The sequence below is a fragment of the Eretmochelys imbricata genome, chromosome 23, assembly GCF_965152235.1.
Source record: "Eretmochelys imbricata isolate rEreImb1 chromosome 23, rEreImb1.hap1, whole genome shotgun sequence".
NCBI classification, from domain to species: Eukaryota; Metazoa; Chordata; order Testudines; family Cheloniidae; genus Eretmochelys; species Eretmochelys imbricata.
The window spans coordinates 3,614,155-3,752,055 of record NC_135594.1 but is presented as its reverse complement, the minus strand read 5'-3'; the positions used below and the strand labels follow the sequence as shown (position 1 = coordinate 3,752,055).

The 137,901-nt window shown below is 58.2% G+C and overlaps 7 protein-coding genes across 10 annotated transcripts; 3 read left to right on the top strand and 4 right to left on the bottom strand.

The window, feature by feature from the left end:
- Window positions 1-155: 155 nt before the first annotated feature.
- ZFP36 (ZFP36 zinc finger CCCH-type) lies at window positions 156-5,552 on the bottom strand. The gene is made up of 2 exons (XM_077840570.1): window positions 5,410-5,552; window positions 156-3,655 (listed from the first exon to the last, which is right to left on the bottom strand). The coding sequence occupies exons 1-2, from the start codon at window positions 5,443-5,445 to the stop codon at window positions 2,669-2,671; spliced, it is 1,023 nt and encodes a 340-aa protein (XP_077696696.1). The 5' UTR covers window positions 5,446-5,552; the 3' UTR covers window positions 156-2,668.
- Window positions 5,553-47,207: 41,655 nt separating this feature from the next.
- Window positions 47,208-53,440, bottom strand: LOC144279269 (calpain small subunit 1-like). The gene is made up of 5 exons (XM_077840759.1): window positions 53,401-53,440; window positions 53,202-53,278; window positions 52,430-52,508; window positions 52,223-52,339; window positions 47,208-47,383 (listed from the first exon to the last, which is right to left on the bottom strand). Exons 1-5 carry the CDS (start codon window positions 53,438-53,440, stop codon window positions 47,208-47,210), a joined length of 489 nt encoding a protein of 162 aa, XP_077696885.1.
- Window positions 53,441-56,675: 3,235 nt separating this feature from the next.
- On the bottom strand, window positions 56,676-65,842 carry MED29 (mediator complex subunit 29). The gene is made up of 4 exons (XM_077840289.1): window positions 65,579-65,842; window positions 61,141-61,199; window positions 59,041-59,125; window positions 56,676-57,854 (listed from the first exon to the last, which is right to left on the bottom strand). Exons 1-4 carry the CDS (start codon window positions 65,813-65,815, stop codon window positions 57,627-57,629), a joined length of 609 nt encoding a protein of 202 aa, XP_077696415.1. The 5' UTR covers window positions 65,816-65,842; the 3' UTR covers window positions 56,676-57,626.
- A 462-nt stretch (window positions 65,843-66,304) lies between these two features.
- Window positions 66,305-74,824, top strand: PAF1 (PAF1 component of Paf1/RNA polymerase II complex). Its single transcript, XM_077840577.1, has 14 exons — window positions 66,305-66,446; window positions 67,909-67,938; window positions 68,974-69,066; window positions 69,213-69,334; window positions 69,684-69,750; window positions 69,993-70,094; window positions 70,531-70,636; window positions 70,808-70,876; window positions 71,322-71,425; window positions 71,916-72,032; window positions 72,410-72,538; window positions 72,961-73,066; window positions 73,508-73,595; window positions 74,146-74,824. The coding sequence occupies exons 1-14, from the start codon at window positions 66,397-66,399 to the stop codon at window positions 74,544-74,546; spliced, it is 1,584 nt and encodes a 527-aa protein (XP_077696703.1). The 5' UTR covers window positions 66,305-66,396; the 3' UTR covers window positions 74,547-74,824.
- Window positions 74,825-77,726: 2,902 nt separating this feature from the next.
- On the top strand, window positions 77,727-80,792 carry LOC144279205 (suppressor of cytokine signaling 5-like). Of its 2 annotated transcripts, none has more exons than XM_077840690.1 (2): window positions 77,727-77,950; window positions 79,150-80,792. In XM_077840690.1, the coding sequence occupies exon 2, from the start codon at window positions 79,281-79,283 to the stop codon at window positions 80,445-80,447; it is 1,167 nt and encodes a 388-aa protein (XP_077696816.1). In that variant the 5' UTR covers window positions 77,727-77,950; window positions 79,150-79,280; the 3' UTR covers window positions 80,448-80,792. The 2 variants fall into 2 exon arrangements, with proteins under 2 accessions (XP_077696816.1, XP_077696815.1); XM_077840689.1 differs by having other exon boundaries at window positions 79,145-80,792.
- A 3,437-nt stretch (window positions 80,793-84,229) lies between these two features.
- SAMD4B (sterile alpha motif domain containing 4B) lies at window positions 84,230-118,623 on the bottom strand. Of its 2 annotated transcripts, XM_077840339.1 has the most exons (14): window positions 118,495-118,552; window positions 106,674-106,816; window positions 105,456-105,944; window positions 97,625-98,107; window positions 94,885-95,124; window positions 93,684-93,793; window positions 93,096-93,182; window positions 92,075-92,381; window positions 91,184-91,269; window positions 90,729-90,847; window positions 89,212-89,407; window positions 88,001-88,124; window positions 87,397-87,480; window positions 84,230-86,945 (listed from the first exon to the last, which is right to left on the bottom strand). In XM_077840339.1, exons 3-14 carry the CDS (start codon window positions 105,649-105,651, stop codon window positions 86,917-86,919), a joined length of 2,061 nt encoding a protein of 686 aa, XP_077696465.1. In that variant the 5' UTR covers window positions 105,652-105,944; window positions 106,674-106,816; window positions 118,495-118,552; the 3' UTR covers window positions 84,230-86,916. The 2 variants fall into 2 exon arrangements, with proteins under 2 accessions (XP_077696465.1, XP_077696464.1); XM_077840338.1 differs by lacking the exon at window positions 106,674-106,816 and having other exon boundaries at window positions 118,495-118,623.
- Window positions 118,624-122,827: 4,204 nt separating this feature from the next.
- On the top strand, window positions 122,828-130,264 carry GMFG (glia maturation factor gamma). Of its 2 annotated transcripts, none has more exons than XM_077840242.1 (7): window positions 122,828-123,058; window positions 124,825-124,921; window positions 125,288-125,337; window positions 128,417-128,466; window positions 129,065-129,147; window positions 129,535-129,608; window positions 130,090-130,264. In XM_077840242.1, the coding sequence occupies exons 1-7, from the start codon at window positions 122,828-122,830 to the stop codon at window positions 130,159-130,161; spliced, it is 657 nt and encodes a 218-aa protein (XP_077696368.1). In that variant the 3' UTR covers window positions 130,162-130,264. The 2 variants fall into 2 exon arrangements, with proteins under 2 accessions (XP_077696368.1, XP_077696366.1); XM_077840240.1 differs by having other exon boundaries at window positions 122,896-123,027.
- The last annotated feature ends 7,637 nt before the right edge of the window (window positions 130,265-137,901 follow it).

Below are 137,901 nucleotides of genomic sequence, written 5' to 3'. Positions count from 1 at the left end.
CTCAGAGAGCAGGTGGGGGGTAGATGCCCTTCGACACATGGTGTCCCATAATGGAATTTCAGGCCCTCCGTGCATGTTCTTTGCTCTATACTCTTCAGATAAGTGGAGACTTGCGGTGGGGGTGCACTGACCCATCACACACATACACAGTCCAATCTCATGGCTGGCTTTGTTTTATTATTTCCACATCTTTTTTTAAATCCTCAAGATTCAGCAATAAAACACCACAATGATGATTTTAAAAAACACATTTGTCACTCCTATTACTCCATGGTTACATCTCACTGGGTTCTCTTGAATTAACTTTTTAATAACAGGGAAAAATATATATTATTTCAGAATATTACAAAAAGATAAATATAATATAAAATTCTGTCTTGAATAAATAAGGTTCTATAAATAATTTTGGTTTCTCTTCTATCATTACAAAGGTAAACATGAGCTTGTTTGGTTTTTTGTTTCCAAGAGCAACACTTCAAAAGCAAGGAATCGTTAGCACAGAAAACGGAACGTGAAAGATCTCATTAGGCCTCCGAGCTGCAAAGGGGACGTCCCAAGCGACCACAGTGGGATTCAGAGCTCGATACCAGTGTTGCCAAAGCTGTGTGAGGTTTAGAGCAGTTCTGAAACCCCAAGGTTCAGGAGTCATGTGACCAGAGCTGTACCTTTGTCTGCCTTTACAAGGAAAAAAAGCAAGTTTTTAGCCTGCGGGGTTTGGGGCGGGGGGGAGAAACGGGAACGCTGAACACGGCAAATCCAAATAGATTTGTCGGTTTTTAAAAACCTGCAGCCTTTTAAAACCACGCTCAAGATTTTTTTTTTATTTTTGGGGGGTGGGAGGTTATGAGTTTGCCCCTGTGGGGTTGGCAACACTGGTCCAAGTCCATTTCCTCCTGATTTACACCAGCTGCAAGCAAGAGAGGAGAGGCTGGGCTGGATTAGGGAGCACTTCACCACCTTGCCTTGCAAGGCAAACTCAGTGCGTCTCCTCTCCCACCCCTTCACAAAGTGCTCACTACATGGCAAGGCCGGACCGGTTTAACACTATGGCTTTGGAGACCAACTCCCCGGAAATCAAGGTCAACCTTGCTGTCACGTTGATCGTTTGGATGGGGTGGCTAACAGGGGTGGAACAAAGACCCCTCCCTCCCCATGAGCTTTGGATTCTGGAAGGGCGGGGGACACCACTTCTTCATTGCAAACTGCCCGATATTTCAGTGCTGCCTTCCTGCTCCACCCAGAGATACTGATGGCTCAGATTGTCTCATCTTCCCCTTTAAGGCATTAGAGCATAAATACTGTAGTAACACTACTGTCTTTGTAGATTAATCCTGCCCCCCCACACACACACACATTAAAGCCAGAGCTGTTTCATACCAATTAAGTCTAGTTGTTTTCAACCTGTGGTCCGCCGACCCCTGGGGGTCTGCAGAAGACAATGTCAAAGAATTCCAAAGGGATCTACACCTCCATTGGTAATTTTTTAGGGGTCCACAAATAAAAAAAGTTGAAAGCCACTGAATGAAGTGAACAGAATTACTCCAGCCTCAAATACTAACCCTAGGGGAAGTACTCCAGTAATGAGCCAAAATAGGCCACTGCTTGTTAAAGTGTTACTCCAAGGTTAGGGGCTGCTACTGGAGTTTGTATATTTTTAAAGTCAGAGAGGGTGATTTTATATTTTTAAAAATCGGTATTCCAGAAGGGTAGTGGAGGAAGTTTTCGTTGTTCTTGGACACTCCTTGCCCCCCCAGCTCCTTATGAAAGGGGGTGAAGCAGGATGGATCTGAGCTCCCCCAATCCCACCCCCCAAAAAACCAATTCAGGGAACCCTTCCGGAAATATTCACAGCATGAAATTAGGGTAAGGGCAGGGGAGGAAAGCAGCACCATTAGACCCAAATTTGTCCCACATACGGATGTGGTCCACCCCAACAATCTGCTACATATTGGGCATAAAACTGCACCCCTCCCCACCAAGTCAGTCTGTTTTCAGGGATGCAGGCTGGCCCCCCGGGGCTTTCCCCCTCACCCTCCGTAACACAGGCGAGTCCGCTGGAAAGCCTGACACGGGGGAGGCGTGGAGTCCTTGATTTGAAGCAGGTGAGCACTCCCAGACGGACCGCAGGGGTGGGGCAAGGCACATTGGCGGTGTCATCTGGCACTTCTAGGTTGGAGGAAGGCGGGGTGATGGTGCAGATACCGCACACATGTGGCAACATTCAATGTTAGGTAGCAGAAGCAGGTTACTTAAAATGTGTGGCCACACCTGGCCAGGCAGGGAGCCTGCCTTGCCCAGCAGGTATCTGGTATTGTGCACATCTGGATGCCTGTTCCCCCACTCCCTCCCTCCCCCACTGTGGGGAGCTCATGTCCCACACCAGGGGAGGCCACCCCAATCCCCTTCCATCCACTCTCTACCCCCCAGACAGGAACAGCTCCTGCCAACATCTGGCTGGGGAGCTGCTGTCCTTCCCCAAACATCTGGACCAGCAGCTGGAGGGGCCAGGGGGCAGCGCCTGGAGGGGCCTTGGAAGCAGGACCAGGGGGTCACCTTTTGCTCCCAGGAGTTGATTGCAACCCCACCCTGTAGATGCATCTAACCCCTCCCACACCCCATTAGATTCCTCCCATGGCCTGGATCCTATTGCAAGCCCTCCCCCCGCCGCTCACTCCGACACGGAGATGCGGTTGAAGATGGGCAGCCGGCGGGTCCCATTCCAGGTCCCACTGGCGGGCAGCATCTCGAAGACGGGCGATTCGGAGCCGCTGAGGCTGCCCGAGCTGCTGTAGCAATCCTGGTCGGAGAGCGAGTTGGACGACGGGGTCCTGGGGAGGCCGGAGGCGACGGGAGTCCCCGGGGCAGCGGCGAAGTAGTCCCGGGGGCTCTCGAAGGTGCCCAGCCTGGCGGTGCCCCCGCAGCGGCAGGTGCAGCGCCCGCCGGGGGCAGAGGAGGAGGCAGCCAGGGCTTCTCCCAGGGTGGCCACGCGAGGCACAGGCTCCGAGTTGAGGCGGGTAAAGGACGGCGAGAGGAGGTCACCGGCAGGAGGCGGGGAGATGGAGGGCGCCCGGGCGAAAGAGGCCAGGTCGGAGATGCCGGGCGGCGGGGAGGCCTGGCGGCCAGCAGGCACCCCGGTGTAGCTGAGACTCTGGCGCAGAAGCTGCGGGGAAGCAGCCAGCCCCCGCTCTTCCGGGTAGTGAACGAAGTGGCAGCGGGAGCCGTAGGGGCATTCGCCATGGAGGTAGAATTTGTGGCACAGCTCCGTCTTGTACTTGGGGTGGCGGCTGAGGGTCCGCAGCTCCCCGGCCCCGTGGGCGAACTGGCATTTGGCCCCGTACCGGCAGCGGCCCGTCTCGCTGTAGGTGCGGCAGAGCTCCGTCTTGTAGCGGGCCGAGAGGGCGGGGGCCGGCGGGGGCTGCAGCGGGGGGAAGCCGGGCGGGGGGGGCGGCAGGGTTCGGCCCTCGATCAGGCTGAGGGACCGGTCGGTGCGGAAGGAGGGGCGGGGGGCCGCCGGCTCGGGCGGGGAGAGCACCTGCTCCACGCTGGGGCTCCAGACCGTGCGCAGGGGCCAGACGTGGGAGTCGCCGCTGCCCCCCCGGGGCTCGGAGCCGGCCGGAGCATCCCCCTCCTCGCTCAGATTCAGGTTCAAGAGGTTCTGGGGGGCGGGGAGAGAGGGAAGGGCGGGGGGTTAATGCCTGGCTCTCATACAAAACAAGGTGGAAGCACATAGGAGATACCCCTGGAGCTGGGCACTGCCCCAACGAGGTAGGACCCCCCCCCGCCCGGCCACTTTGCCCCCAGCAAACTCAGCACCTGGCTCTCCCCAGCACCAGGCGCTCCGGGGAGGGGGGTGGGTGGGGCGAGGCTGAGCTCGGTGGTGACTCACAGGGCCCAGGGTTATTTATAGAGTACTGAGCTGTGGGCCCAGGAGGGAGGATTTTATACTGGCATGGACCCCCGCCCAACACGCACACCCCCTTCCAAAGCAAGGGGCCTTCCACCAGCCTGCTGCATGGAGGGGGGGGGGCGATTGCAGGGCACCCGGAGTGGAAAAAACGAGGTGCCCCTGAGAAATCCACGGGTGGGGTGGGGAAGAAGTGACAGAACCGAAGAGGGGGCAGATTCCCATGGTGTGTACCCTAGCCTGGTGTAAACCTAAATGGGGAACTGCCCTTTCTCCTCCACTCTTTCCACTTCACCCCCATTGCCCCCCCCCCAGGGGGTCCTCCACCGATCCAGAGAGGAGCCCTGCTCAACACCCCCCCCCACACACAGTCCCCTAGCTGCACCCCCCAAGTTCCTGCTGCACTCAAAGTTTCTGCATTTCCCCCCTCCCGGGGCGGAAAGTCACCCCCCCCCCGCCCCCCACAGCTCGCTATGGCGGCAGGGAGGAACGTCATTCTAGGCCACTTTAACCCTTCCCTGGCCGCTGGGAATTTCTCTTCCCCGCCCCCCACCCCCAGTCGGGGTAAGGGACCCCCCCCCAGGGACCGGGCCGTCTCTCGAAATGCTTTTTGTAAATTAACCCGAGCGGCCAGACACTCAATCAGCACCGGAGCGGAGTCTCCCCCCACAACCCCCAAATCAAGCCATCGCCGGGCAGAGGGGAGACGGGTCGCCCCCCAGGCCAGCAGAGGCGGCCCCTGGTTGCTGAGTTTGGGGGGGCGGGATTTAGGGGGGTCCTGCCTTTGGAAGCAGTTCCTGAAGCCTCCCCCCCCAACTACTCTTCATTTACCGAATGGGGAAGTGATTGGGGGCCACGCAAACACAAAATCAGCCCCCGGTTTGGTCGCTCCGCTCTTAACAGATCCGAGCAAAACGAATTCACTCCAGCGAGGATTTCGCATTAAACACCCCCCCCCCCCGCCCAGCTGGGGGCCAGGCCTCGAGAATCGGGGGTCTGGGGAGTCGCTCACACAAGCCCGCCCAGCTCCGCGGCCTCAAAAACTTTCCTTCCTGGGGCCCGAGACAAAATACCCCTCCCCCAAATAATCAAAACGAAGCGACGCCAAGTTCCCCCGCGGTGAGAACACGGCCAGACCGGCGCCCGTGGAGAAGCAAATCGAACCGAGTTCTCAACTCCAGATCCGACCCGCTTTAGCAACTTTCTGTCTTTTTCCAAAAGGGGGGGGGAAGGCCAGATAAAGCCAAGATCTTTTCGGGGAGGGGGGCTGCTTTTTAAACCCCCCCTCCCGATTTTTGCTGCGATTCTGTGCAATCGAGTGACCCATCTGGGTCAGCCGACAAACCAACAATTTATAAGGGCGGGGTGAGTCCACAGCTGTGAGCTTTGGCAGGAGAAATCACCCCCCCCTCCCGCCCATAAATCAGTCTTAGCCTAGCTTAGGGGGAGCCGGGCCAGCCCAGGAAACTCAGCCCACGCCCCCAAGACAGGAGATCGCCTCTTACCTCGTACAGGGTTTTTACATCCACCATGGAGCTCATGGCGAAGCAGGAGAGGAGTGAGGAGCAGCTGGCGAGAGGAGTGACTGAGTCTGTCTGTCTGTCTGTCTGTCTTCCCCCAGGAGGGAGCTGCTTTAAAGCCTCCACGGCTTGAGCAGTAGCCGAGCTGAGCTGGGGCCGCTTCCCCGGCTCCTTATATAGGCGAGCCGGGGGAGGCGGGGCTTATTGTAGCTCCGCCTCCCATGAGCTCATCTTATTAAACAAAATTAATAAATAAATAAATCGAAAAGCCAAGAGCCGGAGGCGGGCGTGGATGGATGGGCGTGGGAAAAGACCAGACCAAAGGTGGAGGGGCGGGGGAAGCCAGGGAGGAAAGAGAGAGAGAGAGGGAATGAGTGAATGAACAGATGGTGGGAGGGGGGGGAAACAGGCCCCAGAAGGGGTCAAAGTAGGGTGACCAGACATCCGGACACGAGGGGCTTTGTCTTATATATGCAACTAACACCTCCCCCCAACCCCCAAAAAACCCAACGACAACTTGGTCACCCCAGGTAAATGTGGTCACTCTAGGTAAACGTTAGCTGTCAGGGGGGCTGTTTGGCTCTGCTGGGAGCAAGATCAGGCTCCTCTGGGTGATAGGATTTGTTCCCGTCATCCCCGGGGGAGCCTGGCAAGCTTAGAGGCCTGGTTGAGCTGAAGAATAAATTCCAGAGAGTTTCCCGGTCAGGGGAATAAAATCTCCTGTCTCCCCATCAGCACTGGTAGTTTTCATTTCTTCCAACAGAGGTCACACCGCGTCGTCCTTTCAAGCTGCCTCTCGGCCCCCAGCCAAAGGCCGCAACCCGCTCTGGCTGGCTGTGGGGCAGCTGGCAGGCCCCAGGGCGGCTGGCCTGGAGAGCGGGCCCGCTCACGCTCCAGGCGACACAGGCCAGAAGGCACCATAGTACGAGCCGGGCCCCTGGCCACTCACACGCGCACCAGGGTGGCCTTTGGGCTGCTCTAACTTGTGCCCTGCGCCCTACAGGTCAGGCTCTGTGTAACTCGTGATGTCACGATTCCTGGGCAGTCTGGGACATGAGCCCAATGCCGTGATTTTGCCAACAGTGGGAAGGGCATCCCCTGCTTCCACCTCGCCGTTAGGGGAAAAGTCACGGCCTCTGACTAATGGGACCCCTCACGTACACACACATGCTCACAAACACACCTGCTGGGGAGCGGGGCCAGGCCGGGGCGCCTAATCGCCCAGTTGTCGGTACCCCTCAAGAAGCTAAACTGGTACCCCAGAGATGGCCGGGCCAGACTGCGCTGGCCAGCCAGAGCCATCTCGTGGCATTCCCCATCCCGGCCCACCACTGCTCTGTTTATGGACTCTGGGGGGCAGAGAACAGCCACAACTCAGTGCACTCCAGTCACGCCCCTGATCTGCCACCTATGGACCCTAGGGAGCAGAGAATAGCCTCAGCACAGTGTGCCCTGGCCACACCCCCAACCTACCCCCCTACCCTGCGGGCTAGGAGCGCCGGCCCGAGTTGCCTCAGACTTTCAGTTCTCAGTTTGCTACTCAGGGACTGTTCACGGTGCCCCTCGCCCTGTAAGTCGGGGCTGCGTCAGCGCCCGGGAAGCGGGCAGTTTCCGGAAGCAGCCCGGCACGCTCAGCGCAGTGAGTGCTCCATGTTCCCCTTTCTTGCAGCGAGGCGCATTGTCAACGTAACACTTTTGGGAAACAAACAAACGAGCAAGCGGGAAGTTTCCCACGCACACGCTCGCGTGCCGGCTCACCCCTCTGCAGAGAGACAGCAAAACTGACTGGGCCCCGAGCCTCAGGAAATGACAAACCTCAGCCAACCGGCAGGGCAAACCTAGACCGTCCTGTGCAGTCCTTGCAGTGTTATGTCTCTCCCCAGGGCTTTCACCTGTCTGCTTTCAAACAGAGGCCTAAGCCAAGAGCAGCCTGGTACAGTTCCTGCTGTGGGTGGGGGAGTGGGGTCTAGTGGTTAGAGCACAGGCTTGTGAGGCGGAACTCCTGGGTTCTATTCTTGACTCTGAAAGGGGAGCGTATGGCCTACTGGTGACTGCAATCATCCCAGGACGCCTGGGTTCTATCCCCAGCTCTGGGGGAGGAATGGGGTCTGGTGCTTTGAGCTAGGATGACCAGGTAGCACGTGGGAAAAATCGGGACGGGAGTGCGTGTGGGGAGGGTAATATCTAAGACGAAGCCCCAGATATTGAGACTGTCCCTATAAACTTGGGATATCTGGTCACCCTAGTTCGAACACAGGGACTCCCAGGTTTTGCACCTGGCACTGGGAGAGGAGTCGAGTCTAGTGGTTAGAGTGGGAGGTGGGCAGGTAGACAGGACGCCTGGGTTATTTGGCTTCCTCGCTCATTTGTGGCATAATCAAGGCAGAATCTAGCCTTCTGTATATACAAGAAGCCATCCTGGCAGTGTTACAGTGGAGCTGTCTCTGGGGAGGAATGTAGCAGAGGTGAATAACAGCAAGGAGTGAGGACAGGACATGGCCAGGAAAGCTGGTTTCACTGGCTACCCGGGAATCCCCAACGGCACATTCCACAGCTTGTGTTTATGCTGGCTGCACCCCAGCTATTCCTCGATTCTGGGAAAGCCCCTTGGGGCCACGGGCAACTGGGCGTATCTCAGAGCAGCCACTGGGCTGCTCTATGTTAGGTAGCGGATGTGCGGGAGATCCCCATAGCTGAGCCATTCTTCTCAGGCTGAAGTGTCGACAGAGGCGGGTTTGGAACAAAGAGATACATTAAACAGTAATAAATCTCCAGGAGCAGATGGCATTCACCCAAGAGGTCTAAAGGAATTCAGAGATGAAATTGCACAAATATTAGCTGTGGTATGTAACCTGTCACTGAAATCAGCCTTTGTACCAGATGACTGGACACTAGCTAACATGACACTGATATTTCAAAAGGGCTTCAGAGGCGATCTTGGCAATTACAGGCCCATAAGCCTAACTTCAGTACCGGTCAAATTGGTTGAAACTATAGTAAAGAGCGGAATTATTAGACACATGGATGAATACGATCGTTGGGGAAGAGTCAACACAGCTTTTGTAAAGGGAAATCATGCCTCACCAATCTGCTAGAATTTTTTGAGGGGGTCAACAAGCATGTGGACAAGGGGGATCCAGGGGACATAGTGTACTTAGATTTTCAGAAAGCCGTTGACAAGGTCCCTCACCAAAGGCTGTTGAGCAAAGTAAGCTGAGATGGGAGAAGCGGGAAGGTCCTCTCCTGGCTCGGTAACTGGTTAAAAGACAGGAGTCAAAGGGTAGGAATAAACGGTGGGTTTTCAGAGTGGAAAGAGGTAAATAGAGGGGTCCCCCAGGGATCTGCCCTGGGATCTAGCACTTTGCACGGGCATAGATGACACCGGGGGTGATCTTGCAGGGGGACCAGTGAGGGGGCAACATGTCAAAGTAGGCTGGGAAGGGAGCCCGCACGCCCTCTCACACCCCTGGAAAGACGAAGAGCCCTGACAGGCCTAGGGCTTGCGGTTTGGCTCTGCATCAGGACCCCAGGTTTCCGGGCCGTGACTCACTGGCAACGCATCCCGATGAGCCGGGAAATCCCTGCTGAATCAGCCGCGAAAGTCCAAGGATCAATAACAACAACAAGGTGCTGCAACCAGACAGCCCCGGGGAGGGGATACCCCGGCTCTGCCGGGGAGGGCGGACAGGGATAGCAGGGCTTCATGGCTGCTGCCTTCTCACAGTCTTGTGAATGTCCCAAAACCTGGAGCCAGCAGGCACCTTGTCCCCCGGCATGGATCCAGCCCATCCGGGAGTCTGATCCCACTCAGGCAACTCCCCCAGCGCTAGACAGGTAGCAGGGCCCAGAGGCTCAGGCCCCTGCTGCAGCGCCAGGATGCCTGGGTTCTATTCGCAGCTGCTCTGTTGATGACCTTACACAAGGCTGGTCCCCTGCCTCAGTTTCCCCTCCCACCCAGCTGTGAGCTCTCTGTGCCGTGTATTTGAATGTTCTATTTTAAACCACAGTGTTCAGAAATCATTTGAAATTTTGCGTTTAACTTCCCCTGACTTTTGGGAGCTCCCAGCTACAGTTCTGATCCGTTTTTCTGGGGGTCCAGATCCTCTGTTCTGTGGGTTCTGATTTGTTTTTCTGGGGTGGGGTGGGGGGTCCAGATCCTCTGTACTGAACTGTCATTCAGGGGAATCGGCTCTGTTGATCAGCATGACTGCGTTCAGTGGGGAATGGTTTCTAAGGGCTGGCACTCGCTTGCTCCCTGCGGCCGGGTGGGCCGGGAGGAGGGTCTGGCTCCTGTTCAGGGGAAGCGTGGGGGAAGCCAGCGGCCCTCACACACTTCCTCTGCTGCACCTTCTGCAGCCAGGCTCTTGCACAATCCACCCACATTCCCAAGAATCTCCCAGTGCCAGGAGGCGATGGGGGTGGCCCCCGCTCAGCCAGGCCCCAGGGTGAAATGTCCCACTTTGGAGATGGGCTGCACACGGCTTCACTAGCCTGAAGTGGGTCTCCAGGCCCAGGGAGAGAACCCGGGAGTCCTGACTCCCAGACTGCCCCCCTCCCTCAATCGAAAAACTAGACTCCATTCCCCTCCCTGAGCCGGAGAGAGAACCCACGAGTCCTGGCTCCCAGCCCTCCCTGCTCTAACCACTAGACTCCGCTCCCCTCCCAGAGCCAGGGATAGAACCCAGGAATCCTGACTCCCAGCCCTCCCTGCTCTAACCACTAGACTCCGCTCCCCTCCCCTCCCAGAGCCGGGAACAGAACCCAGGTGTCCTGGCACCCAGCCACCCCTATTCTAACCACGGGACTTCCCTCTAAAGCTAGGAACTAAACCCAGGAGTCCTGACTCCCGATCACACCCCACTCACCTGAGCCCCAACCTCTAGATCCCACTCCCCTCCCAGAGCTCGAATAGATACCCCGAGCCCTGATCCCCAGCCCTGGCCTTGCTCTAACTAGGAGGTCATGCTGATTCCCTGAACTGGGAACAGAACCCAGGAGTCCGGACACCTGGTGTCATCTGCTAACTGCTAGTCCCGACTCCATCTCGCCAGCCAATGTTCCACCAAGTCCGACATCGAGCACCAGGGCACGGCCGATTCCTGGTGCTTTGGAGAAAAGCCACCCCCCCCCGGCCCCGCACACAAGGCACTGGGCCACTTAGCCAGTGCCGGCTGGCGTCTGTCCTGCTGGACACGCTCAGTTGCCTGAAGACATGATCTGGAGATGGTGGGGCTGATGGGGGCATCCAAGCCACGTCATTTGCCGGAGGGTAAAACCACGCAGGGAGGGGACTTCCCAGCTAGCGGGGGTGAGGGGGGAGTGCTGTCACACTCAGGATGGGGTGCGGCTCTGGGTTGATGTTACGAGGCAGATTTGTCTTCCTGATTTTCAGCTGCTCAACTCTGCATCGGCCTCCCAGCCCGCCTCAAATCAAGTCTGATCTTCTTTCTTTGACCCCTCTCCAATATACACACACGGCAACGGGTCTAGTGGGTGGCAAACCAAAGCAAGGATCCTACCAAAACAAGACCCTCCATCGTGCCACGCGCACCCCCCTCTGGGGAGTGGACGAGAGAACAAATGACCCACGGCACACGTGCGGTCCCCTGGCGTAACGCCCTGTTGGGGGTCGCTCGGATACTGCGGTGATTGGTGGGGTGTAAAAACTCACACGGAGCAGACAAGGACGCTCTGAGGTGTTCGCTTGGCTGCCCTGAAACATGGGGATAGAATCTGATTGGCGCAGATTCAGAGGGCCTGTCTACACAGCAATAAAAGACCAGCTGCGTGCGCCGAACCTCACAGCCCGGGTCAGCTGTGTGATGCGGGGGCTAAAAATTGCCATGTAGACGCTCGGGCTCAGGCTCTCGGACCGTCCCAGCACGCGAACCCGAATGTCTATACTGCAATTTTACAGCCCCAAATCCTGAGAGCTCCGACCTCCTGCATAACACAGGCCATTAAGTACCCCGGATGGATCCCACTAACTTGTGTCTACACACAAATCGCACTAAGCCAGGGTCCCAGGATCCCAGGAGGGTAAAGCCAGGACCCAGGGTTCAAGCCCTATTGCTTGGCAGGGTAGACACAGCCCCACGGGGACTCATGCTCTGGGAGTCCCCCAGAAGTATCCTACAGGCCGAATTTCTTTGTCCTCCAGACAGTCAAGTTTGGTGGACACTCAAGTTTCCTCACGCTGCACCATGAGCCAAGGGCTAGAGCGCCCACATTTGGGGAGGGCGCTAGGAAGCCCGGGACCCGGCTGGTTGGACCCAGGCCCCCATAACACAGTGTAGATGGTGGGGCCCCAGGTTGGGCCCCAGGGTTCGACAGTTCCGATCCTGAGGTTACAATAAGTGTAGACGCTCAAGCGTGAGCTTAACAAGCCCAGGGTCTGCTCGCCCCGGTTTTACTAACCCTGGGCTTATGTTTCAGTGTAGACGGAGCCCGTGACTGACCCGTCCTCCTTGGTATTTACTCTTCTGCCAGTCTTTGATTTTCAAATTCCATCGCCCACGATTTTCTATTTACTTCCAGATCGTTGATGAAAATGCTGACTAGAGTCAGGCCTGGTGCCGAGCCCTGGGGACCCCCGCTAGAAACCCCCCCACGGACGGCTGCTTTTTGAGATCTGCGGTTGTGTGGTCTTCACCCATTTAACGTGGATCCTGTATCCTATGCCTAGGCGGAGCTATTGTCGGCAGCGGCTGCACTCCTAGTCTCCGCAAGGTCGGATTGGAGGGTGGAGCACCCATTCAGGAGGCAGAAGAGCTGCCTCGGCCCCGATTCACGTCTGCAAATGGAACCACTTTTATTCCGAATGAGAGCGTTCACACAGGGGCTAATCCGGTTTAACTAATCCGGTTTAATGATAGTCGTGCCGGTAGATTGCCCCATATATATCGGACCACAGCCCAACACCCTTTTGTGCCTCTGTCGCGTTTCGGGGGGCCATCCAGACCGGTGAGAGAGAGCGTCACCACCCGCCCCGTAACCCTGGGCACCGTGAAACCCTCTCCTCCCACAGCGGCATTGTCTGGACGCCCTCCAGCATGCCTCGAATGTCTGTGTGTCCAGTAGCCGTGGTAATTCTGGCTCCAAAAGCCGGCTTGATACACCACAGACATGCTCTGGAATCCACTAGCCTCGGTTACTATTATCCAAGTGCCCTCAACACAGTCCCCGGACCCAGATTTCCCCCAAATTCGTCCAGGCCTTGGTGACTCGGAGACATAATCAGGTTCGTTTGCTCCTTTCAAGAGACAACTTGCCCTGTTCCCGGGCCTTAAAAATGACTTTCACTCCGACGCAGTGCTGGGTGTGCTTTATTAACAACAGAGCGGAGGGGAAGTGATGCCAAGTACATGAATCAAAGCAGAGACGATTACAAGCGAATAAAAGTGAGACGCACGCGGCTAAAATGTCGTTTCCGATGGTTTCGCTCTCCAGTTACTCCTGGTCCAGCACAGATGACTGTCTCTCAGTCAGGACCTGCCATAGGAGTTCCAGGGGCCGGTTCCCCTTGTCTCCTTAGATGAAAGATAACTTTAGGGGTTCACTGCCCCCTCTCTTTATAATCTGGCCTCTCTCTCTCTCAAAGTGTTCAGATTCCACTCCCCCTTGATACTCCAGTCCAGCTTGGTTTAGCTGTTACGTAAATATCCCTTCATTGTCTCTGGCCAGAGGACCAAGCTGGTTAGAGAAGCAAAGGCACCATTCTTCATGATCAAGTCATAGGATCGTCCGGCTGGAAGGGATGAGGGGTTTGGGGTGTCGGAGGGTGCTCCGGGCTGGGACCGAGGGGTTCAGAGGGTGGGAGGGAGATCAGGGCTGGGGCAAGGGTGCAGAAAGGGGTGCAGATTCCGGCTGGGGGTGCAGGCTCTGGGGTGGGGCTAGGGATGAGGGGTTTGGGGTGTCAGAGGGTGTTCCAGGCTGGGACCGAGGGGTTCGGAGGGTGGGAGGGGGGATCAGGGCTGGGGCAGGGGGTTGGGGCGTGGGGAGAGGCTCAGGGGTGCAGGATCCGGGTGGCGCTTACCTCAAGTGGCTCCCAGAAGCAGCGGCATGTCCCTTCTCCGGCTCCTACATGGAGACACAGCCAGGCGGCTCTGCGCGCTGCCCCATCTGCAGGCACCACCCCTGCAGCTCCCATTGGAGCGGCCCCCAACCCTGCACCCCAGGTGGAGCGCCGGCCTGTGGGCCGTAGTTTGCCCACTCCCGATCTAGACCATCCCAGACTGGGATGCTCTTAAAACCTCCAGTGATGGAGATTCCACCACCTCCCGAGGTAATTTTGTTCTAGTGACAGTCAGGAAGTTTTTCCTAATGTCCAACCTAAATCTCCCTTGCTGCGATTTGAGCCCCTTGTTTTGTGTCCTGTCCTGGGTAGTTAATGAGAACAATTTATCACCCCTCCTCATTATAATACTCGTTTATGTACTTGGTGACTTATCTCACACACACACACACACACATCTGCTCCCATCGTCTCTTCTCCAGACTAAACAAACCCACTTTTTTTAATCTTTCCCTCCTGGGTCATGTCTTCCAGGGCTTTCATCACATTTGTTGCTCTCCTCTGGACATTCTCCAGTTTGTCCACATCCTTCCCGAAGCCTGGCGCCCCGCGCCAGACCCAGAATGCCCACTGAGGCCAGATCAGTGCTGAGCAGAGCGGAAGAATCACTTCTCAGAGTCAGGGCTTGCTTACCACACGCTTGCTAATGCAGGCCGGAATCATGCTTGCTTTTGTGTGTGTGTGTTTTGCATGGGACTACGCTGTTGACTCACACTTGGTTTGCAACCCCATCACGAGTTTCGATGGAGCTGTTTATCACATAGGTACGAGGCAGTCTCCTTGTCACTGGCCACCCTACTGCATTTGGGTTTAAGGCTGGGACAGTCCCCGTCCCTACGGGGCACAAATGCAGCCGTTAAAACAGACTGGCGGAGGACAGGCCAGCCCCTCTCCTGCCGTGTTGCCACATTTTATCCCACCGCGAGACAACTGAGCTGTGCGGCAATAGTTTTCAAATGCTCCCTCACAAGGCCTGGGTGGGATAAGGAGCACGGCAGTCGGGCGTTGGGTACGAACACAGGCGTGTCTAGGGTCAGGGCCGATCCTTGTCCCTTTGCCAGCTTTCACCCCTGATTGTCCTAGAGGTGACAGAACGCAGAGAGGAGAGATTAGCACCGTGGGGTCAGCACTGACTGCGAGGGCAAAGCGCCCCCTGCCGAGCCCCCCTACCCCGCTCCCTGCAGTCCGGCGCCCCCCGCCGAGTCCCCCCGCCCCGCTCCCTGCAGCCCAGCACCCCCTGCCGAGCCCCCCCCCGCCCCACCCCCCCGCCGAGCCCCCCCGCCCCGCTTCCCGCTGCCCAGCACCCCCCGCCAAGCCCTCCGCCCTGCTCCCCACAGCCCAGCACCTCCTAGTGCCACACTGGGGCATTGGGGCCAGGGCTGCCTGGGGAGAGCAGCCCCTACAGAGCCCCTCAATGGCTGGCCAGGTACGGGCTATACCAGTGTGAGGACTGGCCATGGCTTACGCTGTGTCAGTCCTTCGGTGGCATGACGGCACGGGTTCATTCCTGGCTCGCGGTGGATGGAAGCCGTGGGGGGCAGGGTGACCAGACGTCCCAGTAAAATCGGGACTGTCTCGATATTTAGGTGTTTATCCCACGTCCTGACCAATGTACGGTGGGGACCCCATGTGTCCCGATATTTTGTTCTTGTCATCTGGTCACCCTATGTGGGTGGGGGGGGAGGGTGGAAAATACAGCCCTGGTTGCAGTGGGTGAGAAGCAGGGTGACAGGTCATGTAGCTGCAGCCTGGGGCGATCCAGGGTGGCGGGAAAGGGTGCTCGGGGGGGGGGGCGGTGGGTGAGGTTGCGTAAACAGGGCAGCCAGAAAACCAAGCGTCAGCTACTCAGCTAAAAGTAGCAGGGCCGACCGTGGCTTGAACAGCGCTTGGAGAGCAGAGGGCTCTGATCAGCCACATCCGGGCTAGGGGTGAGGAGGCGGGGGTGGCAGGATGGGGGGGGGCTGGCCTGAATGCAGGGGTGGCGGGGGCGGGGGGCGTAGGCACAAGTGTATGGGTTTGGGTGCAGGAGGCCCTGCGTGTGCAGGGTTGTTTGCCTGCAGCCCCGAGGCCCCGATTCCCCCCACCCCCAGTCCATAGTCCCTTAGCAGTCTTTATGCCCTGATCCCCACCCTACCCTGTATGGGCCCAGCTCCAGGCCCTGATCCCCACCCTACCCTGTATGGGCCCAGCTCCAGGCCCTGATCCCCACCCTACCCTGTATGGGCCCAGCTCCAGGCCCTGATCCCCACCCTACCCTGTATGGACCCAGCTCCAGGCCCTGATCCCCACCCTACCCTGTATGGACCCGGCTCCAGGCCCTGATCCCCATCTCATCCCCAAGAAGCCAGGCTCCTGGCCCCCATCCCCCCACAGGCTGGGCTCCAGGCCCTCAGCCCCTCCTCCCCAACGTGGAAGGCTAATTTTAGCCAGGAATGGCAGGAATGTGCTGATAACCAGAGGCAGCTGTGGGGAGGGTGTGTGTGTGAGTGCAGGAGACAGAGTGTATTGATTCCCACCCCTCCCCAAGCCCCCCAGCTGGCTTCTAGGAGCTTCCAATCGCCTAGGGCTGAGTCAGCATCCGGCTGATTCCACAGCTGGCCTCCAGATGTGCATCCCTACCAGGAGGAGAGCTGGGGAAATGGCCCGCCCCTTGCCAAGCCCCGGGCCCTCTGCCTCAGGGGTCTCACATTGCAACATGGACCCGGCCCAGCTGGCACCATTGTGCCTCTCTCTCTCAGGTAGGGAAACTGAGGCACAGTGAAAGCTGGGGACTCGCCACCCCCCCCCAAGTTACATTAGACCCCACTAGACTAACTCACTAACCACAAATACTCCTTTTCTTTTTGCGAATACAGACTAACACGGCTGTTACTCTGAAACCTGTCACTAACCATTAGAACTCCCCCCACTAACCATTAGACTCCGCTGCCCTCCCCGAGGTGGGCTAGGACCCAGGAGTCCTGACTCCCAGCCCCCGTCTGCTCTAACCACTAGGACCCACTCTTGCCTCTGAGCCAGAATCGAGCAAGCAGGACTGTCGATCAGGACTCCTGGATTCTATTCCCCAGCTCTGGGAAGCTGGTGCAGTCTAGTGGCAAGAGTGAGGGTCGGGGCTGGGAGCCCAGGACTCCTGGGTTCCATTCCTGGCTCTTCCACTGACTCACGGGGTGACCACAGTGGAGTCCCTTCCCCCCACACCCGTGCCTCATTTCACCCCTCCATTCAGTTAGGGGTAATTGTAATGAGGGTTTCCATCTGTGACAGGTGGAGGGCAGGGGGGGGGCACTCATCTGCAGGGACGGAGACTGCTTCCAGGTGAGCCAGTTCTCAACCCCCTCATCATCCACACACAGCCCTCCCCCCACAGCCTGCCCCACGGGCACGGACGCTGGCCTCCGCCCCAGCAGCCCCCCACCTCTGGCAAGAGAGGGGGAGAAAGCACCCGAGCCGGTCTGTTTCCTTGTCAATTTCAGGGCTCTCAGTGACATTACTAGAAAGTGAGTGTGTGACACCAATAGTGGGGTGTTGTCGGTGTGTGTGAGACATTGACGGCGTGATGTTGTGTACATGTGTGACATCAATAGTGGGGTGTTGTCGGTGTGTGTGAGACATTGACGGGGTGATGTTGTGTACGTGTGTGACATCAATAGTGGGGTGTTGTCGGTGTGTGTGAGACATTGACGGTGTGATGTTGTGTACATGTGTGACATCAATAGTGGGGTGTTGTCGGTGTGTGTGAGACATTGACAGGGTGATGTTGTGTACGTGTGTGACATCAATAGTGGGGTGTTGTCGGTGTGTGTGAGACATTGACGGCGTGATGTTGTGTACGTGTGTGACATCAATAGTGGGGTGTTGTCGGTGTGTGTGAGACATTGACAGCGTGATGTTGTGTACGTGTGTGACACCAATAGTGGGGTGTTGTCGGTGTGTGTGAGACATTGACGGGGTGATGTTGTGTACGTGTGTGACATCAATAGTGGGGTGTTGTCGGTGTGTGTGAGACATTGACGGTGTGATGTTGTGTACATGTGTGACACTAATAGTGGGGTGTTGTCGGTGTGTGTGAGACATTGACGGCGTGATGTTGTGTACGTGTGTGACATTAATAGTGGGGTGTTGTCGGTGTGTGTGAGACATTGACAGCGTGATGTTGTGTACGTGTGTGACACCAATAGTGGGGTGTTGTCGGTGTGTGTGAGACATTGACGGCGTGATGTTGTGTACATGTGTGACACTAATAGTGGGGTGTTGTCGGTGTGTGTGAGACATTGATGGCGTGATGTTGTGTACGTGTGTGACACCAATAGTGGGGTGTTGTCGGTGTGTGTGAGACATTGACGGCGTGATGTTGTGTACGTGTGTGACACCAATAGTGGGGTGTTGTCGGTGTGTGTGAGACATTGACGGCGTGATGTTGTGTACATGTGTGACATCAATAGTGGGGTGTTGTCGGTGTGTGTGAGACATTGACGGCGTGATGTTGTGTACGTGTGTGACATTAATAGTGGGGTGTTGTCGGTGTGTGTGAGACATTGACGGCGTGATGTTGTGTACATGTGTGACACTAATAGTGGGGTGTTGTCGGTGTGTGTGAGACATTGACGGCGTGATGTTGTGTACGTGTGTGACACCAATAGTGGGGTGTTGTCGGTGTGTGTGAGACATTGACGGCGTGATGTTGTGTACATGTGTGACATCAATAGTGGGGTGTTGTCGGTGTGTGTGAGACATTGACGGCGTGATGTTGTGTACGTGTGTGACATTAATAGTGGGGTGTTGTCGGTGTGTGTGAGACATTGACGGCGTGATGTTGTGTACATGTGTGACACTAATAGTGGGGTGTTGTCGGTGTGTGTGAGACATTGACGGCGTGATGTTGTGTACATGTGTGACACCAATAGTGGGGTGTTGTCGGTGTGTGTGAGACATTGACGGCGTGATGTTGTGTACATGTGTGACATCAATAGTGGGGTGTTGTCGGTGTGTGTGAGACATTGACGGCGTGATGTTGTGTACGTGTGTGACATTAATAGTGGGGTGTTGTCGGTGTGTGTGAGACATTGACAGCGTGATGTTGTGTACGTGTGTGACACCAATAGTGGGGTGTTGTCGGTGTGTGTGAGACATTGACGGCGTGATGTTGTGTACATGTGTGACACTAATAGTGGGGTGTTGTCGGTGTGTGTGAGACATTGACGGGGTGATGTTGTGTACGTGTGTGACATCAATAGTGGGGTGTTGTCGGTGTGTGTGAGACATTGACGGCGTGATGTTGTGTACGTGTGTGACACCAATAGTGGGGTGTTGTCGGTGTGTGTGAGACATTGACGGCGTGATGTTGTGTACATGTGTGACACTAATAGTGGGGTGTTGTCGGTGTGTGTGAGACATTGACGGCGTGATGTTGTGTACGTGTGTGACATCAATAGTGGGGTGTTGTCGGTGTGTGTGAGACATTGACGGCGTGATGTTGTGTACGTGTGTGACATTAATAGTGGGGTGTTGTCGGTGTGTGTGAGACATTGACGGTGTGATGTTGTGTACGTGTGTGACACCAATAGTGGGGTGTTGTCGGTGTGTGTGAGACATTGACGGCGTGATGTTGTGTACGTGTGTGACATCAATAGTGGGGTGTTGTCGGTGTGTGTGAGACATTGACGGCGTGATGTTGTGTACGTGTGTGACACTAATAGTGGGGTGTTGTCGGTGTGTGTGAGACATTGACGGCGTGATGTTGTGTATGTGTGTGACATTAATAGTGGGGTGTTGTCGGTGTGTGTGAGACATTGACGGCGTGATGTTGTGTACGTGTGTGACATTAATAGTGGGGTGTTGTCGGTGTGTGTGAGACATTGACGGCGTGATGTTGTGTACGTGTGTGACACCAATAGTGGGGTGTTGTCGGTGTGTGTGAGACATTGACGGCGTGATGTTGTGTACGTGTGTGACACTAATAGTGGGGTGTTGTCGGTGTGTGAGACATTGACGGTGTGATGTTGTGTACGTGTGTGACATCAATAGTGGGGTGTTGTCGGTGTGTGTGAGACATTGACGGCGTGATGTTGTGTACGTGTGTGACATCAATAGTGGGGTGTTGTCGGCGTGTGTGAGACATTGACGGTGTGATGTTGTGTACACGTGTGACATTAATAGTGAGGTGTGTGTGTGTTACATTAATAAGTGGGTGGGTGTATGTGGGTGCGACATTAGCCACGGGGTGTTGTGTGGTGTGACATTAGCAGTGTGTATGTGTGTGACATTAATAGTGGGGCATGGGGGTGACATTTACAGCGGGGGTGGGGGCAGTTGTGCACACATCCGTCTCTGGGTCTGCCTGCGCCGAGGTGTGTCTCTTTGCACGGCCAGGCGTGTGTCTCTGCACACGGGAGTTTGTGCCACCTTGCACCTGATTGTGTCTCGATGCGTGTGCGCGTCCTGCCGCCTCCTCCTGGATGGACTCAGAGCCGCTCCGCTGTTTCCTAGCCCCCTCTCTGGCTGGCCCCCGAGGGAGATTCCCGGAAGGAGCTCTGCGGTGGGGGCGGGCGGTGAGGAGCGTGTGGGCCCTGGGTTGCGGGAAGGTCTCTCTGAGTCACTCTGAGCGGAGCGTGATGCCAGCTGGGTTCCCTCGGCCAGAGACGCTGAGCACTGCGAATGCGCTGGGCCTCCCGCCCATCCCGCCGCCCGGGAGCTTCTGCTGGTGCTGCATGGCCCCCGCGGCTGCCTGCAATCTCATCCCCCACGTCTGGGGAAGGAGGCAGAAGGGATGAGTTCAGGCCTCCGGGATGTCAGACGGCACCGTCAGTAACCTCAGCCCCGACCTGCGTCACCCACTCGCACCCAGCCCTGCCCTTGCCCCACAGTCCCGACCCGCAGCCCCCTGCTATCCCGGCCCTGGGCTCCCCCCGTTTCCCACCGTCCCGACCCGCAGCCCCCTGCTATCCCGGCCCTGGGCTCCCCCCGTTCCCCACCGTCCCGACCCGCAGCCCCCTGCTATCCCGGCCCTGGGCTCCCCCCGTTCCCCACCGTCCCGACCCGCAGCCCCCTGCTATCCCGGCCCTGGGCTCCCCCCGTTCCCCACCGTCCCGACCCGCAGCCCCCTGCTATCCCGGCCCTGGGCTCCCCCCGTTCCCCACCGTCCCGACCCGCAGCCCCCTGCTATCCCGGCCCTGGGCTCCCCCCGTTCCCCACAGTCCCGACCCGCAGGCCCCTGCTATCCCGGCCCTGGGCTCCCCCCGGTTCCCCACAGTCCCGACCCGCAGCCCCCTGCTATCCCGGCCCTGGGCTCCCCCCGGTTCCCCACAGTCCCGACCCGCAGGCCCCTGCTATCCCGGCCCTGGGCTCCCCCCGGTTCCCCACAGTCCCGACCCGCAGGCCCCTGCTATCCCGGCCCTGGGCTCCCCCCGTTCCCCACAGTCCCGACCCGCAGCCCCCTGCTATCCCGGCCCTGGGCTCCCCCCGTTCCCCACCGTCCCGACCCGCAGCCCCCTGCTATCCCGGCCCTGGGCTCCCCCCGTTTCCCACCGTCCCGACCCGCAGCCCCCTGCTATCCCGGCCCTGGGCTCCCCCCGTTCCCCACCGTCCCGACCCGCAGCCCCCTGCTATCCCGGCCCTGGGCTCCCCCCGTTCCCCACAGTCCCGACCCGCAGCCCCCTGCTATCCCGGCCCTGGGCTCCCCCCGTTCCCCACAGTCCCGACCCGCAGGCCCCTGCTATCCCGGCCCTGGGCTCCCCCCGGTTCCCCACAGTCCCGACCCGCAGGCCCCTGCTATCCCGGCCCTGGGCTCCCCCCGTTCCCCACCGTCCCGACCCGCAGCCCCCTGCTATCCCGGCCCTGGGCTCCCCCCGTTCCCCACCGTCCCGACCCGCAGCCCCCTGCTATCCCGGCCCTGGGCTCCCCCCGTTCCCCACCGTCCCGACCCGCAGCCCCCTGCTATCCCGGCCCTGGGCTCCCCCCGTTCCCCACCGTCCCGACCCGCAGCCCCCTGCTATCCCGGCCCTGGGCTCCCCCCGTTCCCCACCGTCCCGACCCGCAGCCCCCTGCTATCCCGGCCCTGGGCTCCCCCCGTTCCCCACAGTCCCGACCCGCAGCCCCCTGCTATCCCGGCCCTGGGCTCCCCCCGTTCCCCACAGTCCCGACCCGCAGCCCCCTGCTATCCCGGCCCTGGGCTCCCCCCGTTCCCCACAGTCCCGACCCGCAGCCCCCTGTTATCCCGGCCCTGCGCTCCCCCCGTTCCCCACCGTCCCGACCCGCAGCCCCCTGCTATCCCGGCCCTGGGCTCCCCCCGTTCCCCACCGTCCCGACCCGCAGCCCCCTGCTATCCCGGCCCTGGGCTCCCCCCGTTCCCCACCGTCCTGACCCGCAGCCCCCTGCTATCCCGGCCCTGGGCTCCCCCAGTTCCCCACAGTCCCGACCCGCAGCCCCCTGCTATCCCGGCCCTGGGCTCCCCCCGTTCCCCACAGTCCCGACCCGCAGCCCCCTGCTATCCCGGCCCTGGGCTCCCCCCGTTCCCCACAGTCCCGACCCGCAGCCCCCTGTTATCCCGGCCCTGGGCTCCCCCCGTTCCCCACAGTCCCGACTCGCAGCCCCCTGCTATCCCGGCCCTGGGCTCCCCCCGTTCCCCACCGTCCCGACTCGCAGCCCCCTGCTATCCCGGCCCTGGGCTCCCCCCGTTCCCCACCGTCCCGACCCGCAGCCCCCTGCTATCCCGGCCCTGGGCTCCCCCCGTTCCCCACCGTCCCGACCCGCAGCCCCCTGCTATCCCGGCCCTGGGCTCCCCCCGTTCCCCACAGTCCCGACCCGCAGCCCCCTGCTATCCCGGCCCTGGGCTCCCCCCGTTCCCCACCGTCCCGACCCGCAGCCCCCTGCTATCCCGGCCCTGGGCTCCCCCCGTTCCCCACCGTCCCGACCCGCAGCCCCCTGCTATCCCGGCCCTGGGCTCCCCCCGTTCCCCACAGTCCCGACCCGCAGCCCCCTGCTATCCCGGCCCTGGGCTCCCCCCGTTCCCCACCGTCCCGACCCGCAGCCCCCTGCTATCCCGGCCCTGGGCTCCCCCCGGTTCCCCACAGTCCCGACCCGCAGCCCCCTGCTATCCCGGCCCTGCGCTCCCCCCGTTCCCCACCGTCCCGACCCGCAGCCCCCTGCTGTCCCGGCCCTGGGCTCCCCCCGTTCCCCACAGTCCCGACCCGCAGCCCCCTGCTATCCCGGCCCTGGGCTCCCCCCGGTTCCCCACAGTCCCGACCCGCAGCCCCCTGCTATCCCGGCCCTGGGCTCCCCCGATTCCCCACAGTCCCAACCCACAGCCTTCTGCTAGCCCAGCCCTGGGTTCCCCCCCAAGCTCTGCCGGTGCCCCTCAATCCCGACCCGCAGCCCCCTGCTATCCCAGCCCTGGGCTCCCCCCGTTCCCCACAGTCCCGACCCGCAGCCCCCTGCTATCCCGGCCCTGGGCTCCCCCCATTCCCGACCCGCAGCCCCCTGCTATCCCGACCCTGAGCTTCCCCGCAACCCCAGCCCTGCCGGTGCCCCTCAATCCCGACCCACAGCCCCCTGCTGTCCCGGCCCTGGGCTCTCCCCGTTCCCCACAGTCCTGACCCGCAGCCCCCTGCTATCCCGGCCCTGGGCTCCCCCCATTCCCGACCCACAGCCCCCTGCTATCCCGACCCTGAGCTTCCCCCCAACCCCAGCCCTGCCGGTGCCCCTCTATCCCGACCCACAGCCCCCTGCTAGCCCAGCCCTGGGCTCCCCACATTCCCCACAGTCCCGACCCACAGCCCCCTGCTATCCCGGCCCTGGGCTCCCCCCATTCCCAACCCGCAGCCCCCTGCTATCCCGACCCTGAGCTTCCCCCCAACCCCAGCCCTGCCTGTGCCCCTCTATCCCGACCCACAGCCCCCTGCTAGCCCAGCCCTGGGTTCCTCCCCAAGCTCTGCTGATGCCCCACAATCCCGACCTGCAGCCCCTCTTGTTATTCCAGCTCTAGGCTCCCCCCCACCCCAGTTTTGCCGGTGACCTGCAATCCCAACCCGCAGCCCCCAGCTAGCCCAACCCTGGGCTCACCCCATTCCCTGCAATCCCGACCCGCAGCCCCTCTGTTATTCCAGCTCTGGGCTCCCCAGAAATGCACCTTCTCTCGTTAGTGGCACATACATATCAGGGGAGGACCCTTCCCTCTCCTCCAGGAAGGGCTGGGTGGGACTTGGGGCAGGTCCGACTGCCGGATCAGACACTAGAACCAGCGAGTCAGACCCGCAGCTGGTGCAGATCAGCCCCACTCTGCTCAATGGAGCCATGCCGATTTCCCCCAGCTGGGGATTTGGCCCCATTGACGCAACTGGAGTGACACCGATTTAGCCCAACTGGGCATCTGGCCCCAAAGACTCCATTGGAGCGAAGCTGATTTACCCCATGTGGGGATTTGGCTCCATTTGGAGCCATTGGAGTGACTCCGCTTTACCCCAGCTGGGGATCTGGCCATATTGACACCATTGGAGAGAAGCTGATTTATGCCGGCCGGGGATCTGGCCCCGTTCTCTCCAGCCAGGAATCCCAGTCCCCTGAAACCACTTGGCAAGAAAAGTGGTGAAGAACGGGGGTTTTGTTCAAAGCAAACAGCCCCTCCAGCTTCATTTGGTGAAGCCCCCTGTGGTTATTTCATGCCCTCGATGGTGCCAAGTTTCTCAGTCCAGCTGTTGGGACCAGCTCCGGGGGGGGGGGACGGGGGACGGGGGAACTCAGAAGAGGTTAAAGGAGCAGGGAGATCGCATCCCTGCACTGGCCGGTTTGCAGGATGAACCAGAAACGTTTCCCAAGTGAGAGCAGGACTGGGGCCCAGGGCGCAGTTGGGGGGAGACGGGGAAATTGAAAGCTCCCCCCCCCCCAAGCAATGGTCATTTGCCCAGAAGAATCGAACCCCAGTGGCTTGTGAATTTGAACCTATGTGCTCCTTTGAGTAGGGGAGGGCTGGCCTTTCACAAGAGTTTGATGCAGTTCTTGGGAGTCAGACGCGGGGGTGGGGGTGGGGGTGGTTCAACCACTCAGTTTCCCGGTTGAGAAATTCTTGGACTGTGTCCCACTACTGGAAAGGTCTGGGGGGGGGAGTGGCTGGGTTCTATTCCCAGCTCTGGAAGGGGAGCGGGGGCTAGTGGTTAGAGCAGGAGGGATCTGGGAGCCAGGACTCCTGGGTTCTCTTCCCAGCTTTGGGAGGGGGGTGGGATCTAGTGGGTTAGAGGGGGACTGAGTGTCAGGACTCCTGGATTCTATTCCCAGCTCTGGAAAGGGAGTGAGGTCTAGTGGCTGGAGCAGCAGGGGGCTGAGTGGGTTCTGTTCCCAGCTCTGGGAGCGAGGGGGAGGGGGTGTAACTGGGGCATGCACTGACCCCGCCAACGTTTCCCAGAGTCTCAGCTTTTGTTTATAACAGACAGGAAGCCTTCAGCAGTTACAGTCACCCCCCAAAAATAAAAATCTCAAAAACGTCACTTGAGCTCAGCTGAGGAAGTCACATGCGCCTGAGTTTGCAGAGAGCCTGAAAAACTAGCGCTGAGAGGTGAACTTTCATGTCGGACTGGATGGGTCCCGTGGGCTGATCTGGGCTGGTGCCGTGAGATTCACGTCGTGGAGAATCCAAGAGCCTCTCGATCATTCGTCACCATCCCCACGGCGCGTCCACTGGGGCTGTTCCCTCCGCCCAGGCGTGACAAAGTAGGAATGTCCTGTAATATTTTTATGATGCCCATGTGTGCCCCCACCTGCCCACCTAGCCAGTGGGACGGCTTGAAGTTTACGGCTAAAACACCATGAGTAAATGGGTCTTAGTTCCCTGCGTGCCGTCGAACCGTTCTACGGTGGCGGAGCGAAAACTGAGCGACAAGACGTTGCTAAAAATGTTAGGCGCTAGGCCAACATGGGAAAAGACAAGCCTCGCTGTGTGTACTTGCAATTGTAGGGCACTGGCAAGGAAGGAAACGTTAAACCACCTGATGGAGGAGAAGAAAAGGGTAAGATGCTATCTCCTCGGTGTCTGTGAAACCAGATTAAAGAAGGAGTTGGAGGTCAGCTGGAAGGATGGAAGCGCTGTGGGGCTCGGAAAGGGAGATGGGGCTAGAAATGTCGGAGGAGTCGGATTTATCGTCAGGAAGGATTGGCCTTCGAAAGTCAGATCATGCCCGCTAATATCATCACGTATCGGTGGGCTTCATCTTCAGACGGCATCAAAAGTTACCCTCAAGGCCATCCTGGCCTACGCTCCCACAAGTACAAGCGAGGACGAAGAAGTGGAAGAATTTCTACCGAGAGCTCGAAAGAGCCCTCGCGCAAAAGTCCACTCACACTGTCGCGATGGGCGATTTCAACGCCAAGGTCGGGCAAGGGCAAGCTGGCGACGAGTTCATAGGGGGATACGGCAGCAGCGAAAGGAATGAAGGAGGAGAAAGGCTGGTCGCGATGGCAGAAACGAAAGACCTGTACGTGGCAAACACCTGGTACAAAAAGAAGGTCGCAAGAAGGTGGACGTGGATCACGCCAAACGCGAAGAGCAAGAATGAAATGGACTGTATTTTAGTCGATAAAAGGCGCATCGTTCAAGATGTCTCTGTGGTGCAGGCTTTCAACACCGGCAGCGTCCATCGCCTGCTTGGAGCGAAGTTGATTTTCGAGGAAGCGGTGAACAAGGCGGCGTTACAGACGGCAGACAGGAAACATCGTCCGAAGACATTCGATGAAGCAAAGCTGAAGAAAGCGCTTTCTGGGTTTGACAGGAGCCAGACGGAAAAGCGTTATGAGGACCATAGGATCTTTGCTGACGAGCTGAGACATTGCATAAAAGCAGCTGAAAGTGAAAAGCTGAAGAAGGCGAAGGGAAGGATCTCGAATGAAACGAAAAGCTTGTTGGAGAAGCGGAGAAACAGGCAAAGGAGCTCAGATAACAACCTCGAGTCCTCCATTCTGTGCAAGCTTATACGGCGAAAACTGAAGGGCGACGTGGAGAATTTCCGGAAAGAAAAGCTCCTCAAAACAGCCGAGTCACGCAAGAGCCTTAGGACATGCAAGTGGGAATTGACACAGTATCGACTGAGCATAACAGCATTGAAGAACAAGGACGGATAGACAGTGATCAACAGAGCAGGGATGGAGGAGGTCTGCAAGGACTTCCATACAGAACTGTTCAAATCAAGAATCAATGTCCCTCTCCCAACGCTCCAAGAGTCAGAAGAACGCGTCCCCCCAGTAATCGTCAGCGAAGTCCGAAGCGCACTACACCAGATGAAGAAGGGAAAAGCTCCAGGCAAAGATGGAATAACGTCAGAAATTATTTCTGCAGGAGGCGAAAAACTTTGGAAGGCCCTCGCTTTAAGATTTAGTCTATATCTTGACGAAGGAAAAATACCATCAAGCTGGAAGGAGTCGAATACCATCTTGCTGCACAAGAAGGGTGATCGAGAAAATCTTAAGAACTACCGCCCTATATGCCTGCTTTCTCACATCTACAAGCTTTTTACAAAAGTGATAACAAACCGACTCTCACAGACTCTGGATGAACAACAGCCAAGAGAGCAGGCAGGGTTTCAAAGAAATTTCAGTATGATCGACCATATATTTACCCTTATCCAGCTCCTAGAAAGAGCGAGGGAATACAAACTCCCACTGTGCATTGCTTCCATCAACTATGAAAAGGCTTTCGATAGTGTCGAGTTTAACGCACTATTAAAGGTGCTCGCAGAGCAGGGCATTAACACGCAGTACATCAGTTTGTTGAAGGAAGTGAATACTGGATGTACAACAGACATTACTCTCCTCGAAACTCCCCTCCGCATCCCAGTCGAAAAAGGCATGAAAACAAGGAGATAACGATTTCACCGAAGCTATTCACCGCCTGCCTTGAAATGCTTATGAACAAGATCAATTGGAGAAGTGGTGTCAACATAAATGGAGAACAATTATCCCACCTCAGATTCACAGACGACATCGTACTAATTGCCGAAAGCACCAACCAACTGCAGAGCATGCTACGAAGACGCGACAAGAAAAGCAGTCAGGTAGGCCTGAAAATGAATCACCGCAAAACAAAATACATGTGATCAGACGTCTTACGAAAACCCTGAATAACGGTAACAGGAGAAGAAATCGAAGAAGTGGAACAGTACATATATTTGGGCCAAGAAGTTAATATGTGCCAATACCTGAATGGAGAACTCTCGCGAGGGATTCGGGCAGGATGGTGTGCGTTTAATTCCATCAAGGACGTCCTCAAAGGAAAAACCGACAAGACCACACGTACAAATATCTTCAATTCAACAGTGCTGCCAGCCATGCTGTATGGCAGTGAAACGTGGGCACTGACGAAGAGCGAACAGCGGCTGTCGGTGGCTGAAAGGGCAATGGAGTGAGCTATGTTGGGAATTTCCCTTCTGGATCACGTCCCAAATGAAATGATCAGAGAACGCAGTGGTGTGAAAGATATTATCGTGGAAAGCAGACATAACAAGATGCGATGGGTGGGCCACACAGCATGGCTCACGGACAAAAGGTGGACAGCAATATTGCTGAATGGGACCCGCAAGAAAAAGAAAAGACCACCCAGTCGGCCTCCAAGAAGATGGGAAGATGACATTGTGAAATGTTTTGGACGAACGTGGACAAGAAAGGCAAGAGTGTGAAAAGAATGGTGGGCGTGTTGTGATCGGCGCAGTCTTAACAACAGCTGAAGACCTGTCAATCCAGGTGATCCGGGTGTGTGCCTCAGTTTCCCTCTGCCCTTTGCATTGCTCCCCCATGGTTGCAAAAAAGGGTGAAAAAGCTGCTCCTGGCCCACAACAGGAGACATGAGTCCTGTGTGTCCCACTGACTGTCCGAGGGGTGTCTGTGTGAAAGGGGCCTTAAAGGACTGGCTGAAACTGACCTGTAGCAGCAGAGAGTCCAAAAAGACGAGGATGGAACAACTGACGCCTAGCACAGACTGGCAGCTGTCCCATGGGACTGAGCCACGGATGGACCCCCCGGCAGCTCGGGAAGGACCATATCAGAACATTTGCTCCTCTCCGGCGGCCCACGGCCTGCCCTGTGGTGCAGCCCACTGGCTGACAGACCCTGCTTGGTTTGGTAAAGGCTGCCTGGGGTCATCGCCAATCCTCACGGAGGTGCCAGCGTCCGGGAAGAGCATAAACACGTCAGAGCCGGGGGCGTCCCAGTTGGACTCACCTGGCAGAGCTCACAGACCAATAATTGACACTTATAGAAAATTCATTAACTAAGTTTCATAGAGCCCAGGAGTCCTGACACCACTCCCCTGCTCTAAACACTAGACCCCACTCCCTTCCCAGAGCTGGGATAGAACCCAGGAGTCCTGACTCCCAGCTCTACCCACCAGCCCCCATTCCCCTTCCAGAGCCAAGGATAGAACCCAGGAGTCCTGACTCCCAGCCCCCTCTCCCTCTAACCCACTAGACCTCACTCTCCTCCCAGAGCTGGGAAGGGAACCCAGGAGTCCTGGCTTCCAGCTCCAGTCCCTAGGAGATCAGACTGGCTCCTTATGGCCTTAAAAACTTACAGGGCAAATCCCCCGCTCAGGCCAATCAGCCGAGGAGTGATCCTGATTCACACCAGCTGCGGACTCCGGCCCTCCCAGACTGAGCCATAGAACCCAGGAGTCCTGACTCCCCCCTGCACCCACTAGACCCCACTCTCCCTAGCCCACGTGGATAACTGTGGGCAGCACCCTTCCCCAGCGCCCCCGGAGCATTTTGGGTCTGCCTGGTGTGGCCCTGCCCCTGGCCTTTGCCGGGAAAAGGCTGACGCGGGCAGGCTGCAGATGTGTTTCTGACGATCCGGCAGGCCGTCAGAAAAGCAGAAGCTGATGAATTGCACAACTCGAAGGAACGTAAACCCGGCGCTCAGCTCCAAGCTGCAGCCCTGCCACGCCAGGAACAACGTCCCCAGCCCCGCGGGCGGCGGCTGGAAACGCGTCGCCGGGACTAGCAGCCGCTGGCTAAGCCCTCCGAACCCTGCAGCAGCGCCCGAGACCCGCAGGCAATTCCTGCCTCTGTTACAACTGCCTTTGGCTTCAGTCCCGCCTCTGATTGTCTGTATTGTTGCTTGTATAAAGGCAGAGGCTAGAGGCCCCAGCAGAGAGAGATCAGGGCCCCATTGTGCCAGGCACTGCCCAGACCCCGAGATCAGGGCCCCATTGTGCCAGGCGTTGCCCAGACCCCGACATCAGGGCCCCATTGTGCCAGGCACTGCCCAGACCCTGAGATCAGGGCCCCATTGTGCCAGGCGTTGCCCAGACCCCGACATCAGGGCCCCATTGTGCCAGGCACTGCCCAGACTCCGAGATCAGGGCCCCATTGTGCCAGGCGCTGCCCAGACCCCGAGATCAGGGCCCCATTGTGCCAGGCGCTGCCCAGACCCCGAGATCAGGGCCCCATTGTGCCAGGCGCTGCCCAGACCCCGAGATCAGGGCCCCATTGTGCCAGGCGTTGCCCAGACCCCGAGATCAGGGCCCCATTGTGCCAGGCACTGCCCAGACCCCGAGATCAGGGCCCCATTGTGCCAGGCGCTGCCCAGACCCCGAGATCAGGGCCCCATTGTGCCAGGCGCTGCCCAGACCCCGAGATCAGGGCCCCATTGTGCCAGGCACTGCACAGACCCCGAGATCAGGGCCCCATTGTGCCAAGCACTGCACAGACCCTGAGATCAGGGCCCCATTGTGCCAGGCGTTGCCCAGACCCCGAGATCAGGGCCCCATTGTGCCAAGCACTGCCCAGACCCCGAGATCAGGGCCCCATTGTGCCAGGCACTGCACAGACCCCGAGATCAGGGCCCCATTGTGCCAGGCACTGCCCAGACTCCGAGATCAGGGCCCCGTTGTGCCAGGGGTTGCCCAGACCCCGAGATCAGGGCCCCATTGTGCCAGGCGCTGCCCAGACCCCGAGATCAGGGCCCCATTGTGCCAGGCGCTGCCCAGACCCCGAGATCAGGGCCCCGTTGTGCCAGAGACAGAGTCACCAGCATTAAAAATCGCACCCCGGTTCTTTAAAAGTCCGTAACCCTCACCGCACCCTGAACTCCTACCTACCAAATATGCTGATAGTTACATAAAGGTGGAGCGGGGATAGATGGGGGGGACAGACGGGTGGACAGAGGGGTGTGTATGGAGATCTAAGGATAGATGGGTGAGTGTTTGGGGACAGAGGGGTGTGTAGGGGGATAGATGATGGGGGGTGTAGGGACAGAGAGATGGATAGAGGGGTGTGTATGGGCCGGAGAGATCACCCAGCACTAAGATGCAGCCACTTCTGGGGTAGGACGCAGCAGCTAGTTATACACAGATCCCTCACCCATGTACAAGGGGCGCCCTTGTACAAGCAAGCAGAGCCCAGCCTGGAATGGGCGCCCCAGCCCGTCTCTCATCCCTGAGCCGGCTGAGCGCTGCGGTAACTCCCCGTCCAGGTTTACAGCCCCTGCCGGCTCTCCCTCGCCCTGCGCTGGCATGGTGGTAGCCACACCCCCTCCCCAATGCCACAGCTCCGCCCGACCTGGCCTTCCTCCGGCCAACGCCCCCTGCCAACCGAGCCCAGGCCAAACCGGTTTCGCCATCTGGTCCTAGAAGCACCACCCGCTTTCCCGGACAGCAACAATGCTGAAGCCCGGCAAGTCAATCAGGAAGTGCGGAAGGCTACTGGCAAGATCTCGCCACACGTGGGTGATTCCGCAGGGCTTCCTGGTTCGTGCCAGGCCCCGGTTCTCCCTCCAGATCTCCCTCTCCCGGACGGACGGACGTGACTGAAGGTAGTCGTGGGAACAAGGATGTTGCTCACCAAGCTTGCCTGGGAGCTCCCCCCGCATACTCCCAGACTCATTGCTTCGTGAGCCATGGCCCCTGTGAGCTGGGCATCACTGAGCCCGTTATAAACACTGAGGCAACGTCACAGCCTGCTGGCAGGCCAGTCGGCATCACGTCCCCCGTTTTACAGACGGGGAGAAACTAAGGCACAGAGCGGGGGAAGAGCCTGCCTGAGGTCACAGAGCCGATCGGTGGCAGAGATAGGAACACCCCTGGTCCCCAATCCCACCTTCCCACCACTAGACCCCACTCCCCTCCCATGCCAGGGATAGAACCCAGGAGTCCTGGCTGCCAGCCCCCCACTGCTCTAATCACTGGACCCCACTCCTCTCCCAGAGCCGGGAATGGAACCCAGGAGTCCTGGCTGCCAGCCCCCCACTGCTCTAATCACTGGACCCCACTCCTCTCCCAGAGCCGGGAATGGAACCCAGGAGTCCAGCCCCCCAGTCTCCTGCCCTAAACACTCCCCTCCCAGTGAGAACCCAGGAGTCCTGCCAGGTGTACAGAAACCGCCTGGGGGCGGGGAGAAACGGCGCCGAAAGGGGCGTGCAGCGCTCAGACAGCCGAGCGCCCAGGAGGTGGTGGGGGCAGTTCCAGGAAGGGATGACAGGGCTTCCCTCTGGTTACATAAGGGCTCACGCGGGTGACCTCAGCGTCACGCGCTTCCCCCATGTCCCCCGCCCCGGCCTCCTGAGTCACCTCCCAGCCGGGCACAGGGCTGAGCCAGGCCAGGCGCCAGATGATCAGAGCCGGGCGCCACCTGAGCTCATTCTCTTCCCCTGGCACCGTGAGCCGGGCACGTAACCCTCGCCGGCGGGGAACCCTCGTGTGCAGCACAGACTGGCACTCGTTCCTCCTCGCACACGCCCCCATCCCCTCCCCCGTGCAGATAGGGAAACTGAGGTACAGAGCCGCTAAGTGATTTGCTCACGGTCATCCAGGAAGCCTGTAGCAGAGCCACCTAACCACTGAGCCAGCCTTCCTCTTCAGTGATGGGATGGGTCAACACCCTTGCCCTGCAGTCTCTTATTGGTTATCACCTGCTAGCCCCCAAAATAAGATCAGGGCCCAATTGTGCCAGGCACTGCACAGACCCCGACTGAGATCAGGGGCCCTAGCAAGCCAGGCGCGGAGCGAGAGACAGTCCCTGCCCCAAAGAACATCCAGTGTAAATACACAAAGGCAGGGCTAGTCTCCCATTGTACAGATAGGGACACTGAGTCCCCCAAAGGCTGCTCTAACGCTTGCTTTTCTCCCGGGGGGGGGCGGGGGCAGAGAATAGTCACAGTTCAGTGCGCCCCAGACACGCCCCCGCTCCACCCCCTATGGGCCCTGGGGGGCAGAGAATAGCTACACTGCAGGGACAGCCCCTTGCAGGTGGCGGGGCGGGACTGAGTCTCAGGGGGTTGTTTGCAGCCCAGAGGAGCCCGAGAACCAGTGCGCCCGCCAGCTGGCCGCCCCAGGATCCCCTCGCCTGGCTCAGGGTGGCGCGGGTAGGCAGGGCATGCAGGAGAGGGTTAAGGAATCAGCTGTTGCAGGTGAGCTCAGGAAAGGCAGGGAGAACAATGAGCTCATTGTGTGCCAAGGCTCAGGTGAGCCCAGGAGTAGCTGTTTACCTGCCGGCTCCAGGCAGCCTCTTGGGGGAAGGGAAACGTAGCAAGTTAAATCCCACAGGGAGGGAGGAAGGGAGACCCCACTAGGGTTATAGATGGAGCAATTATTATGGTAATTACGGTATCACCTAGAGACCCCAGCTGCGATCAGGCCCAGGGCCCCCAACTGCCAGGCGCTGCAGACACCAAGGACAAATCAGCCCCTGCCCCCAAGAGCTTCCAGTCCTCTCCAAGGCAGGCGTATGCGCCCCATTTTACAGGTGGGGAAACTGAGGCACAGAGCCCTGAAATGACTCGCCCACAGTCCCACATGGAGTCAGTGGCCGAGCCAGAGTAGAACCCAGCTCACCCGAGACCCAGCCCAGACCCTTGACCCACCCTGGGGCTGGCTTCTGGATGGATCCCTTGGCTCAGCTATGCAGAGTGATCACAGAGCAACCCAGCCCCCCTGGCTCACCTGTGGAACTCAGTGACTCAGGAAATGTGTCATCGGAGGGGCGGGGTTAATCAGATACCAGAGTTGGCCTGCCATTGGCTAAACCCACAACAGCAGAAGGAGGTCACCCCAGAGGTAGCTCCGCCCCCCAGTGCCTGCACCGAGGGTATTTCCCACTGAGCCAATCCTTAGGGACTGTTGGGATGGGAGGGGATGGGGCAGATTTATGAAGGGAACGTGCAGCATATGGCTACTGAGCGGATGTGTCTATTTCTCTGTTACCTTCCACGCCAAAATCCTTGTAGACGATGCATGGAGATCACTTTGCTACTGCTAAAACGCAGCCACAGCTCTTTGTACAGCTCACTCAGCAATGAAATGCAGCCACCTCTGGGGTGGGGCACAGCAGCTGTTTGTACAGGAATCTCCCCCTCAGCACTGAAACACAGCCAGCTCTGGGGTGCAGCGTGGCCGCTGTTTATGCAGGGATCACTCAGCTGCTTCTGAGACGCGGCCCCCGTCTTCAGAAAGGCCTGGCTGCTGTGTAGCACAACAAGGAGTGAGGGTGACCCCGGCATCCGACTGAAAGCGCGGAAGGCTCTGAGACAGGTTTATCCTCATCTGAGCGCTGGCAGGGGACGGATCACCCCTGCTCTGGTGGAAACCGCCCTGGGCTCCTGAATGGCCACAAGGGGTTTTCTCTTGCATCGGAGAGATAGCACCCCTAGGGCGTTGGGTTCGGCACTGACTCTGCGGGCAGAGCGCCCCCTACTGAGCCGGCCAGCTTGCCCACCCCACTACCCAACCACGCCCATGCCAGCTGCTACCCTAATGGTGTCGAGCCCTACCGGCGCCAACCCCCGGGGGGATTTTTCCCAGGCCCCAGTCGCCCGGCTAACCGGGCGGAGCCGCCACCCTGGCAGCTGCCTCTTGCATCAGCCGATAAGGCTGCCTGGAGGGAAGGACCCGGCTGGAGACCTGTCAGCTGATGATGGCTCATGCCCTAAGGCAAACAGGGCACGTGAGCCTCCATGCGGCGACATGGGGGATGGGGGTGGACAGTTCCAGGTGGATCCACCCCTTCCACCTCCTCTCCCACCCCACGGATCGGAACCGAGCTAGAACCGGCCTCTGGAATAAGGCTGCTGCTGAAACCCTGAATCCGGGGAGCTGGGACTTTGGATCCAGGCTGCTCCCGGGGTTTGGAATCTTCCCCTCAAGCGTGTTCATAGAGCCCCTCACAGGCAAGGCTGGCCGGGCGGGACTCAGGACTCCTGGGCTCCGTCCCCAGCTCTGCCTGGGCAGCCCTGGGGAAGTCACTGGTCTTCCTGGGCCTCTGAAGTCGGGTAGTCACCCTGCCTTCCCCTGATTGGCGGGGTCTCTCTTGCGTGGTGCGAGGGAGCCCCAGGTTTGGCTGGGGCCTCCAAAGTACCCCCTTAATAGCAACAGTGGGGTTTGTGGACCCTCAGTCAGTGCCAGGCGGAGTCAATGGCTTTGCCAGCTCAGGCTGTTGGTCAGAGGCAAATCTCCCAGGAGAGAGATTTCCTTCCTGACCTCTGTGGAGGACAAATGGGGGCCCTGGAGCATGACCTTGACCCCTCCCATGTTGGCATCTCAGTTCAGAGCTGCAGGGTTAGCCAGGCCTCTCTTGAACCCTGTTTTAGCCCTGGTGCCCCCCAGCTGATGCAGGAGAGCATCGGCATGCCAGTGCCCCACGGGCAAGGATTTGCACAAGCGAAGCAGCCACCAGCCACGAGCAGAGAGGCTGTCGGCTGTATGGCCTGGCTGACTCTTACGCTGCCGGCTGTCCATTGCCCCAGTGGCTGTAGGTCACCGACTGTAGCGGGATGGTATCTGTGGCACAGATGTGCCCTGCAACCGGTCAACAGGGGCTCAGGTCCATGCCACTGGGTTGCCCCTCCCTGTGTCACTCCCGGGCACTGATGCTAGGCTACCAGAGTTGAAAACCCATATACAGCCAACAAGGACTGTCAGGATGGACACGGAAGCCGGGCCGGGCTGGTTTCTCCAGCACTGGTGGGCGCAGAGGCTGAGAAGCTACAGGCATGGGGCTGGCCTGGGGGACGTGGGGTTTTGAGGAGGATCCCAAAACACGGAGGAAACCACTTGAGTGAAAATGGATTTGTCACTCACAGACTCACCACTGCACACACAGAGAGCCGCAATTAGGCACACAAACACAGTTACACGCAGACAAGATGCACAATTACACGCACACAATTACACACCTGTACGGGTCGACACTCCCCCCCCCGAGACACCGTTATGCACACCCAAAAAGCGGAGATGCGCCCACACAGAGGCGCCATTACAGAGGCACAATTACGCACCGAAATGATGCTCACGCCCACACAATGGCTTACACACGCAGCAACACAATTCTGCACACACAAACCTACACAATTCGGCGCACAAACACAACTGGACACGCACATCGTTGCACGCCCATGCGTGAACCCCTCAGTTCTGCGCCCAGGCCCGACTGCACACACATGCAAAGGAACAAACACAGCTTTGCACACACACACCTCCCCCCGTTTCACACGCCCACGAGCGGACGCACACGCATGAGTGCAGCTGTTCCATGGTGCAAGTCACCGGGGCTGCATTTACACCATCACTCCCAGCTCATGCCATTCTCTTTTCACTATTGTGCACAGTGACTCTTGCCCACGCTCACGAGCACGCCCCCTGCCATTGTCTGTAGCCTTGACCCAGGCCGCTGTGTCCTTTGGCAGCTGCTGATTCTATGAAACTAGTCGGTCCCCCCGCCCATTACGCAACCCGACAAACAGACCCTTTGACAGAGAGCAAAGGGCACATGCCTTTGCCCGGGGCTGAGCTCCAGCTGCCTTTCTAGGCAAGTCAGCCGGGGCGAGCCCGGTGTATCTGGGTCACTAGTGGGCCCTCCGGTGCACTCGTGCGAGCAAGACCTTCCTTTCCAGGGGCCTGGCGCTTTGTCTTCCGGCCTTGGAATCTGTGAACGGTGTTACAGGAACGTGAGCGAGATCGGCCGGCCCATCGTGCCTTGCACGACTGTGCACCCACAGAGGGGTCCCCGGCCTTGAACGCGGCCCCGGGCCCTAGCGAGCCGAGGTGCCCGGCTTGACAACGGGGTTCCTGGGGCTGGCGAGGGGGAATGAACGAATGGGCACACGCACGCACGCACCCGGGGAATCTCAAGTCTCCGCACGAGGGAGCTGGGAACTAGCCCAGCGGTAGGGAAGGTGGCTTCCCGCAGGGGAGCTCGGGGGCCCAGATCTCGGCTCCCGGCAGTCACCCTGGGGCCTCCCAGCACTTGAGAGGCCAGACTTCCCCTCTGAAACAGCCCCCCCGCCCCGCCCCTGGCCACACAAGTGAGGCAGAAGCAGGTGAGTCATGCGAGCCGAAGGACTGATCCAGCTGCTGGCACTTCCGGCTGGTGCCAGGCCTGCCCTGAGGTGTGTGTGTGGGAGGGCACTGTGGGGAGACATTCGGCCACAGCACAAAAGATCCTGCAGAACCCCCCCACCCCCAAACTGCTCCCCCATGGAAAGCCTTCATCCCAGCGAGCTGCCACAGCTGCCCGGCCGCCCTCCGCCCCACCCCGCAAGCCAGGAATGCGGGGCAGTGGCTTGGGCACCTGTGTGGCTGGGGAGCAGCTATCCCCAAACGCTCCCTGCTCTGCTTCTCCCAAGGCTCTGGGATGGAGATCGGGGGGGCTCTGGTGATGGGGGAGGGGGAGCATAGGAAGGGGTGCTAAGGGGGTGCTTTGAAAATGGCCTGGGGGACTGGGGCCTGCAAGGGGGGCTAAGGGGTTAAACCATATGATGCTCTTGTGCAGTGAGACAGGTGGGCCTTGTGGGACGGGACTCGGGGGGATCTGGGCTTAGTGGCTGCCTCTACCGCTCCCTGGGGGACGGCGGGCAAGTCCCTGCCATTGCTCTGTGCCTCGGTTTCCCCATCTCACTCAGAGTCTCTGCAGCGCCCGGCACGGCAGGGCCCTGATCTCGGTCTGGGTAGCGCCCAGCACGACAGGGCCCTGATCTCGGTTGGGGTCTGGGCAGCACCCGGCGCGACGCGTCCCTGATCTTGGCCGGGGTCTGGGCAGCGCCCGGCACAAGAGTCCTGGTGGGAGGGGGGCCCGGGGATAGAGGGGGGAAAGTCCCTTGGTCCTGGCAGCGGCGGGAGAGTTGGGGATTCCCCAGATCCCTTGAACCGTTTCCCTGGATCCCTTTGAACCCCTGTGGGGCCCGGGAACCATCTGTTTCCAGGAAGGAAGGGGCGGGCAGTGGGGGCAGGCGAGACTGTCCCCTGCTAGGGCTGAGGCTTCCCACTGCCCGGGGGCCCTGCTGAGAAACCAGGTTGTGGGGTGTGGCAGCGTTTTCCCTCCACCCCTGGCCCTTCCAGGAATCCAGCTAGGAGCCCGGCTTTCCTTCCCCTTCCTTGCAGGAGGAGGGACCTTGCCTGGCCTCCTCCTCCCCTAACCACATGAGCGTGAGCTCCTCTGTGGGGAAATTCCTCCCCATCCAGCCACACCAGCCGCGCTGGGCTGGAAATACCCCTCTGGAGACAGCCCCGCTTCTGGGGGCGGGGGTGGGGGGGGTGTCATAGGGCGACCAGATGTCCCGATTTTATAGGGACAGTCCTGATCTTTGGGGCTTTTTTTTTTATATTGGCTCCTATTACCCCCCACGCCCTGTCCCGATTTTTCACACTTGCTGTCTGGTCACCCGAGTGTGTCACATCCATTCCGCTGCTGCTGGAAGCAACACGGGGAGGGTTTCCTCTGGTGCCCCCAGCCCCCCCCAAGTGTCCTAGGGGAGACCATATACCCACAGCCCTCCCCCCCGGAATCGCTTGCTCCTGGGTGGATTTCAAAGCACACAAATTAAGATACAGTAACGGAGATTTAGGCCCCATCCAGCTGGGCGCTGCACAGACACAGTCATGGAGATTGAGGCCCCGTCGGGCCAGACGCTGCCCAGACACACAGTGACCGAGATCGGGGGCCCCCGTCGGGCCGGGCGCCACCCAGACATACAGTGACCAAGATCGGGGCCCCGTCGGGCCAGACGCCGCCCAGACACGCAGTGACCGAGATCGGGGGCCCCCGTCGGGCCGGGCGCCACCCAGACACGCAGTGACCGAGATCAGGGCCCCATCGGGCCGGGCGCCACCCAGACACGCAGTGACCGAGATCGGGGGCCCGTCGGGCCGGGCGCCGCCCAGACACGCAGTGACTGAGATCGGGGGCCCCCGTCGGGCCGGGCGCCGCCCAGACACACAGTGACCGAGATCGGGGCCCCCGTCGGGCCGGGCGCCGCCCAGACACGCAGTGACCGAGATCGGGGCCCCCGTCGGGCCGGGCGCCGCCCAGACACACAGTGACCGAGATCGGGGCCCCCGTCGGGCCGGGCGCCGCCCAGACACACAGTGACCGAGATCGGGGCCCCCGTCAGGCCAGACGCTGCCCAGATACACAGTGACCGAGATCGGGACCCCATCGGGCCGGGCGCCGCCCAGACACGCAGTGACCGAGATCAGGGCCCCGTCGGGCCGGGCGCCACCCAGACACGCAGTGACCGAGATCGGGGGCCCCCGTCGGGCCGGGCGCCACCCAGACACGCAGTGCGGGGGGTCACTTGTGTGTGTGAATAGTCAAGTGCGCGTACACGCATGTTGTGTTTGTGTGCTTGCCTGCATGTGTGCGTGTGCGCTCCTGTGTACGCACGTGTGCGTACATGCCGGCTGTGTTTGCACGCGTGTGTGTTTGCACACATTCCCTGCGTGAGGGAAGGCACGTCACGGCGGCTTGAGGCAAGGGGTTTCTAAATGCGCCGCGACACCCAAGCCCTGTCGGACGCACACGCTCAGCCTGTCGACAAACAGACACCGGTCCCGCGGTGGAGCACACGCGTCACCGTTTCCGAGTGGGGTGGAGCTCGGGGAACCCCTGGCGGCTCCTGGCCAGCCCCTGTGTCCAGACAGCATCACACCTTGATCGGGGCGGTTTATGGTGGAGACAGGGGGGACTTTTCAGGCAGTGGGGCCGGCCAGGCCTGACAAAGACGCAGCCCCGCCCCAGCCGGTGGGAGCGATGCAGTTTCCTGTGCGCCATGGGGGCGTCTGTGTTGGTTTCGACACTGATAAACCTGCAAAACAAGAAGTGAGACAGGATGGGGGAGGGAAGCGAAAGGGACTGTATCCTTCCCCCCACCATAGCAGAAGCAGGGTGGGGGGGCTGTTACTGCTAAGCCCTTCCCCTGGCTCATGGCACAACTTTGCCCCCCGACCCCCTCACACACCTTGCCGGCGGTTGGCTGTGGTTAGCATCCCCGACCAGACGCTCCGGTGATGGGCACGCCATAAGAACCTATGCAGGCTAGACTAGACCCCCCGTGGAGCCGCTCAGTCCCCTCTGCCTTTAGCCTGGGGGCGGAGAGGCTGCATGTCCTGGGTGTCTCAGGAATTGGGGTGCAGGCTTCCTGGGGGGGGCAGCCAAGCCAGCAGATGTGGAACCCTGCTGGGGCTCGAGGGGGCCAGGGTGAGGGGGCCTGGGTCCAGTGTGCACTGGGCCTGGGTCCCAGGTGTGTGTGTGGTGGGTGAGCACACCCACACCCACCGCACACACACCCCCCCCCAAACTACAGAGCCCCCTGTGCAAGCATACACACACTACGGACTCCCACTCACTACAGACACCCACCGTGCACACACACACCCACGCACCACACGCCCACACTGCAAGCTCCCTTGGCTGATCCCGCCACGTGCAGCCAGCCCCCATGCTTCAGGGCCCCTGGTGAGTTCACTGGCGTGGTCAGGAAGGAAGGAACGCCTCCCTGCTGATGCAGAACAGCTGGTGCCATTGATCTGGGGGTTAGCGATGGGTCCTGTCTCTACAGTGCCCAGCACCAGTCACTGCTGAAGACAGGATGCCAGGGGGAGCAGCGGTGATGCCCCTCCATCTTGTTAGCCGGCGGGGGAGGGGGAGGTGTTTCCCTTCGGGGTGATGAATGAAACTTGGTGCATATCTTGTGCTCAAGATGCAGCAGATTCCTGCCTAACCCATCAGCCAGTCTGGACCCCCCCCTCACATCTCTGCATCAGTCCCCCACCCCATGTCCCAGCCAACCAGCCTGCAAAAACACCTCCTGTCCCAGCAGACCTCAGCGCTGAGGAATAACGAATCATCCAGCGGAAGGACGCTGGGAAGAAGGGGAAGCCCTGGTGAAATTCCGGGGTACCATCCAGACCAGTGAAGGGCAGTGTCACCCCCTGCCCTGCAACCTGAGGGGCCTCCCAATGCTTTGCTGGTGTGGCTTCCAACTGGGGTCGCTCACAATCGGTCCGCCAGCATGCAGGCCCCACCCCCCCAAGCATCTGGGCATAGCCAGCCCTAGTGCAGCGCCTCTGATCCCAGCAGCCAGCCAGCAACACACCCTCCTGCCTCCTCTTTGCAGCGTGACCCCCAACACGCTCCTGGTCCCGTGTTCTGCAGCATCCAGCCCCTCCCAGACAGCCCAGATATACTAGCTTTTCTGGCCCTCTGGGGCAATCAATGCACATCTGCTCGCTGCCTTAAACGGAGGGGATCCAGCCAGTCCCCAGCCCCAGATCCATTCTGATGAAAGACCAAACCAAGTTTATTTCAGGCCAAAGAGGGAGGTTTGGCGGGAGGCCCAGCCACGAGGCGCTCAGGTCAGAAAGGGTTACAGGAAAAACAAACAGAAAACGCTTTCTCCACTCGGTTCCAGGTGACGGTCCTTACCACCTGCTGGCCAAACTCGCAGGCCAGGAGCTGCTCCCCAATCCAGTGGCTATTTTCTCCTGTCTCCCTAGCTGGGATGGGGCACGATCATGGGGCGGGGGTGGCTTTCCCCCTCGCTTTTACATCAGCCATTGAAAAGCATCTTCCTGCACGCATCCCCTGGAGAAAGTTCTTCCCAGCCGAGCGCAGGGAGGCCTGGAGTCCAGCGGGAAAGCGGGGTCCGGCTCCTTCTTTTCACCCGCCTACGCTAAAATGCAGGTTTTCTCGTGTTGTCTTTCTCCCCCCTCTGGCTGGCTGAGGCTGCAGGTTACAGCTTCCGGGCAAACTGTACCCACATCCCTTTGGGTAAGCCAGGCCAGCGTGACCAGTTCCACCTAATGGGGCTGCGGGAGTTCGTGGTTGTGCCTTTAACATCAAGAGCCAGGAGGAGGCGCAGGGGATTTCACAGCTTTATGCGTAAGGTTGCTCGGCACATTTCGCTGTGATTGTGGCGACCAGCCAGTGATTAGTTTCCAAATGATCCCTCACAAGGCCTGTTTTGTGCAAAGATTATTATAGTAGGGTGTAGGGTGTGAATGCAGGGGGGGGTGAATACGGGAGTGTGAATGCAGGGGTGTATTCCGGCCCAGCCCCTGACTGGATCCTTAAACCTCCAGGCGGCTGGGCAGTGACATCCCACCCCATACACACACACAGGCATGGTCTCTGACTACTGGAACAAAACAGGGCCCTTCTGTCTGAGCCAAGCGTAACTGCCCGTTCCGGATTTGCTCCCTAGTGCCCCCAAGTGTGAACTGCACCCGCTTGCTCCAGATCTACCCTCGCAGGGACAGAACAGACCAAAGGATGGGGTCCATCGAACCTGTCTCCAGTGGTGACGGCACCAGCTGCTGTAGAGGAAGGGACATTATGGCCCCCGATAGATAGATCGATAGATAGATAGATAGAGGGGGTGAATGTGGATAGATAGATAGATAGATAGAGGGGGTGTATGGGGATAGATAGATAGATAGATAGATAGATAGATAGAGGGGGTGTATGGGGATAGATAGATAGAGAGATAGATAGATATATAGATAGATAGAGGGGGTGTATGGGGATAGATAGATAGATAGATAGATAGATAGATAGATAGATAGAGGGGGTGTATGGGGATGGATAGATAGATAGATAGATAGATAGATAGATAGATAGATAGATAGATAGAGGGGGTGAATGGGATAGATAGATAGATAGATAGATAGAGGGGGTGAATGGGGATGGATAGATAGATAGATAGATAGATAGATAGAGGGGGTGTATGGGGATGGATAGATAGATAGATAGATAGATAGATAGATAGAGGGGGTGAATGGGATAGATAGATAGATAGATAGATAGATAGAGGGGGTGAATGGGGATGGATAGATAGATAGATAGATAGATAGATAGAGGGGGTGAATGGGGATGGATAGATAGATAGATAGATAGATAGATAGAGGGGGTGAATGGGGATGGATAGATAGATAGATAGATAGAGGGGGTGAATGGGGCTAGATAGATAGATAGATAGATAGATAGATAGATAGATAGAGGGGGTGAATGGGGATAGATAGATAGATAGATAGATAGATAGAGGGGGTGAATGGGATAGATAGATAGATAGATAGATAGATAGATAGATAGATAGATAGAGGGGGTGAATGGGGATGGATAGATAGATAGAGAGAGGGGGTGGGGTGCAGGTAGAGGAGCTGGCGCTGGGCGTGAAGGGGGGATTCCCTATGCAGCCTGCTGGAAACAGCCAGGGGAAACAGCCGCTCTCCTGGGTTCTGCAGTTCTCAGCCTGAGTCGCTCAGGGATTTCCCAGGCAGGAGCCAAGTTTGAGCATGGAAAACAGGAGAAGGAAAGGGCTCCCCTCCCAAGGGGCTGGCTGGCCGAGCCCTGCCTGCCTCGGGCTTTCTTGGGCCGCAGAATAGTCTGTTATAGCCAGCCAAACCCAGCTCTGACCTCACACGGGCCAGGGCTCCTGACCTCAGCCACTCCCTGGCCCTGGCTGGGGATCGGAGCTTGCCAGGGTCATGGAGGTGAACTGGGAAATCCATGGGGGGTCCCCGGGCTGGGCTAGCAGGGGGCTGTGGGTTGGGGTTGAAGGGCACGGGCAGAGCTTTCGGCGGGGAGCCCGGGGCTGGGAAAGCAGGGGGCTGCGGGTCAGACTCAGGATCGTGGGGAGCTGGGGTCACCTCCCCTTCCCAGGTGGCTCAGGGCTGGTGCAGACCCCAGTCCAGCTCCTCCCAGCCTGGAGAGCCCTGGCAGGACCCTCCAGGCGGACAGCAGGCCCAGGGCCCATTTTGCCCTGCTCCATCTCCGGTGTCTAGTTTAATATGAGCTGATGCATGCTCCAGTGTGCGCTTGTGCGTTTGCACGTGTGTTTGACCGTGTCTGCGCACACGTCCCCGTGTACCTGCGTGCGGGCACACGTGTTGGCATGTGTGTGCGGGCCTGCGCCCAGGTTTGCACTCGGGTCCATTCGCACCGGCGTGCATTCGACGGTGTCTGGCTGTGTGTGTCCCTGGGTGCATCTGTCTGTATGTGCAGGCATGTTACATGCATGTGTTTGCACAGCTGTGCATGGACACGTCTGCACGTCTGTAAACATTAGTGTGCACAGGGCCACAGCATTGCCAACCCCGAGCAGCCTGACCTGTCTGTGAGCGGGGCGGGAGAACCCCAATAGGACGGAGGGGCCGAGTGCTCCGCGGCCCCCCCCTTTCCATCCCAGAAGGGGCCAGGGGAGGGCTCCTGCTCCCTGGGTAGTTTGAGGCTCCATTTGGGGGCAGGGCCCGTCCAGGAAACGTGGGGGAGGGGAAATGGGGAGGTGTGGGGGAGGGGAGAGGTAATCAAATCACTTTCTTGCTAGTGACTCATTCCCCACAAGGCAAAGCAAAACAAACCTGGCCCAGCTGGGGTGGGGGGGGGGCCCGGGGGCACCCGCTCTGGGGCTTATGGTAAATAGCTCCACCTGAGCCAACCAGCGGGCCCAACAGCCCCTGCAGAGCTGGGAATAGAACCCAGGAGTCCTAGCCCAGCCCGCCCCTCCCCCCAGTTTCTGGGTCAGCAGAAGGGGCTGTGGGGGAGGACGCCCTCGCACCGGCGTGAGATAAACAGGGGTCTATGCCCGAAAATGCACGGCCGGCCCCCACTGCACACCCCAGCCTGCCCCCCACATGCCCAGCCTCCCCCATCTACCCACTATCCCCCCACGCACCCCCCTATCCCCTCAGGAACCCAGCCTCCCCACCCGCCTATCTCCAGCCTGCAGCACCCGGAATTAAAATATCACTGCTTCATAATTAGCTGATAATTGTTCATTATTCCCACGCACCCCAGTTCTTCTCTTGCATCACACACACACAGAGCAGGGCTCAGCCCCTCCAGCAGGGGGCAGCATCACACACACACACACAAACACACACACACACACACCCCGTCCCCCCCTCTTTCACAGGCACACCCATGCACAGTCCATTGTCCACACGCATTGGCCCCTTCACTCACACGCACACTCCCCCATTATGGTGGCTCACACAGTATTTGGGAAGACCCCTCCCCCAGAGGCAGGTCACCCCATCACTGCCCATCAGGGGTGTCCTTGCAGCTCTCTCTGAAACAACGGGCCCTGGCCCTTGGAGGAGACAGGAGGCCGGGGCAAACAGGCCCCGGTCTCACTGATCCCTGTGGCCCTGCTCGGGTGGCTAGACAAGCCCCAGGTCGGCTAGCAGTTTGCATGGAGCAAGCTGATCTGGGCTTACCCTTGTCTGAATGTAAGGATCAGAACTGGAGGCTGAATGGCACTCAATAGCAATGCAAATGTACAGCGCCTGGCACAATGGGGGCTGAGTCCATTACCAGGGTGCCTAGATTCTACCATAATACACCTAATAGCAATGCAAACGCACAGTGCCTGGCACAATGGGGGCTTGCTCCATGACGGGGTGCCTAGATTCTACCATAATACACCTAATAGCAATGCAAACGTACAGCACCTGGCACAACAGGGGCCTGCTACATTACCAGGGTGCCTAGATTCTACCGAAATGCAAATGTACAGCACCTGACACAACGGGGGCCGGATCCATGACTGGGGTGCCTAGATTCTACCATAATACACCTAATAGCAATCAAAACATACAGCGCCTCGCACAATGGGGTGGTGGCCTGTGCCTCTGAGACGCCACGACATCCAGAACAGTAAATGATCAGGCATGACAACCACAGTCGTCACCATCTAAGGAGAACGCAAGTGAGAAACCACCACGGAAGGGAGTGGAACAAAACGTGCCTCCCGTCAATTGCTCAACCAAGGTCACTGGGTTTGCAGCTGCTGCCGCACCTCAGCCCTTGACAACACAACCACTTTGGAAACAGAAAGAGAAAGAAGAGGCTGCCCTCAGATCCCACCTGCCGCCCTCCCCTCCCTGCTCCCACCTTTGGCCCAACTCCAGGGCAAACTCTCAGAATTTCCCCCCCTTGGCTGCTGCCAGGGAGAAGATGCTGCAGCCCGGGGCTTCCGGGAGGAGGAGGCATGCGGCCCGAAGGAGGACACAGTGGTGACTTTCTGGGACGAGTGCAGTTGTTTGGGAATTAAAAGCTGACTCCTGGATCGGGGAGGGGAGTGCGGCCTAGTGGTTAGAGTGGGGGGGACAACTGGGAGCCAGGACTCCTGGGTTCTCTCCCCAGCTCCGGGAGGGGAGTGGGGTCTAATGGTTAGAGCAGGGGGGCTGGAAGCCAGGGCTCCTGGGTTTTCTCCCCAGCTCTGGGAGGGAAGTGGGACTTAGTGGTTAGAGCATGGGGCTGGGAGCCAGGACGCCTGGATTCTATCCCCAGCTGGGATGGGGTGTGGCATGTAATGGGTTATAGATGGCCCTTGTTGGTCAGGACTCTTGGGTTGTATTTCTGGCTCTCGGTGGGAGCGTCCTGGAGGCCAGGACTCCCGAGTTGTCTTTGCCCTCAGTGACCTTGGGCAAATACCCTCCCCCTGCTGTGAAATGAGGGGGTGACCCAGCTTCTGGAGTATCTGCCACGACACCGGCCTCACTCGTGCTGCCAGGGGACTTTGGAATCCTCACACGGAAGGTGCCAAGGACACACACAGCGTCACTGTCACTATAGTAATAACCATGTGTTTTGCAAACACTAATTAAGCGTGTGCGCTAGAGTAATTACCCTGACTTGACAGATCGGGAAACCGAGGCATAGGGAAGGAACAGCACAGGGTGAGTCACTGGCAGGGCTGGGATTTCTGGTTCCCAGTGCTGTTTGAGGTCACGAGAGTACACTGCTTCCCTGCGCTGGGGAGAGAACCCAGGCATCCTGAAGCCCAGCCCCTTCTCTAACCACTAGACCCCACTACCCTCCTAAAGCTGGGGATAGAACCCAGGAGTCCTGGCTCCCAGCCTCCCGGCTCTAACCATTAGCTCCCACTCCCCACCCAGAGCTGGGGATAGAACCCAGGAGTCCTGGCTCCCAGCCTCCCGGCTCTAACCATTAGCTCCCACTCCCCACCCAGAGCTGGGGATAGAACCCAGGAGTCCTGGCTCCCAGTCTCCGAGCTGGGATGGGAACCCAGGAGTCCTGGCTCTCAGCCCTGGGCTCCACTCTCTAACTCTCCTGCCTCTGTCCTTCCACATCCCCCAGCTTGGGAGACCCTCTGTCAGGTGCCCCAATGTTCCCTTAAAGCCCGGGACCCTTCGGGTGCGTCTCTCGCCATGGGCCTGCTGGGACCTCCGACCCCACTGGAAGGGGGCTGGAGTCTTGCAGGGAGATGGGGCTGAGCCAACTGGGCTGCCACACACATACACACACGTGTGTGTGCAAACAGCCATGCACGCACACACATTTGCACATACACACGCCCACACTCCCTCCCTCCAAGCCTGTTGCCCCTAATCTGGGCCGTGACTGGAGCACCGAGGGGGTTACCGTAATAGCGCTAAAATAATCGCAATAAAAATGTACACCCCACCCCCCAGCCCCATGGACCCCCGGTCTATGACTGGGGCTCTTCCACGCTACCGCAAGACATGTAATAGCCCCAGCCTCCAAATGCCAGCATCAAACCTCAGTTTCCAAGCATACAAGGCCACTTGGCTCCTGTCAGCCACCGCGTCCCGGGACCCCTCGGCCCAGCCCTCGCACTGCGCCCTGTGGTCGTCCACGTGCTCATCCCAGGAGCCGGCGCTCAGCTCTGGTTCGATACAAATCTCCAGGACTGCAGGGGCTCAGCTCGGCCTAAGCCCTCCCTTCACCCTGACCCCAATCACAAAAACACATGGGGAGCTGAGATGTGAATGGGGTCTAGTGGTTAGAGCAGGGGGCTGGGAGACAGGGCTCCTGGGGTCTATCCCCAGCTCTGGGAGGGGAGTGTGGTCTAGTGGTTAGAGCGGGAGGGGGCGGGGGGGGGGCTGGGAGCCAGGACTCCTGGGGTCTAACCCCAGCTTTAGGAGGGGAGTGGGGTCTAGTGGTTAGAGCAGGGGAGGGCTGGGAGCCAGGGCTCCTGGGTTCTAACCCCAGCTTTAGGAGGGGAGCGGGGTCTAGTGGTTAGAGCAGGGGGCTGGGAGCCAGGACTCCTGGGGTCTATCCGCAGCTCAGGGAGCAGAGTGGAGCCCACTGGTTAGAGCGGGGACTGGGCCTCACACTCACAATTGCTTGGTCTGGTGTTTACACCATTCCTGGCGTGCCCTGGACGCATTCCTAGCTCTCATGCTGCCCCCTGCAGGCTGTTAGAGGCACTGGCCTCTGTATGACAAAGGCCCCGGACGCCCAGGGATGGAGGGGGAGGGCAGCATTCGGGGCCGGGGGCGTCAGGGCTGGTTTCGGGGCCGGCCTGAGCCACACATGCTGATCCGGAAGGAGGCTGAGCCTGGCACAACCAGGGCCTGTATCAGCCCCCCAGCCTGCCCACCCCAGCAGCCAGGGGTGCGACGCCCTGGGCCGGAGTTGCAAAGGAAGAGACAGTGCTCTCACACACACACACACCCCTACACACTGACACAACCGCACAGAGCTCCCACACACACACCTACACACCGACACAACCGCACAGAGCTCACACCTACACACCGACACAACCGCACAGAGCTCCCACAACACACCTACACACCGACACAACCGCACAGAGCTCACACACACACACCTACACACCGACACAACCGCACAGAGCTCCCACAAACACACCTACACACCGACACAACCGCACAGAGCTCACTGACATTAACACAGAGCTCACAAAACCTCACTAACACAATCGCACAGCGCCCCCAGGCCCACACACAGCTCACAAATACCGACACAACTACACAGCTCTAACACACACACAGAGCTCACCCTTCACACACACAGCTAAAAAACCCGGACACCCGCAAAGATCACAAACACACACAGCGCTCACACAGCTAACCAAGACACACTGACACAAACACTGAGCTAACGCACACAGCTAACAACCCTGCCCCCCCCCACACACACGGCTAACAACCCCACCCAACTTTCAGACACTCTCAGCTCCCCAGACACAGATCTCTCTCTCTCCCACCCCCCCCAAAAACCAAACAAACACAACGCATCCCTCCCCCTCTTCCAAGGAAAGGCAGAGTTCACACCTCACCCACACCCAATTCACCCACAGCAAACACACAGCCACCCCCCCACCCGCCCCTGCCCGGACTGCCACAGCGCCCTGCCACACACGCTAACCCACAAACCCTCTCAGTGACGCACTGGCTGGCATGTCCGGAAACCCACCCGCCGGCACACCTGCTCTCGCCTGCGTGCACACCCAGTGTGTTGCTCACACACCTGCTGCCCTGTGCATGCCCCCTCGCACTCACACACAGACAGTGAAAAGAACAGGAGGACTTGGGGCACCTTAGAGACTAACCCATTTATTTGAGCATGAGCTTTCGTGAGCTACAGCTCACTTCATCGGATGCATGCCGTGGAAAGTGTAGAAGATCTTTTTATATACACACAAAGCATGAAAAAATACCTCCCCCACCCCACTCTCCTGCTGGTAATAGCTTATCTAAAGTGATCACACACACAGCTCACAAATACCGACACTTATCTAAAGTGATCACTCTCCTTACAATGTGTATGATAATCAAGGTGGGCCATTTCCATTTCCGTATCATACACACTGTAAGGAGAGTGATCACTTTAGATAAGTGTGGGTGTTTGTGAGCTGTGTGTGTGATCACTTTAGATAAGCTATTACCAGTGGGAGAGTGGGGTGGGGGGAGGTATTTTTTCATGCTTTGTGTGTATATAAAAAGATCTTCTACACTTTCCACGGTATGCAGCCGATGAAGTGAGCTGTCGCTCACGAAAGCTCATGCTCAAATAAATGGGTTAGTCTCTAAGGTGCCCCAAGTCCTCCTGTTCTTTTTGCGAATACAGACTAACACGGCTGTTACTCTGAAACACAGACAGTGCACACCCCTCTGTCACACTCACATGCTACAGTGCACACCCGCTGTCACGCTCACACATCTACTGTGCACACGGCCCTGTCACACTCACATGCTACAGGGCACACACCCCATCAGCCTGAACTGAGCCGGGGAACAACCCCTGGGGCCTTTACCAGGGCCCCGTCTGGTGCCCCACCAAGGAGGTGCTCCGGCCCAGTTCCTGTTTCCCTGGAGCTCAGAGGGGGCCTGGCCCACGCCCCAATGCACCCCAGGAGGGAGGCAAGGCACAGGGGAGTGCCAGGGTTGCAGCATAGGGTGCTCATGTTAAGAGGGCTCCCTTTTTCCCTGCCCCCTGCTCCCCAGCTGTATCACTCTCTGCCCTCCGCTCCCCAGGGGGTCCTCTGCCACTCGGGGCAGCCCTGGGGCTGGGGGCTGGCCTGCCAGCCCGGTGAGCCACAACAGGAAATCCTGCAAATCTGGCTGTGGGAAGAGGGCTGGGTTGCAGGGGACAGAGTAGGGGGCTGGGAGGCAGACTTTCGGGGGGGAATCAAGGGGCTTCTCCATCCCCCACTTCCAGCCGCCCCTCCCCGCCGGCCAGCCCATCCCCGCAGCAGGGCTGCCAGGGTGGGAAGAAGTTGCGTAAATCAGAAACAATGCAGAGAATTCCCCTCTTGCCATGCAAAGAACAGGCTGTTCTCTGTGAGTTCATCCCTCAGCCTAGATCAGCCACTCCCCGCCCCCCCGGCCACAAGCACCCCCCTCCCCTTTCCACCCCCACCTCTGCTCCCCCGGACCCACCACCACCACCACTCCGCTCTCAGCTGGAGGGATGAAAATCCGAACCAGGAAATGAGCTCAGAGGCCCACGCAGGAACTTCAGGGGAGGGGGAGTTGATTTTGGGTTTGCAAACAGGCCCCCCCCCTCCCCCGCCACTGCCAGGCAATGCAGGTCACGCAGCACAGTGCCAGCTACACTCAATGGAGTGGTTAGAGCAGGGGGCTGGGGGTCAGGACTCCTGGATTCCACTCCCAGCTCTGGGATGGGAGTGGTGTCCAATGGTTAGAGCAAGGAGGTGAAGCATGGTCTAGTGGTTTAGAGCAGAGAGGTAACAGTCAGGACTCCTGGGTTCTTCTTCTGGCTGTGTGACCTTTCCCATCCCTGTGTCTCAGTTTCCCCACCTATAAAATGAGGAGAATGCTACTGGCCCACATGCCAGGAGGCCGTGACAGGCCTCGTTAGTTATTAACATACAGCACAGAGAGTGAGTGACCCAGGGGGAAGGTATGTGACTGAGATCAGCACCTGGCCTTTGCTCCAGTGGAGTCCCTCTAGGTTTACACACGGGTATACCTCGGATCAGGATCTGCCCTGGTGGAGTTACTCCAGCTTTCACACTGACATAAACAGGATCAGAAGCTATAGTCACGCCACTGACATCCATGTGGCGACTCCTGTTTACACAACTGAGATCAGAATCTGCCTTGGGTTGCACTGAAGCCAGTCGGGGAGTGACTCCAGATTTACACCACTGTGATCAGAATCTGGCCCAGGCTGCACTGAAGCCAGTCAGGGAGTGACTCCAGATTTACACCACTGACTGTGTAATCTGGCCTGGCCTGTGTCCGAAGCGGCTTGGCTCCTTGTTCCCGCCCTGCTGCTGGGCTGGAGCTTGGCAGCTGGTTCCTGTTTCCAAGAGCTCACTGCTGCTCCCGGGTTTGGCAGAGAGGGGAGGCCACGCTGGCCTAGGACAGAGCGTTCCCTCCCTACGAGGGGCTCGTCCTTCCTTTCCCACCCCCAGCCACAGGATGCAGCTTCCCCCTCCCTGACCGCGACCAGCGGGAGCAGGGGCCCCAGTTCCGAGGCTTCAGCCCTAAAAATTCTGCAGTGATGCAACCTGCCTTTTCCAACCGCAGGAACCTGCCTAGAACTGGACGTCCTCTTCCCAGCCCTGCCGCTTCATTGCAGGAGGGGTTATTGGCACAGCCCCCCGCCCCCGCAACCCCTTGAGGGGAAACCCCCCAGGGAGCGGCGGCCAGAGGGATTTGAACTCCCCTCCCAGCTGCTGGAGGAGGATATTCATCGGCTGTGAGCAGCAGAGGGAGCTAGTACACACAGCTGAGTGGTCCTGATCCCAGCCAGCAGGGGGCAGCAGAGCACACACCCCTGGTGCCAGGTGCTGCACACTTTTATGGCTATTAGTTGTATTACGGTAGCACGTAGGGGCCCATCATGGCACTAGGCACTATACCATTTAGCGCGATTAGGTGGATTACGGTAGCACCTAGGCACCCGAGTCATGGACCAGGCCCCACTGTGTCTGGCGCTGTATATTTTAGTGCTATTAGGTATATTACGGTAGCACCTAGGAGCCTGAGTCATGGACCAGGCCCCATTGTGCCAGGTGCTGTACATTTTAGTGCTATTAGATGTATTGCGGTAGCACCTAGGAGCCCCTGTCATGTGCCAGGAGCTGTACAAACACAGAGCTAAACCCAGATGGGAGGGGCCCAGCTCACACTAGAGGCAGGGGGTGGGGGTGGACGGAGGGAAAAGGGGGGCAGAGGACCCCAGAACCCTGCCCCCCATCCCCAGGACCGACCCGCAGGCCACTTACGGAACATGGCGTCCAGGCGAACCAGGCAGCTGATGAAGTTGTCGAAGTCCATGTGGCCGTTCTCGTCCGAGAACCTGCGCACGATCATCTGGTACAGCTGCTCGTTCAGCCGGAAGCCTGGGGGTGGGGGGCAGAGACAGTCACTCCCCATCGACCTGAGACAGTCACTCCCCCGCCCACCAATCCCACCCCTCGGCGGCTCCTTACCCGCTGCCCCGAAGGCGCCTGGCAGCTCGCTGCTCCCGATGGTGCCGGATCGGTCCGTGTCGTACTGTTTGTAGACACACTGGGGGTAGGTGGGGGGGAGACAAATTGGTTATGGGCTAAGAGAGTCCCCCCCCCCCAGCACAAACACCCAGCCGCAGACTGGGGCTGGGCAGGGAGGGGGACCACAGGCAGAGAGATGGCCGATATGGGCAAGGGGGGAAGGGACAGAAGCCGAGATCCCCCCCCCCCGGAGAATGGCAGAGCAGGGGAGGGAAATAAGAAACCACCACCCCATTGCTCAAGTGGCACATGGGGGGCATGAGGGACACGAGAGAGACGCCCCCCCCACTAAAACGGCAGCCCCTCCCTAGAGCGCTGGGTGATGGAGGGAGCAGGGAGGGGGACATCAGAGGCTACGCAGCCCCTTAACTCTGCCCCCAAGGAGGGGACTGCTCGGATCCCAGCTGCCCCCTGCCGGGCACCCCCAGTACCTCTGGCAGGTAGGCAGGGGAGCGGCGCTGGGAATTCTGGGTACCCAGAAGGCAATGCAGCAGCAAGGTGTCCCCCCCACACACACACGCAGGGCTGAAAGTAACGCATGTCAATTCCAGCCGGGAAGGCTGCTTGGAGTCCAGCGCTTTTGAAAAGCCCCCCCCCCAAAACGGGGAGCCCCAAGGTCTCTCATTCCCCCTCCTGTTCCCACCCCAGAGGGGGGGTACGGTTGGGTCTCAGCCACACGTGATAACCACCCGCCTCCCCCCGATCTCTCTACCTGCCACTTCTTGATGTTCCCCCACAAATACTTGAACTCCTCGAAGCCCAGCTTCCCGGTCGTGTCGCTCTGAAGCGCTCGAGGTCAAGGAACAAAGACGTCGGCCAAAGCCACCCGGGGCCCTGCCAAGCCGCGGGGAGAGGATCCAGCAGCACAAGGGCCTTCAACATGGGTGGAAACGGCCCCCTGAGACTCTCACCCGTGCAGGGGATCTCCCCAGCCAGCGTGGAGCTGGGCATATGGGCCCCAGCATAGGGGGTGGATTAAGGGCGTGGCCGGAGCGCACTGAGCTGTGGCTATTCTCTGCCCCCCAGGGCCCAGAGGGGGCCGATCAGGGGCGTGGTCGGAGTGCACTGAGCTGTGGCTATTCTCTGCCCTCCAATAGGGGGGCGGATCGGGGCTGTGGCCAGAGCGCCCTGCACTGGGGCTGTTCTCTGCCCCTTAGGGAGTGGATCACCAGCCCCCCTACATTACCTGGGCATGGGCCCCACAACCTTCTCTTGCATCTAGGCCTATGTCCTGTGCCCCAGGAAGCCCAGACCCAGTTGATCCTGCCTAGTTCTGGCAGACCAGCTGCTGTGAATGGGCAGGAAGCTGGGGGCCTTTGCACCAGTGGACAGCAAGAGTGTCAAAGTGTCAAAGTTGAGCACAGTTGGCTGGGGACTGGGTGACTGCTGGCCAAAAGCCAGGGGCAATCGCCCCAAGGAGACTCATCTCCCTCCAGCGGGGCAGGGAGGACTGAAACGCACCCTTGTTACAGCAGATCCACAAAGGGATCCAGGTCCCGGGCTTGTTAAGAGTCTGGCTTAGCTAATTAAGCTCTGGGCCCAATCCCCGATTGTCCCTAGCCACAGGGCCCATTCGGGCTAGCCCGCGCCCACTTCCTGGAGCAGGCTGAGGGCAGCATTTTCTAAAGCAGGTGCTGATTTTCGGGTGCTGAATGCGAGTGGCTCTGGACCAGATTCCCAGAAAGCACCAGCTGCAGCTGAAGCCGAGGGGCGCTGGGGCTGGCGGGTGGATTTTCCCCCCGAGCCCTCATGACCAGGGGAGACTCTTTCCTCCCTCCATCCCTCATTAAGGGCCCCGGAGCTGCGTCCTTTTGAAGAACACAGGATTGGCTCCCCCGCCCCCCCAAATGGCCTGCCAAGCAAGGAACATGGGCTGAGATCCTCCAAAGGTATTTCAGCCCTCGAGCGGTGGGAGTTGATCCTCAGCGTTAGACAGGTGCTTAACTCCTACTGGTGACAGTGGCAATTAAGGTCCTAAAAACCTTTAACGATCTAGCCCCCAAGCTGCTGCAATGGGGTTTCTTAACCACAGTCACCTTTGCTCTCCCTGCCCCCCAACTCTACGCTCATATCCCCGTTTTCAGGATAGGACTATTGTGGGATAGACAATCACCTTCTCAGGCAGACAGGCCCCTCCTGCAGGCTGTCGTCAGGTGCAAAGTCCATTGCTTTATGGGCCATGTGCTCCCCCACGGGTTAAACTGTGAACCAAAGCACGCCTGCGTGCGTGGGAAAGCTCACCCCTGGTTTTCCAGGGCCTAGGGCAGCTGGAGTACAGTCCCGCATTTCAAGGAAGGGTACTAGGCCGGGGCTCTGCCCCAACAGTGACAGAGCAGAATGAGAGAAGCAGCGTTAGGCATCAGCTTTTAGAAACTAAACCTCCCACCATTGCAAAGAGACAGGTCAGAGCTTTCATTAGAATGACGACACCAAGAAACCTGCGGGCTGGGTTCCGATCGGTCAAGTGCCAGAGTAAATCCACCATGTGCCTGGTGCTTTCAATGGGAGGCTGCGGATTTACTCCTCGGGGCTTAGAACGCAGCCCGCTGTCAAATACATTTTATGGTTGAATGCAAAAAAAGTTTTAGAAAAACCCGAATAGGAAAAGTTTTTTGTTTTTGTTTTTTTTTAAAGAAATCAAAGGGCCAAAGTGTGTGTGAAACTCCTTGTCCTTCTGAATATAAATTCTAAACCGCACTTTGTAATTTGAAAAGCCCAAACTCAACTCCTGGGGGAATTCTGCATCCAAAAATGGAAAATGCTGCACTACAAATCCATTAAAATTCTGCATATTTTATTCGTCAAAATAACCCAATATAATCCCGCCAGGGATTGTGAAAGAAATCCCCCAAATAATTGAAACCAGCAGGAAGTACATCTGTAACAATACAGGGCACAAAAAAGATTCCCCCAGGCGTAGAGTTAAAGAAACCCCTGCACCCACATGGATCCTCACTGCAGGACCAAGGTGGAAGTTACCCTGAAGTAGGAGAGATGGGGAGGAAGGCAGAGAGCAGATGAGTCAGCTGAGCGAAGGCATCATCTTCGGGGGGGGGGGGCGGGGGGTCTGTCCCAAGCCTCTTCCCAGGGAGAGGTGAAGGTGCTCCCTGATTCTCTGAGAACAAATCCCAAGACTTCACTGCTCCTAGTCCCCCACACTTCTTCAGCTCCCTCCCCCTCATGATCCTTGCCACGGGGACTGTGCCCCCTCAATTGCTCTGCCCATGCTCACTGCCCCTCTCCCTCAGGGCACAGCCCTATGCCCTCACCTCTCTCTTCCCCTGGAGATTTCCCACCCCACTGGCCTTGCCAGGCTCCAACACCCTCCCGGCAACTGGGAGCCCTGTGCTCCCTCTGCTTCTTCTCACCTCCCACCACCACCTCTGCGGACTTGTGCTCCCCACCACCACCCTCTTTCATGCCTGCCCCACCCCCAGAGGCCCTACGGCAGTGGAGGAAACTGACCATGGGAGTCGCAGCCAGAGAATTCCAGGTCCTGGAGGAGGGACCTGCCTGTGCAAGGCTGCAGGTAAGAGCTCTGCCTGGAACTGGGGCGTGCGCCATGAGCTGACCTCTGGTGTGAAACTTGGCGGGGGGGGCTGTGCCCCCCCCCCTCCTTATATGGCGCCCCGGCCAAGGCTCCTTGCAGCTTCCCACAGCTGCTTGCATCAGCCTCTGCAGGGCATGTGCAGCAAGGAGCGCACACTGGGGCTGCACAGAGGTGGGGGATCACCCCGCAGCCCTCCCCCCACCACCCAACCCTGACACAGAGCAAGGGCCAGGCCTTCCCCACAAACACCCCAGTGCCCTGCCCTTCCCTGCTGGGCGCATCGCAATAGTGAGCGATAGAGTCAGAGTCTTACATGCACACCCAGCCCCGCAGCAGTGATTTACATCTCTCCCAGCTGCTTCCACGTGCCCGCTTGGGACCGCTGCCAAGGAAGGGCATGTGACCCCCCCTCTTGTGGCATCCCTTTCAGAATCAATTGTTCTGCAGGGAAACAAAAAAAATCTGTGGGGAACAGGAATTCTGCGCATGCTCAGTGATGCAGAATTCCCCCAGGAGTAAAATTCAGATCCCTGGAGCAAACTGGGAAGGGAGAGCGAAGGTGAAACTGATTACAAATGGAAAGTGAAACTGACCAGGCTAGATTGAGTCTGACAAATAGAGGGAAACAAAACTGAATCAAAGTTGTTTTGCTTTAATTCACTCTTTGGAATGGATTCTCCTCTAGGTTTTATGCCAATCTGATGCAGAGATAATTCTGTTCATTACTTCTGCTCTGTGTTGGTGTGAATGGAATCACGGTCCAGCCTTCTGTTTTAAACGATCACAGGCATTATCATAAATGAGCTTTAAATGAGCCGGAGCCCAACTCCCCTCTCGCTCCATGCTAGTCAGGAGAGAAATGTCTCAAAGGACAGAAAGGTTACAATGGGGTAAAGGCAGTGTGTTGGCGGGAGGAAATTAACACCTGGGGTTGTTTTAACTCAATGGCATTTCTCTGAAATGGTTACTCTTTAAGAAGAATAAACAATACACCCACCAACCTGGAAAGCTACAATCCAGCCCATTCACCTGGGGTTGGGGGAAGTTTTAATTTGATGGCAGAGACAGATTCTGTCTGATCCTCCTCACTTCATTAGCAGCACAATCTCGGGTCTCCTCGACCCCTCCTGAAGTCAAAGGGGAGTGGAGGGTGCTTAGGCCCTGGCATGGCAGACCCAGCAAGTAGATCGCGTGCCGGGTGAGTCAGTTTTAGCAGGGCTAATGCGTTCTGAATGTACGTGGGCCAAGACATCGGGTGGCATAGGCTAGTGTAGCAACAGTGAGCTCGGCGAAGGCCTGACGACAGCTGAGGATCACGCCCGGGCGGGAGGAAGGAGTAAGACCAGAGGGAGTTAGAGGAAAATGAGAGGGGAGGAAGAAGCAGAGCAGGAACATTTGTTTCACTCTCCATACGAACGAGAGCATCCACCCACGCAGGGAATTCAGAGGACATGAGACAGGCCGTGGGTCAGGTGCAAGTTTGTAAAGTTTCACCGTCTGACACAGCACCGGCCTGGAAACGATCCAAGTCTCCTTCAAACCACGCTGGTCGCAGAGCAGGAACAATAACTGTGCCAGCTCCGTGGGCTACGGCCCCCCTTGGGCGGGGATCTTGCCGGTGATCTTGTTGGAGCACTCCAGCAGGGCGTTGTGGATGTCCTTGGCGCAGGAGATCTGGGATTTGATCATGCTCAGGTATTGGGTGTAGGGCAGACTCTCGGTTTGTACCGCATCGGGTTTGGTGGCCGTCGGCACCAGGTTGGGGGAATGCTTGGTGCTGTCGAAGCTCTGGGAGAGGCATTCGTAGGCAAGCCGCTGGAAGGGGAGGGAAACAGTTAACACATGGGATCCGGCCACTCGCCCTCCGGCCTTGGGCAGAACAATCTTCCCTCTAGCCTCTGACCTGCCCCTGGACAGATCAACACCACATTTAGCCTCTATGCATTCACATTCTTGCCTGTACCCACAGTGCATCTGTGCTCATTTCTCCAAACCCCACAGCTCCCACCCCCTCCCTTCCCCTTGCTCTGAGCCCTCCCATCACCCTACTCCCTATGCCTGGGATGTCCTACCACATCATCTCCTGACAGACGCTCCTCTTCCTTCAAAGCCACCTCTCCCAGCAGTCCCCACAATGCCCCCCATCTCTTGAGCCCATTTTGTCCCGCTGCCCCGGAAAAGGCTCCCTTCAGTAGAGGGCAGAGAGCTCAGTCTCCCTGCTGAACTTGCCAGGGCAGGACCCATGTCTTTGTTTATGGCTGCAGACCCCTGTGTCAATGACTGAGATCAATACTCCCTAAAGGGACCTGTAATGATGCCCATGGCTGGGTCCCCTGTAGGGACCAAACCTACAATGCCTAGAACTAACAGTGAAGACTCCACTGTCTGAACTAAAAGGACCATTAGCCTGGAGACCGAACTGCTCTGCGTGACCCAGCCACGAGAGGGAGACAGAGCCACACAGTCAGAGCAGGGCAAATAACGGATTTTTTGGCTCTCTGGCAATTCTGAGAAGTAAAATAAAATAAAATAAAATAAAATGTAGGTCAAACCAAAAATGAAGGTTTTTTTTTTAAATTTCAGCAAATCAAGAACTAAAAAAGGTTAGTCTGGGGTCGAACAAAGCAGCTTTTGGTAAAATTAAAGGAAATTTTCAGATAGCCATTTGGACTAAAAAACATTTCAGATGGGGAAGGACTACATCTCCCAAGAGGCACTATGTCTCATGGCGCGAGATGATTGCATCACTGCAGTAGCGGGCAACATGGGAGACACCGTTTGGTTGCTTCACAGCCTCCTTCTCTATGGGCCGGGCTTTCCGGACAGCCTCCATCTCCCATGATGCCCCACAGCCAGCAACTGCAGTGATGCAATTGCCTCGTGGGTGCATCATGGGACACTAAGTCCCGCTGGGGACCCCGGCCTATGGAGGAGAACAGGGGACATGATGCCATCAAAACTACAACTCCCATGAAGCACTGTCGATAAGGGGCTAACTGACCAGACACAGCTCCAGCTGGTCGCACAGGGCGTAGAACTCCTCCAGGCTCTTGTCGAAACGCTGCACCACCCCATCGTTGCTCTTCCTGAAATAACAGGTACTGTGATACGGCAGCGGAGGCATCTGCTCCGGGAAAGGCATGCAGACCCAAACCGCAGCACCTCGCCCGGGTCAGGGATTAGGCCCCACAAGAGAGGGCAGACAGAATGGGGCTGATCCTCTGCTGGGACTGCTGGACCCCAGGCTGGGAGTCTCCCCTGTGACCCACAAACCTCAGTGTCAACTGAGAAAGAGGTGCAGAAGGGTTACAATTATTTCTTGAGTCTGGTTCATGACAGGGCATCACGTGAGCTCCCAAACGAAAGCTGGTGTCTCAGTGCTCAGCAATATCATTGGGAAAATGTACGTGCAGATTCTATGTATCTATATCTACTCCAAATACATTCTTCAAGTCTGGATCAAGGTACTGGTCACCAGCAAAGGTGAAAATCAGGTTCTCTCTCAGACAGGCCCTCTCTCTCCATCCACCTGTTGACAGGTAAATTGTGCAGGGTCCCAGTCACAGTGGGCCTCCCGTCACTGGCTTGTGGGGATTTAACAGGAAGAGAAAGAGAGCCGGGGGAGGGAAGGCACCCTTCACCAAGGAAGAAAAAGGACGGCAGTTTTGTTCCATGAAAAGGGGCCTTTTCTGGCAGCTTGGTTGAAAACGCTGCAGAGAACTTCAAGAGAGATCAAACTTCTGCAGACAGAAGGTTTAACCTGTTGAGTTTAGACTCTCTGAAGCGCGTTAAGATTTTGTTTGCTATGTAACCGTGTTTCCAACCTCCTCTGTGCTTTGGTAACAAATTTCTTCTCGCTTTCCCTACCAGAGGGCGGAGCGAGGTGGTGTTGAGCGAAGTGCTGGGCCTGAATTGCATTTTATGAGCACGGTTCCTGTGGGAACAACAGGCCTGGGATTCTGGGAGTGTCCTGGGCACCACAGGGGACATGCCGAGGACTTGGGAGTTGGCGTGCGTCTGCTGCTCCAGAGAGCGCGAGGAGGGCAGGGCTTGTGCTGCCCGAGGCTGCTGGATTCAGGGAGCTGAGCCATAGCAGGGCCAAACAAGCTGCTTCATGCTAACGGCAGGTGGTGCTGAGGTGCCTCCCAACCCTGGGTACCCCTGGGGAATATTGGCCCCCCACCAATGCACAGCAAGATGCTGGGGATCCCAACTGAGATGGGGCAATGCCGCCGGATTCCAGAGGATTTACAGTGAAGGGGGTGGGGCAAGCGGACACGGAAGGGGCAGAGTCTCCAGCAGAGCGGGCAGGGACAGAAACAGAGAGGATGGTAAATTGGGCCGGAAAGCGGGTGTAGCCCACCCCATCTTTAAAGGGGACATGTTAATGAGTCTTGGGGTGACCACTACAAAAGGGACAGCTGCAGGGCAAACTCTCCCCTCTTCCACACTCCCAACAATATGGCTCCCCCACCCCAGAGGGTCACCTCTTTAGCAGGGGTAGCTCAGTCACTGTCCCCCATTCAGTCCCTGGCCTCTCTGTAACACCTGCCCACGATGGGGCTGGAGTGCCGGAGGGGAGAGTGGGTTTTGGCCATGCGGCTGCCAGTTCCAACTAGACCCAGCCAACTCCTTTCACGTGGGCCCCCCTGCAGTTGTCAGGCGGGGGTGGCGTTTGGCCGTTACTCAGCTGCGCTGGGATTGAATCAGCACTGATTTGGGGCACCCTATTCAAGTCACCCAGGGCTTCATTCTCCCAGACGGTACCGACAGGAGCCATCGAGTGCCCAGAACCTGGTGCGCCTGCCATCCACAGCCACTTCGGGAAGTTTGGTTGCTAGGTACCGGAACAACATGGGCACCAGAAAGGCACCAAAAGCAGGCCTGGCTCTGATCTTTACTGACACAACAGAGCTAGTCACTCACCCCAGCCTATCTCGAGATGGCCCCATGAACTGCACTGGAGTCACTCCTGCTTTACACCAGGGGGAGTGACCGGCAGTGTCCTCTGATGCTGAGAAGTTTAAGACACGGGTGAAAGCCTTCTGGCTCCTGGGTTAGAAGATAGCCCTGCCCGGGGAGGAGGGGAGAGAATACTCACTGCCCGTTATCGATGTTCGTGTTCTGGACGAGATTCTGAGCCGCGATTTTCATCAGGTTCTGGAGTGCGAGAGAAAGCAAGAGTCAGACAGTGCAAGGTAAGTGACAGGTGCCAGCGCTCCCTCCTTTGCTTGGCTAGCCCTGGGAATGGGGTCGGGACTTGATGCCGTCTGTGCCCGGAGAGGCCGTGTTTGGGACCCTCACAGCTGTCACAAGAATCCTGGCTTTGGCAAGAAACAGCCATTAATATTAAACACCACACTGCACTGTGGTCCTCTGGGATCTCAAAGCAAATCACAACTGTGGGCTGGCGTTCAGTTCCCCATCTTACAGATGGGGAAACTGATGCATAGAGCCATGAAGCCATTCACACAAGGTCACCCATTCCAGAGCTGTGAAAAGGACTGAACTGCCAAAGTCTGCTGCTTTAACCACTAGCCACCACTCCCCACCCAAAGCCAGAAACAGAGCAGGCAGCTGGGGGTCAGGACTCCTTTAACCACTAGACCCCAATCAAAGCATTTTACAAACAATAATTAAACCTTACTCCCCCATCCAGGTGGTGAATATCCATCTCCTTGTTTGAAAAAGCAAGACACAGTCACGCAGGAACCATATGAGCTATTCCACTCTTGTGAATTTCTTAATGCAATTTACATCTAGGGGCTCTAAATCGGGAAAGACTAACAGGAACTGGAACCAAACTTAATCCACGAATTTGCTGAGTCAAATCAGGTCAGATGGCATATTGACAAGAGGAATTTGGGTTAAAGTTCTGTTCCATTTTATCTGAACGTTGCAGTTTCTGAGATGTTGACATTATTATCTAACCCAGCGCTGAGTCATTTACCAGAATCTCAGTCTCAAGTGGCTTATGACATGACACACAGATTCTGTACCGGTTTCATTCTCCTGAGTTTCTATTTTTGGAGAAGGGTGACTCACTTTGTTTTAAAAGTAAATATTTTGTTTTTAAAAAATGCTTTTTTTAAGTTGAACCTTTATAAAAAAGCCCCATCAGTCTGGGCAACAAACTCCCTGACTCAGATGGGGGCTGAGAAACGGATGTGAAATTTCGAGGTAGGTTTTAGTTTTAAAAAACGCCATCCTCTATATGTTGATTAAGCCTGGAAACTGAAACGTGACATGGAGCGTTTTCCCATGCAAAGGCTCTGGTCAGGCAAGCAATAGCTACCTTAACCCTCCCCTTTCAATCTCGTTGCCCGATGCCAATCCACAGGTTAGAGTATCATAAAATGAGTCTCCATTTCCTCACTCAAAGCACGAGAAGTTGCCGATGGGCAGTTTTAAAGGACCCCCCTTAGCACCAGAGACAGTAGCCACTGATATTAACAGGGCAGGTCACCCACATAAGAGTGGCCAGACGAATGGTCCAGCTAGCCCAGTCTCCTGTCTACTAACAGTGGCCAATGCCAGGTGCCCCAGAGGGAATGAACAGACCAGGGCATCATCAAATGATCCATCCCCTGTCACCCATTCTCAGCTTCTGGCAAACAGAGTCTAGGGACACCATCCCAGCCCATTCTGGCTAATAGCCATTGATGGACCTATCCTCCATGAATTTATCTAGCTCTTTTTGAACCTGTTGTAGTCTTGGCCTTCACAACATCCTCTGGCAAAGAGTTCCACAGATTGACTGTGCGATGTGTGAAGAAATACTTCCTTTTGTTTGTTTTAAATCCGCTGCCTATTAATTTCATTTGGTGACCCCTAGATCTTGGGTTATGAGAAGCAGTAAACAACACTTCCTTATTTACTTTCTCCACACCAGCCATGATTTTATAGACCTCTATCATATCCCCCCTTAGTCATCTCTTGTCCAAGCTGAAAAGTCCCAATCCTATTAATCTCTCCTCATACGGAAGCTGCTCCACACCCCTTGTCATTTTTGTCATCCTTTTCTTGACCTTTTGCAATTCCAATACATCTTTTTTGAGATGTGGTGACCACATCTGCACACAGCATTCAAGATGTGGGTGTACCATAGATTTATATAGAGGTGACATGATCTATTATCTATCCCTTTCTTAGTGATTCCCAACATTGTTAGCTTTTTTGACTGCCGCTGCTCATTGAGGAGCTGAAGAAAAACGGGGAGGGATCTCTAGGTCCCACCCCCCAGCTAGTCCTTCATACCCCTCCAGGGGGCACACCCAGCTCCTTTGGAAACAATGCAATAAGGAACAGACTGTTCCGACTCTCAGTCCACTTAATTATTACAACACAGAACACTCCACTGTGTAACCAGTTCTGGCACAACTGCCTCCAACGTCAATATTGAAGAGAGGCAGGCTGACTTCTGGCCATCTTTTGCCTGGATCCTTGCCAGCCGCCTGTCCTGGTATTGTGATCTCGCTTTATAAGGGCAAGGGTCTTCACAGCAAACGTAAGAGCTACAGGCCGATCACCTTGATGTCCGTGCCGGGGAATGGGTGTGTGCACATTCTGCTGGCGCGTTTGGAGCCCCGGTTACATCAGAAGCATCGGCCCAAACAGTCAGGCTTTATGGGGAACAGGTCCACGTTAGACACCATTTTGGCCCTCCACTTGTCGGAGATATGCTGCGAATTCAAGAAGCCCCTGCACATGGTGTATGTCAATCTTAAGCCTGCGTTTGATTCAGTTGACCAAGTCGGGCTATGGAAGGCCTTAAAGGGCATAGGTGTCCCAGCCACTCTATTGGACTTGATCAGCAAGCTGCATAACAGAACCACTGCTTGTGTACGTCTGGGGAATCGGATGTCGGCACCTTTTAAATCCGTATCTGGTGTCAGGCAGGGCTTTGTCTTGGCCCCTGCACTCTTTTGTCAGGCAATGGATTTCATAATGCAGCCTTCCATCAGATCCATAGGCACTAAAATCAGTGATCTCTCGCTCTCAGACCTTGACTCTGCTGATGCCGTTGTTCTCCTAGTATAGAGCCCCGACAGGTTTCGTGAGGCACTCCAGTAAACGGAGCAGCTGTCGGCCAAGGTCAGCCTCCATGTTCATGGTCAAAGACTAAAATGCAAAACCTAGGATCAGGTCCAGCTGTGACTCCAATCTCTTTGAATAATGAAACCGCCAAAGCAGTCTCCAGCTTTTGCTATTTGGGTTCAATACTCACCAGTCCCTCCAGCTCTCACCCGGGGGTTCTTCACCAGATTGGCATTGCAGCGTCTGCCATGGGTTGTTTACAACAAATACGGCATCATCATCATCTTGGCACGACAGCCAAGTTCAGATCTATTCGAGCTGTATCCTCTCTGTACTGCTGTACAGTTGTGAAACATGGACACTATGTCGCTCAGACGGGGCAAAGCTCGAGTCTTTCCTCACAAAATGCCAACATCGTATATTGTGCATAAAGTGGAATGACTTCATTTGTAATGCAGATGTTTACAGTTGCTCTGGTTTACAGACTACTGGGGCCATTGTCCACAGCCAACGTCTTACGCTTTTCAGACATGTTGCCAGAATGCTGTTCTCCTGGTGGCTTATAACATCCATGATAAAATCCCACCAACCGAGGGGTGGCGGCAGCTCACAGGCAGACCCCCTATTAAATGGGAACATTAAGTCTGTTCCGACATTGGACTTTCAGCCTGTTAAGCCCTTGTGACCACACAGGAACGACCCAAATGGCTAACGATTGCTACGATCAGCTGTTTAGCTAAGCATTGAAGAAGGCGGCTGGCTTTCTGGTTAAGGCACTGGAATGAATCTGGATTCTCTTCCCGCCTCTGCTACAGATGTCCTGTGTGCCTGTGGACAAGACATTTACCTGCTAATCGGGCAAACACCCCCTGCCCCCCCCATGTATTTTGGGCACCCAGGAAAAGCCTTGCCACTGGAATCAACAGCGTTATTCCCAGGCTTATGGTGAAGCACATGCCTGCAGCATCAGAGCGTTAACCTCGCTGGGCCTCACTCCACCATCTGCTGGACTGAGCGAATGATGCTTCTCTCCTCCTACCGGTTGTCTCTCCGGTCGGACTGGGAGCCCTTGGGGGGCAGAGACTGTCTCTCACTAGGTCCGCCTGGCACAATGAGGGCTCGGTCCTGAGTGAGGGGGACTCGAGGCGCGACTGTAATATCCCTAGCAAACAGTGAGTTACCGTTTCAACAAACGCACCGCGCGGCAGGTTAAAGGGCACCGCAGCCATGCTCCCACCCGGTGCAACACAGAAATGGCCCCCGCCGCGCTCATCAGCAAATACCCCCACTAAACAGCCTTAACTCTGCCCACCCCAGCAGCTGCCCCACCCCCCATCCCGCATGCCCCACCCACTCCCCAATAGACCTCAGCCGCCGCCCTGGAAGCTCCGCCCCCGCCCCTTCAGGCCACACCCCCTTCCGCTTAGCCCTTCCCCCTCACCTCCAGCGGTGGGCCCCGCCCCCTCCCCAGGCCCCGCCCACTCCTCAGGCCCCGCCCCCACCTGCAGACTCTCCTTCAGCTGCGGGATCAGCATCTTGTAGCGCTGCACGGGGTCGAAATCCTGCGCCTGCGCGGCGGCGGCAGCGGCAGCCTGAGCCTGGGCCTGCGCCTGCGCGGCCGCCTGGGCCTGCAGCTGGGGCTGCTGCCCCGGGCCCGCCTGGAGCGTGAGCGGCGGCCCGGGCGGCGGGGCCTGAGACGGGGCCGGCTGCTGCTGCTGCTGCTGTGAGGGGGCCGCCATCTTCCCTAGCAACGACAGCTCCCTCCCGGCGTGCACCGCGAACTACGATTCCCAGCGTGCACCACGCGCTCCCTGCTCGCACACTGACTAAAACTCCCAGCCTGCATTGCGCGCGCCGCTCCTCACCCAGCTGGCCCCTCCCGCACACGCCTGGAACTACAGCTCCCGGCATGCATCGCTCCCCGCAGACTGGAGACTCCCGTTCCCGTCATGAACCGCGCCCCTAGCGTTCATGCGCAATACGTTCCGAGAGCGCCGTTCCGGGCACTACAACTCCCAGCACGCCCTGCTCTCTGCCCGGAAGTGCACCTCTCCGAGCCGCGCTTCCCGTGAGACTGCGCGGTACCAGGGCCCTGTGAGCCCGTCCGTAGGTGTCTACCCCGGTGCCTGTCTCCGGGGCGGAGTCTCGGTCCGCCCAGGGTCCCGCCGCCTCGCCTCCCCGCCTCCCCGCATCCTCGAGCTCCCTCTCCCGGAGCCGCTTCGCGGGGCGCGGCCGCGTTTCCCGTCAGGCGGGCCTCGACCACCCTCCCCGCCCGCAGGCCCCGCGGCGGGGCAGCAGCGATCGCAGCCGCGGCCCCGCCATGGCCCCGACCATCCAGACCCAGGCGCAGCGGGAGGAGCCGGGGCACAGGTAGGGCCGCCCCCGGCCGCACGTCACAGCCGTGACCTCATACCCCCGTGACGTCACGGGGCCCGGACTCCTGGGTCCCTTCCCACCAGGGGTGCTGGGGAGAGTGGGAGTGGGGGGGAAGCTGGGAGCCCGGACTCCTGGGTCCCTTCCCGCCAGGGATGATGGGGGTGGGGGGAACCTGGGAACCCGGACTCCTGGGTCCCTTCCCGCCAGGGATGATGGGGGAACCTGGGAACCCGGACTCCTGGGTCCCTTCCCGCCAGGGATGATGGGGGGGGGGAACCCTGGGAACCCGGACTCCTGGGTCCCTTCCCGCCAGGGATGATGGGGGGGGGGAACCCTGGGAACCCGGACTCCTGGGTCCCTTCCCGCCAGGGATAATGGGGGGGGGAACCTGGGAACCCGGACTCCTGGGTCCCTTCCCGCCAGGGGTGTTGGGGGGAGCTGGGAGCCCGGACTCCTGGGTTCCCTCCCCTCCGCTAGGGGTGATGGAGAGAGTGTGTATGTGGGGGGGGGGAAGCTAGGAGCCTGGACTCCTGGGTCCCTTCCCGCCAGGGGTGATGGGGAGAGTTGGGGGGAGCTGGGAGCCTGCACTCTCCCCCCATAGCAGGGGTGATAGGGAGAGTCTGGGTCCCTTCACCACCCCACCCTCCCTGTCGGGGGGGATGGGGAGAGTCGGGGAGGGGGGCTGGGAGCCCAGACTCTTGGGTTCTCTCCCTGTCCCCCCTTCCGCCAGGGGTGATGGGGAGAGTTGGAGGAGCTGGGAGCCCGGACTTCTGGGATTCCCCCCCCATAGCAAGGGTGATGGGGAAAGTCAGGGTCCTGGACTCCTGGGTCCCTTCACCACCCCACCCTCCCTGCCGGGGGGGATGGGGAGAGTCGGGGCAGGGCGCTGGGAACCCAGACTCCTGGGTTCCATCTCCCGGTGTGTGGACAGCCAGAGCCCTGTGGGGAGGGCCTGTTCAGAGTCCCCTGAGAGGCCTGACCTAACCCCCACTAAACTCCAGCATAGCGTCACTGTGTGGCTGCCATATCCCACCCCAGACGTGGCCACACAAAGTCCACAGCAGTTCCACTTGGTGGATCCTGGCCCTGCTGCTGGTCTTGCCTCAGTTTCCCCTTCTGGCCAATAGAGCTGATGCTGCTGACTTGCCTTCTGTGGGGGAGGAGCAACGCATCAATATTGATAAAGTGCTTTAAATCGGTTTCACTCTATGTGGAGAGTCTGGGCAGGGCTCTCACTTTGGGGCAGCCTCCAAGGACCGGACCCACAGGCAGGTTCTCCTCCCCTCCCCCTCCCCCCCCCGGTGTTGACCCTCTTTCTGCCACTCTGTGCCTCAGTTTCCCCATCTGCAGAGTGGGGATAATGCTACCGACACTCTTTTGGTAAAGGGCATTGGACGAAAAGAGCCCACAGTGTTGTGATTATTTAATGTTGTTATTTATTTCCTTGTCTTTGCAGGCCCAACGCTCACCGGACCTTGCCTGAGAGGTATGACCCCTCCTCGTCCCACAGCTCACAGTTCCCCCACCGCTGTGCCCTGGGAGGTGGGGAGGAAACAGTCCTGTTTTTACTGCTCCCCTGCCCAGCCCTTGGACTTGCTGGCAAAGGCTGGTGGGGGGAGCGATTGCTGTGGCTGCGTGTCACTCACAAACCGGACAGCCGGACAGAATCATAGAATCATAGAATATCAGGGTTGGAAGGGACCTCAGGAGGTCATCTCGTCCAACCCCCTGCTCAAAGCAGGACCAATCCCAAATTTTTGCCCCAGATCCTTAAATGGCCCCCTCAAGGATTGAACTCACAACCCTGGGTTTAGCAGGCCAACGCTCAAACCACTGAGCTATCCCTCCCCCCCCAAAAGGAGTGTCTCAGGATGAATCATAGAATATCAGGGTTGGAAGGGACCTCAGGAGATCATCTAGTCCAACCCCCTGGTCAAAGTAGGACCAAGAAAGATTAAACCTTACACAATGAATCATAGACTCTCACAGTTGGGAGAGACCTCAGAAAGTCATCTAGTCCAAACCCCTGCTCAAAGCAGGACCAATCCCCAATCTTTGCCCTAGATCCTTAAATGGCCCCCTCAAGGACTGAACTCACAACTTTGGGTTTAGCAAGCCAATGCTCAAACCACTGAGCTATCCCTCCCCACCTCCGTCTGAGTCCCAGAGTCCCAGCAAACTCATTTCACGGCGGCCGGGCACGATCGTAGGTTGCCGTTGACGTGGGGCATTGGAGATTCCAGCACAGTTCGGTGTGGGGGGGGGGGTGTTTGGCACATGACCCCTTCCACTATCCCCCACCCATAGCTCCCTCTGCATGCACCCTTTCCTTCCCCCGCTGCTGGCGGAGGGTAAGGAACCCAGGAGTCCGGGATCCCTGTCCTCCATGGTGCCCTGCTCCAGACTCACCCTGTCACCCTAGGCTGGGCTGGTGGGATGAGGGATAAGGACCTCAGGAATCCGGGGGGGAGGAGGGGCAGACCCCCACCCCCAGTGCTGATGTCTCTCCCTGTGCTTCCAGATCGGGCGTGGTGTGTCGGGTGAAATACTGCAACAGTCTCCCGGATATTCCCTTCGACCCCAAATTCATCACATATCCCTTTGACCAGAACAGGTGAGAGAGCAGCTGCTGAGCCGGGCTGGGATCGGGGCCCCCTCCCAGGCTCACCAGTGCCGCTCCCGGGATGGAGGCAGGGGGAGGGGAGAGGGCTCTGCCCAGGGGGCTCTCCCGGGCCGGCGTCTCACCTGTCCCTCCCCCAGGTTTGTGCAGTACAAAGCCACCTCTCTGGAGAAACAGCACAAACACGACCTCCTCACTGAGCCGGACCTGGGCGTGACCATCGACCTCATCAACCCTGACACGTATCGCATCGACCCCAATGGTGAGAGCCGGGCCGGGCGGGCGCCCACGTGTGCATCACCGACAGATCCTGGGGCACTGTTTGTGTCTTGCACTGACTGGGGTGTGGGTGTGTGTGTTGTGCGTGCCCACGTCGGGCGGGGGCATCTTTTGCATTTCAGGGATCCCTCCTTGCACCCCGAATCCTGGGTTCTAGTTTCAAAGTGCCCCCCACGAAGCATCTTGCTCACTGAAGAATCTCCATTGCACCCATCTCCAATCAGTCCTGCCCCACTGAGAGCCGAACCCAGGAGCTTTGGAGGTGGGGGGTGGGGCATGATGGGAGGGGGGGCTGGCGCAGGTCCTGTCTCATCCTGCTCTGCCTCTTCCAGTTCTCCTGGATCCGGCCGACGAAAAGCTGCTGGAGGAGGAAATCCAGGCTCCCACCAGCTCGAAGAGGTAGCCCGGCCCCCAAAACACATGGCATCCCCTGGCTGTGGAGAGCAGCCCCTCCCTGAACCCCTGGCTAGCCAGCTCTCCCCGCCCTGCTGTGTGGCCTTGGGGTCCCTTTGCTCGGTCCCACCCGATTGAGCCCTGTCCCCCAGTGGAAGGTTCTTCCTCCCACACACACATCAGGAGGGGGCAATCAGCAGCTCCCTCTGCCCCACGGCCTAGAAGCCCCCCATCCTTTTCTGCCCTAGATCCCAGCAGCATGCCAAAGTGGTACCATGGATGAGGAAGACAGAATACATCTCCACCGAATTCAACCGCTATGGCGTGTCCAACGAGAAGCCGGAGGTCAAGTGAGTGGGCCGGGAGCCAGCTGGGGTGACTCTCCTGGGCAGGGACAGCATCCCAGGGGTGGGGGGGGACCATCCCCTTTATGGGAGGGAGGGAGGTTACCCTCCCTCTGGGATCTCCACTTCCTCTTGTGGCAGGGGGCCATGCAGCATCACAAGGAGCGTGGGGCGTCGGAGAGTCTGCTCGGCTGCCCCTGTGTTGGGGTGCAGTATTTTCAGCCACTAGGGGGAGACCTATCCTGGCACAGGACTGGTTGCGTCCAGCAGGGGGCAGCATAGGTCTGGTGCTTGTGGACCTAGCCACGGGTGGTGTTGGATCCGGTTCGATCCAGCCGGCGAGGGTCAGGGGGAGCGTCGCATTCAGCGATGCTGGTTGCATCCAGCCAGGGGGCAGTGTTTTCCCAGCAGGCCTCACTCTGCTAACTCTGCCCCCAATCAGGATCGGCGTGTCTGTCAAGCAGCAGTTCACGGAGGAGGAGATCTACAAGGACCGGGACAGCCAGATCGCTGCCATCGAGAAGACCTTCGAGGATGCCCAGAAATCAGTGAGTCGCCCTTTTAAATATCTCCCTCCTCCCCCACACAACGTACTGTACCTTTAAGCCTTAAAGGGCCCATGTTGAAAGCGGGGGGGGGGGGGGAGGGAGGAGGAGGAGGGGATTTAGGGTTACCCCTCCCCTGAGGCCTCACTGTCTCTCTGCTTCCTCCGTCCCCAGATTTCCCAGCATTACAGCAAACCTCGCGTCACCCCCATGGAGGTGATGCCTGTGTTCCCAGACTTCAAGGTAAGGCTGGGGGAGGGGGACTTAGCATCGGCTTCCCTAGGCCCAGGGGCACTGGCCCGTGGCACGCAAGGACCTTCGAGGCTCCGTTAGCGGCTGGGCCGGTCCTAAGCACCTCCCGGTCTGGGGCTAAGTGAGCATAGTGGGTAGCGCGCCGGGTCAGGAGGCAGGAGACCTGGCTTCTAATCCCAGCCCGTCCTGTGACCTCTCTGTGCCTCAGTTTCCCCATCGGCCCTGACTCCCCTCCCGCAGATGGAAGTGTAGCCTGAAGGGGGCTCCCCCCATGTTGAGGGAGATCCAGGGGCTAATGCCGGGGTCGCTGGTGCCTAGAGGAGGGTCTGCCTGATGGAAGGGCCATGGGTGGAGTGCCATGCCAGGGAAGTGGAGTGGGGATGGTGGCGGGGGGGGGGGCAGGGATCATCCCGCTAACCGACTCCTTCCCCCCTAGATGTGGATCAACCCCTGCGCCCAGGTCATCTTCGACTCGGACCCAGCCCCCAAGGACACCAGTGGGGCCGCGGCCCTCGAGATGATGTCTCAGGCGATGATCAGGTAACGCCGCACCCCTCAGCCTTGGGTGGGGTGGGGGTTCACCCTGCCTCTGCCTGGCCTGATATCCCCACTCCGCTAGCCAGAGCCCTTCCCGTGGGCCCCAAGAGCCGGGCGTCCCCCATCCCTGTGCTAACCTCCTCCCATCACGGAGAGCCGCACCATCAAGCGTTCTAGCAAGGCGGGGGCTGTCCTGCCCTGGAAGGAGGCTCCTCGCCCCCCCCGGGCTCAGCCCTCATGGGCTGCTGCTGTAGGGCCGTGGGAGGGGATCCCTAGCTAAAGGGGGGGCAGGCTGCTGTTTGGATGGGAGGCCCCTATGTGCTCTCTCCCATAGTCAGGGCTGGCCCCAGGGCGGCGCTAGGGGGCGCTGTGCTGCAGGGGGCAGTAGGGGGTGCTCTCCCTGGCAGTCAGGGCTGTGCTCCATGGGGCGGAGGGGAGCGCCGTGGGGAGCTGGGGAGAGTGTTCCTCGTTAACCCTTTCCCGGCCGTCTCAGGGGGATGATGGACGAAGAGGGGAACCAGTTTGTGGCCTATTTCCTGCCCGTGGAGGACACCCTGCGGAAACGCAAGCGGGACCAGGAGGAGGAGATGGACTATGCACCCGAAGATGTGTACGTGGCTGGGGAGGTGGGGGGCTGGGAGAAGGAGGAGGGAAGGGGAGTTGTGTGGGGGGCCTGGGGAAAAGGTGGGGTAGTGCAGGGGAGGGGGGGGCTGTGCTTTGGAATGGGAGAGTGGGGGGGAAGGGAGGGGATGTTGTGTTGAGGAATGGGGGAGAGGTGGGGTGGGGGGCTGGGGAAGTGGGGGGTCTGGGGAGGGGGGCTGTGCTTGGGAACGGGGGGAGAGGTGGGGTCTGGGGAAGTGGGAGGTCTGGGGAAGTGGGGGAGCTGTGCTGGGGAATGGAGGGAGGCTGCGGGGGGGTCAGCTTTGTGCTCGGGGGGGGCGGGGCGGCAAAGCTGTGGGGGTGCTGACCCTCTCTTCCCCCGCCCAGGTACGACTACAAGATCGCCCGGGAGTACAACTGGAATGTGAAGAACAAAGCCAGCAAGGGCTACGAGGAGAATTACTTCTTCATCTTCCGCGAGGGTGACGGCGTCTACTACAACGAGCTGGAGACCCGGTGAGGCGGGGGGAAGCCCGGGGCCTGCCCCAGCCGGGGCGCAGGGTGGGTCAGGGCCAGTGCCCATGGCCCGGCTCAGATCTCGGCTCCAAGGCCAGGTCTGGGAGGGCAAAGAGAGGGTGGAGTTCGTGGCCGCTGCCCGTCGGCACTTGAACCGATGGGAATTGACCGGCCGAGGGTAAACTGAGGCTGGAGCTACCTGGTTCCTGACCCGGAACGGCCTCCTGCTCAGAGCCGTGGGGGGCCAAGAACCGCACGGAGCCCGGCTGGGGCCATCCCAGGGAGCCCTGACCCCCCGGCAGCTGGGCCAGGGGGATCCCCAGCTCCAGGATGTGCCTTTAGGGGGCTCATGGAGCGGGTAGAGCTGTGGCCTGGGAAGAGGGGGCGGGGCCTGACATCGCCCTTCGTTTTCTCCCCCACAGGGTGCGGCTCAGCAAACGCAGGGCCAAGGCGGGCGTGCAGTCGGGCACCAACGCCGTGCTGGTGGTGAAGCACCGGGACATGAACGAGAAGGAACTGGAGGCTCAGGTATGGCGAGGGTTGCTCTCCGAGCTCTGTGCTGGGGGGCGGAGGGGGAGCACACTCAGGGAGGGGGGGCGGGGGGAGTCAGTGCATTCATGCCCCCCACGTAGCTTCTGTTCTCACCCCCTACGCTGGGATCTGGGAGTAGAACCCAGGAGTCCTGGCTCCGAGCCCCCATGACGAACCCACTAGAGCCCACTCCCCTCCCAGTGCTGGGAATAGAACCCAGGGGTCCTGACTCCCAGCACCCCCCTGCTCTAACCACTAGACCCCAATCCCCTCCCAGAGCTGGGGAGAGAACCCAGGAGTCTGGTTCCATGCCCTGAAAGCCCCATGCCACCCACTCTCACTGACTGAGGAGGGGTGCTGGTTGGGGTCCCAGCCTGGGCAGGGTGGGTGGGGTGTGCCCCCCACCGCGTGGCTAACCCAGCTCCCCGTTCCCGGCAGGAGGCTCGCAAGGCGCAGCTGGAGAATCACGAGCCGGAGGAGGAAGAGGAGGAGGAGATGGAGATGGACAAGGAGGCCCAGGGCTCAGGTAGCGGCCACGGAAGGGGGGGTGGCATGGGAAAAAGGGGCCCCTCTGCCTGTCCCCTCCCCCATCGGCTTCCTCCCACCCACTGCTGGTGGCACAGGGGCTCACAGCTCCCTCTGGTGGCTGCCCTTGGGACTGCCGTGGCACTTCATCCTCGGTCTCTCTGACCCCACACACACCCCCCCGGGGATGGTGCTGCAGCTCCCGCTACAGGGGGCAGCCCTGAGCCCTGCCTCCCTCATGGACTGGTCCTGTTCCCCACCCCCGAGGATGGCTCCTGTGGCCCCCCCCCCCCCCAAGAATAGGAGGTGAGCAGCCATCGCTTCTCTCTTCCCTTCCCCCTCCCATGGGAGGGCAGTTCCCTCTCTTCCATCAGCCCTCCATCTCCCTTGGGGGGATGGTCCCCTTTCTGCCATCACCCCTCCCGCACTCCAGGGGGTGATTCTCCCCTCCCTTCCGTCACCCCCCTCCCCGCCATCACCCTGCCTCGACTGCCCCCTCCCTGCTGGGGGGGCCCGGCCCTGCCCCTCTGACTCTGTGGCTCTCCCCGCAGACGAGGAGCCGGAGAAGGGCAGCGAGAGCGAGCCGGAGGCCAGCGAGGAGGAGGAGGAAGAGGAGGAGGAAGAAGGACGCTCGGGCAGCGAGAGCGAGCGGGAGGCCAGCGGGCACAGTGCCAGCGAGGGCTCGCCGGAGGCCAGCGAGGAGGACGAGCGGGCGGCCCGCGACAAGGAGGAGATCTTCGGCAGCGACGACGAGGACTCGGAGGGCGAGGGGGGCGGCGGGCGGCGCAGCCCCGGGGAGGAGGAGAGCGGCAGCGACGGGGGCGGCCGGCGCCCCTTCCTCAGCGGCAGCGAGGGCTCCAACGCCGAGGAGGAGGAGGACGAGGAAGAGCGCAGCGGGAGCGGCAGCGAGGCTGCCTCGGACTCGAGCGAGGAGGGGAGCGACAGCGACTGAGTGGGGCGCAGCCCCTTGCCCCCCCGCCACCTGGGCCAGATCCAGCCCCCCCCCCGGGGGACCGTCACTCCAGCCTGCGGCCACCAGGAGGATGTGGGCATGATGGGGAGGACTCAGGCTCTGCCTGGCATCCCTGTGCTTGGTCAAAGACCTCTGGGGTCGTCCCCCCCCGACACTGGGGTGTTTTTATTCTTACTGCTGTTTGTTTTGCCCCCTGTACATACCAGGCTGTACCAGAACCCCCTCTCCGTCCTCAATAAAAGGGTCTCGTCCTAAAACCCGGGCGTCTCTCCCCCGACCCGCGCTCGGCTCTGGCCCTGCTGGCATCAGCGCCTCCCTCAGGCTGCGAGCAGAGGGTCCGGCATCCGCTGCCCAGCCCCCTCCTTTGCCGGGGTGCTGAGCCAGCAGGGTCTATTCTCCCTGGAGCGGGCGGCGGGTGCAGTGCGCCCAGTCAGAGGGCTGGGGCGGGAAGGCACCCCGGGAGGAGTGGGGGGGCAGGTACTCCAGGGAAGAAAGGGCTTGTGTATCCCTAGATTCCCCATCCCCTTGTGCCCCAAACTCTGCCCTGTCCCCTGCAAGGGCTGGGCTCGAAGCTGCAGTCGAAGGGCCGGGGAGGCAGGCTGGGTTCCCCGCTCTCTGCGTGGCCAGGGCCGGGACTCACCAGCCCTTTCGCCGTTGGAAGTGTGAGCGGGAGATCGGACCCTGCATGGGGAGGGGAGCGGGGCGGAGCCCTTCTTGGGGAGGGTTAGGGGGCATTTGGGGACAAAGGGGCTTTGAGGTGGGGGCAGGACCTTGCACAGCCATGCTGGCACCTGGGGCATTGAAACGGACCGGCATTTCCCTCGGCTGGGGAAACCGCCCCCCTTGCTCCCCTGGGGGCCCTGGCCAAAGGCGAGCACACCGCTGCCTCGCAGCTGCCTCGGGCGCCCAGGGCTGAGGCGAAGGTTGGGGGTGCATCCGCTGCCCTGCTGGGGTACACTGTACCTCCACGTAGCCCCCTGGAGCCCCCCACTTTGCTCGGGGTATGGCACCTCCCGAGGCATGCTGCGTCCAGAACGTATCGTCTGCCAGCCCGCCAGCTGCTGAGCATCCTTCTCCGGTTAACGGGCCAGGGCGAGCGCTGGCTAGGGACGGCCGGGGTGTTGCCGTAGGTGTGTTACTCCCACACGGCGTGAGGCTGGGGAATAACAAAGGCCTGGAGTGTCACGGACGCAATTCACCGGAGAGATGCTTCGAATCGCACCTGCCCAGGCGCCTGCTTTGTCTATCCCCATGAGGGGGTCAGTGAGGAGGGGAGAGGCGGGTATAAAGTAAGAGGCAATTAATTTCATCTTCGTCAGCTCTGTGCCCCGGTCTCTGCTGGAAGGACCCTGCGCTAGACGGCCAGAGGGGTCCGCGTGGGGAGGTTCAGGCAGTTTGCGATTTGATCGTTTTCTTTGTGTGACCAGTTCTGACCTTTTGAGGCCTCGATCACCTCGAATCTCTCTCTCGTTAATAAACGAGTTTTATTCTTTTATCTAAACCGGTGTCTTTTGATTGCAGGGCGTGGGGGAATCTCGGCTCCGGCTTAACGACGGCTGGTGCCTTTCCCAGTTCCTTGGATACAGTGACGACTTGAGGCGCTTGCCCTGGCCAAGGGGGGCTGGAGCAGTGTCGGACGCACGTTTCTGGGGGGCAAGGCTGGGGCGATTGGCAGGCGCCTCCCTGGGTACGGCCCACGAGTGGCTGGGGGATCGTTCACGTCATGTAACAGGGCGTGCCGTCCCGTGCTGATTTCTGTGCGAGGCAGAGCAGCGTGAGCGGTATCTGGAGCTAGAGAGTTAAGGGGTCCCAACGTTTCCACAGGCCGGATGGTACCGTGGGGGATGTCAGACCCACACCCCACGCCTGCTGGAAGGGTCGGGATTCGGGGGGGGGCCGTAGGGTCTGCTAGCTTGGCCTGCTGCTTCCAAGGAGAGCTGGTTTTGGGGGGGTGAGAATCAGCTGGGGGGGCCGTGCTTATTTTTTCTCCCCCCCAAGATCCTGCTGGGGGAGGGATTGTGTAGGGGGAGGTGTGGGATAATCAAGGAGGCCCCGGACAAGGCCAGGTACTTTACCCCAAGAGGACTTGGAGGCATTTACGGGGGGGGGGGGGGGAGGATTCTGCAGAGGAACCCCCCGACTCAATCCAACACGGGCCAAACCCTGGGCTTTGCAGGGAGGGGGCCAACCAGGCCCGGGATGAGTGTGCGGCACGCACGGCTGTGAGACTTATGTGTGCGGGGGGGGCTGTGAGTGTGAGACGTGGTGGGGGAGAGAGAGAGACACACTCCAGCGTGCAAAGGACACGTGCGTGTGGGTGCCCAAGGCCCATGTGTGCGAAGGAGGTGGATGCAGGTGTTAGTGGGCCTGGCACAAGCGGCTGTGAGTGAGTCTCAGGGCCAGACGGGGCCCCAGCCAGATGGGGGCCCAGCCCAGACGGGGGCAGAAGGACGACACTGAGCGAGGGACGAGCAGGGTGTGTGTGAGAGACACTAAGTCGTGTGCAAGACGCACACAAAAGTGCAAAACACCTGGGGCCAGGTGGGGGGTGTTCTCTCCCCAGCTCTGGGGTGGGAGGGTGCAGTGGTCAGGGCAGGGGGGCTAGGATGCCTGGGTTCTCTCCCTAGGGCAGGGTGGCAGGTTGTGCTTGGTGGTCAGAACTGGGGGGAGGGGCTGGAGGCCTGGGTTCTTTCCCTGGGTTGGGGTGGGGGTGGGAGATGGGGAACTGGGGTGGGGAGAGGGCCCAGGACGCCTGGGTTCTCTCCCTAGGTCTGGAGGGGAGGGGAGTCTGCTGCTGCAGGAGGGGCTGGGGCCAGGGCGCCCGTGCTCTCTCCAGGCTCAGGGAGGGGAGTGGGGGTCTAGTGGTTAGGGCAGGGTGGGGGAAGGTTCTGGGGAGCAGGACGCCTGGGTTCTTTTCTCTTCCCAGGTTGGAGGGAAGAGTGGGGTCTAGTGAGGGAAGGTTGGGGGCCAAGATGCCTGGGTTCTCTCCTGGCTCGTGTGGGGGTGGGGCTGCGGGGGCAGGACGCCTGGGTTCTCGCCTGGCTATTGTGGGGGCAGGACGCCTGGGTTCTCTCCTGGCTCTGGTGCGGGTGGGGCTGGGGCTGCGGGGGCACCTGGGTTCTCGCCTGGCTCTGGTGGTGGGGGGCGTAGGACGCCTGGGTTCTCTCCCGGCTCTTGGTGGAGGGCAGGACGCCTGGGTTCTCTCCCGGCCTGGCCTTCCCTTCCCCCGGCGGCGGCTGCAGCTGGGCGGCGCAGGGGGGGAGCTGGGCGCTGGGCCCGGCCTCGCCTCCCCGGCTGGCTCCGTCTTCGGTCGCCGCTTCCCAGCCCGGCCCGGGCCCGGCCCCGGCCCCGGCCCCGGCCTGGCCGCGTGGGGACCCTCCGCGGTGAGTCCGGCCCCGGCCCGCGGGCGGCGGCGACTGTGGGGTGAATTGGCAGGGAGTGGGGATCGGGGTGTGTGTGTGTGTGGGGGGGTAGATCTGTGGGGCAGGGCTGGGCTATGGGGTGGGGGTAGATCTGTGGGGCGGGGCTGGGATATGGGGTGTGGGGGGGGTAGATCTGTGGGGCTGGGCTGTGATATGGGGTGGGGGGCGCTGGGGATAGGCGGGGGGTAAATGTGTGGGGCAGGAGTGGGGTGTGAATGGGCAGGGCTGGGGTGTGGGGGGAGTGGGGTAGATTTGTGGGGATGGGATGTGGGGTGGGAGAGCTGGGGCCAGGATGGGTGGGGGTAGATCTGTGGGGCAGGGCTGGGATATGGGGCGTGGGTTGCTGGGGGTAGATGTGTGGGGTGAATGGGCAGGGAGTGGGGGTTGGGGTGTGTGGGGGGAGCTGGGTACAGGTGGGGGGTAAATGTGTGGGGTGTGGAGGTGAATGGGCAGGGCTGGGATATGGGGGGAGTGGGGTAGATCTGTGGGGCTGGGATATGGGGTGGGAGAGCTGGGGACAGGATGGGGTGGGGGTAGATCTGTGGGGCAGGGCTGGGCTATGGGGTGGGAGTAGATCTGTGGGGCAGGGATCTGAAATGCAGCAACCTAGGCCCAGACCCTCACAGCTGCTGCCGGATGGTTGAGCTGGACCCCAAAACGGCCATCGTCTGGCCTCTTTCCTGGCTGAAGGGAACGTGCCCCCCCATGCTCTGAGCACGCCCCCACCCCGAGTGCTGGGGGCTGGCCCCTAGGATGGGGTAGGATGTGGAGGGGGTGGGGGGGCCTTGTGAGTGGAGACTGTCACTTCCCCGTTAGCGCTGAACGAAATACCTGTGGCTGGATGGGATCGGCTGCTGGCCGGGACAGAACCCAGGTTCTGCCAGCCCAGTGCCCCCTCAGCTGGGCCACTGAGTTGCAACTTGCTCTGGGGTGGGGCACGCCTGGGTAGGGCAGCTGGTCTTATAGGGATCCCTCATCTGGTGCTGAGAGGCAGCCACTTCTGGGGTGGGGAGCGGGCGGCTGTTTATACACGGATCCATTGCCCGGCCCTGAGACGCAGCCACTTCTGGGGTAGGATGCAGGGGTCCGGGGGTCCCAGTGGTGGGGTGGGGGACACAGCCTGGGTCTGGGCTCTAACGAACTCTCTCCCTTCAGTGCAGGCCGGATGCTCCCCGTCCCCACCATGAGTGAGCTGGGGTCGCCCCACCGCAGCAGAGACCCCCCAGCCATCTTCCGGTCCCAGCCGGGCCCCCTGACACCTTCCCGAGTCCTCTGAGCCCTCGGCCCCGTCATGTCCCAGGCCGGAGAGGGGCCGGACCGAGCGGCCCGGCCCAAGGAAAGGTCAGGCGAGGCCGGGGGCCGGCGCAGCGGACGCAGGCGGGCAAAGCTCCCGGAGACCCCGGCGGGGCGGGACCCAGAGGGGGCAGAGCCGGGCCGGGGGTCGGGGCGCTCGCTGCGGCAGAGGATCCGGGACGCGGTGGGCCAGTGTTTCCCCATCAAGGGGCACGGCGGGCCCCGCGCCCCGGAGTTCTCCCCCTCCCAGCGCAAGATCCACCTGCGGGAGCTGATGCTGGAGACCTGCCCCTTCCCGCCCGGCTCGGAGCTGGCCCGCAAGTGGAACCTCATCAAGCAGCACACGGCCCCCGTCTCGGCCCAGGAGGGCCTGGCTTGCGGCGGGGCGGGGCCGGCAGAGGACGAGGACGACCGGCTGCGGGAGCGGAGGCGTATCAGCATCGAGCAGGGGGTGGAGCCGCCCCCGGACGCCACGATCCACACCTTCGAGGCCAGGGCGCAGATCAACCCGCTCTACAAATTGGGGCCCAAGCTGGCCCCCGGCATGAACGAACTGGCCGGGGACAACCGGGCCACCCTGGCCCCCCAGGAGGAAGAGGAGGAGGAGGTGGTGGCGGCCCCCGAACCGGAGCTCCGCGTTCACACCCAGATCGACTACATCCACTGCCTGGTGCCGGATCTGCTGCAGCTGACCCGGCTGGCCTGCTACTGGGGGGTGATGGATCGCTACCAGGCCGAGGCCCTGCTGGAGGGGAAGCCGGAAGGGACCTTCCTGCTGCGGGATTCGGCCCAGGAGGATTATCTCTTCTCGGTCAGCTTCCGGCGCTACGGCCGCTCGCTCCACGCCCGCGTCGAGCAGTGGAACTATCACTTCAGCTTCGACGTGCACGACCCCGGCGTCTTCCACGCCCCCACCGTCTCGGGCCTGCTGGAGCGCTACAAGGACCCCAGCGCCTGCATGTTCTTCGAGCCCCTGCTCTCCCGCCCCGTGCCCCGGCCCTTCCCCTTCGCCCTGCAGCACCTGTGCCGGGCCGTGGTGGCCGGCTGCACCTCCTACGATGGCATCGGCCGCCTGCCCATCCCCGGCGCGCTCCAGGAGTACCTCAAGGAATACCACTACAAGCAGAAGGTGCGGGTTCGGCGGCTGGACACCTGCTGGAACTGAGCCCCGCACCCAGCGCCCTGCCTCTGGGCCACAGCCCAAGTACGAGGGGCTTGGGCTTGGCTCCGGGATCAGGGCCGATACGGGGCCGTATTGCCCGTAAACTTTCCGCCTTTACAGCAGGTTCTGGGCCCCCCCGGTGCTCTGGGACCGTCGGCCTCAGCGGGGGGGGGCAGAACCATGTGTCCCAATTGCCGTTCCACCCACGGGGCTAGGAGGGGGAAACTTCGTTAAAGGAGCCCCTGCCCCAATCCTGGCTGGGGGGGAAGAGGCAGCCGGAGCCTCAATCAGCTGTTTTATTGAAAGGGGCCGGGCTGCTGGAATAAAGTCATGTTGCTGTGACTGTAAGAGGCCCCTGCGGTCGTGTCTCCGGGCTGTAGCAGGGATGGGGGTGCCCAGCTCTGGCCCTCAGTCCCCGCCGATAGTTGGGAAAGGGGGTGGGCTGCTGCCAGATGATTTGGGGGTTCTCAGCCACACGGGAACATTGTGGCTGCAGGGCGCCCGGGGCTACAGCGCTGGGCTGTCTGCTCCGGCTAGTGGGCAGGGACAGGCTGCCTTCGGCGGCCCTGGCTCCAGCTGGGATGAAACCCCTCAACTGAGAAAAATAGGGACAGCGCTTGGGATCTGGTGCAATGCTCAACCCTGACCCACTCCCCATCACCCCCTATTCCAGCCCTGGGCTCCATACCCCGACCTTGGATTTTCACCGGAGGTTGGTCCCTCGTAAAGGGGAGCAACCCACCTGGCTCGGTTCCTTTGGAGGCCACGTGGTGGGATCCCAGCTCTCCAAGAGGGGGCGGGGGGGAAGAGACCCATTCCTTGGTCTGCTCCCACTTTGTCCCCTGCCACCGATCCCCCTGCCCTGGCCGTGCAATACAAGAGCATCCTATGTACCATTCCCTGGGCTGCATGAACGGGCATCTCGCACTGGAGTAGAGGGGTTCTTTCCCTTCCGTGTTTGCTGGTGGGATCCGGTGTCCGGTTCTGGTGCCCACAATTGGAGAAAGACATTGATCATTCTCGTGGCTCTTCTCTGACCCCTCTCCAATTGATCAAAGGGTTAGCAAACCTGCCTGGTAGTGAGAGACTCCAGGAGCAGAAATGACTGAGCTCAACAAAGAGAAGGTGAAGGGGTGACCTGCCCAGGGAACGAGTATTTAATCAAGGGCTCGTCAATCCAGCAGAGGAAGGTCGAACACAACCCACTGGCTGGAAGTTGAAGCTGGACAACTTCAGACAGGAAAGGGGTCAGTTTTGAATGGTGAGAGTCATTAATCTCTGGCACAATTGAGCGAGGGTTGAGGTGGATTCTCCAACGTGGCCCGTTTTTAAAAGAAGCTGGGGTGTTTTTTTTAACAGCTCTGCACTGGGAATTATTCGGGGCAGATCTCAGGCCTATTACATGGGAAGTCACCCGCTAGCTGCTCACACTGGCTCCTGCCAGCCTTGGGATCTTGGTGGTCTCTGCCTGCAGGAGCCAGATCCTTCCTCCAAAGGGTTGGGAGAAAACAGACAAAACTGCCCCCTTTGTGGATTCTGAGAGGTGGCTGGCAGCAAATTCACCAGCAGCCCCCCAACCTCCATGCGTCTTTCACTCGACCACCTGCTCCCAGGCAGGGAACCAGGCCCCTTGGCAAGGGAACGATCCCAGGACTGATCTCCAGGGCAGCAAACGACTCACCAGCCAGCAGCTGGTCCATAGCCCACCCCGCCCTTGCAGCTATTGGGGTCCGGAGGATTTTGACCATGGGATGCCCAGCCTGCTCTAGGTGTGGGGAGCAGGGGTGTCTCCCCCTTCCAGAGACACCCCTTGAGTTGTTTATAAGCCTCCATTTTTCTGCACCTGGCCAGGCACCATCTCAGCTCAACTGCGGGGCCTAGAGCCACCTGGCCCTGGGGGTGTGGGGTGAGACAAGACCCGGCTTCCCCCCATCTTCCTCCAGGGCAGCCCCACAATCCACCACCCGCCTTAGGGACACTTCAGACAGGAAAGTGGGACCCGCTTCCAGGCAGGCAGCTATGGGGGGGAAGTTAATGACCCAGGACACGTTTGTTCCACCTCCTTGGGGGCAGGGGGTGGGGTGGGGGCCGCAATCCAGGAATGAGGATCAGAGCCCTCACCCCAAGGTCTCTCACCCCCAGCTTCGAAAGAAGGGAGCAATGCCAAGGCAGAGCTGTGGAGAGAGGGAGAGGTGCCAGGGTGGTGTAGGACACAGGCCTGTTCCAAGACCAGCGAGTGAATTTGTGGGCAAGGGGTGAACCACTGCCCTGGTTTCCTGAAGCGCCGAGCTCTCTGCCAGCACACTCAGGCCCCCGGGGCTAGGCTCCCACCCACAGCCTCAAGAGTCTGCTCCAACCCGGGGAGCAGGGCCGGTTCCAGCCCCGCAGAGCCAGGCAAGGGACAGTCCGGCCTTGCGGGGCTCGGGCCAGGTGGCGCTATGCCCAGCAGGGGTTAGTGCCAGAGCAATGGCTGGAAGGCCCAGGGAGCTGGGGTCCGACGCATGGGCTGGGCCCCGTGACATGTGCAAGCTGGCACAGTCCTGCCCTGTGCGGCAGTACGAGCATCAGCTGGGCACGGGGGGGCCCTACCGAGAAGAAACTCGAGTCGGGGCCCAGGGTTCAACACGATGCCAGCTAGGAGCCAGGCACCGATCAGCAAGTGCGCTGAACGGGGCTGGCCCGAGACGGCTCCCACCCCGGCAAGCAGGTGCGCCGCAGCAGCAAGGGGCCCCGCTGGAGGCAGAGCTGGGATGGGGGGGGGGGGTGTTAAGGCTCAGCCTAGGGGGGTTGACAGCATGGGGGAGGGGGGAGAGCAGAGGGGTTCTGCCCAAGGACCCCTCGTTACAGCCCAGCTCCGTCAATCCCAGCCTGTTTGTCAAAAAACAGCTGAAAGCCCCCCCATCGTTCGGCACCGACAGGCTGCGGGGGAGTCTCAAGGGCCCGTTCGTCCCCACAGCTCAGACTACATCTACCACAATGCACCACAGAGTCCCTGCCCCAGTGCACAGTGGGAGATGTAGTTCATCTGGGAGAGTGAAATGGGGACAGGCAGCTGCCAGAGGATGACGCCTGGGGCCAAGGGCAGGCGAGCTCCTGAAAACACAGAGCTTTCTGGCCCCACAAAGCTAAATTTTGCCTGCAAACTTTTTTTTTTGGGGTGGTGGGGGGGGGAAGAGAATCACTGTTGAAAACCCCATTTTCTGCCCCAAGACAGTTTGGATGAAGCAGCCCAGAGTAGGGGGACACAGCAGAGGACCTTGGCAACTGCTACTGCACAAAACCGCTCAGGATCACGGAGAGGAGAAAAAAAGCCACCGTCAGGCCTTACACATGAGCAGAGATGCTGCCGTCCCAGGCTCTCCTCTTGGGAAGCCAAGCCAGTCCCCAGCGGTGCCCACGGGGCCCAGAGCAACAGCTTCTGGCACAAGGGGGGCAGGCCCCGAGGTGGGGGAGACGCTAAAGGCCAGGCACAGCCGACAGGATTCACCTAAACAGCTGGGTCCCTCCTACCGCTCCCCCGGCGCTTGCCCTGCACAGGGAAGGAACAAAATACAATCAGTGCCCTGCCCTCCCCACTAGCAAAGGCCTCAAAATCTTGGTCTTAAAAAGACCTGATGGTGCCCAGATCTCCAGCCCAGAGTGCTCCAGGCGTTTAAGTGGTGAACCACAGCTCACCAGCGCTCTAACCACTGGGCCAGCTGTCCCACCCTGGCTCTTACCTTTGTAAAGAAATACCCCCACCCCCACAAAGCCCCCCCCCCAACAAATCAAGAATAAAAAGCAGGGTTACAAAATAAGTACAACTTTATCAGAGAGGGTTTGGGGATGTTTCCACGGGGTGGTCTCGTACTTGGTTCAGGGGCAGGTTCTTTCACACGGTCAGACAGCGAGAGGCAGGGGCGCAGCGAGACAAAGCCAGCGAACACGGGCTGCCGGGTTTGGTTTTTTGGTTTTTGTTTTTTTTTTGTAAAATTTTTTTTTTCCGTTTTGTTTTTTAATAACGTATTCATGGTTACCAGCCATAGTCATAACAAAAGTTATTCATAATAAAATGTATCTAAAATAACATTTCTATCTGAAACAGGAACCTTGTCTCTACTGTAGAAATAGATGGGGGGGGGGTTGCCCCGGTTGGGGGTGGGGTTGTTTTTTGTACACACTACTATGCGGTATATACTTTGGAAAGGTCTTTAACATTTAAACAGGTAGAAGGGGGGGAATTTCTTTTGTACCAGTGGGAGGGGCTCAGCCTGTGGGGCTCATCTACTTTGGGGCATGCGTCTCCCCCCACGCTGTAGAGAGATCCGGGGAGACAAGGGACTTTTTGTCCCAGGGCATCTTTCTGGAAAGAGACAAACTTGTACCGAGGTCTGGGCAGGACCCTGCTCCCCTCTCCCCCCAAAATAAATCCATGGGGCTCTCACGAAGCACAGTCCTCCCCCAGATTCTCCCCTGCCCCCCCCCGCCTCAAAGCCCTGGTGTGAACTTCACCCCAGAGTCCCCTCCGCTGCCCCTGAACGCCTGAGGATACCACAAGCCTCGGGGTGACCCCGGTTCTCTGCTGGATGTGGCCCTTTTCACCAGTGCCGCTCCCCTGTTGAAACAGCATTATCTGCGCCCGCCGTTGCCCGGGTATCATTGTCGGCGCAAGGTGGTGGAGAAACAGGGGCCCCTTCCCCCAAGCACAGCCAGGCCCGCACCCTTCGGCGCCTCATGGGAGCAGAGCTCGGGGAAGGGAACATTTGGAAGGTTTTAAATCTATTTGTTTTTTAAAAATGAGTGGCAAATCAGAAGGAGAAAAAAAAAAAAAGTTAATCCAATCAAAAGGGGGGGGTTGGGATGGGTAAAAGCCACACCCCCTGCCCACAGGCTCCTCCCACCCCCCCAGCCCATGTAGTGTTTTTTGTTTTACACACATGCACACGCACACACAAAGCTTGGGGCTTAGGGGAGGGCTCGCTCCTGCCTAATGCCCTGCCCCTGCCCCCCCGAGCTCAGCAGGGCTCAATCCTCATCTCCCCTCACACCCCATCAAGGCATCTAAGGAACAGCTCTGTCCCCGCTGCCCCCCAAACCCAGCGGTGTGTGTGTGTCTTCCAGACCACCCCAAAGGGGCTTGCAAACAACCCCCTGCTTCACAGCCCTTTCTCCGTCCCCGGCAAGTTCATTAGCATCGTGAGCACCCCGCACTGTCCTGTGCGGCCCCCGGCCAGGAAGGGGTGCTCTAACCCGGCTGCCCGAGCTCAGTCTGACGGCGCTGCCCACACAGACGAGCTCCGGGCAGGGAGAGGCGACCCACATGCAGAGCCCAACGGGGGGAGCCGCCAATTCATCCAGGCGGGTCTGCCCTGTGCGGGCACAGCCTTCCCAGCCTATGCCAAAGGCGCACACAGCGGTGGGGGGGAGGAGGGGAGGGCAGACACACACACACACCCCCCCACCTATCAACCGAGCTGACCCTCGAGGGCCCCAGATGCAGTCAAACCAAACACCCACCAACCTTCTAATGCTTCAATCATGTAACCCTTATAATTCCCACGGGGGGGGGGAGGGGGGAATACACCCCAGGAGAAGACGCCCAAAGGGTTAAACACCCTCCAATGCTCCAACCCCTCCCTCCCAGGTATCCCCATCACCCCCTACCCCCTCTCTTCAGCCCCGACCCAACACCCCTTCTCTGGGGCGTGGCTTCTTTCCCTGAATCCACCACTTGCCCTATGGGGGAGGGCATGGACCCCTCAAAGGCCACACCCCCAGCCACCCTCTTATGGGGGAGGACGTGGCCCTCCTTCAAAGGCCACGCCCCCAAGTAGTCACAGGGGTGGGGTGGGGAGTTACAGGCACTTAATAACAGTTCCAGAAGAGTTCTCGGCCCCATCTGTGGAGGTGTTTCTCCCCAGCCCGCCCCCCATCGCAGGGATCAGGTGCGAAAAGCAGGCAGGAGGCGAACCCGGAAGAAACCAGCTCGCCAGGTTAGCCCCCCTGGTGCCTTTCGTGGCAACCAGCATCGGCCCAGAGCAGCCGGCCTGCCCCGGGGGGTGGGGAGGAAAGTGAATCAGATGCGCTGTATCCCCCCCTTCTCCACTACTCCCTCTCAGGAGCGTTTTTCCCCATGCTGAGAAAGGATGGGTGGGGGGGGGGAGAGGGGGCGGGAGGACACACACACATGCGTGACCCAAGATCCTGCTGCTTCTGGCTTCGTTACCCTGGGAGTTACAGGATGCAGCTCAGTATTAAACCATAGTTAAAGTAATAATAAAGTAGAAAAATATTAGAACATATAAGATGGTAAGATTGTAGTGAGAGCTTCTTCCAACCCCCGCGCCGTGACGGAGCTGATGGCAAACGCCGGGGGAGGGCAGGAGGGGGGTGGGGTGGAAGATTCAACCACCCCTTTAAGCACCCCCCCCAAAAAAAAAAAATAAAGAGAACCCCCTAAAGCTTCTCAGGAACCACGGATCCCCGAGGCTGGTCAGATGGTGGAGGTCTTGTCGGTGCCATCTGTTAGGAGAGAAAACAGGACCAGAGTGTGTTGAGTGTCGAGGCGGAAGGGGACGAGTCGTCGTCCTGTGGCCAGGTTCGGGGCAAGGGCATTCATAAGGGGCCAGTGATTCCGCGTGCCTGGCGGCAGCTCCACTCACAACAGAGAGACACCAGGAATTTGCTGGGCCCCCCAAACGCCAAGAGTAGCGGGAGGTCTTGGCCCAGGGTTTTGCTGCCGACTATGCCAGCTACGTGCTGGGTTCTGTCACAGGAGCCCCATTGCAGACAAGGTCACTGCTAGATACATGCGCCCCATGCGTCTGGCTGCGATCTAGGGCTGTGAGAGCGTCGCCCACCCTGGGACGGGGGTCAAGGGGAGGGATCGGGCCCCATCTCAGTCTCCCGGGGACCTGCTGGCTTGTAACCCCCTTGAACACCCTCCCATCCCCGGGCGGACCCTGCGTCTCACCGCCCAGCGCGTGCTCCGTCATGCTCAGGCACAGCGACTCCAGCGTGGGGTTGATCTCCAGGTCTGTTCCAGGGATCTGGCAATCTAGAGAGGGGGGCCGGAGGAACGGGATTAGCCATGTGGCCCCCGCACTCCCTGATGGGCAATGGAAACTGGATTCATGCAGCACTCATGACCGCCTTGGCCCACCCAGCAAGGTGGCAGCTTTGAGCCTCATTCCGTTATTAACCCCTGCGCTGCCAACTTCTCCACTGAAAAATGGTCAGTGATGGAGAATCCAGTAATTGGGCTGGGAATAGAACCCAGGAGTCCTGGGTTCCAGCTCCCACTGCACCCCACTCCCCTCCCAGAACCAGGGATAGAACCCAGGAGTCCTGACTTGCAGCAGATGGACGCTACTTGCCAACACCTGCAGCCTGCTCTGGGGAGGAGCATGGCAGGCTTACACCCCACAGCCAGAGAGGAGGAGGAGGAGGAGGAGAGCGAGTTTGCAGCAGATGGCCTCCTGCAGACCTGAGCTGGGCAGAACAGTCTCTCCAAGAACATCTCCTGTCTTGAGTCTGCCAAGGGCTGGTACCAGAAGGAGAGCGACCAGGCTACTCACCCTGGGGGAACATGATGATGGCCTGCGGGGACGTGTGGACGGGTAGCGAATGGGTGCGCTGGACCGAGCTGCGGCTCTGGCCGGGCATGCTGTTGCTGCCCCCGGGATTGGCGAACCACAGGTTCTGCGGCAAGAGGGGAAGACGGGCTAGATGATGCAGGAGACTGGCACAGAATAGCTGGCTCCCCCAGGCTCACCCGCGCCAGCCTGGCACACGGGGGATCCGGAGACAACGTTCCATAGCAGCAAAGGATTGGGGCGGCTCCGAGTCACGCTCCCCTGGAAGGAACAGCGGGCTGACGCCACGCTGGGAGACGGGGCTGGCCTCCCGCGTCAGAGCGAGTCACAAGGCCCTTCTGCAAAAGGGGGAAGGCCCTGGCGCCCCCCAGGGGCGGGGAGGTGACACTGCAAGGGGAGAGCCCAGCTTGATTCTGCAATCCCAGGGCCGTCAGAGAGAACCCCGCTTTTCGACCTCACAGAGCAGCTCTTAACCCTCCCTCCTCCAAACAGGGAGCTCCAGCAGGCCATTTAGAGAGCAGAAATTCATTTTAAAAAGGGGGGCCCCCATCAATTTATCCTGCTCTAGACATTAGATCCCACTCCTTTCCTACAGCCAGGAATGGGGCTCAGAAGTCCCCCCCCTTGCCCTGCTCTAACCACTAGCACTGGGGATAGAACCCAGGAGTCCTGGCTCCCAGTTCCATCTAGGATACCTATCTGGCTCCTGTCACAGTAATACACAAGCACCTCACAATCTAACATATTTGTCCTCAAACGTCCCCTAGCAGGCAGGGCAGATCGATTAACCCCATAATAACATGGAGAAACTGAGGCACAGAGAGGCTATGATGGAGAATCTAATGGCTGGTCTGAGAACAGAACCCGGAAGTCCTGACTCCCAGCCCCCCTGCTCTAACCACTAGATTCTACTCCCCTCCCAGAGCTTGGGATTGAACCCAGGAGTCCTGGCTCCCAGCCCTCCCCAGTGGGCCCCACTCCCTTCCCAGCCCTGTGTTCACAGAACGACACGTCTCTCTACAACCTGCTGACCTATACCGACGAGCCCTTCTAGATCGGTACACACTGCTCCCATTCATTGTAAAATCCCCTTTGGCTCGGCTGCGGCTTCAGCCAGAGCCACGGGGAGTCTGGTTCGAGAAACCGGCCCATGCCCGCGGCTAGAGAGACACCACCCGCCCCGCCGGACTCACCTGTCGTCCCTGGCTCCCGATGGGGCTGGTAAGTGCATGCCGAGGCAAGACCCCTCCCATCCCCGCTGGGCTCAGCAGCCCCAGGCGGCTCGGGGGCATGGCTCGAGGGGGCATCTGGAACGGCCGCTGCCCTCTGCGTGCGACACCCACCCCCACAGATCCAGCTATGGGGAGAGAGTTGGAACCAAAGGCCCATCTAGGGGAGGTGAGAAGGTGAAAAAAATAAAGGCCTGTTTTCAAGTCACCAGAGATTCTAGCTACTTGCAGCATCCCTTGGGATCGACCCCGAAACACCCCCCCCCCACACACACACACAAAATTTCACATGGGACAGGTACTTGAAGCCCTCCTCCTCCAGCAGCCCACACACCTTAGTGTCTCGGGGCGTTAGACACACCTGGGCCAAGTGATATGTGATGTGTGGCGGGCGGGGGAGCACTAGAGAAGCCTAGAGGATGGGACTGGTTTTCAGATGGTGCTTAGCACCCTCCCACCCTTGTGAAAACAAAGGTCCTTTAATGGCATCTCAAGTGGCCTCCCCCACCTGCCACTTGAAAACCTGGCCTCCGCAGAGACAGATTGCCCCTTCGAACCGGGCTTTACCCCTCTCCGCTCCCCCCAGGAGGAGAGGCACAAACTAAACGGGCTTCCCCTGGTTGCAGCCGACGTGGGGATGGATTCCAGCTGGCTACTAGCGGTCAAAAGCATCCCAGCTCCCAGACACAGGAACAGGAAGAGAGCCGGGGACGGCTGACAGGTGACCCAAGCTGCTCAGCCTGCACTGGCGGGCAGCGCAGAGCTGGGCTTCGAAACGCACATGAGCCAGCCATGCCCGCTAGGATTTGTGACCCCCCCGCCCCACAACCCAGCCAGCCCTGTCGGTCATCCCATTCCCTGGGCTCGTCAGGGGAAGGCTTCAGAGCTGGAGCATGTGGGATTTCGTAACGCAATCGTGTTGTTTCTGGGCCCCGGGAGCGACCGGCCAGCTTCCCAGCCCCCTCAGAGGCGGGGCAGGACTGGAATTGCGACAAGGAGCGACCTGCCCATAGCTATGACCCCAGAGAGCTGGGAATAGAACCCAGGAGTCCCAACTCCTAGTCCCCGTCCATGCTCTAACTGCTAGGTCCCGCTGCCTCCCTTCCACAGCCATAAATCCTAGTGATCTAGGAGCCAAGTGACTCCAGGCACTGCTGGGACACCCCCACCCCCAATTTATTTATTGGTTGCACCTAGCAACTGCTATTGGGGCCCCATTGTGCTGGGTGCTGCCCAGACAGGCCCTGTTCTGAAGAGCTTAGTCTAAATAGACAGGGTGGAGGGGAAACTGAGGCAGCCTAAGTCACACATCAAGGCAAGAGCTGGGACCAGAACCCAGGTCCCGGAGAGCCTGATCCACTGGGCCATACTGTCTAGCCAGATCACCCAGGGGGTGTTATTCAGCACTGTCCCCACTCCGCCCCATACTCCCAGCCTTCATGCCATTCTACAGCTGAGCCCTGAAACCTCGCCACACCTACCCTTTCTGCTGGCGGTACCCTTGCATGTCGAGCACTGCCTTCCGGGGGAACGCCCGAAGCAGCTTCAGCACCTGCTGCTTCCAGGACAACAGCCTCTTCTTCTGCGTCTCCGTGAATGCCTGCGGCACACAGGGACAGCGCAGTCAGGACGCCGGGCTGGCGCCAGGGCGTAGGGAGGGGGCGGGAGCAGCTGAGGGTAGGAGGGGCACAGAACGGGGGGCACTTTGCTACAGAGAGGGGAGGAAATGGAGGGATTCGAGCACACACCCAGCCCAAAGCAGATGTGTGTGTGGAGGTGCGGGGGTGGGAAAAAGGCCCTTAAATGACCTGCCTGGATCAGTTCAACAGCCCTGGGGCCTGGCCTGCTGGGCACGGCAGAGCAGAACCCCGGAGTCCTGAGGGGACCCAGCAGCCCCCACCCCTGGACCAGAGGGAGGTTTCCATGCAGACGATACCTCGTGAGTCAGGCACTTCTCTATGAGCTGGAGGTAACTGGTGATGTTCTCCTCATCAGGCCGGGAGACGAGCAGCTGTGTGCACACTGCGAGGAGAGCAGAGGGGTTACTCCCCAGGCCCTTCCAGAGCATCTCCCCTCCTCCCCACCCCCGGACGTTCAGCATCATGCCCCCTGGAGGTGGGTCGGCAGAGGGGGATGCTGCAGCACACACGAAAAGGGACTCGCCCAAGGACAAGCGGTGAACAAGCTGCAGGGCTGGAAAGAACCCAGGAGTCCTGCCAGTCCCACCATTGCTCTAACCACTCAGTCCCCACTTCCCTGCCCAGCCAGGAATAGAACCCAGGAGTCCCAACTCCCAAGCCCCCCGCTGCTTTCACCACTAGACCCCACTCCCCACCCACAACTGGAATAGAACCCAGGTCCAGGTCCCCCCTGCTCTAACCACGAGACCCCACCTCCCTCCCGCAGCCAGGAATAGAACCCAGGATTCCTGACCACCCACACCTGGAGTCAGGAAGAGAACCCAGGTGTCCTGTGCCTAACACACACAGCCAACCTTCCTCACACGCTTGGTTTTGTTTCACCGCTAGAGAACCCAGGCGTCCTGTGCCCAGCTCCCGCCCCCTCCCCCAACAGATGAGATAAGTCATCCAGCTTCCCGGCCCCGCCAAGTGGGAGTCAGTGGGACCCATCCACCTGAAACAGGGCTGGAGACATCAGTCAGCCCCAGCCACACATGCCAACTTGAGGGCATGCCCCCAAATCTGTACCGCCCCTATCTGGGAGAGAAGCACCAGCGCTCCCTCTAGCATCCCGGGACCCCCACAATGATGAGCTCCCTGAATGCCACTGCGGGAGAGGAAGCGCCTTCCGGACCAGACGCCCTTACCTTTCCCCATCACCCGGGTGAACTGCCCTGGGATGTCCCCTTCCGCGATGGGTGCTGTGGCCGACTCCCCGTCGCAGGGGGAGGCCGTCTGGGATGGGAAGCCGTCCACCGCAGGCTCCTTGTCCTCTGCCCCATTGGTGGCTTTGTCCAGGCCCGGCCTGGGGGCTCCGTGGCGCTCGGGCACCGTCTGCTGCCCCTCCTTGGGCGTGGTCATGGCCTGGAGGGAGCTGTATGCTTTGATGGGCGTGATGATTATCTGCTGGAGCTCCTGGAGCGCGTTCCACAGGTTCCCTCCTTCAAGGATGTCCTGCGGGGGGGCCAGGGAAAGGGGGCGGGGAAGATGCCATGAAAAATTAAGGGCAGCTCCACATCTCAAAAAGGACCAAGGGGCTCAGTGGTCCAAGCATCAGGATCATGGGTTCGAGTCCCAGCAGCAGAAAAAGTTGTAGGTAATTTAGGACTTGCAGCCACAAGATTCTGTCTGCCCTGCACGGCACCTGCCCAGAGATCTTGGGTTTTAACCCCAGCAGCCTCGAAGCAAACTCCCCCAGCTGCTGTGCCGTGAACCAGGGGAATAGCCCCTTTCCGCATTGGAGACCAAATCAGCGCGCAGCCCCATGCCCGCTCCCCTCCCGGTGCTCCTGGTTATCCAGGCTTCCAGCTGGTTTCACAGTCAGGGGCACTCCTGGAGCTATGGGAATGCTGGCTAATGCAGAGCCTTTCACCAGTGCAAACCAGCAGTGCCACCCACTACATGAATTCCGGTAGCACCTAGAGGCCCTGACCAAGATCAGGGCTGTGCCCCCCACCCCCTTTGCACCAGGTGCTGTGCAGGCCCCGAGCGAGAGGCACAGATCCCAAGAAGCTCACAGCCTAAGCAAGGGCTGCGATCCTCATTTGACAGATGAGAGATTCGAGGGGCCTAAAGAAGAGTCAGGAATCAACCCCGGGTCCCAGCTGGGTGCCTTGACCCTGAGGCCTCCAGTTCAGAGCTCGCAGGGGAAGCCGGTGGGTCTTTTACCTTCTCCAGAGACTTGAGAACGCTCTGCCTCTCCCGCAGCTTCTGGATGCTCAGGGCAATTTTGTGCCTGGCTCCTTTGGTCACGTTCTGTGCAGGAAGGAAGACATGTGGGAGTGGAGGCGACAGCCACAGATGCAGCCACCCCCGCCCCTGACAGACTCAGAGACATGCCCTGGGAACAGGTCCCAGCCACAGGTGCCCCCTGGGTGCCACGCAGCCCGAAAGGAACTCGGGGCTCTTCCAGCCATTCCCCCCATGGGTAGGTGGGAATTTCAGGCTCAAGGTATCCAGAGAAGCTCCTGGAATTTAGCAATCAGATCAAATCAGGAGCGAAGTGAAACCTCCAGTGGCGTCTCACCTGCCTGGGCCAGGAGCTATGGGAACGGTGGCAGGTGCCCATGCGTTTATGCAGTCCTGAGAGCTCTCTTCCAGCTCGGGGGTGCAGGAGCGGCCCCCTAAGTCTGTGGAAGACCCATGTCCTACAACACCACAGTCCCCCCGTCCCCTGGCTGGGACCCACAAGGTGGCTGCTGCCCTCAAGAAGCGCATGGTCGAGTGGAGGCTGGGACCCTGCTGTCCCCTCCTCACCTGGGACTCCAGATGCTGCTCCGTGAGGGTCATCATCTCTTCGTACGTCATCTGGGAGAAGAGGGCTGCGTATTTGTGCAGGCGAAGGCTCTTCAGCCACGAGGGGACATCTGTGGAGACGGGAAAGACCAGCCCTTTAGGGCGACCTAGGCCGCCAGCCACTGGCCAGGCCCGGGAAAGCTTCCACGGCCACAGGATGGCGACCGCTCCCGGGACCGCCGGCGTTACGTACCAGTCACTTTGGGGCTCCCCAGACCCAGAGGAGCATACCCCTTTCAAGGCAGGGCCTTCTCAGGTGACAAGGGGTGTGTGTGAGAGAGAGGGTATGTGAAGGGCATTCACATATGTGTGTGTGTGGGGGGGGGGGGGGGAACAACGAGATTACAGACCATGGCTAGCTGATACCCACAGCAAGATTCCCAACATTAGAGCTCTGAAAATCCATGGATATCCGCTTCATATCCGTGGGCCATTTTTGCAGATAGTGGACCGGATGCAGGGAGCTCTACTCACTGGTGGCACCTGGCTGGGAGGAGGGGGAGGGGGGCCGTCCAACACCCGCTCGCCACGTCACTTCCTGTCCAGCAGCTCGGCCTCCCCTTCCCCTCGGGCAGAGCCAGCATCCCCACCATGGCCTGGCCCAGCAGCACTGGCCACGCTCCCAGTCCCAGCCCGCCGGCTCCTGGGATTGGACCCAGTGCCCAACCCCTCCCCCTAACTGTGATGCAACATACACCGCTGCTGCCACGTGCCGTTGCTTGTGAGCCCCTGGGAGCAGCACGTGATGTGACCCCCAACTTCCCCTCTGCACCCCCCCTTCTCCTTGAGACCCCTCCCCCTCCCTTGCTAGAGGGCTTGCTGCTGCAGGTGTGGATACAGGTGAAAGACGGCTAGCGGATCATGGGTTGATCCTGGCGGATGCGGATCCACATTTTTGTATCCGCGCAGGGCTCTACCCGTCACGGAGATAGGAAAGGCTCATCCCCCTTGCTCACCGCTGCCCTTGTCCCCTGCAGCCCCTGGCCAAGCAGCCCTGGTCAAATCGCTGGGAGCCCCCTGGTTACGGCTGCACAGACAGGGGTCTGATCCAGTATGGGAGCCCTGCGTTCCCAATGTTGGCTGGCAGAGCGAGGCAGTCGGGGTTCCCTCCCCAGCACGGGGTTCCCTACCCAGCATGGGGTGATACCCCCCCACGCCGTACCTTTCATGCCACTGCCATCCTCCTGGAAGGTGTTGCGGCTGCCGATCTGCTCTTCCGTCTGTTCGCTGCCCGAGGAGGCCACGCTGCTCTGGGGGGACAGGGGCGCGTGGTCCCCCGGGATGAAAGCCTGCCGGGCACACAGCTCATCGGGGCTCATCCACTCGCCAGGGGCCTGCGGGCTGGTGGGGATGAGGGACATGGAGCGCTTGAGCGGGCTGGGGTGGATTTGGCAGGGCAGAGCTGGAAGGGGAAGGCAGAGAATTAACATAGAATCATAGAATATCAGGGTTGGAAGGGACCTCAGGAGGTATCTAGTCCAACCCCTTGCTCAAAAGCAGGACCAATCCCCAATTAAATCATCCCAGCCAGGGCTTTGTCAAGCCTGACCTTAAAAACTTCTAAGGAAGGAGATTCTACCACCTCCCTAGGTAACACATTCCAGTGTTTCACCACCCTCCTAGTGAAAAAGTTTTCCCTAATATCCAACCTAAACCTCCCCACTGCAACTTGAGACCATTACTCCTTGTCCTGTCCTCTTCTACCACTGAGAATAGTCTAGAACCATCCTCTCTGGAACCACCTCTCAGGTAGTTGAAAGCAGCTATCAAATCCCCCCTCACTCTTCTCTTCTGCAGACTAAACAATCCCAGTTCCTGACAACATCGGGACTGGATCTCCTATCCTACAGACCTACCAGGGAGGATGAGCGTGGCGCAGAGAGATCAGACACCTACACCTCAGGGCAGCCAATGCCTCACGGCCTTGCGCTCAGAAAGTCCTTCTTAGCCAGGCTCCTGCTCTCTATATTCAGGATACAGCCCCAGAATGGGCCCTGCCCCCCCAGCAAGGCTCCCCCAGAGCCACTTGAGCAGAATTCTCTACATGGCTATGGTGCATTTCATCCAAGGCTCTTGATGCAACTGAGAAGCAGGAGTCAGGACCCCTCCCCGGGAAGTGGCCTGCTCCAGGGCATGCAGAGGATCGACAGCACAACTGAGAACCAAACCCACACCTATCGGGGGGAACTAACGTGACCACACTCTTTTTGCCAGTCACCCGTGCAGAGGGACAAACAGCAGCAAATGGCTTAGGAGGGTCAATCTGGGCAGGGGGGTTGCATCCGGACTAGGGTGACCAGACAGCAAATATGAAAAAAAATCGAGAGGGGGGTGGGGGGGGGGTAGGAGCCTATATAAGAAAAAGACCCCAAAATCGGGACATCTGGTCACCCTAATCTGGACTGACCTGGCATCTGCACTGCTAGGTGCTCCGTCTGCTTCCACAGCATCGTGAAGCAGCCGGGGAGCAGTTCAACCCCTGTCTTGGCTCCCTGCTGTATTTGGAGGCAGTGAAAGGAGGCAGGTATCCTCCACCCCCAGCCACCGCTCTCTCTCGCTCCCTTGCCACGGATCTCCCACTATCCCGAGTGCCCCTGTGGGGGCTGCCAAGGAGCTAGCCAACACCAAGCAGGGGGATGGCAGATGAGCAAGGCAGAGCCCAGTTCGGCCAAGGGACCCAGGTTGTAAGTTACGGCCAGGGCGGTGAAGCAGGTGTGAGGTCTAATCGCCGCTCTGGGATGCAGCTGGTTTTTCCCCTGAAGTCTACAAACCCTGGGCACACCCTCAGAGGCGTTAAAGGGGACGCTGGTAAGTCAAACTCCGTTTTGATTCGTGTTGTTCCTGTTTCTGTGCGAAGAGAACATACATTTTCTCCCCTCCTACTCCCCGCACAGACACTGGACAGCTGGGGGCTGCAGGGAGGGAAATCCACCTGGAACCGCCCCAATGGGAGGAAGAGGAGACTAAAGGGAAGGAAAAAGTGTCTGAAGGGATGAGTAAATCTGATTAGCTTTAATAATCATTCCTGTTTCTTTAATAGAATTAGAGGCAGTTATTGTGTGTGTGTGTGGGGGGGGGGGGGGGGGCGTCAGTAGGTCACCTCCGAAACTGACACCCGCAGCCGCCCATCTTGACACTTCCCTGACCATCTTCAATCTTCATTTACCTTGCCAGTCCCTGTGGCATCTGTACGTACGTGTAAGCACACCCCCAGCTGCCACGGCACGTAGGACTCCAAGCACTTCAGATGCCCAAAGCACTGTGCAAACATTAACTAATGCCCCTTGGGATGGAAGGGCAACCAATATTATCAGCCCCATTTTATAGATGGGGAAACTGAGACACTGGGCACTGACATGCCAAGCCCTGCCTCCTCCATTGTCAGAGCTTAGATTTGATCTGTCATCATCCCCCCTTCCTGGGCACACTCCCACGCCTCCAACCCCCCTGCTGTTTGGGCCTCAAAATATTTTCTTCTGGGGCCTATCAGAAAGCAGGCGCGGACTCTGAGGAGGAAGCATGGCTCAACTGATAGGGACTCAGAACTCCTGGGTTCTGTTCCCATCTCTCCTGCTGACTAGCCACAGGCAAGTGGCTTTACCCATTCTGTGCCTCAGTTTCCCCATGGGTAAAGCTGCATCTCTGTCGAGTATTTTGAGCTCTACAGAAGGCAGCCATGAGAATGATTAGAAAACATGCCTTAGAGAGAGACTCAAGGAACTCAGTCTACACAGTGTAAGGAAAAGGTTAAGAGATGACTTGATCCCAGATTAAGTACCTACATGGGGAACAAATATTTGATCATGGGCTCTTCAAGCTAGCAGACTGGAAATAAGGTTACATTGGCCTCTAAGCTCCTACCTACTGCCCACGCCCCATCCTGTCCCCTCCCCGCCATGTACCTGCATTTGCGTTGCTTCCGATGCTGTTGATGGCAGAGGGCACCGAGCTGGAGGAGTGGAAAGGCAAGTGTCCGTTTTCTCGGGGCAGCTTCTCCTGCCAGCCGTGTCCCAGCTCCCCCATGCCCGAGTCCACCGGGCCCTGCCACTCGTCCGAGCCCTGGCGCGAGTGGTATGCAGTGTCGGGCCGGCCCCTGCCCTGGCCGGAGTAGCCGCTAGACAGGCGTTCCTCAAGGTGGTTGAGCCATAGGGCCAGGGAGTTGCGATCGTCCAGCGTGGTGGCCGGGTGGATGAGGGCGTAGGACAGCAGCTGCCGGCTTTCCTCGATGAACAGGTTGCTCTCGATGGAGTAGGCCAGGACCTTCTGCAATAGCTTCATGTATTCGGACTTGGCTTCCGTGTTGCCAGGCTGTAGCAGGGGCAGGTGAGACAGGAGCAGGGAGACCACCTTGTCCTTCGATTCCTGGTGCCACTGGCTGATGACAGCTGTTTGGGGGAGAGGGGGCAGAGAAGGGTGAAGAACAGGAACAAAAGGGAGCCTGCTCCTTCCTCCAGTGGCTTTCGCCACAGAGAAATCAATGCAGCCAATTCTGGGGAGGAACAAGACAGCTGGTGAAGGAGAGTTACCGAAAGCCACAGTGTGGCATCACCAAGGGGGCTTACCAGAGCCAGATACCTGGAATGACGCCCCGACCCCAGACACGGTGATCTCAAGCAATCCAGGAGATCAGTCTGTGTCCCCCCCCAAAATGCCACCACTTCCAGCAACAAAGAGAGCTCCACGGATTTTACAAATGGGGTCTCATTACTCCCACTTTACAGCTGGGGAAACCGAGGCACGGAGAAGGCAGCGACTTGCCCAAGGTCAGCGGCAGAGCTGGGCTCATCAGACCCTGGGTTTAAAGCCCAGTGCTCGATCCACTAGGTCAGGCCACCTCTCCCTGCTGAACTCTTCCGATTTCCTCTGCCCAGAACTAACGGGGTTTGAACTCCCTTCCCCCGCACAGCATGCGGAACTTAAAGACAGGAATCGATTTGGGCAGGGAGGGTAAAAGAGGGCTTCAAAGGGAGAGGGCGCACCACGCTGAAGCGGACATATTTGTTACGGGCGTAAGGGGCGGTGGGGGGGAGTTGAGGGACGTGAGCCGTGGGAGCCTGGCAGAGAGATTTCTCAACCATGTAGGGATTAGGTAAATAACCGTACAGTTATTGGGAAATAACCAAGTGCACAGCCAACCCAGCTCAAGAAGCAAATGGCGCTGGCTGGACGAGGAGGCCAGCAGAGAGAGCATAAGGGCTTGTGAACCAGAGCAGTGTGTCCCAGCTTTCTTCCAAAGAAGGGGTGAGTCCTAGGTCCTATATCCGAGCGCCTCAAAGTCTTTAGTGGGGCAGAGAAAGGCGACTGTCCACATTGCACAGATGGAGAAACTGAGGAAGGCAGCGGCAAAGTGACGTGCCCTGGGAGTTTGTGGCAGAGCTGGGAATTGAACCTAGGTCTCCAAGTCCTAGGTTAGTGCCTAACCACTGGACTGTCCTTCCTTGCCTTTGCCAGCTACCCCACACTCAGTGGGCAGTGGAATAAAATCCTAAACATTTGATATCGGTTCAGGGAGGATCAGAGTCATAGTTTGAACCATAGGCGCTGGATCACCCATGGGAAAAAACAAACAAACAAACAAACAGTGGGTGCTAAACACCCACCGGCAACCCCAACAATCAGTTTATCCCCCTACCCCCCCCCCCCCACTCGGGCTCCTGCCAGCCGTGATCAGCTGTTCAGTGGTGTGCAGGAAGCGTGGGGGGGGGGGGGAGAGGGGAGGAGAAAGAGGCAAGGGGAGGGAGTGGGAGCAGAGCCTGGGGCAGAGCAGGGGTCAAGCACCCCCTAGGAACTCGGTGCCTCTGGTTTGAACCCCAGGCACGAGCAAACAAAGTCATAAGAACCATAATTAATTTCACCGGATGAAATTAACGGGCAGCAGGTTTAAAACAAACAAAAGGAAGTGGGTCTTCACGCAGCACACAGTCAACCTGCGGAACTCATTGCCAGGGGATGTTGTAAAGGCCAAAAGAATAACTGGGTTCAAAAAAGAACTAGATAAGTTCCTGGAGGATTGGTCCATTAATGGCTATTAGACACAATGCTCAGGGACACAACCCCATGCTCCGGGTGTCCCTAAACGGCCAGAAACGGAGTGGACGACAAGGGATGGACCACTCGAAACTGCCCTGTTCTGTTCATTCCCTCTGAAGTACCTGGTGCTGGCCACTGTCAGAAGACAGGATACTGGGCTAGATGGACCCAATATGGCCGGTCTTATGTCAAATATTGATCTCAAGCAAGACAAATTTTAAGGAAGGGGGCTTTATCTAAGGTACCCCATGCTCGAACCACCTCAGGTTTGGATCGGTCACGCTATGCTGGACCCCCATGAGGCGCAGAAAGTTTCAAGACCATCCAAGTCAGTCTCCGAATTTTAGAGCTCTTAGGAAAGTCAGCTGTTCAACAGTAAGCTAGACACAACCTTAACTCAAGCAGGTGTTACAGCCTCTTTGGAATCGCCAACTCTCAGCAGAGATGACCAAGCCCCCTCAGCCGTCAGAGACAGTACCACAGCGTTCCAGGACAATGGGTGCGAGGGTCTTGGGTCAGAGGAGATCCAAGGTCCCACCCACTCTGCATGGACATGAAGATCTCCTTGGTTACTTTCCGAGGGAGCAGGGGTTTGCCCTGGTTTCCTGAGCCAAAATTTCCTCTCTCACCTCCAGCTGGTCTGCCTTGCTCTCCCCCCCAGAAGCAGCTGCGTTGGAGGTGCTGTCGGCACAGTCCACGCAGCTCCCCCAACACTACCTCCCTGCTAATCCCAGCTCTGCTACTGACTGACTGCGTATGGACTGAGGGGTCACTTTACTGCCCTGCCTCAGTTTCCCCAATGCCATGGGGAATGCATTTGGATGCTTGCGGCTCTGGACATCTCTTCCCTGGCAGCACAGGCTGCAGAACTGGGATCTCTTGTTCTTTAATAGCGACTTTGGGAGAAATTTTCCCTGCGAAGTCAGAGCAGACAGATTCCAGCGCACGCCGCCACCACCACGGGCAGATGCCCAAAGGATACAGTTACAGGCCCGGAGCAACCCATTAATTGCAGGGGGTGGGGGGGGAAGAGAGACCACAGGCTGGAAGGGCAGAGTCTGCTCAGCTGCGTGCCTGTCGGATGGAAGATACCCTCTGCCAAGGGAAGCTGCAATGAGCGACACATGCAGGCTCAGCAATCTTAATTCTTTAAACCTTAGCTCCTACCCACTGTTTCCTCTTGGCCTCCTAGGGGAAGATCCTTCCCACACCTGTGGAAGGACAGGTCTGCTGCACAGAGGGGTGACCCCACAACTGCACAGGGCCCCCTTCTACTGCTCTGCACAGTGGGGACTTGTGCCGCTACTCCACTCTCGAGAGTCCCCTGTAAGGGAGACAGTGTGGGCATGACACAGGCCTGGAGGGTCAGGACGCCTGGGTTCTATTCCTACCTCTTCCACCGATTTGCTGAGAGAGCAAGGGAAAGTCACTGCCTTGCCCCGCGCCTCAGTTTCCCTATCTGTAAAGCAGGGATAACCATACGTTTGCAGGGCGCTTAAAGATCTCTGGATGAAAAGCACTGGCTCGGCCCAAGTCCTGAGTTCCCAGGAGGATGGGTGGTCTGATTAACGGAACTGGAATCTATTGCCTTCATGGTTTATTTAGGGGGATCCACACATCGCCAGAGCAACTGTAGAAACAAGTACGCGTTTGACACTCCAATCTGGGCTATGACCCATTCCTGCCTGCCCCTAGCAGAGCACGCAATCTCAGCCAGGGAGCAGGAGACACACTTGGAGAGGACAGAGCGGCTACCTCAGGGGCATCTCCCATCACACACAGACAGCTATTTTTAACCTGGAAATTAAGGCTTAGGGAAAGGCTAGGCCGCAGAGGCTGAGGCCAACGATTCAGCGAGTGTCTCCCGCAAGCTGCCGACAGGCCCTGTGCAAACTTGACAAGATTTGCTTTGCCAGATCTCTGTGGGTGAGTGTGGTCCTTGGTCCCTCGATGAACAGCTGGGGGCTAAAAGGGTACCAGGCTGCACAGGGTTGGCCACGTTTCCAATCTCAAATCACCCCATGGGGGAATTCTGGAACGAGGCTGTTAAAATTCACATGCGAGCTGAAGTGTGGCACAAGCAAGAGGGGGGATTTTAGCTGAATCAAGAGCTCTTGCTTTAAAAAAAACACCGAATAGGTAGAACTTCTTTTTAAATCTAGCCTGTTCTGAGGCCCGACATTCCGAATCTAACATTTCTTCCCAGCTGAAAAGCAACACGCTTTTTACAGTTCACTCATTACTGGTTTTTAAATCAAACAGTCCTTTCAATTCAGATCATTTCCTTTTAGGAACAAAACAAGAGGCCCCTTAGATGGTTAAGTTTTACTTTGCTTTAAAAACTGGCTACCGAAGACGGGAAATGGCTAAATACTTTTGGCTGAGTGCATATTGTACGGCTGGCGTTATGTATTTAGCTTCAGCTAGATGGAAACAATGTTAAACTGTCTAAAGAGTTTTGATCGTGCTGATTTTGGGGGCGGAACTGAGTTAAGGAACAGCTTAATGACGTAGAGAGAAATGATAGGAAGTCAAAGAAATCTGGTGTCCCAGAAGCTGGGAATGGATCACTTAATGATTCCCTGTTCTGTTTGTTCCCTCTGAAGCACCTGCCATTAGCCACTGTCGGAAGACAGGATACCAGGCTAGATGGACCTTTGGTCTGACCAAACAGTATGGCCCTGTTTCTTGATCCTTTTGGATCAAAAACACGAAGCTAGCTCAGACGAATGGCAGTCTGGTATTATTTTACACCTCTGCTTTTCCCCCTCCTCTTCAAAAGCCCCCACTTCCCTTTGTTGCCTATTTGGGCATGTCTTTTTATTATTATTACTCTCACCCTAGCACGTTATGTCTGCGTAATATTGTCTGATTTTGTGTTGTCTCGTCTTGCAGCTCTGACAAGTTGTAAAGTCGCGTAACTGCGTAATCTTACTGGCTATCCTGTGAAAGGGGCAGTAACTGGTAACATCATACAAGCTGCAAGTCCTTTACCTGTTTGTAGTTTTTTATTGTTTCTTTAGGAAAATTAATAAAAAGTTAATCACTCACACACACACACACGCTTTTAACCAAGTTAGCTACAAAATGAAGACTGAAGAAAAAAAAAAAAAAAAGAGTTAGGGTCTTGCTGATACTTTATATATGGCATGGCCAAACCACGGCTCTTTCACAGTTCAAGTATGGCTCATGGAGCCCCTCCCCCGCTTCTCCATCTACCAGACTGGGGGGAGGGGGGAAGGGAGGGGTTGGGGCTTCTGCCCTGCAGGGAGGGGGGTCTCGGGGCTTTAGTCCCAGCAGGCGCCGCCCGGCGGGGCAGGTTGCGCATGTCTTGCGGCTCTCAAACTTCTGAAGATTACTGCATGTGGCTCAGAGAGTCAGTAAGTTTGGCCACCCCGCTTTACATCTGCACACCAGGATATTTCAAGGGCAGATGCCACCCCATTGCCACCAGCATAGTTTGAGTGGCAAAAAAAACACAACCACCCACCCTAGATGGAGTTATACTGGTATAGCTTACCCTGCTTTTGGCAAAGCAAAATAAGCTGTATTGGAATAAAAGCACCTTACGTGGGTGTAACTGCACCTGCATTAAGGCTATTACTGGTAAAAAGTCACTAGACGTGTACATTCAAAGTGGATTAGTTAAACTACACTAAGCTCCGTGTGGATGCACTCATTAAGAATGAGAAAAAAGAAAAGGAGTACTTGTGGCACCTTAGAGGCATCCGATGAAGTGAGCTGTAGCTCACGAAAGCGTATGCTCAAATAAATGTGTTAGTCTCTAAGGTGCCACAAGTCCTCCTTTTCTTTTTGCAGATACAGACTAACACGGCTGCTACTCTGTAACCTGTCATTAAGAATGAGAGTGGCCTTAATTCAGATTAGTTTAATTCAATTTCAAAACCTCACTCTCATAATTCACTTCCAAAGTGAATTAAACTAAATCAAATTAAGACCATTTTAATTTACAATGGGAGTGTCCACCCAGTAATTTAAAGTGATGTCACTAATTTTACACCTTGTGGTTAATTCCAATTAATTTTCCTGAGGGTCCCCATGTCGACACGCCTTAAGTGTCCACACTGAGGGTTTCCCTGGTTTGATTAAGTCAGTTTGATTTCCCCATATTTATTCCCTGCCCAGTGGGTGGGGAGGAGAGGAGAGAAAGGAAGGGAGGAGGTCTTAACATGGACGCATACAAGACTTTAGACCAGGCATTTCTCAACCAGGAAGGCCACAACCTTCAAGGGGGTTACCAGATGCTGAAAAGTTTTAGTACAATCTAAAGCAAGGAAAATCTCACTCCCCCATTTCTGGCACATCTTGACCTTTTCATGGTCAAGCATTCTCCAATCAACCCCTCAAAACACACAAATAAGTTATACAGGTTTACCATTATCACTGATTGTTATTTATATTTTACTCTTTTATAGTAAGAGTCAGAGGCTCAGGAAAATGTTTGCCTTCAAATAAGGGGTCGCCAGCCTCCAGGCTAAGTAACAAGTCACCCTACAAATACATCTGCATTAAGGCCAGATCTACCCTGAAAGAGCTTTAAACGTCTGTGCTTCTGAGATGCTTAAGTGATCAAGTGCAAAGAGACACACACAGCAGCTACTGCATACCAGGGAGGAGAGTTAAGTAGTTCCAACACACTGCAATTGCTCTCCAAGAATCTGAAGAATGTGAATAGCAAAGGCGGGAGAGCGGCTGGGGGTGGGACCAGGAAGAAAGGGGATGAAATGGAGGAGGGGGAACAGAGGTTGAGTTGAAGCTGGGGAACAGTCTCCTCCCATGGAAAAAGGAGCCCTGGCTCCTGGAACGTTTAGAACTAGGTCACAGAGAGGATTGTACTTAGGAAGAATGCTGCCCTGATTCCCGGTGGGCTGGATTATATAAACCAATTGTCTATTTCAATCTTTGGTGTAGGACAATACACATGCTCCAATGTTAGTCACCAAGATCTCCTGTTTACACAGCGTTCCAGGCTCAGTAGGGGGAGCTCTCCCCTCGGAAACCATATTGACCCCCATGCCCCAGAGCAGCACTAAGGGGCCCAGCCATCCTGCAGAAAGAAAGACAGGCAACTCTCCTTTCTGAATCAGGGCTCACCCCACTACACCAGCTTGTCTGCTGCTGTCTTGGGGGAAGCCATTAAGCAAGAGCTGCCCTGGTATCCCAGCTTTAATGAGCAGAGTCTAAATTACCACCATTTGTATGACAGTTGTGCCCAGCCTTGAACTGGGAGCCCATTACACTAGGGGCTGTACAGGTGTATTACGGTAGCACCTAGGAGCCCCAGTTACAGACACAATTGTGCTAGATACAACACAAACAGACAAAGGAGACGGTCCCCTGACCCAAGAGGTTTACAATCCCAATGGATAGAGCATGCCTCCTTTTCCACCCTAAACCACTGTATAGTGTTGTTGCAAAGCTGTTATCAGCTGCCCTGTCTCGCCCCAGACATGGCTGCTTTTCAGAGACTGTTAGTCTCACATACCTCAACAATGGACTCGTTTTATAGTTCAGAGAGGGGAGAGTCGGATTAAACTATGCTGATCTAAACCCACCCCAGTCCTGATGCTAAACCCAGTCTGCTCCACCTCAGACGGGGGGGGGGGGGGGGGGAGAGGGAGGGAGGGAAACAGCTCCGCTTGACCGACAGCAGCTGCGTCCCGAAGCTGCGCCCAAACTTACCTGCGCTGTTGGCCTCCGACTCCACGATGTGGATCTCGGTGCAGTCGGCCAGCGAGTGCTCCAGGCACAGCTGCAGGAAGCGGGCTTGGGTGCGAGTGACACGCTTGAGGAGGGAGAGCAGAGCCACCGTCTGCTCGCATTCATTCCAGCCTTTGAACCAGCCGGCCAGGATTCCCACCTGATCCCGGAACATCATGGTGGCAGGCGCGTCAACGTGGCTCGACAGCGACACGCCCAAGGCTGGGGGGGAGGGGGAGGGGAGGGAAGGGGGTCAGGGGAGAGGGGGGAGCAAGGGAAACCCCCTCACATGGTTTCAGCTTTAAGTCCTACGGTTTGGCCCAGAGATGGAGGAGGGCACGACCTGGAATGCAAATCCTGCTGCCAGTGAAGCTGGGATCACATGTGTGGGGGGGAGATTGTCCCAAAAGATCTTTCTCCGTGTAGATCCTTTTGCAGGGCTCTCCTCTAAACAGACTGCCTTGGAGATCCCTGCAAGGAAAAAGAAATATGAGATCGATTAAGAAAGATTGGCCACCCCGGAGCACAGCCTGCATTGTTCTATAACCAGGTTTAAGGCCTCTCTTGCTTTACAACAACAGACAGTCGGGACGATGACACATCCAAACACGCAACAGGCTACACGCTGAGCCCAGCAGAAAGCCCACTTGCGGAACTCATCGCCACAGGAGATCAGAGAGAGTCAACTATTGCATCTGGACAGCTTTATGACCAGCAACGTTGGTGCAAATCAGACCTCAGGTGGGAGAGACGAATTCACTTTTCTCCCCTGTTTCCCCCACATACGGTATTGTGCAATTCACAGATTCCAAGGGACCATTGTGATCACCTAGTTTGACCTTCTGGATAACACAGGCCAGAGACCTGTCCCAAAATAATTCCTAGAGCAGAGCTTTCAGAAAAACGTCTAGTCTTGATTTAAACATGGTCCGTGATGGAGAATCCATGACCACCATTGAAACAATATCCCAAGGGTCAACTACTCTCGCCGTTAAAAATGTATGCTTGATTTCCAATCTCAAGTTATCTAGCTTCAACTTCCAGCCTTTGGATCACGTTAGACCTTTGTCTGCTACACTGAAGAGCCCAGTGTTAAATATTTGTTCCCCACGTAGGTATTTATAGACTGGGATCAAGTCACCCCTTTAGCTTAAAGGGAAAGTTACTAGACTGAGCTGGTTGGATGAGAAGGGGATTCACCTTAAGCATCAGGCACTGGATGTTGATAGAGACCGGACAGCAGGCAAGGTAGAGCAGCCGTCTGACCCAGTGCGGCAGGAAGGTGCCAGATGGAATAACAGACCAACCAGGCGAGGCAGGGTAGTGATACAAGGGCAGGGTACCTGATCAGAGAGACCCAACCAGCCAATCCTGGGCAACCACATTGCTACAGTACCATAAACCCTCTCCTTCCCTCCCCCTGCCCCGAACTGCAAGTTCATCTTTGTTCATTTCGCATGCAGCCAACCAACCCAAGCAGGTCCAACTCCCCCCAACCCCAGGGCTGCCCTAACAAGACGTGAAGCGAGATTTGAAAGCAGCACTGTGACAAGCGAGCTGATAGCAAGAATCAAGTCAGGGCCAGCCACTGGTGGAAAAGGATGGTTCGGGGCCAAAGTTTAGGTTTTGGAAAAAGGAGATCTTCTCTCTTCTGCCCTGCCCAATAAGATAGAAACCTGGAAAGCCAGGGAGAGGGGATTTTTACATTTAAAGTCTTCTCTTGCACTGATTGCTGCCCACACAGCAGAACTAACAGCATTCAAGAGGCAAAACAGTCTAAGCTGAAGGACGTACATTATAAACACACAGGAGGCCTGCAAAGTCAAAGACCTGGGGTGTATCCACACTACGAAGGCTTTGCGGGTATAGCTGTGTCCACACCAGGTTTGCTGGCACACCTACATCGGTTAGGGGTGCTGATTTTTATCCCCACACTCTTAGTTAACACAGCTATGCTTGCAAAACATACACGCTCCCTCCAATCCTTTTTAAGCTTAAAAAAAACCAAACAAGCAGGGAGACTTTCCTTTTTAAGAATGTCAGGAATGTTACATCTCACTTTTCCTGGACATCGCCTTGGAGGACTCAGGCACAGCTTGTGAGATCTCTGCCTTTGGAGAGCCAACACTGGGCTCACTTTAGTTTTCCTTCCAACGGGCTGATTCAGGTGTTATGCTAACTAGACAGCTCACACACCTAAAGTTCTCATTTGGGACCTGTGATGGAGGAAGGAGCGGTTAAGGTTGCTAACCTGGGATGTCTGGAGTTCAATACCTCGCTTTGCCAGACTTCCTGTGTGACCTCAGAAGAGGCCCATCTAAATAGCACTGCCCTGCCTCACAAAGGGGGTTGTGAAGATAAATAAGTTAAAGATTGCAAGATGCTTTGATTCTACAGCAGTGGTTTTCAACTTGTGGTCCACGGACCCCGGGGGGTCTACAAACTATGTCTAAGATTCCCAAAGGGGTCTGTACCTCCATTTGAAATTCTTTAAGGGTCCGCAAATGAAAATAGGTTGCAAACCATTGATTTATGGTGATGCGGGCAATTCAAGTACCACAGGTCGTTGGGGGGGACCTTTCAGAAAATATGTTTGCTTTTTGCACTTCACTCACAGTGGAATCTGTTCTCTCCCCTATTTACAGTCGGTTCCACTTCCTGGTTCTCGTACACAGCAGAAGGCTGCACTGTCGGGTGGTATGCACAGCAGGGGGAAGATCTAAATCCAAATAAAACCCTCAGTGAAATTCACCTTCCAGTCAAGACACATTTCTAACACACCACTGACTTACAATAAGTCACTTCTGTCAGAAGATGTTTTAGCTACTATTAAGGCATCTAAAATCACACTCACAGATGAGCAAAAAAAACGTCTTTTTGCCCTCAATTTCCTCCATGCATGCGGCAGCACTTTGGGTACTATCATCCTGGCTGGTTCCTGGCTGTTTCCCCTTATGTTCCTGTGACTCCCTCTACACAGCCCCAATGGAAGATTGAAACATACAGGGTAGGGAAATGCAACTGTAAAGCCTCAAAAGGGAGCATTTTCAGGGCAAGCATTAGGACCTACAGCTGCTTTTAACTTTTGCTGTGAAACCAACAAGATTTCACGTCACCGGCGTCTCTGGAGAGTCACCTGCTCCTGGCACGCAAGCACAATACTGAGGATCAGGACCGCCCAAGAGAAGCAGAGATAAGACAGGAGTAAGAGGGATAGTAGCCGTAAGGGGGCTGAAAAGGAAACTGGCTTTCAAAGCCTATTCAGCAAACAAACAATTCAAGACCCATTTTCTCCTATCAGGAGACTCCCCCATTAAGTCTCTGGCCATCGGGAGATCCACGCAACAGTGGGTTGAGCAGATGGGGATCCCGGGCACAAATCAGCGTCACAAGGGGAACTTAACGACCCTTTTGTTGCAGTCTCTTTGTAATCCAGAGGGGCCTATCTAGGAACCCAAAATTCCTTGCCCCTTTTTGCTCCAAGAGGGGATTAACTAGATTGTGGAGAAAGAACTCCCTCTTAGCAGGATGTGGGTGTGGGGTGGGGGTCTCTCAAAGGCAGGGAAGAAGCACACTAGCTGCAGTGGTGGTGGTGGGCGGGGGGACATCAGCTCTGCGGCACAGCCATTCTGCAGACACAGCACTTCAGAACTGACAATGCTGAAGACTGTATGAGAAAAAGAAGCAGCTTTGGCTGAGTGGAAGGACAACAGGTGCTTCATATTCCAGCCACGTAACTGTCTCAGATATTCCCCCTGCCCCCCATAGCCTAACGGGTGTGGAATTCTCACACAAGACGTCTTGAACTCCTGAGCTCCCACGACTGACTTTCCTGTGCTGTTTGCACACCTCGATTTTCTGTCTGAAGCTATAGCTTTCTGAAGCCCAACAAAGCATTCAGACAGCACCTCGCGCTGTGTCTAAGAGGGTTTATAGACTGTGTCTGCACAACGGAAGGCATGTTTGCTGGCTCTGTCTGCAGTGGGATTAGCTCTGCCTCTACGTATTTAAAAAACAAAAGGAAAAGCAGAGATGCTTTTCCAACAGAGTCCAGAGGTGGTGGACACAGACCAACTGTTGGAGAGAGACGTCTGGTTTCCTGATTGAGCTGCTGAAACGGCTGGACCGTGCTCTGACTTGGCAAGGCAGGACATACCATACCAAGAATGCAGCCCTTGGGAGCCATCCAAGGCAACTTGCAGCCTGCCCCCTCTCTTTAATATGGACAAGGCCCAGTGTACAATGCTGCCACCATGAACACAGTGGGTAGCACAGCCTAGTGCTCAGAGCAAAGGGTCAGGATCCCCACATCTTCATCCTAGCTCTGCTACGGACTCCTTATGCTCGTTGGCCATTCCATGGTGCTTCTCGGCACCACTGGGGCGTTAGCCCCAGCATCGCAGCCTGGGTTCCAGCTCAGGAGGGGAGACTCTGCCTTTTGACAGCCGCTCTGGCCACTTCAACGGGATGCCTCTCTCTAAACCCCAGCCCCAATCGCAGAGACCCTGCAGCATCACCCCTGCTGCATGAAACCCAGGTAGTAATAAATATATCATAAACCCCAGCTCTTATCTACTGCTTTTCATTGGCAGACCTCAGAGACCTTTACAAAGCAGCACCATCCCCATTTTACAGACGGAGAAACTGAGGCACAGAGCCGAAGGCTAGTCGCGGGAGAGATGGGAATAGAACCCAGGAGTCCTGACTCCCCATCAGCTGATTTGAGTCACCCTCATGCCGCACTCTCTCCCTTTGCCTCCTCATCCAGTGCGGGGCCTAGCTCAACGGTCTTCTCAGGCTGTCTCAGACACTGCCATGCTCAGCACAGACACTGCAATTTGGCTCAGAGACTAGGACCACCTGTCATCTGGCCTCCTTTGGATCCTGGAGGAAGCATGGCCCAGTGGTTAAAGCACCAGCGTGGCACTCAGGAGACCTGGGTTCAATTCCCTGCTCTGCTAGAGCCAAGAGTCACACAGAGACAAGTGATGTAGTCTGTACAGCTGGGGAAACTGAGGCAGCAATGGGAGACAAACAACATCTAGCGCTTTTCCTCACCCAATCTCAAAATGCTTCAAGGGAGGTCAGTCCCATTTTCCCCATCTACAGATGGGGATACTGGGGCAGAGAGGGAACATGACTTATCCAAGGCCACCAATGGAACCAGGCCTCAAATCCCAAGCCGGGTCTCTATCCTGCTAGGTCCTCCCTCACAGGTATGTTAGGAGGATAAATACTCTAAAGATTGTGAGGCATTCAGATACGGATGTAAGATAGGTCAGTTTCTGCAGGCTGTGACTACAGACAGACACAGAGACGACGACACTATAAAAATAAGAGCAATCAGATACAAGCAGGTAAACCCTAAGACCGCACGGGTACACTCCACTTCTTTGGAGCAGCGTACCCCTTTCCACGGGTACTCAGCACCTATATATTGCGTCAGTCTCTGCAGCAATCGAAGACAATCAATATATCTTGGATCTATACAAAGGAATCTATTGACCCCATTAGCAACCTCAGTGTCTCAATCTAATATATTTATGCCCTCCGAGAAGAACTCAATTTTATTTTTCGATCATTTCCACAGATTATAAAGGTTTATTTTTTAAGCATTCCCCACCCCAATTTTTATCTATTTAAATTTTCACTGTTTTGGGAAATTGGAGACATGGGGTCAGACAAATATTTATTGACAGCGGATGCTGAGTTCCAAAAAGCCAGTGGTTTAGAAACCATTAAAACACAAACTGTCAACCTCACATGTCAAAACATACAAAGGTAAATAGTCTTTTGCTTGTGACGAGCCTAATTCAAAAGTCTTGATCACTGGATTTGGACTCTAATAAGCCCGCCAATTTCGATCATCATTGGGAAATATTTTCCCTGGGTTTGGGGGTGCAGTGAAGTCTATGTTTAGTGACAATTACCAATAAAAATCTAATCCCTCCAAGCCTGCCTATGAGTGATGTGCTATTATCCCCACGCACCAATGGGGAAACTGAGGCACGGATGGAGCTAAATGACACAGTCACACAGGGAGTCTGTGGGGGAAGTAAGACTTGAACTCCCAAGTCCTAGGCTAATGCAGTAAGTGGAAGCAGCGTCTGGACCCTGCTGAATGAAGCATCCTTTGTCCCAGTGTTTTCCCCTCTGCCCGTTGGCCTGGGTGCTATTTCCTGTCAGCGTTGCTGGAGGCGGCCAGGTTACAATCGCGCCCTGTGCACTGTTGTCCATGTGCGCTAGCCACGGCCAAGTGGAGGGATGGGGATGGCGGCGAAGGGAGACATAGCAATTTTTAAAGTGCGAGGCTGTCAAACCCTTCTGAAAAGGCGTGTGTCTGAAGAGAGACTGAAGGGAAGCTGCTGTCTGGGTCTCTCCCCACTGGACGCTATCATTAGAGCCAAACTAAGCCGGCTCCCGGAGGTAAGGAGACAGGAGCAACGACGCAGCCCGCTGTAATTACACCTTCGGAGGGAGTGCTGGCCACCAGCGGCCTAAGCTTCAGAGGGGACCCAGGAGACACAAGCAGCAATCGATGTCATGCAGCTGGGCGGACCGATGCAGAGCACACGCCACATCCCCACTGGAGGAGGCCGGCAGTTTGCATTTCTACAGCCCCCGGAGACGCGGCCAGCCTGAGAGGTGCCAACCCCCAGCAACTCCCACTGGAAATCCAGACCCCCAACTCATTCGCGCCTCTCTCCCTGCTGAGGTTGCTCCTAAGGGGCCCCCCTAGTTAGCACCAGAGGCAGCAGGGGGTTCAGTGATGTGGACACGTCCCATTGGGAATCAGGCTGGCACCCAGCCACCATCATGGCAGCCGGTTTGGGGTAGCCCTGGACTGGATCAGAACCAGCATACAGGAGATCCGAGGCTTCTGTATCTCATCCCACCAGCTATCCGATTCCTGAGTCTGACCCTCAAATATTAACCTTGTGCAAGCTTCCGCACCGGCTTTAGCTCATCAGTCGCAACTTGGTTCCCAGGCTAGCACAAAGAAAAGGGAGGAATTTCACCCCCTCTTCTGTTATCCGTGCCTGAAGATCTGTTCTCTATGAGCTGGCAACTCCTGCCACTGGCTGACAGCAGTCACCATCTGGAAATCCGTTCTACACGCTGCCCTCCACCTCCTGCTTTGAAAAGTTACTATTATACCACCTAGCTCTTTTCATCTGTAGACCACAAAGCATTTTAGAGCGTTGTGCCTCCATTTCCCCCATAAAGTGGGGAAACCGAGGCACAGAAGAGGGAAGTGACTTGCCCAAGGTCACCCAACAGGGGACAGAATCCAGCTCTCTTGGGTCCCAGTGCAGTGCCCTACCCACATTCTGAAATGAATGTGATGGGTCTCAGACCAGCACCCAACAGGTTGTCACAAAAGCCACCACAACAGACAAGTGACTGATACCTCCGGAAGACGAGATTTGAATGGACCATCATATGAGAGCTGGTTTCCCCAGGGCAGGGCTAAGGCACATGAGTGGGAGGGGGCGGCGTGTAAAGGGAAGCTCCCCCTACCACTACCAGGGCTGTACCTGCTCCACAGATAGATAGAGGATTTAGTCTCCAACGGATGTCAGCATGTTGTAAAGCCAATCCCTCTACTTATATGGCCCCGGTCACCGTGGCATCTGACCACCTCACAATGGACTCATCCTCCCTACATCCTGTGAGCTGGGGCAGGGCTAGCATGCCCATTTTACAGATGAGGAAACTCAGGCAGAGAGAGGCAACTGACTTATGGTCACACAGGATCACTTCAGCAGAGCAGGGAACAGGTCCCAGGCTTGCTCCATAACCACTAGGCCATCCTTCCTCTTCAACGGTGCTAAAATACAGTATATAAAAAAACCCTCCCCTGCCCCCCAAACTCGATCTGGAGATTGCACTACAGGAGCAGCTCAGCTCCGACAGGCTAGCCGGGCCAAATTTTTGGCGTGCTTCTCCATCCACTTGCTGCTTCAGAAGAGCCTCGGCGTTTGCCTCATTCAGCAAAGACTTTGAACTCTGAGAAGCCAGACCCATCACCTTCCTCAGCCTATTGGCCCACGTTACCCCTCCCTCTTTGCGGCCTTCCAAAGGCTCCCTCCCTCCCGCTCGACTTTAAAACTTGCCCGCAACTGCATTCCAGCCTATGCTGCGACGGGGCGAGCCCCCACAACAGCAGCCAGGGCTAGCTACCGGGTTTCTTGTGCCTTCCTCTGAAGAAGGGAACATCCCCCGCTCTGCCTGGCCGGCACCACCAGTTTCAGTGTCTCACGGTGTCCGCTCTCACCCTACACACCGACCCTTGCCAGTCCCCTGCTGCTTTCCCCATGTTTGACACCATCTGGATATCTTGCTCCTTCATGATACCCATGAGCATTGAGATCAACTACCAGCAGGAAGAGTTCCCAGCGCTCTCTCAGCATCTCTTTGGAGCTAGGCGTGTCTTCATCCCATGCCTTCTGTAGGACGACACAGTGGTGGTGCTGACCAGAAAGATTTCAGGCTTGGGATTATTCTGTAGATGAGGGAGGTTCTCTTTGTGCTTGGCACAAACCAAAAGAGCATCTTCTCGGAAGGCTTCAGAGCAAGGACACCAGAAGGCCTCGAAAAAGAGGGTGAGAATTTCACCCCCTCCATCTTGGCACATCACAGATGATGACAGAAGAGCTCTCTCCGAATCACTCATTAGTTCCCTAGGGTTCATTCCTCAGCCTTTTGTCCAGACTGGTTTCAAGAGGAACAAGCCACGGGACCGCTACCTCCCCAAGGCCTTGTTTTCATTGATTCTGCCCAGCTGGCCGGAACGGGCAGACAAATTGTCCCACAAGCCACCGCGACACGATTGATAGGGAGAGTTCAGATTAGCGCAGAGTTAAGCACCATGGGGTACGACCTCCCACAGAAGTTGCAGCGCCTCACACAAGCGAGGATAGCACCAACATGGATGCAGTAACTGCAGATTTTGCAGCGTGGCAGTTCTCAAGCTAGGCCAACTCAAGGGGTCAAATTGCACAGCGAAGACAAATCCAAAGAGATCTCCCAGCAGTGAGACATTTCCTCTTTGTGGCCTGTGTGCGCATGGGCTGAAATTCAGCAATTATCTTCTTGGGTTCCTCCCCACCCCCACCCCATCCTTGGTTACAGTTTATTTTATTCTTCCCTAGGGTGGAGCCCACCTACCTGAGGTTAAAACTCCCTGTGCCCTGTCTCCACTAGGACTGGCTATCCAACCCATGCCTTTCCGGCTGTGAAGACATTGCGTCTACAACACAGCCACAAACTCAACTTGGCTCTCCCGAGCCCCAAGCCCAGATGCCACCACTGTCCCCAATGTGTACCCCCAATCTCCCCCACACCACCCCTTTTCCGCTCAGTGCTGCCTCCAAGTATATGAGATGCCTGGAGATCTTTGTTACTGGATAACTGGAAGAACCACACTTGGGTCCTTCTCTAGAACTTGTTATTTCCAGGATCTCCAGGCATGTGACCGACATCAAAGCATCACAGTCCCCTTTGTGAAGTATGAGTGACCCCGCCAGGAGAAAGAGCGAGCTGTGAAGCAGGGCGGGGTGGAAGAACCAGGAATGGAAGCCAGGAGTATTAACTCCCACTCCCCTGGTCTCCCCATTAGACCCTGCTCTCAGAACCAAGGACAGAACCCAGTGAATGTGTCTTGACGACTGGACAACACCGCATATTAAGGAAGTGATGGAGAACAATAAGAAAACAGTGACAACGTACACATTGTTGGTACAACCTCAGCGTAGGTACTGCAGTCAGTTTGCTCATTTCAGTTAAGAGCAAAGAGAAAGGACCAGAGGAGGCTAGCAAACCTGATCAAGTGTAGACAGGGGAGATCTGAAAAATGGAAGGCGGTACAGAACTATGGCACAATGAAAGCTAGTTTGGTTCTCTCTGTCTATTCTGACCCATAATAGCCCACTCAGAATTTTAAAAAAACAAACAAACAGATTTCTAACTCATAGAAGGAAAGAAGCTGTTAACATTACTTAACATTAACTTGTAGAACTCATTGCCACTTGATAATAAGCAACTGGGTTGGGCACTAAGGTTCCAGAAAGAAAAATCAGACGGTACTAGGAAAGAATTTCAGCTGTACAGGACAAAATCATAAGGACGATCAGCCCTAAAGCACGAGGGCATGAGATGACCAGCTGGGGGTGGTCAGGAAGGAAATGCATGTGCGCGTTCCAGAGTGGAATGGGATTGCACAAGGAGGTATTTTAGGAAGGGAGGGTTATGCCACCCTCTGAAACATTCAATGCTGGCTGCTGCAGGAAGCAGGATACCAGATAGACTCACTCAATGGACCATTAGTGGCACATGCCTGGCTTTGCAGGAGGGTTCCAATGGGATGCAAGGATCCCTGCTGGAAGCATTTCAGGGATAAGGGGATTTCTGGAGCAAGAGAGTTGGGGTGATCCAAGGCTTTGTGGAAAATATCTCTATAGAAAGGTCTCGGTACAGAGGGAAGGATAACAGATCTCCTCCATGGGATGTCCTTAGGGGTATACACATAAGGAGGACAGAAGGCAGTGCAGTCACCCAGCATGACAGAGAAGACAGACCTCTAGTCAGAGTCTAGCAGAGACAGCTGTGAGTATCTTAAGGGAATCAGAGCAAGTAGATGGGAGGTGTTCTGTCTGGTACATAGGAATGGGGAAGAAATTTGGCTAGATGGTCTCCGTGTGCATTTTGAGAGAAGGGGAGAAGAGACAGGATCTCTAGCAAGAGCACTCTGGAATCCATGGGGAGAGTGCAGAGACATTAAGAATTATGTCCCGGGCAAAAGGAACAAGGGAGGGTGTGCTGATGGGTTGCATTTGGGAGGTGGGGGTGGGGTGTCCCAGGTTTAGGGTGCAGTACCAGATCCCAAGTTGGGGAAAGAGGAGGTGATGTAATACATCCCATATAAAATGATGGGGTCTAAATTAGCTGTTACCACTCAAGAAAGAGATCTTTGAGTCACTGCGGATAGTTCTCTGAAAACATCCACTCAATGCGCAGCGGCAGTCAGAAAAGAGAACAGAATGTTGGGAATCATAAGGAAAGGGAGAGAGAATAGGCCAGAAAATATCATGTTGCCTCTATATAAATCCATGGTTTGCCCACATCTTGAATACTGCGTGCAGATGTGGTTGCCCCATCTCACAAAAGATATATTGGAATTGGAAAAGGTTCAGAAAAGGACAACAAAAATGATTAGGGGGATGCAATGGCTTCTGTATGAGGAGAGATTAATAAGATTGGAACTTTTCAGATTGGAAAAGAGACGACTAAGGCGGGGATATGATAGAGGTCTATAAAATCATGGCTGCTATGAAGAAAGTAAATAAGGAAGTGTTATTTACTCCTTCTCATAACACAAGAGCCAGGGGTCACCCAATTAAATCAACAGGCAGCAGGTTTAAAACTAATAAGAGGACGTATTTCTCCACACAACGCACAACCTGTGGAACTCCTTGCCAGAGGATGTTGTGAAGGCCAAGACTACAACAAAGTTCAAAAAAGAGCTAGATAAATTCATGGAGAATATGTCCATCAATGGCTATTAGCCAGGATGGCCAGGGATGGTGTCCCTGGCCTCTGTTTGCCAGAAGTTGGGAATGGGTGACAGGGGACAGATAACTTGATCATTACCTGTTCTATTCATTCCGCCTGGGGCACCTGGCGCTTGCCACTGTCAGTGGACAGGATACTGGGCTAGATGGACCTTTAGTCTGACCCAGCGTGTAATATATGGGAACCCAAATCAGAGTGAGGTAGGGGATCCAGAGGAGGAGAAAAAGGTTCCCTAGGTGGAGTGGGGGTAAAGGGTAACTCTCGATAAGGATGGGGTAGGATGCCTGCTTTGGAAGGGGCAGGCAATGTTTGGTTTGGGGATCTAGCTGAATTGAGTGTAGAGGATCCCTGGATCACAGATGATGGAATACAGGGGGTCCCCAGATCAGGGCAGGGTTTCGTGTGCTGGAGGGAAGGGGATTCCCAGACCATAGTGGATTAGAGTGTTGGTGTGTGTATTGGGGGGGAGGGGGGGGCAGTTCACGGGCACCAACTTACCAAAGTGGGGGGAGACGCTCAACCCCCCCTTCCATCGCAGGCTCCGCCTCCACTCCACCCTTTCCTCGAAGCCCCCTCCCCCCATCTCTTCCTGCCCCAACTCTTCTCTCTCCCTCTCAGCACCTCCTATATGCCATGGAACAGCTGGAGCACCCATGGAGTCGGTGCCTACCAGGCGATTGGTTGTAGTGGAGAGAAGGTGGACCCCTGGATCAGGGAGGATGGATTACAGGGGACCCCCCAGACCAGGGTGGGGTTGGAAATCTGGGGGGAGGGGCGCTGCAGAGAGGGAAGGATGCTGGTTTAGGAGTGGAAGGAATGAAGTACAGAGGGATCCCCTGGATCAGGGCGGGGTTGGTAGGGAAGGGGGATCCCTGGATCAGGGAAAATGGATTACAGGGGAATCCCTGGATCAGGGCGGGGTTAGAATCTGGGGGGAGGAAAGGAGGCTGGTTTAGGGAGGAGGGGAGGGATGAAGCCCGGAGCAGGGCGGGGTTGGTTGGGATGGAGGGAAGGGGGATCCCAGGAGCAGGGCGGGGTTGGAAATCTGGGGGGAGGGGAGGAGGCTGGTTTTGGGGGGGGGGATGAAGCCCGGAGCGGGGCGGGAAGACCTCTGGGTGTGGGAGGGGGGCTGGAGAGGGGGGAGGGGCCCCGGGCTCGGGGTGGGGGAGGGGCGAGATGCAGCACGCGGGAGAAGCCAGGATCGGGGCGCGGGGGGGTCCCTGGCTGGGGGAGGGGCCCCGGGCTCGGGGTGGGGGAGGGGCGAGATGCAGCACGCGGGAGAAGCCAGGATCGGGGCGGGGGTCCCTGGCTGGGGGAGGGGCCGAGGGGGGAGGGGCCCCGGGCTCGGGGTGGGGGAGGGGCGAGATGCAGCAGAGGGGAGATGCTCGCCCCGAACGGGGGGGAGGGGCCCGAGCAGGCGCGGGACGGGGACGCGCCCCACACTCACCGTCTCTGCGGCCCGTCCGGCCCCGGCCTCGGCCCCGCCAGCCTCACACCGAGGCGCCCGTACCGTAGCCCACCGCGCAACGCCAGCGCGCACGGCACGCCACGCGTCAGCGCGCAGCCGCCTCGCCATTGGCTGCGGAAGGTCGAGTGGCAGCGGCCGGGACCAACCAGAAGCTCGCGGCTGCCCTCGGTGGGGCGTGGCTTCCCTCGCGCACGACAGCACACATGCGCAACACTCGCCCCCACCTCGGCCTCGGGCTCAGCTTCGGAGACTCTGACTGGCTTTCAGTCCTGTCACTCCGAGGTTCCACAACCAATGGCCTGGTGGTATCGCGGTGACGTAACAGACTGGGCTGTGGCGTTTGAGCGTCCGCTTGGGCGGAACGAAGACCGCCCCCGCCCCTTTCTTCTCCTCTCCCCTACCTCCCTCCGCCCCGCCCCTTTCTCCTGCCCCTCCCCCTCCTTCCGCCCCGCCCCTTTCTCCTGCCCCTCCCCCTCCTTCCATCCCGCCCCTTTCTCCTGCCCTTCCCCCTCCTTTCGTCCCGCCCCTTTCTCCTGCCCTTCCCCCTCCTTCCGTCCCTCCCCATCTCCTGCCCTCCCCCTCCTTCCGTCCCTCCCCTTTCTCCTGCCCCTCCCCCTCCTTCCGCCCCGCCCCTTTCTCCTGCCCCTCCCCCTCCTTCCGCCCCGCCCCTTTCTCCTGCCCTTCCCCCTCCTTCCGTCCCGCCCCTTTCTCCTGCCCTTCCCCCTCCTTCCGCCCCGCCCCATCTCCTGCCCTCCCCCTCCTTTCGTCCCGCCCCTTTCTCCTGCCCTCCCCCTCCTTCCGTCCCTCCCCTTTCTCCTGCCCTTCCCCCTCCTTCCGCCCCGCCCCATCTCCTGCCCTCCCCCTCCTTTCATCCCGCCCCTTTCTCCTGCCCTTCCCCCTCCTTCCGTCCCGCCCCTTTCTCCTGCCCTTCCCCCTCCTTCCGCCCCGCCCCATCTCCTGCCCTCCCCCTCCTTTCGTCCCGCCCCTTTCTCCTGCCCTCCCCCTCCTTCCGTCCCTCCCCTTTCTCCTGCCCTTCCCCCTCCTTCCGCCCCGCCCCATCTCCTGCCCTCCCCCTCCTTTCATCCCGCCCCTTTCTCCTGCCCTTCCCCCTCCTTCCGCCCTGCCCCATCTCCTGCCCCTCCCCCTCCTTCCATCCCGCCCCTTTCTCCTGCCCTTCCCCCTCCTTCCGTCCCACCCCTTTCTCCTGCCCTTCCCCCTCCTTCCGTCCCTCCCCATCTCCTGCCCTCCCCCTCCTTCTGCCCCGCCCCATCTCCTGCCCTCCCCCTCCTTTCGTCCCGCCCCTTTCTCCTGCCCTTCCCCCTCCTTCCGTCCCTCCCCTTTCTCCTGCCCTCCCCCTCCTTCCGCCCCGCCCCTTTCTCCTGCCCTTCCCCCTCCTTCCGTCCCGCCCCTTTCTCCTGCCCCCCCTCCTTCCATCCTGCCCCTTTCTCCTGCCCTTCCCCCTCCTTCCGTCCCGCCCCTTTCTCCTGCCCCCCCTCCTTCCATCCTGCCCCTTTCTCCTGCCCTTCCCTCTCCTTCCGCCCCGCCCCATCTCCTGCCCTCCCCCTCCTTTCGTCCCGCCCCTTTCTCCTGCCCTTCCCCCTCCTTCTGCCCCGCCCCTTTCTCCTGCCCCTTCCCCCTCCCTCCACCCACCCCATCGCCTACCCTTCCCCTCCTTCCACCCCACCTCTTTCTCCTGCCCCTCCCCCTTCTTCCGCCCCCGCCCCATCTCCTGCCCTCCCCCTCCTTCCACCGCGCCCCTTTCTCCTGCCCTTCCCCCCTCCTTCTGCCCTGCCCCTTTCTCCTGCCCCTTCCCCCTCCCTCCGCCCACCCCATCTCCTACCCTTCCCCCTCTTTCCACCCCGCCTCTTTCTCCTGCCCCTCCCCCTCCTTCCACCCCTCCCCTATCTCCTGCCCCTCCCCCTTTCCTTCTGCCCCTCCTCTTTCTCTTGTCCCTCCCATCCCCTTACTCCTCCCCTCCCAACTCCTCCACCTCCTGCCCCTCCCTCCCTCTCCCATCCCCTTACTCCTCCCCTCCCTCCCTTCCCCCTCTCTCTCCTTCCGCCCCTCCCCTTTCCCCCAGCTCCTCCCCCTCCTATCCCCTTACTCCTCCCTTTGCACTGTGGCACCGTCCTCCCCTCCTCTTTCTTTCTTCCCCTTCCCCAACTCTTCCCTCCCCCCACCCCCACCCCACTCCTTATCCTCCCCTCTCCTGTCTCCCCCTCCTCTCTCCTTTGCCCAACCCAAACGTTCACAAATCACGAGACTGGCTTCAAAATCACGAGAGTTTTTGAAATCAATCAATCAGTCAACGTCTGGCCTTCCTCTGCCCTGGAGCCTGGGGGGGCGGGGGGTCACATGTCCAAGCTTTTCCCTGTGACCATGAGGCCTAGACACTTACAGCTAGCGTCAGCGAGGAAATCGACCAGCAGGGCTGTACCGGGGGGGTCACTAAATCCCGAGAGCTGTAGCAGTATCAGCCCCACGGAGCGGCGTGTGCTTTCGGCCTTTCCCCCCCCCGGTTAGCTATTGTCTCTTTGGAGGTGGCTCAAGTGCAGCTAAAATCCCTGACAAAATAATTTCTTGTTAACACAGAGGGAAGGCTGCCTGGAGTCAGCTCGGGCCATCCAGAACACCGAGTTCAGCAAAACTCAAACCTCTCCAGGAAGCGCCGAGCGGCTTTCATTTCAACCGTAAATGTCTAAACCCAGGAATTACAGAGCTAACCTGGTCTCAGTCTGTGTCATGCAGCGCCTGGCACCACGGGGCCCTGGTCTCGGTCTGGATCTGTGCAGCGCCTGGCACCACGGGGCCCTGGTCTCGGTCTGGATCTGTGCAGCGCCTGGCACCACGGGGCCCTGATCTCGGTCTGTGTCATGCAGCGCCTGGCACAACGGGGCCCTGGTCTCGGTGTGTGTCATGCAGCGCCTGGCACCACGGGGCCCTGGTCTCGGTCTGGATCTGTGCAGCGCCTGGCACCACGGGGCCCTGGTCTCGGTCTGGATCTGTGCAGCGCCTGGCACAACGGGGCCCTGATCTCCGTCTGGATCTGTGCAGCGCCTGGCACCACGGGGCCCTGATCTCGGTCTGGATCTGTGCAGCGCCTGGCACCACGGGGCCCTGGTCTCGGTCTGGATCTGTGCAGCGCCTGGCACCACGGGGCCCTGATCTCCGTCTGGATCTGTGCAGCGCCTGGCACCACGGGGCCCTGGTCTCGGTCTGGATCTGTGCAGCGCCTGGCACAACGGGGCCCTGGTCTCGGTCTGGATCTGTGCAGCGCCTGGCACCACGGGGCCCTGGTCTCGGTCTGGATCTGTGCAGCGCCTGGCACCACGGGGCCCTGGTCTCGGTCTGGATCTGTGCAGCGCCTGGCACCACGGGGCCCTGGTCTCGGTCTGGATCTGTGCAGCGCCTGGCACAACGGGGCCCTGGTCTCGGTCTGGATCTGTGCAGCGCCTGGCACCACGGGGCCCTGGTCTTGGTCTGGATCTGTGCAGCGCCTGGCACCACGGGGCCCTGGTCTCGGTCTGGATCTGTGCAGCGCCTGGCACCACGGGGCCCTGATCTCGGTCTGGATCTGTGCAGCGCCTGGCACCACGGGGCCCTGATCTCCGTCTGGATCTGTGCAGCGCCTGGCACCACGGGGCCCTGGTCTCGGTCTGGATCTGTGCAGCGCCTGGCACAACGGGGCCCTGGTCTCGGTCTGGATCTGTGCAGCGCCTGGCACAACGGGGCCCTGGTCTCGGTCTGGATCTGTGCAGCGCCTGGCACCACGGGGCCCTGGTCTCGGTCTGGATCTGTGCAGCGCCTGGCACAATGGGGCCCTGATCTCAGTCTGGATCTGTGCAGCGCCTGGCACAATCCCTGATCGCAGCCAGGGCCTCTAGTCTCTCCCACAACACACCTACAAGATCGAACTGTGTGACTGGGTCCTAGGCTATGCCTGGTGCAATCCCCCTTTCAGTGGCAGGGGTGGCTGTCGGTGGTTGATTGACCACGTTGCCCTGGTGTAAAGGTGCGTGCAAGGCGCAGGGCACAGCGGAAGCCGTGTGACCTGCGTGCATCTCGTGTGAAGCTGGCAGGGAGTGGTGGTGGCAGGGATGGGGGGGGCGGGGCAGGTGGCCGTTGGTTCAGCTCATCCAAAACAGGATGTGGTGGTACACGGGGAGATCTGTGAGCGCCCTGGGGCTGTGCCAGGCCCCCTCTGCCCTTTTACTTCCCAGTCGCCCTTTGCGCCGTCTTCCCCCCGCTCCCCTTGCCACCGTTCCCTTCCCCCTTTGGCCCCTGGAAGGCAAACCCCTTCCTCTTTCCACACATGGCCAAACCTGCCCTGCCCTCCCCCACCCCCACACTTCCCCCTCTTCCCCCAGCAGATCAGTGCTGTCAGAGTGTCCCCGACCGGAGGAACTGCTCTCTGAGCATCCTGTCACAAGGTCAGCGCCAGCCCAACTTGCAGCGAGGAAAGCCGAGAGTCAGGCCGCCCGGCGCTGGGAGGGCAGAGATCGTGGCAGAATGGTCAGGCCGAGCACTGCGTCACGCCGAGGGGGTCAGGAAGGGAGGCGGGGGGGGGGTGCATTGGAGGCAGGGGGTTCCTTGTGGAGCAGGTGTTGCGTGTCCCCACTCCCCAGCTCCCCTGCAAAGCTTGGATCTGGGATTCGGGGCATGTCCGAATTGAGTCTTTCGCTCCAAGGGGCTGGGGTGGGAAGGCGGGAGGCCACGTGCCCATGGGTGGCAGCTCTGGGCCCCGCACCCTGCAGCAAGAGGGGTTTGCAAGCGCCGAGGTTTCAGCGGGGTGGGAGGCGCAGAAAAGGTACCTGTGCCCGGGGATGCCGGGCAGCAGCCTGTGGGTGGGGAAACTGCCCACCCGACTCCTCTGGGGGAGGCGGGAGAGCAGGCGCTTAGCAGGGTGCCAGCATTTGATGGCTATCCCGGGCGCCCCCCACGACCCTGGGGTCAAAGGCGGTTGGGAAAAGTGGCTGGGTACAGGGGAGTTTCTTCACCTGTCATCTGTGTACCAACCCATCCCCATCCCCACCCTCTATGTGGGTGTGAGGCTGGGTGTGTGACAATGGCTGTGAGTCTGTGTGTGACAATGGCCTTGTGTGTGACAATGGGTGTGAGTCTGTGTGACAATGAGTGTGTGTGAGAGAGATAATGGGGGTGTGTGACAATGGGTGTGGGTGTGACAATGGCTCTGGGTGACAGTGGGTGTGAGTCTCTCTGTGTGTGAGAATGGCTGTGTATGTGTGTGTGTGTGTGACAATGAGTATGTGTGTGACAATGTGTGTGGGTGTGGGTGTGACAATAGATGTGTGTGAAAATGGCTGTGTGTGTGACAATGGGTGTGAGTCTCTGTGTGTGTGACAATGGGTGTGAGTCTGTGTGACAATGAGTGTGTGTGAGAGAGATAATGGGGGTGTGTGACAATGGGTGTGGGTGTGACAATGGCTCTGGGTGACAGTGGGTGTGAGTCTCTCTGTGTGTGAGAATGGCTGTGTATGTGACACGGGGTGTGTGTGTGTGTGTGACAATGAGTATGTGTGTGACAATGTGTGTGGGTGTGGGTGTGACAATAGATGTGTGTGAAAATGGCTGTGTGTGTGACAATGGGTGTGAGTCTCTGTGTGTGTGACAATGGGTGTATGTGACAACGGGTGTGAGTCTCTCTGTGTGTGACTGTGTGTGTGTATGTGTGACAAGGGCTATATGTGTGACAACGGGTGTGAGTGTCTGTGGGTGTGACAATGGCTGTGTGTGACAATGGGTGGGCACCTGTGTCTATGTGACAATGGGTGTGTGGGTGTTTGTGAGTCTCTGTGTGTGTGTGTGTGTGACACTGGCTGTGCCAGCAGAATGACATGTGTGAGATTGACCATGTGTGTGGAGGGGTGGGGGGCGGGAGGCGTGCGCGTGTGCACTTCTCAGCTGGTGGGTCTCAGCTGAACAGACGATGAAACATTTTGGGCCCACAACCAGGATGGCTGCCCCCTCCCTTCCCCACCACAAGGGGGCAGCGACCTACATGCGCGTGAGCTCTCCCTTCCCTGCGCCCCGGGCATGGCGCGTCCCCTGCAACTGGGCAGGGCTCTGCCAGAGCAGTGTACGCTTCACGATGGGCAGGAGGAGGCTGTTTCCTCGGCAACAACCCTGGGCTACTCCAGGCCTGGCCTGTCCCAGCAGGGGGCGCTGTGGGGTGCAGGGCAGGAACGCTGGCTGTGGGGGACAGCTCCCCGCCCCTCCAGGTTGGGGCTGGGGGGGTCCTGCAGGGAGCCAGGCTGCCCCAGCCCCCTCTCATGGCCAGTCTCTCTGCAGTCGGACTCCCTGGTCGTGTGCGATGTGGACCCCGCGCTCAAGGAGAAGCTGAGGAAATTCCGCTTCCGGAAGGAAACCAACAACGCGGCCATCCTCAGTGAGTGTCCCCGGGCCGGCTCCCTCCCCAGGGGCACGATCCCCGGCCCTTCTCCATCTCCCTGACCCCCAGTGTCGCTCGCCTTAGTGGATCTTCCGCTCAGCCTGTGCCCTGGACAGCCGCTGGGGCCAGCTTCTCCCAGCAGGGGGCGCTGTGGGGAGCGGGGCAGAAGCGCTGGCTATGCGGGGAGCCCCCGGCTACTCCAGCTCTGGCCTGTCCCAGCAGGGGGTGCTGTGGGGAGCAGGGCCGGAGCGCTGGCTGGGGATCGTTCAGAGTCCCGGAGGGGAAGGCCACGCTGCTCAGGTACCTGCTGGCGGAGGTGGCCCCTGTGCAGATCATGACCCTCGCTCCGTCTTCTCTCCCCAGTGAAGATTGACAAGGAGCGGCAGCTGGTGGTGCTGGAGGAGGAATTCCAGGTGGGGACCTTTCACGCCCGTCTTCCAGCTACCTTTGGAAAGCTCAGTTAGGTTAAAGGCCCCGCGGGCAGCAGACCTGTGCCTAGCTCCTCCCAGATGCCGCTGTGCCGCAGAGCTCCCATGGCGCCCGCGGGGCTAGAACCCAGCTCCTCTTGCTTCAAAACCCAGCCCCCTTGCCACGGGAGCTGGAGAAGCAACCTTGTAAGCACCATAGGGGAGTATGGGGTGTGGAGGTGGCAGTCTGATTGTCTCCACTAGAGGGCAGCGTTCTCAGGCTCTCCCGCACACACAGAGCAGGTGTCAATTGCTCCAGCAGGGGGCAGTGCGCACATGCACACACACCACACACACACGCAGAGCAGGGGTCATCCCCTCCAGCAGGGGGCGGCAGGGCCGGACAGACAGACAGACAGACACACACACACAGAGCAGGGGTCATCCCCTCCCGCAGGGGGCGGCAGGGACGGACAGACAGACAGACACACACACACACGCAGAGCAGGGGTCATCCCCTCCAGCAGGTGGTGGCAGGGCCGGACAGACAGACAGACAGACACACACAGAGCAGGGGTCATCCCCTCCAGCAGGGGGTGGCAGGGCCGGACAGACAGACAGACAGACAGACACAGAGCAGGGGTCATCCCCTCCAGCAGGGGGCGGCAGGGCCGGACAGACAGACAGACACACACACACACACAGAGCAGGGGTCATGCCCTCCAGCAGGGGGCGGCAGGGCCGAACAGACAGATAGACAGACACACACAGAGCAGGGGTCATGCCCTCCAGCAGGGGGCGGCAGGGCTGGACAGACAGACAGACAGACACACACAGAGCAGGGGTCATGCCCTCCAGCAGGGGGCGGCAGGGCCGGACAGACAGACAGACAGAGCAGGGGTCATGCCCTCCAGCAGGGGGCGGCAGGGCCGGACAGACACACACTCACACATACACCCAGGTCCCCATCCCTCCAGCAGGGACACACGCAGAGCAGGTGCCCATTGCTCCAGCAGGGGGCAGCAGACACACAGAGAGCAGGGCTCATCCCCTCCAGCAGGGGGCAGCAGACACACAGAGAGCAGGGCTCATCCCCTCCAGCAGGGGGCAGCAGACACACACAGAGAGCAGGGCTCATCCCCTCCAGCAGGGACAAGGACAGAGGACACGCTCACAGACACGCAGAGCAGGTGCCCATTGCTCCAGCAGGGGGCAGCGTGTGCACACACACATACCCCCCCACACACACACTTTCACTCTCCCTGCATCTTGCCCTCTAAGGTCGAGTGCCCTGCCCTTGTGGCGGGGGGGGGACGTGGCCCCGAAAGGAACCCTGCTCTCTTTCCAAACAGTGGTTTGCGTTCTGAGTTCCCTGCCTGGCTGCATGCGACGCTCCGGCAGCGCGTCGAGAACCCACGCGGGCAGGAGGAGTAGAAATTGAATTTACCCTCGAATGAAAGAGCCCCAGGGGGGTGCCACGGCGCGCACCCGTCGGTTTCATACTTAATTCGATCCGAGCCTGCGGTTTTTACAACCTGAATGAAGCTGCCACAGTTTCCGGCTCGCTGCACTGGAACAAGGGATTGCTGCAGCGCTGAGGTCAAACGCACCGTGGAGACTACGAAGCCTGAGTTAGATCCCGCCCCGAGAACTAGGACTGACCCAGAACCGACTGCATGGGCCCCGTTATCTAGGTGCTGTATGTAAGAAACGCATAGAAAGTCCAGTCCCCAAAGCGCTCACTGTCTCTGGTGAGAGGAGAATGAAGGTCACTTTACACCGGTGAGGGCAATATCTTTAGCCTCACAGAAAGGGAAACTGAGGCACAGAGCAGGGCCATGACTCACAAAAGCCTGGTGTCCTGCATCCCAGCACCCTGCCCATTAGACCATACTGCCTCTTGCCACCAGTTTCTCCCATTGGTTTCAGATCAGGTTCACTGTCTATATGACCCATTCTTCTCCCCTCGTCTGGCTGGTCTATATAAAAGGAAGCAGCTTACTACTGCTAGCAGTTAGTGGAGTAAATTCTTTATTTAGAGATTCCAAGGCCAGAAGGAACCATGGTGACCATCTAGTCTGACCCCCTGGATAACACAGGCCAAAGAACTTCCCCCGAATAATTCCTAGAGCAGAGCTTTAAGGAAAACATCCCGTCTTGATTTAAAGATGGTCTGTGATGGAGAATCCACCCCGACCTTGGATTCCCTTCCCTGTTAAACTGTTAAATCCATGGCTCCGTTTCCCTCGAGATTTCCCTCAGTGGTTCTGATGCACCTTTCAGCCGTGAGCTCAGCTGTTGATCCAGGACCTTGGCGTGTCTCTGGGGGAGCAGCAGCACCCCAGAGTCTGTCTCCAGATGGCAAAATGCCACAAAAGCAGTTCCTCTGCGCACCAGCGTTGCCCCTCGCCTCTGGGTCTGTGCCCTGGCAGCTGCAGGAACCTCCCGGCTCCCTGTTGTCCTGTGTAAGGAGTGGCCCTTCCTGCCCTTCCACTGGGCCACCCCTCCTACCGCCGCCCAGCTTGGGAGAGAACCCAGGAGTTCTGATTCCCAGCCCCCCGCCCGCTCTAACTGCTAGCCCTCACTCTCCTCCCAGAGCTGAGTGTGGAACCCAGGAGTCCTTATTCCCAGCCCCTCCTGCTCTAACTGCTAGCCCCCACTCTCCTCCCAGAGCTGAGTGTGGAACCCAGGAGTCCTGATTCCCAGCCCTCCCTGCTCTAACCGCTAGCCCCCACTCTCCTCGCAGAGCTGAGTGTGGAGCCCAGGAGTCCTGATTCCCATCCCCCGCTGCTGTGACCTGCTAGACTCCCCTCCCTTCCCAGATCTGGGGAAAGAACCCAGGAGTTCTGGCTCCCAGGACCTGCTTTGTTCTAACCACTTTGCCAGGCAGGGACCGGAGTCAGAACTCCTCGGTTCCACATCTGGCTCCGCCACTGACTTGCTGGGCAACCTAGGTCAAGTCCCTGCCCTGTTCGGTGCCTCGGTTTCCCCATCTGTACAATGTGGGTGACAGGGAGCCTCCTTGTCCTCTTCCTCGCTCTGCCATCCCCCTTAGTTGATGCAGCCTTTGGCGTCTCTCCCACAGGACATCTCTCCGGAGGAGCTGAAGAGCGAGCTGCCGGAGCGCCAGCCCCGATATCCTTCTGCCGTGGGGCCGGGAGGGGGCATCCGAGCCAGCTGGCGGGGCACGGGCCTCGCACATGGTGGCAGGATGCCAGGAGTATGCATGAGGGATGTGTGTGTCGGGGGGTCCCCTGGGATCATCCTCGCCCCCAGGAGAGGAGGGGTGCCTGGGCTGTGGGCAGGGGAAAATGACCCTTGTCCCCAGCTTGGAGCAGATTTGAGATCAGAGGGGGCTGCAGGGAGCAGCCAGGGGATCAGAGCAGCAGGGGGCAGCGCAGAGAGGGAGAGGAAAATGAGCCCCTCTTGTGGGGGGGTGTACCCCACAGGCCCCCTGCTTGTGGCTCTGCAGTGTGGTGGGAGGCTGGGCAGGTGCCCCAGAGCTTCAGGCTTTGGGCCAACCCGCCCCGGGCCCTGCAGGGCTGGGGTCCTGGGAGATCCCAATGTGTCTGACAGCTGGCGGGGCTGACATGGGTGGGGGCAGCTCGGAGCAGGTATCAGGGCGGGGGCAGGACCAGCCAGGAGGGTGAAGAGACGGAGAAGGATAGAGACAGGAGCATTTCAGTGTGGCCCAGCTCAGCCGAGAAGCAGCTGCCTCCTTGACTGGGGCTACCTTTGTGGTGTACAGTTATAAATACGTCCATGATGACGGGCGCATCTCCTACCCGCTCTGCTTCATCTTCTCCAGCCCCGTCGGTGAGAACCAGGGGGAGTGGGGTCTAGTGGTTAGAGCAGGGGGGCTGGGAGCCAGGACTCCTGGGTTCTCTCCCTAGCTCTGGGAGGGGAGTGGGGTCTAGTGGTTAGAGCGGCGTGGGGATGGGAGCCAGGACGCCTGGGTTCTATCCCAGCTCTGGGAGGGGCGTGGGGGTCTAGTGGTTAGGGCTGGGATAGGGCTGGGAGCCAGGACTCCTGGGTTCTACCCCAGCTCTGATAGGGGAGTGGGGTCTAGTGGTTAGAGCGGGGTGGGGATGGGAGCCAGGACGCCTGGGTTCAATCCCAGTGCTGGGAGGGGAGGGAGGTCTAGTGGTTAGAGCTGGGCACCAGGACTCCTGGGTTCTATCTCTGTCTCTCCCCATGGGGCAGGGTGCAAGCCGGAGCAGCAGATGATGTATGCTGGGAGCAAGAACAGGCTGGTGCAGGCAGCTGAGCTCACCAAGGTACCAGGGCAGTGATGCCCTTTCGGGCTCTTCCCATGGGCAGCACCGGCACCCCATAGCCCCCTCACCCAAGCTGCCGGCCACACACCCATGCTGGGGCTGGGTGGGCTACCCAACCCCTCCCCTCTGGCCCACGTTGGAAGGGGCTGTCGCTTTCCCCTCCCCTGCACCCTGCTCTGCCTTGTCCCAGGGCCGAGGGGCTGCCCTAGGGCATGGGGGTCTTATCGCTTCCTCGCCCCGGGGGCCTCCCACCCATCTGACGGGGACCTGCCCTCATACCTGGGACCTAGCCAGGACCATCCCTGGATTGCCCCGTAGATGGGATCCCCCAGCCCCTATAGCTGGGATCGGTACCCCCCCCCCAAAGCTGGGATTTACTGCTCCCCCATTCAGCATCCACACCCCTGGATCGAGGCTCCGCTCTGGAGGATCTCTCTTAATGCCCACCCCAGCTCCATCCACCTCTCCCCCCGCCCCCCAGGTGTTCGAGATCCGGACCACAGAGGACCTGACCGAGGAGTGGCTGCGGGAACGGCTGGCCTTCTTCCGCTAGGGGGTGGGGGGGGCGCAGATTCCCCCCCCCGACTCCACCGGGCCCGGGACACCCCCCTCCCCCAGCGACTGGCCGGGAAGCAAATAAACCACTTGGGACCCAACCTGGGTGTCTGGTCCATGTCTGAGGTCTGTCCCTGCTTGAGGGGGGGTAACCCTGGCCCCTCCAGTGTTGCCTGGGTCTGCCCCTCCCCCCATCACTGCCTGGGTCTGTCCCTGCTGGGGGGCTAATGCTGCTACCCCTCACCTGCTCTCAGTTCTGAACTCCACCCTTCCCATGGCCTGGGCCTAGCAGAGATGCCCCCCTCCCTGTGCGGAGCTGTAAGGTGAGCCCTCGGGGCCCACCCCACTCATCCCCTCCTGCCTCCCGCCCTTGCCAGGCCCTAGTCTCTATTTCATGTTGGCTGAGATGGGAAATCGGAGGTGAGCGTGAACCCCCACTTCTCGCCCCTGGAGAGGGTCCCTCCAGGGCTGGGCTGGGCTGGGTGGGTGGGGGAGCTCACCCGGCCTGTACTCCGGGGGATACCCCCATTCTCCAGCCTGGCGCTGCATTCCAAGGGAGAGCGCCCCCTGCTGAGCCCCCCCAGCTACTCACAGGGCAGCCCCCCCAGCCTGCGTGAGCCGCGTCCTGCTGTCTCTCCACAGCCAGGAGCTGGGGATTTGCAGTTCTGGGCGGAGGGGTTTCAGGGGGCAGCGGTGATTGGGGGGCGGGGAGGAGATTGGCTAGTAGAGTGCTTGTCTCTGAGAGCAGGGTCTCTCTCTCTCACACACACACACACACATACAGCAGGGCCCATCCCCCCCAGCAGGGAGCAGCAGGGACACACTCACACACACACACACACACACACAGCAGGGCCCATCCCCCCCAGCAGGGAGCAGCAGGGTCCCTCTCTCGCTCTCTCTCACACACACACTCACAGAGCAGGGCTCGTCCCCTCCAGCAGGGGGCAGCAGGGACACACACACACACACACACACACACACAAACACACAGCAGGGCCAATCCCCCCCAGCAGGGAGCAGCAGGGTCCCTCTCGCTCTCTCTCACACACACACACGCAGAGCAGGGCTCATCCCCTCCAGCAGGGAGCAGCAGGGTCACACACACACACACCACACACACACACACAGCAGGACCCTTCCCCCCCAGCCTGCGTGAGCCGCGTCCTGCTGTCTCTCCACAGCCAGGAGCTGGGGATTTGCAGTTCTGGGCGGAGGGGTTTCAGGGGGCAGCGGTGATTGGGGGGCGGGGAGGAGATTGGCTAGTAGAGTGCTTGTCTCTGAGAGCAGGGTCTCTCTCTCACACACACACACACACACACAGCAGGGCCCATCCCCCCCAGCAGGGAGCAGCAGGGTCCCTCTCTCGCTCTCTCTCACACACACACACACAGAGCAGGGCTCGTCCCCTCCAGCAGGGAGCAGCAGGGACACACTCACACACACACACAAACACACAGCAGGGCCAATCCCCCCCCAGCAGGGAGCAGCAGGGTCCCTCTCTCTCTCTCTCTCACACACACACACACACAGAGCAGGGCTCGTCCCCTCCAGCAGGGAGCAGCAGGGTCACACACACACACCACACACAAACACACAGCAGGGCCAATCCCCCCCAGCAGGGGGCTGCAGGGTCTAACACACACACACACACACACACAGAGCAGGGCTTGTCCCCTCCAGCAGGGGTAGCAGGGACACACTCACACACACACACACTCACACACACACACACAGCAGGGCCAATCCCCCCCAGCAGGGAGCAGCAGGGTCTCTCTCGCTCTCTCTCACACACACACACGCAGAGCAGGGCTCATCCCCTCCAGCAGGGAGCAGCAGGGTCACACACACACACACCACACACACACACAGCAGGACCCTTCCCCCCCAGCAGGGGGCTGCAGGGTCTAACACACACACACACACACACAGAGCAGGGCTTGTCCCCTCCAGCAGGGGTAGCAGGGACACACTCACACACACACACACACACACAGAGCAGGGCTCATCCCCTCCAGCAGGGGGCAGCAGGGACACACACACACACACACACACACACACACACAAACACACAGCAGGGCCAATCCCCCCCAGCAGGGAGCAGCAGGGTCCCTCTCTCGCTCTCTCTCACACACACACACACACGCAGAGCAGGGCTCATCCCCTCCAGCAGGGAGCAGCAGGGTCACACACACACACCACACACACACACACAGCAGGACCCTTCCCCCCCAGCAGGGGGCTGCAGGGTCTAACACACACACACACACACACACAGCAGGACCCTTCCCCCCCAGCAGGGGGCTGCAGGGTCTAACACACACACACACACACACACAGCAGGACCCTTCCCCCCCAGCAGGGGGCTGCAGGGTCTAACACACACACACACACACACACAGCAGGACCCTTCCCCCCCAGCAGGGGGCTGCAGGGTCTAACACACACACACACACACACACAGCAGGACCCTTCCCCCCCAGCAGGGGGCTGCAGGGTCTAACACACACACACACACACACAGCAGGGCCAATCCCCCCCCAGCAGGGAGCAGCAGGGTCTCTCTTGCTCTCTCTCACACACACACACACACAGAGCAGGGCTCATCCCCTCCAGCAGGGAGCAGCAGGGTCACACACACACACCACACACACACACAGCAGGACCTTTCCCCCCCAGCAGGGGGCTGCAGGGTCTAACACACACACACACACACACAGCAGGGCCAATCCCCCCCCAGCAGGGAGCAGCAGGGTCTCTCTCGCTCTCTCTCACACACACACACACAGAGCAGGGCTCATCCCCTCCAGCAGGGAGCAGCAGGGTCGCACACACACCACACACACACACAGCAGGACCCTTCCCCCCCCAGTAGGGGGCTGCAGGGTCTAACACACACACACACATACACACACAGAGCAGGGCTCGTTCCCTCCCAGCAGGGGTAGCAGGGACACACACACACACATGCACACACAGCAGGGCCCACCCCGCAGGGGCTCACTGACACACACACACACAGAGAACTGGCTGATCGGTCTCAAAATGTAACCGTAAACGGGGAATCGTCACTGAGCGGGTCTGTTTCCAGTGTGGGCTGTCAAGCCTGATTCCCCACTCTGGCACTCTGAGTGCAGAAGGTGGGGGGCCGCAAGGATTCTAAAAATTAATACCGGCCACTCCAGGCTTGTATTAAGCTCCCAAGGTTAGGGCTTCTCTCTGACCTTGGATGGGTAGATGCTGCCACCACCCAAATGCAAAAAAACCCCTTTGAACCCAGGAAGGTGCACTTGGGAATTCCTCCCTGTGGGGTGCCCTCAAACCCTTTCATAGAATCATAGAATATCAGGGTTGGAAGGGACCTCAGGAGGCCATCTAGTCCAACCCCCTGCTCAAAGCAGGACCAATCCCCAGCTTTTGCCCCAGTTCCCTAAATGGCCCCCTCAAGGATTGAACTCACAACCCTGGGTTTAGCAGGCCAATGCTCAAACCACTGAGCTATCCCTCCCCACCCTTTCATCCCCGCTCTGGGGAAGAGCTGAGAAAGAAAACAAAGGAAACCAGCTGTTGCCACCAGCTAATTAAACAACATGTGCACAAACGTCTTAGGACACAAAAACGCAATCCTGTTCTTAAAAAAAGGTACATTTTATTAAAAAAACAAAAAGGAAGAAAATACATCTGGAACATAGGCTATTGCTAGTTTTAAAAAAGAGCAAATATAATAATTAAGCATCAAGAATGGTTTTCTTGAGGTCCAGCTCAAAGGTTACAAGCAAAACAAAAGCACCTGGGGTTAGCATAGAGAAGTCCACAAGCCATAAAGAAATAAAAGAGATAAACCTAATCGCGTCTTCCTAGACATTCCCTGATCTGCTTACATATCTGGGGTTTCAGGTAAGTAAGTTCGAGGTATGATTTGATGATTTTTCATACTTGGTTTAAAGCTTCTTACTGCATTGCAGCTCTGTGTCTCCTCTCTCCGGAGAACAACACACAGACAAAGGGAAAGTTTTTTCCCAATTTTAAAAAGTTCTAGCCTTCCCATTGGCTCTTTTGGTGAGGTGCCCACTCCCTTCCTTTTACCTATGGGCTTTTTTTACCCTTTACGGGTAAAGCAAGTAGAGAACAGGTACTAACAGGGATTTTGGCTGGCTGGGGCTCCATAAAAGGGAGCTATCCCCCCTTTCATTTATCACAGGGGCCCTGCGCTATTTTACCTTTTTATCCACATAGAAACTGTAACATTGTCACTGATGAAGTTGGCAGATGACGCAAAGATCGGGGCGGGGGAGTAAATACAAGGTAACACGTCACTGATTCAGCGCGATCCGGATTGCTTGGGAAACTGGGCACAAGCACCCGGTATGTGTTTGAGGACGGCTTGGGCTCAATAGAGACATCTAGGCACAAAGAATGAGCTAGATGGACAGGCTGGGGGACTCTCTCCTGGGAAGCCATGACTCTGAAAAAGACTTGGGGGCCGGAGTGGATAATCAGCGGAACAGGAGCCCCCAGTGCGACGCTGGGACTGAAAGGGCCAATGCGATCCTGGGCTGTATAAACAGGGGAATCTCGCGTAGAAGCAGAGAAATTCTTTCCCCTCTGTGTTTGGCCCTGGTGCGACCGCTGCTGGGATCCTGTATCCGGTTCTGGTGCCCACCATTCAAGGAGGATGTGGATAAATTGGAGAGAGGTCAGAGAAGAGCCACGAGAAGGATCAGAGGGTTAGAAAACCTGCCTGGTAGTGACCAACTCCAGGAGCTACTTTACCAAAGAGAAGGTGACGGGGTGACTTGATCCCAGGCTACAAGCACCTTGGGATGTTTTTTGACCGGCAATATAAATCCAGAGTAAGGGCCCGATTCTGCTCTCAGTTGCACCAGAGTAACTGTCTTGAAGTCAATGGGGCCAGATCCCCAGCTGGTGTCAATTGGCCTTCGCTCCATTGGCATGAGTCTGGCCTCACGCAGTTACTCCGGATTTACACCAGCAACAGAATTTGTCCTGTCTGCACTGCTGCCTTTTGGCCCTTGGGGAAGGGGGTGGGGGCATCAGTACATGACCCCCCCACACAACAACAATGCCCCGTGTAACCCAGAAACTTCCGTGGTGTTCCCCCTTGCAACAGAACAATGGCTCAGCTGGTTACCATGGCAACCAGCCGAAGTCCGGCCTAGTTACAAGCCACGCCACATCCATCAATTGCCAGCACCCCCCCAGCCTCCCTAGGGTCCCCTGGCCCGGTGCTCAGTGCCAAGGGCTGTTGGCCCAGGCAGGCAGGACAACTGATACCACTGGGCCCAGTTCCCCCCCCCCCACACACACACCTTGGGCCCTGCTCCCCTCTGCCCCATCTCCAGCCCTCACCCTGGCTTCCAGGCTTAAGAATAATTAATTGGGAGGGGGCTCTGCATTGACTGGAGCTGGTATGAGGGAGCCGGGCTATTTCCTAGGGCTGAAATCCATCCCTCTCCATCCCTCCATCCATCCATCCCTCCATCCATCCTCTGTCCCCATCCATCCCTCCATCCATCCTCTGTCCCCATCCATCCCTCCATCTATCCTCTGACCCTATCCATCCCTCCATCCCTTCATCCATCCTCTGTCCCCATCCGTCCCTCCATCCATTCTCTGTCCCCATACACTCCATCCATCCCTCCATCCATCCTCTGTCCCCATACACGCCATCCATCCATCCTCTTTTCTAATACACTCCATCCATCCATCCCTCCATCCATCCTCTATCCCCATTCATCCATCCATCACTCCATCCATTCTCTGTCCCCATACACTCCATCCATCCCTCCATCCCTCCTCTTTTCCAATACACTCCATCCATCTATCCATCCCTCCATCCATCTCTCCATCCATCCTCTGTCCCCATCCATCCCTCCATCTCTCCATCCATTCTCTATCCCCATTCATCCATCCATCACTCCATCCATTCTCTGTCCCCATACACTCCATCCATCCATCCATCAATCTCCATACACAATATCCACCCATCCATCCCCATACACACTATCTAATCTAATGTAATCCATCCCCTTACACACCCCTCTATCCCTCCGTGGGCTCCCTGGTCTGATTTGGGGTGGTGGGGAGGAGAGGTACCAGGTGAGGGGAGCCCATAGGTCTGAGCGGGGGAGGGAAGGGGATACGGGGCCCCCAGCTCTGATTGGGAGCCCTCCCTCTGCACACTATGAAGACAGGCTCTGCCAGTCCTGCCAGGTTGCCCCAGGGCAGCGCCGCTCGGCGCATCGCCAGGCCCCGCTGTCATGAGGACCCGCAAACACGCCCATGCGGGCATGAGGAGCCGCACTTTGAGGGGTGAGGCTTGGGCAGCACCAGCTGGTGCCGCTGTCAGGAGGGAATGGCTGTGCAGCACCTGTCGCTCCGTGGGCAGGGCTCTCCGGCCAGGCCGGGGAGCTCGGCTGCACCGACGCTGGGGGCAGAGTGCCCCCTTCTGAGCCCTCCGCCCTGCTCCCCACAGCACAGTACCCCCTAGCACTGCAGCATTGGGGGCAGCACTGACTCCGGGGCCCCTCGCCTTCTGAGCCCCCCCGTCCTGCTCCCCGCAGCACAGCACCCCCTAGCACTTCCGTGTGGTACGATGAGGTCCTGAAACATAAGTCCTTGTTTCAGAGGCCCGGTACGAGACCTAAGGTCGGAGTTAAAGTAACTAACGGTCAAGACTTTGCTGATACAAAACAAAGTGAAGCTGTGAGTCAGAGGCAGGCCCTGCTCACGGAATCTGCCACGAAGAAGGCGGATGCTGCAAAAACACACGTACCGAAAAGGTCCCGGGCACAAGGAGTGTAAACTCGTGCCAGGATGGTGCCAGGACACACCGGCATGAGCACATTCCACACAGATAACAGGGACGTGCTGAGCCATCGTAAAGACGGGGTCACAAGGGGAATATGATGGATGGGGCTGTTCTGCTCGAACCAACATGTACAAGGTAATAGGCGGCACCTTGACACGCAGAGGGGTTGTACCTCAATACGTCAGGAGGGAGGTGTAACTTGTTTGCACCTGTGTATAAGAACGCACCCCTGAGGGGTTGTCTTTGTCTGGCCTAGGGGGCAGAGGTAAATCCCGCCACTGACTGAGCCGGTCCATTGTCAGGGAGCAAATATGTCCTAGCAGAACGGTAGACATGTGATCCGGGGAGCTAGGGACTGTTTCGTTTGGCAATAAACCTGGCCTGGTGCCTTCGTACCTTATCGGAGTCTGTGGTCATTGGGGGTTCTCTCGGGGTCTGCTGTGCCTAGGGTGACCAGATGACAAGAATAAAATATCGGGACACACAGGCTCACAGCCCCCATCCCACTGGAGCCATGGGGGAAGGGGGACACACAGCCTGAGGAAGCCGCGGGTCGGGGGCTCACAGTCCCCGCTCCAGCCCTGCTGCAAGCCGCGGGTTGGGGGTGCATGGCCCTGGCCCCCGTCACAAGCACACGGCCCCGGCCCCCGCCCGCAGCCCCGCCGCAAGCCTCGGGCGCAGGGCCCCAGCCGCAGCCTCGCTGCTTACCTGGGGGATGGTTCCCACCCACTGGGAAGCACCCGGCAGGTTCCTCTGACTCCTCGGGTCCGCGGCAGCCAGCGGGGTCTCCACTCCACGTGCTGCGCCTGCCACAAGCACTGGCTGCAGCTGCCCTTGGCTGGAAGCTGTGGGGTGAGTCGTACGCAGCGCCCCAGGTGCAGGGGCAGCCGGGGGAGGGGGGGGGGG

Excerpts from the sequence above, each read along its gene's own strand:
- ZFP36 (XM_077840570.1), bottom strand. The coding sequence starts at position 5,445 with ATGAGCTCCATGGTGGATGTAAAAACCCTGTACGAG. Across the intron at positions 3,656-5,409 it reads ATGTAAAAACCCTGTACGAG|AACCTCTTGAACCTGAATCT; the intron begins GTAAGAGGCGAT and ends CCCGCCCCCCAG.
- LOC144279269 (XM_077840759.1), bottom strand. The coding sequence starts at position 53,440 with ATGCCCAGCTCCACGCTGGCTGGGGAGATCCCCTGCACGG. Across the intron at positions 52,509-53,201 it reads GGAACATCAAGAAGTGGCAG|TGTGTCTACAAACAGTACGA; the intron begins GTAGAGAGATCG and ends ACCTACCCCCAG. Across the intron at positions 52,340-52,429 it reads AGGCGCCTTCGGGGCAGCGG|GCTTCCGGCTGAACGAGCAG; the intron begins GTAAGGAGCCGC and ends CCCCACCCCCAG.
- MED29 (XM_077840289.1), bottom strand. The coding sequence starts at position 65,815 with ATGGCGGCCCCCTCACAGCAGCAGCAGCAGCAGCCGGCCCCGTCTCAG. Across the intron at positions 61,200-65,578 it reads AGCTGAAGGAGAGTCTGCAG|AACCTGATGAAAATCGCGGC; the intron begins GTGGGGGCGGGG and ends CTCGCACTCCAG. Across the intron at positions 57,855-59,040 it reads ACCAGCTGGAGCTGTGTCTG|CGGCTTGCCTACGAATGCCT; the intron begins GTCAGTTAGCCC and ends CTCCCCTTCCAG.
- PAF1 (XM_077840577.1), top strand. The coding sequence starts at position 66,397 with ATGGCCCCGACCATCCAGACCCAGGCGCAGCGGGAGGAGCCGGGGCAC. Across the intron at positions 70,877-71,321 it reads CTGTGTTCCCAGACTTCAAG|ATGTGGATCAACCCCTGCGC; the intron begins GTAAGGCTGGGG and ends CTTCCCCCCTAG. Across the intron at positions 73,067-73,507 it reads AGAAGGAACTGGAGGCTCAG|GAGGCTCGCAAGGCGCAGCT; the intron begins GTATGGCGAGGG and ends CGTTCCCGGCAG.
- LOC144279205 (XM_077840690.1), top strand. The coding sequence starts at position 79,281 with ATGTCCCAGGCCGGAGAGGGGCCGGACCGAGCGGCCCGGCCCAAGGAA.
- SAMD4B (XM_077840338.1), bottom strand. The coding sequence starts at position 105,651 with ATGATGTTCCGGGATCAGGTGGGAATCCTGGCCGGCTGGTTCAAAGGC. Across the intron at positions 92,382-93,095 it reads TTCTCAAGTCTCTGGAGAAG|GACATCCTTGAAGGAGGGAA; the intron begins GTAAAAGACCCA and ends GCCCCCCCGCAG. Across the intron at positions 91,270-92,074 it reads CACCCGGGTGATGGGGAAAG|TGTGCACACAGCTGCTCGTC; the intron begins GTAAGGGCGTCT and ends CTCTCCTCGCAG.
- GMFG (XM_077840242.1), top strand. The coding sequence starts at position 122,828 with ATGGCCAAACCTGCCCTGCCCTCCCCCACCCCCACACTTCCCCCTCTT. Across the intron at positions 124,922-125,287 it reads CAACAACGCGGCCATCCTCA|TGAAGATTGACAAGGAGCGG; the intron begins GTGAGTGTCCCC and ends TTCTCTCCCCAG. Across the intron at positions 128,467-129,064 it reads CTGCCGGAGCGCCAGCCCCG|CTTTGTGGTGTACAGTTATA; the intron begins ATATCCTTCTGC and ends GACTGGGGCTAC.